At 38.4% G+C, this 131106-nt stretch overlaps 1 protein-coding gene across 2 annotated transcripts; it reads right to left on the reverse strand.

Annotated features, from left to right (window-relative positions):
- Positions 1 to 3994: 3994 nt before the first annotated feature.
- On the reverse strand, positions 3995 to 81158 carry LOC149791352 (uncharacterized). Of its 2 annotated transcripts, none has more exons than XM_089969895.1 (4): positions 81038 to 81158; positions 79587 to 79794; positions 47006 to 47152; positions 3995 to 5773 (listed from the first exon to the last, which is right to left on the reverse strand). In XM_089969895.1, the coding sequence occupies exons 1-4, from the start codon at positions 81119 to 81121 to the stop codon at positions 5610 to 5612; spliced, it is 603 nt and encodes a 200-aa protein (XP_089826021.1). In that variant the 5' UTR covers positions 81122 to 81158; the 3' UTR covers positions 3995 to 5609. The 2 variants fall into 2 exon arrangements, with proteins under 2 accessions (XP_089826021.1, XP_089826022.1); XM_089969896.1 differs by having other exon boundaries at positions 79638 to 79794; positions 81038 to 81149.
- Between the last annotated feature and the right edge of the window lie 49948 nt (positions 81159 to 131106).

The raw sequence follows: 131106 nt of genomic DNA on the forward strand, positions 1-131106 counted from the left end.
TTGAAAAAAAAAAAATATTTATTTATTGGCTTTTCAAGCCATTTTTCCAAAGATGCTAGTAATACAATAACATATGCGTATATTATGTAATTTGTACTAATATCAGAAGCACAGAACGAATACAAGTATCAGGATGGTCAATAACAATGTTTATGACTGAGGTTACATCTCTGTTTCACTCCAAAATTAAAATAATGATAGGTTGAATTTGGACTTTCTTCCAGGTAGGGTTACAGCAAGACATCCAACTTTAGAATAATTACACAGGCGTCCCTGACCTATCGAACTGATCTGCTTGGTGTTCATTAAGCATTCTCGCTCTCATTGGAGCCAGTCAAACGGTATGAAGGAATCCATTTGGTGGCTTATGTAAGTCAAATGGTATACATCGATCATTATTGATTGCATAGGTCATCAAAAGTATTTTACGGAACCTGGTGGCTTACTTAGTTTACAAGTGGTGTGTGAGGAGCCTGATGGATTTCACATTACATCAAACAGTTTGCAAGGACATGGATGGGTCAAGCAATATATGAGGAGTCCGGTGAGTGACCAGTGTGGTTAAGTGGTATGTTGGTCACTTATGCAAGTTATGCTATATAACACTTACGATACAGTAAACTCCAACATTTAACTTATTATTTTGGTATGAAGTGTTCAGCACACATTTTAAAGTAATATGCCTGTCACTCTTAATAAAGCACAAATACAAATGTTATTTTAAAGAAATAGCAATGATAATTAATGGATATTTGTCTAAAAAATGAGAGTGAAATTACATGTTATGTGTGTGTACAAGATCAACACTCCAAGATCGTAAAGAATATAAATAATGTTTCGTTTGATTGATCTATGTTTTGTTGTTTGTTTCTTAAATATATATGTTGGGATAATATATTGTATATCATATTCAAGATGTCTGTCTATTTATTTTAAATCTCCCCATAAAATGCCGAATGGCTGTCATGTTTGTGACACGTTAATAGTGACTTATTTACAAATAAACATTTCACGGATGCAAATTTAAGAATAGTTAAGTAGTCCTTTATAAAGAAACAAAATGATTATAAAGTAATATTACAAAATATTGACATGTTTTATGCGGTTGAGGAACATAACGAAAATGACACAAAGATGATAAAAGAATTAAATGATACGGCTTAGGATCTGAAGCCCTTGTATCATGAATTTGGAGTGAGGAGGTTTAACTGTCTCTTCGTCACAAAGACTGAGGAGGAATCACTCCCGCTAGATTTGTATTATGTGCTTATTGCGAGAGGTGCTAGCTGTATGAAAGGGAAGATAACATCTAAAATATTAAGATACAATTTGTGTAATTAAATCAAACCGACATTCCTATATAATTACGTATGGAAAAAAGCATGAGATTGTTCTCATTTCCACCATTTTATCATGAACGTGTTTTCTCATTATGATTCCAGAGAAACGTTTTGCTAAGAATTTACCAGATAAAAAAGTGATAGCGACACAATTTTACCGTCTCTTCGTCACAATGACATGAGAGGTGTCAATAAATTGACACCTTAATTTGTGTTACATTTAAATGATGCAGAAATGTCCAGATTCCATACTATCAGTAACAGAGGGATGAAATCTCACAGGAATGCAAATATAGTCTGCATCATTAATTCAGTAGAACATTCCATTGCATAAGAAAACAGGCATAACGCTATTGTTAAAAGCTAATTAAGGATTATCTTATTATTACTTCATTTCTTAATTAGCAAAAGCACATGTCTAATTGATATTAGTTCTTATTTTATCATTACACATGTGAGCATATAAAGAGAGCAAGAATTGATTGTGTTGCCTTTTATCCTTTCATAGTTTCGTCACAGTCGGTTGTTCTATTTTACCAGCTCATCATCGAAATGCCACCAGAGATGCACTTCTCATTCAATATGTCTTGTCAAATTCTCTGATCATCTCACATCCGGGGCCTATGATTTGTAGTACGGGAGCCATTAAAGGTGCACTGTAGTAAATGGGCGGTGAAAGCTGTAGTTCATTAGCAACGTGTCACGGAAAGAATCGAAATACGTCCGTAAACAAGAGCACATCTCTCATGAAGTAAAGGTCTTCATTACATACTTTCATTTCAAAGTCAAATGTTTTGCACACGCCCTGTGTACGTTCATAATATTTCCTGGATGTACCTGCACTGCAAGTTTCGCTATAGCATGACTCTATCTCTAGAAGCTATGTTCTTTGAATCGCTCCCAGTTGCTCGTTTTGTATAAGTTAATGTTTTGTTTGTGGGAAGATTCAGATCTGTTTTCTGCTGTCACACGAAATGCGACATTTGGACGGATTGCCGCTAGCTTTTTGAAGCTGCTCTTCATGAAATAGAGGCAATCAATAAACTATAGCTGCCCTAGCGAGAATTCGTAATTCTTCATGGTGCTTGGGAGGATACTTATTTTACCAGAAGAGGATATTCCGATAGCATGAAACACAACTGGCACCCTTATATTCTTTTCAGACTAGATTCGCAGTTTGATGTTACCTGCATTGTTGGTCACATAGCAGTCGTATTGCATTCTGTCCTTACCAAGTTCCTCTAAACAGTTATGGTAGTCGATGGCTTCCTGACATCATGCTCAAGTGCATTACACTGGGCGAATGTGAGAACTGCATTCTTGCCACGATATAATACGTTAAGAAATGGCTAAGCGTTTTATTTATGCCTATACTTTTTCTTATTCTTGATTTTTCTTGTTTTGTTTTGTTTTGTTATTTATTCTGCAATTTATTTTTTGGTGGGTGGGGGCGGGAAGTGCAGAATAACCTGACAGACTTTTACAACAGCATTTTCTTGAACTCAAGGTTTTACAAACAAAACACTTGTAATTTCTTGCGAAGAGCATGCGGGCCATTTGCATAAGGCAGGGATGTGATAATTACCTGCCTTTGCACCCGTATTGTGCGCTTATTCACTGTTTTATCCATTACCTACAAACGTTTTTCTCAGCATTCGGGATTGCCTAAATAATTATTTATTTCCCTTTACTTCTATTATCATTCGCACAAATTGCGTCTTGACACGTCTTTCTATTATCTAACAAACTTCACTTTAACTTTAGATAATGTCTTAATTGAAATTTAATGCCTTTTGGCTCAATTATCAACCACTCATTTAATCAACCACTCAGATTACCTCCTTCCGCGGCTCGTTGTTGTCATTCATTGTTTGAACATTTCCTCTACATCTATGGCATAAAGACCGTACATTGCATCCCATCCATAAACACTACACGCTCTAGAAATTATGCCACCATTCCCTAACATTACAAACTGTTTATTGCAAAATTCTGCACACCCGATCGGCTCCACAGGACTGTTTTTCGTATTAGTTACCAGACGTGTATTTTTTGCAGAAAACCATTTTTTCTGCAAACCTTGAATAATTGAATAATATAAAGTACAATCGCATACATGTACATAAATGAACAATTGACATATTTATAATTATCGCTTATAGTCATTCATCTGTTTTACTTTAAATGAGTGGCAAGTCTGTATTTTAAAAGTCAGTTTTGAGCCGGTCTCAAGGTGGCGCATGACTGGCCTAACATCTTCTGCTTTCCATTGCATTGCAAAAATTGCCCACCAGCCGGCTAGCAGTTGTCTTGGACGGGGCCCTCCAACCAGCTGACCGCATTAATTCCAGGAATAATCTTGCTTGAGCGTAAGCACGATTGGCATCATATTTGTTTTGTAAAAAGAAAGTCTTAGAAGCTCTACTGGTGAACACAAAAATATACAATGAAAAATCCGTAGATATGAGTACGGTCTACGTCTGATATCATAGACTTACGGAACTGCTATAACAAGAGGCCTGCATTCATCGATACGACACAGTATTTTAGTATTGTGCTGATGTGTCACTATGCCAATTCTACGAGAGAGAGAGAGAGAGAGAGAGAGGGCATCTGGTTTGGTCTATACGTTATACAGAACAGAAAAACAAAAGTTATCAAGAAATAAATTTTAATAAATTTTTATATCCAGGATGACACAATAATGAGAACTATAATAAAGTTGATAAATATTTTGCAATGGCTTGTAAGCAAATTTAAAAACACAAGTAACTCACAGGCTGCCTTTAATTTTGCTTACTACATTTACAATATTGTTTGAAATTCTCTAATAGGCTAAAATTGTAATCATACACAGCTGTATCACATAAGTTGTCATTATCTAGTCTTCCTTGTTTTATCACCTCTCCTGTGGCCTAGTGGTTAGAGCGTCAGCCTTGGATGCGGGCGGTCCTGGGTTCGATCCCCGGCCGAGTCATAACAAAAACTTATAAAGATGGTACTAACAGCTGCCTGGTTTGCCGCTCAGCATTAACAGGTTAGTGTTAGGACTGGTCGGCCTGGTGTCAGGATCATGTAGCGATATGACTGAAAAACTGTTAAAGCTACGTTAAAAATCCAAAACACACACACGCTTATTATTTATTATTTATAATCACATTCAATTGAAATCTTTAATTGGCATATGATAAGCTGCGTGATATAATTAAGGCATATAGTAATATTCACAAATGAAACATACGTCTGCTGCACAGGTCAATAAATAAATCTATCAAAAGGATAAAGATTAAGAAAATCCAGTATAAATTATACTTCTTATGAGATTATCGGTTTTGACCCTTCTCTTTCAGCTGCACCTGAACGAAAGCTCCTGCTATGATGTGCTTATCCTGAAAAGTTATCACCTATAGTTCAGTCCGCTTATGGAGGGTATGGATTGCATGCTACATGGACCAACTATTTGAGTTCCAGGAAGGGTGAGGCAAAAAAACAATTATAGCTATTATATATTAGTTTACAAAAATAATTAGTTTTGCTCAAATGAAAAACTTAAGTCACCACTTCTCCTGAAAATTAGATGGCAGATACCTAAAACCAGTGATTTCTTCACATCCTTTATTTTGTGACTATCTACATCTAAATTATGAACATATCACTCCTCCGTTTGCTCCGTATCTCAATTTTTCTGTTAATCTTTATTAGCAAGGTACAACAACAGGACGTAACAGAATATAGTGAATTAGAAATCTAGAAAATAACTAATGTACGGTGTATTCAAATCAGTATGTATGTATGTATGCATGTATGTATGTATGCGTGTGTGTGTGTGTGTGAGTAGGAAGGTAGGTACGTACGTAAGTAGTTAGGTAGGTAGGTATATATGTATGTATTAAAACTGACACAGGTATGTGTTAAAATGTCCTCAAATAATAATAAATCATGTTCTTCAAAGTATTGATATAATAAAATATGTATATTTTGTTCTCCAGAAAGCGAATGTATCTGAAAAGTGTGAATTTTTATTTTAAAAAGATAGTTGGATCGTTATATTCCCTACGTACAATATTAGCCAAGGTAGAAAAGATTAGAAATGTAAACTTGATACAAATTCGATCTTTTGCAATAGTTTATCCATGCACGAAGATTAAAAGCATTTACAGTGATATAATCTAAATACTGCATCTAAAAGATGAGCACAAACGTTTATCGGATTTTAAAGGTGATGTTCCACAAATCCTCAGTAAGGAAGTTCCTAGATCGTTGCACCCTCTACTTTCCACCTATGACCCTTGGGTAGTCTAAGATACCAGTGACCCCGGTTATGATCCCCAGGATAAGCGATGTAACGGTCAAAGCGAAACAGATGATGTACTCGTTCGGAAATCCATTTTTATGTCTGGTGTAAATTGTTAACTCTACCAAGGCGCAGCAGGCTTCAGAAGAAAAAGTGAAAATATTGATGCAATTAAAATGAATAGAGTAACAACAACAGAAATGGTATTCGTAATTATTTCAAGCATTCTATAACCTAAACTCATCATTTTCTTTTCTTTTCAATAAGGAAATCACATTCTAGATCAGTATTTTTAAAAAGAACTTCTGCTCAAGTTGTATGCGCATGGGCTCTAAGTAACAAACAATAATTTATAACTCCGATTAGCGATAAAAAGGAAATCAACATGATGTAAGATTCGACTGTAAAAAGGGTTGATTGACGGGAAAGATCGTTACAGGTGTTGCTAGATGTATTGGAATATATGTATATATGTCTTTTCAAAACCTTTTGCATTTTGAGATAATTTTAGAATGACTCTATAAATACGCGATATAAATAAGCGATTCTGCTGTATAAAAGAAATTAACAGCAGTAGTATAGTGCGATACCATAGGGACAATGGGAAAATACATTACATCCCCCACACCGTTGGGAACGTTTACGGATAATGGGAATTGAACATGGGAAATATTGGGACTGCATACTGACAAGGGAAAGTGGGATGGTTGTATAGGGACAATATGAACGGAACAGGTGAGGTGACGCCAAGGTGCTGAAGATTATTAACAATATAACATGGTACTGACCTCAATCTGACCAAACAGCAGGAAGAAACCTAGAACGATTGGCGGAACGTGACTGGCGGGACATACACATATATAACTCATACAACATACAGACATAGATTGATGAACATCAATCTATGACATAAAAACTATACAACGGACTAAAAAATATTTAAGGCAAGAAAGTAAATCTTTTCGAGGCATATGAGTAGCCCAGAAAACGGGCTTTGGGTTTCTTGTTCTAATTTCATCTATTCTCCCACCAGGATTTTTTTTGTCATACAATTTTTGTCTACTTCTTCTACTTCATCTTTTTCTTCTTCTTCTCATTTTGTCTCATCTTCCTCTTTCTCCCATTGATTTTCTTCTTCCTTTTCTATTTTGTATGCCCTCTTTCATCTTTTCTATGTCCTATTTCATCCCCTTTCTCCATTTCTTCTTTAATCATCTGTCTCAGTTGCTCCTTAGCCTTTATTAAACTGTTTAGTTCCATTTTTAATGTGTGCGGACTACAGGTCCCATTTTTAAGTCTCACTAGTAGCACTTCCACCATGCCAATCCTATCCACCACTTCCTGTAGTTTCAACATTTAATTCATATAGTTGCTTGCCATTATCTTTTTTGCTTATTCCGTAGAATGGCGTGAATGACAGACGCTTGACTTTATATATGTGAAGCACGGACGTGAAGGAAAGCATCGCTTACATTCACTTTACATACTATCTACTATCCACACAACGTACGCTAACTCTTACAAACCCAAATTTACTATCAACACATTGGAAGAAGAAAAAACAAACCCAAGTCTACTATCAACACAAACGTACACTAACTCATGCAAACCCCAAAATATAATATCTACCCACGGGAAGGAGATACAACAAACCCCAAATCTTCTATCCACACACGGGAAGGAGACAAAACAATCCCCAAAATCGACTATCCACACACAGAAAGAAGAGAAAACAAACCCCAAATCTACCATCCACATAACGTACACGCACGCATACACATACACACACACACACACACACACACACACACACACACACACAAACTCACTTACGTCAGCAAAGGAGTGAGTGTCTATGGTCACATTACTCCATATTCACACCAACTGGCAACTTGAATAGTCTATTTTCTAGAGATCTGGTTAGCTGTGACCGCCTTAGTTCCTCTTCCCAGTTTCTGTAAGGGGAACCACGGGTCTTGGTGATGGTGGTAGTGGCTGTGGTGCTTGTCGCTGGCGCGGTGTCCTCACCATAGGCTTGACTTCGCTGGTCTTTCTCAGGATGAGGTGAGGTAAGGTATGTCTTTTCTTTTCCTCCTATTCTTTCTTTTTCTCTTCTCGTCTTCCACTTTCAATGCAATCGCCTTCATGGCCAGCTCGTCCAGCAGGCATCTGACGTACTCCAGGTGCATATGAAGTTCCAAGAGTTTGGTGAGACTGCTCATGTTCTTTCAGTTGATGAATCAAAGACATGTAGCCAGACTGTCAGTCAGTCAGTTTATGTTTTAATTTTAGTCGTATTTGCCCATACGAGCATGTACGACTGGTAAATGTCCCAATTGGGGCTGATTAATTGTTTCGAGGGGGACGGAATGGAGCCACGTCCCCCAGCGCATTCAAGCACTTAAAAAGTACTATTCGATTAGTCCGATTTTCTAGACATTGATGTCTCACGGGACTCGTGGTGAGTGGGAGTGGCACATACGCACTCACTTATATAGCAAATGTCAGGCAACGACAAGGATATGTGTGACTGAATGTGAGGAGAGCGCTTTACACCCGGGTCGTTTCGTTTGTTCCCAATTTTCCGAAACTTAAATGTTGTCGTCTTGCCGTATTTAAAATTTGGAAAATCATTATTTGTGCTGTTAGTAGGATAGATCTGGCATAGTGGAGCTTACTTGTCTAATTTAAGGGGAATGTTTTAATCAGTTATTATTTATGTGATCTTACTCTAGTTATAAATGTTTTCGCCATGTGGGGAGAGGCCTGATGATCTGGTTTTAGCCACCTTATAATTCGAAATTTTGGTTTCCTACTTATTAATTGTAACATTTTCGGTGCCACTTTGTGCGGCTGGACCTCATGGCATTGGGCTATTAGCCACAGCATATATCTAATTTTAGGGTCTTACATTAAATTTAACAAGTTATTGGTCGAATCGTTGCCGCATTGTGCAGCTGGTCCTGATGGCTGGGATTTTAGCCACCTTATTTTAGCTCATTTTATAGGCCAGTTTTGATTCATATATGTAAATGATTCACTATGCCATAAGTTGTAAGAGAGAGAGAGAGAGAGAGAGAGATAGGGGGGGGGGAGAGAGAGAGAGAGTAGATAGATTTTGCTAGTGTTCGTAATGAGGGCGAATTGGTAACCAGTCAACCATTGCTTTGCTTAGCAGGCCATATTTTCGGACTACCCATGGTGCTGTAGTGTGTGATAGGTACAGGTGCAGCATCAGCCCTTTCTTGGCAGTAGACACCCCTACTTGGGCAGTGAACCGTACACTACATCAGCTCTAGTTTCGCACCCAGTCTACCAAGTGGGGCGTCCTATGGCATCATGACCAGATGGTTTTGTGAGTATGGGGGTAATTGATGGAGTTAAATGTCAGACCGGTCTAAATATGAGAGGCAGAGTAATATTTTTTCAATTGTATCAATCTGCGGGTTATAGTTGCTTTGGTACAGAAAATCGGGGTAAGTATATGGGGTGCCAATATTCATAAGAGAGCTAGTTAGTTTATTCATTGGTTCTCTATATCTCATCCAAGTGTTGAATACGTACCTGAGATCTTCATCTTCGATGCAATAGGGGCATTTTGCTCCATTATCTCGATTATCCAGGATATATTTCCCCACGCTACCTTTTGGAGCATGTGTTCCATTCGGTTTGACATTAAAGGCAATTTTTTAATATATATCACACTGTTAATTATGGGACGCTGTAATCAATGTGGGTCTGTTTTGGTTCGTTGAGTTTGTTTCTTGCTGCTAAGTCATCCGTGTCATTGCCTGGGATGTTGGTTAGGGACGGGACCCACATGAATTTTACAATTTGATCTTGCTTGTCCATGTTTGTAAGCAAAAAGTTTGTTTCCTTTTAGGAGGTTTTTACGCCACTTTGAATTTCCAGTTTCCAAGGTTTTTAGTACACTAAGTGAATCGCTGATTATTAGTGTTTTCCATAATTTTTGTTGATTTGCTATTTTCGAAGCTTCAAATATGGCCCAAAACTCGGTTGTTTATACTGAGCAATTAACCGGGGGTCTGCTACCTGTTGTCTTATTTAGTTCAGAGATAGTTAGGGCTGCAGCAGTTCGGTCTGAGTTAATTGTTTTGGATCCGTCTGTGAATATTTTGAGAAATTCCTTATAGGAATTGTCCAGTATAGTCAGGATCTTTGATTCGATATCTAATGGTTGTTCTTCTTTGGAGCCGAAAGTTATTGCTAAGGTATTGATACTGGGTTTTCTACTTGCCCATGGTGTCGGGTCTGGGTATATGATGGGCTCTGCATGAATGCATTTAATTTGTAATTCTTTACATAGTGTGTGGATCTTTTTCCCTGATGGGGACAAGTCTCTGGCTAAATAGGATGTTGCATTTTTTTATAATGTACCTTGTGGGATAGCTGGTGTTGTGTATGGAGATTCTGGCTGCATACCTTATTGTTCATTATTCTCTTCTCAATATTAATGATATTTCGCCTAAAAGGATCTGGAGTTCATCTTTGGAAGTGTTTTTGAGTGTACCTGTACATATACGCAACGCTTTGGTTTCGATTATGTCAAGTCGTTAGAGGTGTGAGGGTTTGGCTGTGGCGTAGATTTGGCATCCATTATCCAGTTTGGACCTAATGAAGGCTCTGTAGAGCGTTACGCGTGTGTCTTGGTCAGCACACTACTTTAGACCTTTGATGTTTTTAAAGATGTTTAGGTTTCTGTTACGTTTGCGTGTTAGTTCACTGATGTGGTCTTTCCATGATAGATGCTGGTCGTAATGCATAGCTAAACATGTTGCTACTTAATAAAATTTGATCGGTTCACCTTGTATGTACAGGGTTGAGGGTTCTATCATGTACCTTTTGTTGGGAGAAAAAAGAAATCCAGTTGTTTTTCCTTTTGGTAGTTTACACCCCATTTGTCGGCCCACCTACCAATTTTAGTTAAAGTGGTTTGCAACTCAGAAATAACTGCTGACTGCGCGGGTTGCCCGCTTTCTATATGCCACTGTCGTCAGTAAATTGCGATAGATCAATTTTACTGAGGTAAACAGAGCGTTCTATGTCATTGATCATGATAGTAAATAGGGTCGGGCTTAATACATTTCCTTGGGCGATGCCATTTTTTAATACGTAGTCTTCTCAATATTGGTCGCACATTCTGGTTCTAATATGTCTATCCTTTAAAACGTTTTTGATCCATTTATGTATGTGGCCGATGATTAAATAGTGGTTCAGTTTCGCGACGAGCCCATCATTCTAATCTAAGTCAAAGGCATTTTCAAGCTCTAGAAAAATCTCTGTGAGATGTCGATCGCATTTTCGTTTAGCATTAAGAGCTCGTTTAATGCGCCACTCAAGCCTTATTACTTGGTCCAGGGTGGATCTATTGTTTCGGAAGCCACTTTGGTCGTTTAAGAGGAGATTATTTCCTTCTAAGTGATGTTTAAGTCTATTATTTATCATATTCTCCATCACCTTTCATATAGTGTCGGTGAGGGAGTTTGGTCGGTAGGATGATAATTCAGTTGGGTCTTTACCAGCTTTAAACTTTAAACTATACTATGTTTCCATTTTTAGGTATGTTTGATTAAGCATGTCTAATAAGATTACTTCAATATTGGATGGAACATTTTTTGTAGATTTCATATCCCAGATTGTCTTCTCCTGTAGAGTTGCAAATTTTATTTCTGAGGGCAGCGTTCCACTCTTCTAAGGTAAAAGGGTCGTTAAGAAGGGAGATCCTGTAATCTAGATTAGCAAACATGGGGATATTTATTCTCCACTGTTGCTCTGTCTCCTTGGAATTAACTCATTCCGGCGAAATATTGTGCGACATGGTCAGCTTTTTCTTGATCGGTTGATGGACTTTTGATGTCTGGGATCCTGTTACTATTGTTGCCTTTCATTGCTTTTATTTTCTTCCAGACCTGCCTGGAATTGCATTGCTTGATCTCAAGGATGGAGCAGTACTTTTGTCATGATGTTTCCTTTGCTCTTTTGATAAGAAGTTTTGATTGTTTGTCTTTGCCTTTGTATTCAGAGTATGTTGATTGTCCTGAATGTCGAAATGTATTGAGGGCTTTTTTCCCTCGATTATTGTTTTGCAGTCATCAGTCTACCATGGAATGGGTTGTTAGTATTGATTTGTTATTTGTTCCAGTAATGGGGATCCTTTGTGTGGAGGCTGCATTGATCTTTTCAAGGATATTTCGGTCGTATCTGCCAATGTAATCATCTTGTAAATTGGCTATATTTATACTGGTGTGTAGTGTATTGAATGTATGCCAGTAGGCTTTGTCGTCTCCATTTGGGTACTTTTGAGGAGGTAGCGACTGCGTTCGTAAGAGTTTTGGTAATAAGTATAGGAAAATGGTCTCTACCTCATGTGGATTCTCTACTTCCTAAGTGGTTATATATGCTAATTTGGGTGTGCATATTTTTAGACCAATTGCTGATAGAAAACCATCCTCCGGGGAGATTCTGGTGTTGGTACCGTCATTTAGTATGACTAGGTTGATGTTAAGGATCCATTCTTCAATCAATAAGCCTCTCTTGTCTAGATGGTTTTCTCTCCATCCTTTGCTCTGCGCGTCGAAATCACCACAAACCATATACTCACCCGTTGAGCTGGTTCATTAAGCATAGCTGAGGTGGGAAGCAGCATGTGGCTTACCGGGGTCATATCAATTAAGCATTTCAAATGAAAATTGTCCAGGGTTACGGGATTGTCGATGTCCACTGGAGATTTGGAGTGTTGTTCAAATGTTGCATTTGGGAGTAGGTCGCCGATAAAGATGGCTACACCCCCTCGTTTTACCATTATCTTTCATTAAGTATTTGTTTGTTAAGAGACCATGGATTTTCGGTATATGTCTTGAATTTTGGTGAATTAGGGTTTTTGTGTACAAAGTATAACTGGTTTGATTTTGGATTTCTACTTAATTTGGTTTTCTTGGTTTCATCCATTTGCAATTTTATATAATTTACTTTATAAGAAAATAGATTATAATGGTAACATTTGTGAGTGGGGTCAAGGAGTTTCTCAACAAAAATCGGGCCAGGGCATCCTTAAGTTTCATACATTGCTTTCGCCTTTGTCACTTTCATTGCTTGTCAGTCGGTTATTTAGTTTGTTTGCAACCTCGCTTTTTGCTTAACTGCGTACCTCTTGATTGAAGGTTACTATGTCAGGGTTAGCTGGTTTGATTGTATTGATATTTGTATTGTTTTTGTATTTGGGTTGGCCTTTTACCTGTTTTCTTTTATCGTATGAAGGCGGGGGGGGGGGAATGTCCCTTTGTCAGCTGTTTTGAGGGATTGGGAGGATTGGGGTCGGGGAGGGTATTGGCGGGGTTAATGTTGGTGATAGTTGGGCTTTGTATCGTTGGCTCCTTTTCCTGCAATGTATTTTGCAGGTGAGTTACAGCTTTTGCTTTTGGGTATGATCGTTTCTGTTCGGTCACGAGTAAGATTATTTCTTTTTCTCTCCTGGATTATGGGCAGTTATTAGATATGGGTTGATGGAGTCGTTTGCAATTTGCACATTTCTGGCCCATGTATGTGCATTTGCTGCTGTGGCTACCGCCGCAAATACCACAACGGTTCCTATTCTTACACTTGTTAGCGTAATGTACCCAAGCTTTGTAGTTTCTGCAAAAGCGAGGCTTATTTATATACTTCAGGAGGGAGTAGGAGTAGCCATCGAAGTAGACAAGTAGTGGGTGGTAGTTGTGTTGAATTTGAGCAGTATTGTTGTAGACACATGTCCTTGACTAGTCCTTAAGCTGAAAGCCCTGAATATGTCCGTTCCTTGAGTTATTAACTTTAGGATGAGGTCATCACTTAATAGTGAAACGTAGTTCGCATGCAATTTTATGATCGTTTTGTAGGCTATATAGTTGGTTTCGATATATTTGTTTGGGTTGGTCTGATTTGGGAAGTTGAGATGGCAGCAGTTTTCTGCTCCTCTTCTTTATTCATGGACGTGTCCTGCTGGATCATGCTCCACGTGATAGTTGTGAGCGCATTATATCTTATTATTTTTACTTCAGAGCACTCCACTTTATATTTTGCAAGCACGGACGTGAAGGCTAACATCCCCTGATACCAAAACGTACATGATCCATATCATTACCCCCAAAAAACATGGAACGCGCGGACCTAAAAGAAACACTCTTATTTTTTACCTACAAACGCCAACTACAAACAGAAACATACTATATTTTGACAAGCTACATAAATGAAGTGTGGATAGACTTTGTCATGGAATTGTGTATGATTTATATCATCATGTATATGTGATCAAAAATGTACTCGGGTTTCCATACAGCGTGCAGCGTCACCGAAGGGTGGTTTTTTTTTTTCGGCTGAGTTATTTCGAAATAGTGCAACTCAACCCATACTGCATATACAAATTGCCTGCAGTAAAAACCTAAATCCTCTGCAGCGCTTATCTGTCACAGCTAATATACATACAGAGCAAATTCTGTATAAACAAATTACGCTACGATGAGTCCTGTCAGAAGGCTTACCTCTCTACGGGAGCAAATCTTCAGCTGTAGAGGTATTGAAATTTAAGATTGTATTCTTTATCACTAATCGTTTTATATGACAGAATTGTTTACTATATGTTATAGAGTTTTCACCAAATTCTACAGAGAGTCAATACCTAGGTTATTCAACGCCATGGTATTAGAAATAATATAGTCTGGTTCGAGTTAGCTATTTGTAGTAACTGAACAGATTGAATGTAATTATCAGTGCATGTATTGAACGATTAATGTAATGGGTAACGAATTCATGTGCTCGCATGCGCAACATATATCGATGCAGAAGTACTTAACCGTTTCATATGTACTACACGGTTTAGTTGCTATACTTTTACCTGCCTTATATGTGGTTTGGTGATGTGAAGTCACATAACTCTGTGTGGTTTCTTGTGACGTGTACGCTGTGTCTGGTGACGTTGGTTCGAAAGAGTGTACTAGTGTTCTCAAAGCGAGGGACCAAGGCTTCGCGACCATCGGGCATGTGTTGAATGTGAGGGCTGTCGAGGGATTCCTTCAACAGACTAGAAGGGGTGGACCATGCGTAGGGGGTTCTTTGACCATTAACTAGAGCGAAGGGGACCGGAGATACATCTTGGACGTCAAATGGGCGCCAAGATAGTTATATATATATATATATATATATATATATATATATATATATATAGATAACGTGTTCCATGTCATTGTTTTTTCACTATTGCTAAATGAGAAAAATTACATGCATCCACATTTCAATATCGCTATATGTGCGATAGATTCAGAATTTCATGCATTCCCATTTATATATCGTTATATGAACGATATATTCATAACTGCATACATATTCCAATATCGCTTGATGAATTAATAAATTGAAGAGTTGATCGATTGATGAATAAATAAGTATTATATTGACATGTGCTTAAATCACATTCTTTGGTTGCCCTGGGTGTTTAAGAAAACCTTGTTTATATTTGGATGTTGATCATATAATTGTATTTGTTCATCGGTGATAGGACGTTATTCATGTTTGTTCAAAATTCCATTCGTTAAATTCATCTTTGAATTATATTGATGAGTTACTTGTTGTTGATAGTTCCGTGTTAGGAACTTTATAATTTTCCTCTCCTATCTGTTTATAGTGATGTCAGATTTGTTCATAATTAATTTGAATTGATAAATAAACATCTTATTAACGCAGTTGCTCTCGGTGTCTTCCCTAATCCAGTCTCAACCCGGCTTCATCCTGTGACATGCACACTTCTATATTTTTGACATGAAAGAGAGAAACGAAGTTCTTTTAGACGCACTTGTATAGTTGATGTTCAAGCGCGGACGCGATAGAAAACATCCCTACAATGTTTAGAGTCGGAATGCAATGATAGCTTTATTTAAGGGTGAGGGATAGATAGAAGTCAAATAGCATATATCATGCAAATTGAAAACAAACGGGTGACACAATTATTTCCACAACAAAACAATTTTATTCAAACAACCAACACTTAAGCAGAAACTATTTTTTCAAAAATAAAACAAACATTTTGCAAAAAACAAACTATTTTTTAAAAAAGGTTGACAACGTTGTTAAGGGAAGCTAAACAGCCAGAAATGGAAGTCATTGGACCATTGATGTAAACTACGTTTCCTAGCTAAAGACAAAATATAACCATAATGGTCCTAGAACCATCGATCTACTTTGTCATCATTTCTAGAAGGGTGACAATCAAAATAAGTCACTAAATGTTCTAAAGGATATCCAAGACTGCGTTCATGAAGGAAATACACACAATATTGTCCACACACCATGAAATCTGTCCTTTGTAATTTCACATTATTGAATCGTATTGTCTGAGCGTTTCTTATCAGAAAGTCAATGATATCGTCTTCCAAAGGGGGCAATCTATACGAGTCAAAATACAACACGCCGCCTTCTTTAGGAAAGTAGACGGCTACCCACTGGGTTCCTGGGAGATGACTGTCGTTCTTGTTGATGACATACGCTTGATGGTCTCCAGAATTTCGATGAGGCAGTTCATCTTTATCACACACGACAGGATTCCAAGAAGCAGTGTACGAACTGTGGTTCAAAAGGTTATAAAGTTTCCAGGTATCTATTTGTTTGTGTTGTTTTTACTTGTTATTTTTCCAGTTCAATCCTGTTCTGCTCTTTGAAATTGTCTGACAAGTAACGGTTACTTCGTTTCGTCTCTGCACTACGAGCTAAGAGAGCTTAGATGCGTTGGATCTCTAGAGTCATCAATGGAGGAGAGGAATGTTCACGCAAGTCTTTATATCACTGATGCAACACTGCTTCTTCGGACTTCGGAGATGAGACTCCAAGCTTCGTCCAGATACTCATCTAATTTTTCTTCTTGACTCAACATCAGACATTTATCGTTTTGGAGTTGACTGGAATGATCATTTTGACATTCATTGCAATCTTTCTTGATCAATTCCGTAATTGTTTCTGTCTTTTGTTTGGCAATACAGGAGACTAAATGCTGTTCTTGTTCTGGCCATCTGGACCTTATGACTATATCTTTTTCGTCTTTGTCTTGGTGTTCTGTTTCCACGGTATCATACCATTCCATTTCCATAGATTCTCCACCATTCAAAGAGGGATACTAGTCTTCCATTGCTTCTGATCGTCTAGAATGACTTCTCTCAACTGATGCTTTCTATGGATTATCATATTCAGCATACAAGATGATATTCACCGTGTTTGGTAGAGGTATTTTTAACTAAAGTTCCACAAGAATTTGGCCGGATTTTATACCGTGGAAATGTCCCTCGTCGCTGCCTTAATCCGGAGTGAAATCAAAAGCCCACAAAGCGTAGTCTCCAGCGCAATGTTCGTACGTAATACTGTGAATGGTGTTGATTCCTATGTGTCCCGTGGATTCGTACACGGACAAGTACAAGTACAATCATAAATAATTCATCTTATTGGGACATAAATCAGGCTCGAAAAGTCTGGTACTAAGGTCTTACCATCGTGAATGACATCGATTTTCTTCACGTCGAAAAGCTGTAACTTGAAAGGATTTTCATCGTTGACTGTGTTGAAGGCTGAATTGCTCACCATACCAAGGATTAAACGTTTGGGTAACAGATGAACTTCGATCATAGAGTGTTTTCCACCGGGAATGGTAAAGGTTTTCGCTTCCACACGTCCTATCGGATACTTGGCAGTCGTTTTGCTAAGGTGTGACCGATATCGTTTCCCACTATAAGTAACACTTCCACGCGTCGCACGTACAGTTTGGCTTCTTCGATGACAGTTTCGTAAGTTTGATAAGTTGCATATATCAAATGGAAATCGGTACTGCTGTGATTTAGTCTCAGACGGAGCAGCAGGGAGGGCGAACAGACCAAGGGCATTTTCCAAAATAAAGGCTTCTACGAAAACTTTGTTCGAAGAAGGGCTGCCTTCCTAAAATAAAGGCTTCTACGAGCTATTAATGTTTGCTTTAACTATTACAACTGATATAGGTAGGGGGCCGCCCTCCCTGCTGCTATAGTAAAGAAAAGTATTCATAAAATTAACCTAGATCAGAGGCTGGCGAACAGACCAAGAACATTTTCCAAAATAAAGGCTTCTACGAAAACTTTGTTCGAAGAATGGCTGCCTTCCAAAAATAAAGGCTTCTACGAGATGTTTATTTTGCTCCTAATACTATATGTAACCAGCTATAGGTCGGGCCTACCCTGCTGCTATAGTATTTTTATTTTTTGTTTATAATTTTATTAATCAGAAACAAAACAGACCAAAGATTTTTTTATGAAAATATTCTGTCCAGATCAACTCGATATCTTGTTTGAGGATCACATAAATTAACTGTCACAAATCCATAAGGAACAGCTTGAGCGCTGCTGAAAAAGTTTCTAAACTTATTTATGTCCATGTCGCCGCTACACCAAGTTTGATGAATATTTCTCAGCGTGTGTGTATCTATGCCGTTAAAAACAACTAAAACGTTACAATTGTCTCTGATTACTTTTGGCATGTGAGTATATCGTTCAGTTACATAAATAACGTCGGTATTTTTTTGCCGACCGCGGGAAAATATTCTTGCCGGATTCGCCTGTTTATCTAACATTATATCGTCGTAGACAACTAAATTATTAATCGATCCGTCCAGGGAATCGACCGAAGGAGCTTCTTCGATATCTGTTATAAAATCAATGACATCATTACCGTCATTTATCAACGACGCGTTTTCATTAAACTCTTTTAGTATTTGATAACAACTGGGCCGATTTTTAATTTTTTCTGATGATCTTCACAATCGAGGCCGAAAAAAATAATACCCGGTCGCGTGAATGAACTATCAGAAATAATATTATTTATTAAGAAAATGATAGTTCATTCATGCAAGAATTATGGTATCAAATATATGTTCGGCGTGGCTAAACAGTCAGAAATAACATTATTTATAAGAATATTGATTGTTTAGCCACGCGGAAAAATGACCAATCTGATATCATTAGATTTTCGTGTTCTTCGCGATGTACTCGTCCACGGTTGGTGGATCGTGTTTCCGAATGAAATATCTAGGAGACCTAGTCGTGTAATGAGAACATGAAGCACGATAATTATTTCCACCACAATCTCGACATAAATCTATTTCACCCCGCATGCCTTTCGGACAGATCCTACATGGTCGAGGTCCATAATGACCTTTTCGAATGAATTTCTTATGGAACCAGCAATATTCGCCGCGATAACTTCGGCCGCAAATTTCTGTTGAGCTCATTATTAACCATGAACATTTGCTCATGATTATATATATTTATATCTTTAATATATAATTTAATTTTTTTTTAATTAGAGATATATTTTAGTCATAAGATATATAATGAGTGAAAAAAATAACGCAGGTGGATCTATATATATTACAGGCAAAAATTTAATTGATGAAAATAATTTTGTGTGTCTTGAAAACGATTCAGATTTTATTTTGGACAATTTATTTGATAATAACGCCGAAGAAGACATCCAAGTACTCGCCATGGCCAATTCTTTTATGTTACGTGATTACTACAATATTTTCTCGATAACGACACTTGAAACATCGGTTGCAGTTACATCTAAAGAAGAGGCAATTCGCGCGCTTAGATCAGATAGTCATAATGAATATTATCTTCCTGCCATCATTATTCAAAATTTTGATAAGTTTTACGTCTTTGCATCCGATAATGATTTTGAATGCGTCGCTGATAAATTTATCGGCCAATCCTCGGTTAACGAAATCATACCCGATTTCAGATTGAGATATCCAGTATTCGATATCGACTCATTTTACCAACTACAACGAGAATATGAAAATAAACACGACAAACAAGGTACATTAATAGAATCAGACGAGAAAATTACTCATGAAGAAATTGTTAATTACTTTACCAAATTGTGCGACTGTGACCGCGATAAAATGTATTTGTTCACGACGACATACGGCTATCACGTACTATGTAAATCCACGCCAATCCCGTTACAGCAACAGCGAGATCTTATTGAGCGAGTTCTTCAAGATAACCCCTATTTGAAGGTAGATCATATTGTTGGACTACATGGAATAAAGTTAGCTAACACGAAATCATATAACAAAAACAAACCAACTATGAATAAAGTTTGTGTATCACATAATAATGTTTCTGCGACCGATTTACTCGTTTGCCCAACTAGAATTCAACGGCGCGAAGTAAAATACATCAAATAGGAGTATTCTAGTAGTTCTAACGACGCTAATATCAACGAAGATGATTTTGCACAAATATCAACGGAGTTAACAGGCGAACCAGATAATCTGCTTGGAATAGTTTCAAGCACATAAAACTATTATAACATTAAACGTCGACCAGGACATTATTGTAATATCTGCGAACGACATCACGGCATGACCATTCACGGCCATATTGAATCAAAATGCAACAACGCCATCATCATCGCGAATACTTATAGATATAAAATTGGTAACACGAAAATCTATGAGATATGGAATGATTCTGTACCTGAAGAACCTGGACATAAAAAGATCTCATCAGACTGTGAAAAGACCTCAGCAGAACGTGAAAAGATCCCAAAAGAACATAAAAAGAAATCAGCAGAATGTGAAAAGGTCCCAATATAATGTGAAAAGATCTCAGCAGAACGTAAAAGTATCTCAGCAGAACGTGAAAAGGTCCCAATAGAACATAAAATGATCTCAGCAGAATGTGAAAAGGTCCCAATAGAATGTGAAAGGATCTCAGCAGAACGTGAAAAGGTCCCAATAGAACATAACAAGTTCTTAGCAGAATGTGAAAAGGTCCCAATAGAACGTGAAAATATCTCGTTATTATCTGCAAAGGTCAAAAAATTAAGAAGTAAAATAAAAGAATTAAAATCGACTCAAGAATCATTTGGTGAGCTCGCTGATGAAAATAAACAACTGCAGAAGGCGCTAAACGACTACAAGAATCAGTAAAATAAAATAATAGAAGATAATAAAATCCTTCAGCAAGTGATTACAAAATTAAGTAATTGATCCAACAACGACATGAGTAAACCACTCGACGAGTACAGCAGCGAGATCATCAAGAAAATGAATGATTTGGAAGCACAACAACAACGCCTCGACGAAATGGAACGCGAATATAATGCGCGGTTAAATAATTTTAACAACAACCCGATATCAGCTGGTGCAAGAAAGATTTATAATGATATCAGCATCGAGGCGACGTTGGGTCGATTCTGCGACTATAAAAAGCCTAAATTAATTATTCCAGGATTGGCAAGGTCATAAAGGTCAAGATTGAGCAGTAACCGCATCGGTTGTTTTAATCTGGCGCGATATTTATCACGCAGTTGTTTTCGCGCTCGTTCATCTCGGTTTAAATATCGAATTGGTGGTTTATGTGAAAAGCCATTAATTCTTTTGTTTGTTATTATCGCGATTGTAAATCCGGGAAAAATTTCTTTGATGATCTTGTAACAAGAATGTGATGACAGAATTAAATTATATTCTGCCATATACATTTAAAAAATCATTTAGTTTATATTCCAGACAAAATGTCAAGGCCAAAGGTCGCGGTCAAAGGTCATATGATCGGACAAAAATCATTACAAAACCAACCGAGGCCAATCGGGTGATGAGGAAACAATCAGAAATAATATTATTTTATTAGAAAATCGATTGTTTCCTCATCACCCATGTGAATATCATAGGGTATAAAAACTTACTTTTTTTAATATATTTTTCTTCATTATATGTGATAATCATCCTTGAGGGTCAAACAGTTAGAACCAGCCGTTAGCACTCCACACATGAAATTTTAAGATCTCGGTTGCTTTGATAGTTATTTTAACGTCGTTACCACCATCGCGTTTGGTTTGATTTATGATCGAATTTCTCCAATAATTATCGGTCATAAAGTCCGACTTGGGCCATTTGGTATATTCTAGTATAAAGTTATTTCGATCAGAATTATGACCACCACAAGAAGTTAATGACGCGCCGAACTCTTTATAAATCAATTTAATTTTTTCCATCATGTTTCTTACTGTTACTTTTCCAGAATAAAATCTCGCGTCCGGAAGAATATCGTTCCAGTACCTTATAATTTTATTGTACTTGGCCAGTTGGTTTTGATCGGCCATCATTGGTTCGATATGCATTTTAAGATCTTCACGCGTTACAACATCAGTTGACTATAATAGATCGTCTGGAACGATATCGGGTAAATTTAACGTCGTTAAAAGGTCGCGAATCAAATCAATTTTTTCTCGTGGTGATATTTTATCCGATCTGTATTTTGTGTTGCTTATCGCGGTTCCATTATTAAATTTATCAGCTATTGCTTGCTGAGCCAGTAGCAGGTTTCTCGACTTCTTGCATAAAGACTCTATTTGTTCTGCGGAAAGTTTACCGACGTCCTTCTGGAATATATAATTTAAATATTTCTCCCTGGATAAGCACGGGGATAATTTTTCGTCAGGATCACATTGATGATAAATAGCATATTTTTCAGTGTCAAAAGGTTTTTCAATTTCATATGATTTCATAACCTTTTCCATGATAATGTCGTCTTCAGATTTTTCTGTTGCATTTTCAGAGTATTTTATTCGCTCACCAATGGATGTTTTAAGAAAATTATCAATGACACCGTTGCCGTGCTCGATTGTTTTCTGCTTCGCGATAAAGGTCTCGAAATCATCTGGTGGTGTTTTAATAATTTCATATCCGGAGTCACTCATCGATACAATTAGTTTATGTGTGAAGAATTTCTTGGATAGATTCTCCTGGACGATTTCAACCATAAAATTTAATCCGCAGCTGTCAGATAGTTCATCTGTGGACGGTGATCGTGTCAAAGTTTCTTTTCGAGATATTATCAATTTTCTTAGATCGGATGTTGTTAGCGGAATATGTTTACTATGCGAGCGTGATATTGATGAATAATGAATCTCATCTACACATCGAAATCGGTGTAGTGCTTGTTTTGTTGCCTCAACTGATTCTATTTCGAATGAGAACACGTATAGCGTTTTAAATTGCTCATTAACAATACTGACTCCTGCTTCTAGGGTATGATTAACGATAACTTCGTCAGCATCGTTAAAGGCCTCGTTGATGTTAGCGAAATCTTTTTGTTTTTGTTCTGGATCAGTCTCAGAGTGGTAATATTTTACACGATAATTATACGACTGAAGTAATTTAGCTAATCCTTCGACAGAATATTCTGTGTTGGTTTGTTATGAGCGAAGATGACTATTTTCTCTGTTTTGATCTTTTCTAGTAATAATTCTAGATTATCTCTATGAGAATTTTCCAGGATCAATTTCTTGCCGTGGTCAGGCTTATACTCGTTCTTAACAAATTTCATGTTAGGTCATGATAACTTAAAGATTTTAGCGTCGTCATCATTAGCATCCGCGTCTAAAATAATTACACGACCTGCTGTGTTGATTAACGATAATAAACTTGAATAATATTTTTTATATTTATTAATGTTATGAAAAATCTGCCTCCGGACGCCATGCCACTCGTCGATGATTGAAACGTCAGGATTGCCCGACACACGACATACTGATTCAACTTGAACTATGATTCGCCTGGCGCCGCTAATAATAATTTCACCGGTGATATTTTGAGAAGATTCCAAATTGTAATCTGATCTAATTTTTTCTGTTAAGGTTTTCCTGTAGCTGACATAAACAGCAGACTGTTCTTCTTTTACTGACTTCCAGGCTGCTTCAGTTTTCCCATCCCACAGGCTGACCCATCAATATAATCAGTATAAAATATCTCACAGCCTGGACCGGCCTCGTGGGTTGGTTTATTCGTGTATTTATAATCTGGTGTTATTGATGTAGCATAATCATATGTCGGATTGTAATTGTGCTGCAACAAGTATTTGATATAATTGCGATCTTGGTGTCGGTGTGGTAATTTATCAACGATATCAGTTAATTTTAGACTATTAATCGGTTTCACCGATAAAAAGTCATTAATTTCATTTGTAATTGATTTATCTCCGCGATCAGTGATAATTTTTTTTTACCTTTCATCGAACTAGGACAAATAACAATATATCTGTAAGTATTCGCGATGATGATAGCGTTGTTGCATTTTGATTCAATATGGCCGTGAATGGTCATGCCGTGATGTCGTTCGTGAACAAATAAATTTTATCGCGGTCACAGTCGCACAATTTGGTAAAGTAATTGATAATTTCTTCATGAGTAATTTTCTCGTCTGATTCTATTAATGTACCTTGTTTGTCGTGTTTATTTTCATATTCTCGTTGTAGTCGGTAAAATGAGTCGATATCGAATACTGGATATCTCAATCTGAAATCGGGTATGATTTCGTTAACCGAGGATTGGCCGATAAATTTATCAGCGACGCATTCAAAATCATTATCGGATGCAAAGACGTAAAACTTATCAAAATTTTGAATAATGATGCCAGGAAAATATTATTCATTATGACTATCTGATCTAAGCGCGCGAATTGCCTCTTCTTTAGATGTAACTGCAACCGATGTTTCAAGTGTCGTCATCGAGAAAATATTGTAGTAATCACGTAACATAAAAGAATTGGCCATGGCGAGTACTTGGATGTCTTCTTCGGCGTTATTATCAAATAAATTGTCCAAAATAAAATCTGAATCGTTTTCAAGACACACAAAATTATTTTCATCAATTAAATTTTTGCCTGTAATATATATAGATCCACCTGCGTTATTTTTTTCACTCATTATATATCTTATGACTAAAATATATCTCTAATTAAAAAAAAATTAAATTATATATTAAAGATATAAATATATATAATCATGAGCAAATGTTCATGGTTAATAATGAGCTCAACAGAAATTTGCGGCCGAAGTTATCGCGGCGAATATTGCTGGTTCCATAAGAAATTCATTCGAAAAGGTCATTATGGACCTCGACCATGTAGGATCTGTCCGAAAGACATGCGGGGTGAAATAGATTTATGTCGAGATTGTGGTGGAAATAATTATCGTGCTTCATGTTCTGATTACACGACTAGGTCTCCTAGATATTTCATTCGGAAACAAGATCCACCAACCGTGGACGAGTACATCGCGAAGAACACGAAAATCTAATGATATCAGATTGGTCATTTTTCCGCGTGGCTAAACAATCATTATTCTTATAAATAATGTTATTTCTGACTGTTTAGCCACGCAAAACATATATTTGATACCATAATTTTTGCATGAATGAACTATCATTTTCTTAATAAATAATATTATTTCTGATAGTTATTCACACAAAACATATCTTTTATATCATAATTCTCGCATGAATGAACTATCATGTTCTTAATAAATAATATTATTTCTGATAGTTCATTCACGCGATCGGGTATTACTTTTTTCGGCCTCGATTGTGAAGATCATCAAACAATATTAATATTCGGCCCAGATGAGGATCAGCGTTGTTATCAAATACTAAAAAGAGTTTAATGAAAACGTGTCGTTGATAAATGACGGTAATGATGTCATTGATTTTATAACAGATATCGAAGAAGCTCCTTCGGTCGATTCCCTGGACGGATCGATTAATAATTTAGTTGTCTACGACGATATAATGTTAGATAAACAGGCGAATCCGGCAAGAATATTTTCCCGCGGTCGGCATAAAAATACCGACGTTATTTATGTAACTCAACGATATACTCACATACCAACAGTAATTAGAGACATTTGTAACGTTTTAGTTGTTTTTAACGGCGTAGATACACACACGCTGAGAAATATTCATCAAACTTGGTGTAGCGGCGACATGGACATAAATAAGTTTAGAAACTTTTTCAGCCGCGCTCATGCTGTTTCTTATGGACTTGTGATAGTTAATTTATGTGATCCTCAAACAAGATATTGAGTTGGTCGGGACAGAATATTTTGATTAAAAAAGATCTTTGGTCTGTTTTGTTTCTGATTATTAAAATTATAAATATAAAATATAATACTATAGCAGCAGGGATGGCTCGACCTATAGTTGGTTACATATAATATTAGGAGCAAAATAAACATCTCGTAGAAGCCTTTATTTTTGGAAGGCAGCCCTTCTTCGAACAAAGATTTTGTAGAAGCCTTTTTTTAGGAAAATGCCCTTGGTCTGTTCGCCAGCCTCTGATCAAGGTTAATTTTATGAATACTTTTTTTTACTAAAGCAGCAGGGAGGGCGGCCCCCTACCTCTATCAGTTGTAATAGTTAAAGCAAAAATTAATAGCTCGTAGAAGCCTTTATTTTAGGAAGGCAGCCCTTCTTCGAACAAAGTTTTCGTAGAAGCCTTTATTTTGGAAAATGCCCTTGGTCTGTTCGCCCTCCCTGCTGCTCAGACGGACATCCACGCCGTTCAACAAATACATCTGCTGCAACCACATGTCTAAATGCACATGATCCATGAGTTCTAAACTTTTGTGTTCTCCTATGATTGTGTTTCGTCGTTCTATAAATCCCACATTGTGTAGTTTGGGTTTTATTTATTCTGGTTTAGTCAAATTGACCTGCCGTGTCATGTTTCCTTACCACCCAAGAATCGAAATAAGTGTTCTTTGTTTCTTTTCCGTACGTCAAGTGATTTTCCACGTAGGCACGGTAAGGGTAGGTATCCATGCCGCTAATGACCAGATTGTCTTTAAGCACAAATCCACTGAACTGAACAAGAAATGCATACAATTGTTGTGGAGAATTACTGGCTCAGTATCTATCGGATTTCCATCCTTATCTAGAACTTTGACTTTCAGGTGCAAGTAACTGCAATTCAGATCGATGCATTCTTCGAGCTGTCTTTTGATGTCAAACTTGACGGGAGTTGAACCTGAGTCCTGGACAGAGGAAACGGGGTGAAGTTGGATCCATTGGAATTCTTGTATTGTCATCATAGTGGGCGGCATAACAAACAAATCAAATTCCGACTTGGAACAGGCGCAAGGTGCATTGATCTTTCTTTCTTTCACTGTGTGTTCTTTTTAATAATAAAAACCGTGTAAGTCTCGGACGGTTCTTCTTTTTTTAGTCTATTAAGCTTTATGAATGTGAAGTCCTCTGAATGGATGTCTTCGTTGTCTCTTTCTCTCTTGTCCTAAGTTGTGGCGTCAGGGAAGCACGAATACCTGATGGCAGCGTCCAGGGCATTTATAGGATTTTCTCGTCGACCCAAAATGTCTTTGCCCGCTTAAAGCAAGACAGTTTTGTCTGCTCCCAAGAAAGCTTCTTTAGGGTTTTGTTTGTCGATGATGACATTTTGGAGAAATTGTTAGCCTTCCGTCAACGCGGCATATTTCAAGGCTTGTAATCCGCGTGTCACTATAGGTTTCAAAACCGGGGCCACCGAATCAAAGGCTGATTTAAGCATAGCTCCTAAAATATGTCCTCGTACTCAAGCGACACATCGGTACACTGGGTACATTACTTCGAGTTCACCGTGACTTTCCCTTTGGTAAATGAAATATTTTGTCCTTTGTCTTCTTTTATAGCAACGTTGACAGTGTCAAAACACGACTTAACGACGGGTAATAATTGAGGATGTACAAATTCGAGGTAAACGTGACGGGCGTTTCCACCTCCCTCGTCAGCGTTCGTGGCAGAATCCACTTTGAAATGAATGACATGCATTAAGGGTACGGAGGTGTGTCCCATCACGTCGTACTCCACTACATCAGAGCACACAAAGATCAAATTGAGTCCTTGGTTCCGTTTCACCGGGAATTGATTATATTATGCAAAATGAACGTTGCCGTCATGGTTGGTATGCTCCATCCTTGAGCGTATTGTTGTCTCCGCCCAAAATCTCATACAATTCAGGACAAAATCTAATACCTATCACTTTGTCATCCGGAAATTTCATCAGTAGATAACGAGCCACTTTATGGTACTCAAGGGTGAAACGTTTTTGTTTTTTGTCTAAAATAAATTTCCTAAGCAGTGCATTGAATTTGGTAGCAATCGCATTCGCCAAATGTTGACCGCTAAGATAATAGCCTGCACGAATATTCAACTAGTAGGTATGCCATTTAATTAGTTTGTTCGGTGGTATTGGCTTAGCGCCATCTTCAATTACAACAGATTTGTGAGTGTATTATTGTACTTGAACGTCATAAACTTCAAACTTAAAAAAGTTATGATTTTCGAGGATGTTTATGATTTGTGTAGGATGAATGAATTCCATCGCTTGTCGATGGCCTTCGTGATCTAATATTCGATGGTCTGAGGTAATTTGGCCATGTAATAACACAAAGGAACTTCACTGGGTAGTATCAGGTAAAATTGGTTGTTGTTGTTCATAATTTCAGAGTTCTGCTGCTGTCAGAGGGGTTACTGGACGTCAGATGGTTGACTAAAAGTGGATTATTTTGGTGATTGTGGTTATTGTTGGAAAGGTGAATGATGTTCCACACAAGACTCTTGTTGTACCCGTTCGAGTAGTATTTCAGGGTAGGAATGGAAAGAAGGTAACCGATGCAACTGCTCAGTAAAATGGTTCACAATTGTTTGTCTTCTTGTTGCAAACTCAAATTGGCAATGGCACCTCTGATGGCAAAATACACCACAAACATTTGGCAGAAAAAGACGACTTGCTTTTTAGGCACACGCTCTCCACACCACATCCACAAGGGTTGTTTCTCTAGATCTTGCAGAGAAGAACTCGGTGAAGGAGTGATCCATGTTGTCGTAGCAGTAGCTGATGCTGTGTTGAAGGACATGATGGTCACTTCTTCTTATGATCAATGACTTGCGAAGCGTCGATCAACGAATCAAAACTGGGATGATATCCTTTCCGAAGAATTTTGACTTCTTTGAAACGTTATTTTCACGCTTTACAGATTCATCGTTCAAGAATGTCTCGATGTCGTACACATCGTCTTCGTTTTTTGTTACATGTTTTAACTAGGGCAAGAAACACGTTCATTTTATCACTTCTCCGTTCTTGTCTTCCAATTTATAGACGGCAGGATGATGGCCACGCACTCGTCCATTGACACCAAACGATTCCGTGGTCCTGTTGCGGAAGTAACCTTTGTTGAAAGTGCGTTTGGTTTTGCCAATGCGCACACAATCTCTTGCTGTCAAAATTCCACTTTTCATGGGGACTGTCACAGTCAGGAATGTACCAAACAGACGCCCTAAAATGAGCACTTCGTTGTGGGGAGTCATTTCATGGGGGGGGGGGGGGCACAGTTGATGATCCAATGATAAAATTGGTTGTACGCTTGAACCAAGTGCTGTAAGACATCTATGTACTTGAGAGTGTGTTGATCCGCAAAAATAGTTCCATATGCGTTCTTTCAAGGTGCGTTAAAAACGTTCCTCGATTTTGGCTTTGGTTTCGAAGTTGTCGATTGTGATGAAACGAAAATCACGGTTCTTAAATTCTTTTTGGAAATCTTGTTCTGAAATCCGGTGCCTTTGTCAGTTTGCCGTCAAAGAGTGTGACGATCACTTTGTTTCAACACCAGTTTGAGAGCTCTGTCTAATTCACTGCTCGATTTGGAAGTCAGTGGCACGACCCAGGCTAATTTACAAAAGACGTCGATGCAAAAAAAAACAACAAATATTTGTAGCTACGATTGTAGGTGGCCAAATGAGAGACATCGGCTAAATCAGCTTGTCATTGATGATCGATGCCTTCGACTCGGGTGCTATTTCTAGAACATTTTAGTGGAATGGGTTTGTGAAAAGTGTACGTGGTTTGTTCTTGTAACCATTGGTGCACTTGAGGTAAACAGAGATCTTTCAGACAGGTTTTATCAGCACGATACAATTTCTGAACTCCTCCGTAACCTGCAGGATCGGATGGATCGTAGTAATATCTGGCTAACACCTTCTCCATTTCTTAATAAGTCACTCACTCTTCGCTGATGATACTTTGGACGGGACGAAATGGTGGTTTGGAAGCAGCGTTACTTGTCGGATGTGACACGGGGGTAGAAGTCGAGGGTTATGGTGGTGTTTAGGTAATAAAGGGATTGCGTATTGTCTTCTTTTCTTTTGTCACGTCTGGTTTCCCTTCTTTCTTTTCACTTTTGTCGAAGAAGGAGTGAGCATAATCTTTATAATCAAAGCTTTAAGTTCTTCTCGTTGGGGAGTGGGGGAATGGGTCAACAAGGCCGCTGCAATCTTTCTAGGAATGGGAGGTGCTGACGGTGTTTGAAAGACTTCTCGTACCTCTTTCTCCTACGGCATTCGTGGCGCTGCCTCTGTCTTGACCTCTGGAGGTGATAATGATGATGATGGACCTTTCATTCGGGTCTTAAAATCTTTCAGAGTGGGCAGAGTTGATTAGTCTAAAGCTTTCGAGTGGAAGATTTGCAGTCGTTGCAATAATTAACCGTACTTTTTCTGTTTCAGACAAATCGTTTCGATCCATCAATGGCTGCAATTCGTGGTGTAACTGGGATATCTCCGTCAAATGACAATTAGGGGCCAAATGCAGGGTCTGTTGTTCTTGCCAACGATGGTATTCTATCCATCGTTTGTAAGGCACTAAAGCCTGTTTTCGTCCTTCCATTCTATTTCAATGGTGACGTCCGAGATCTTTTTGTTTAAATTGATTGACCATATGTTCTATGCTTCTACTTTTCTTTGGACGATATGGTCTTTTGGGGGGGTCACGTCGATGCATGGAAAGCGTTTTCTTTTCGGATGACGAGAATCTCCTTGTCGTTTTCCTTTTCCTTTTTTGGACACGAGAATGACGATGGTAACGGTGTGTGCTTGTTTGAGGGGACATCTTTTTTTCGTTCAGGAGTGGAAATCCAATGAGACCCATCCCGTTGCCACAAGCCTGTTTATACTGAAATGCGTCGCCACTAATTTGTTCTACGTCGTATCATCTTGATCGTACGTCCTGGAGGGTTTCGAACGGAATAAATCGGAACAGTTAGTTATTGCTGGACAAATCCAAGAAACTCTGCAACATGCCTGATCTCTCTTGGATTTTGATTTTGGAGGCGGGTACCTTGTGAGCAGCTGCCACTGCAGCTAAATAGGAAGAGGGTGTTACCACTTGAGGAGAACTTCTTGGAGACGCGGGTTTCCATTGTGTCATCAAATGAGGAAGGACAGGTGTCGAATAAGGTTTGGCTGGCATCATCAGCAACGGGGTAGTGGAAGAACCTGAGGATACTGGAGACGCGGTCATCGTCGCTGCAGGTCGTGGTTTATGAATGTAATTTTGCTTCCTGGTCTAAATATCTCTTCTGTGAGTAGAAGTTGTTTTCTGGAGACTTTTTGTCGGGACCTTTCTTTTTCTTAGTATGCGGACCGTTCTTTTTGTGACCTGGTCTTGACACCGCTGCTCTTTTTCTTCTTTTGGGTTGGTTTGGCATTTTTGGAAGTGGTTTTTTCCTTGGAGATGACTTTGGGGGCATTAGTAGGGAGCGAATCATGACACCTCATACAGAACCGCTACCTCCAGGTTTCAAATTTATTTGCTGTTTGGTTGGAGTGTCTATGCGTGGATCGACCAGTTGCGTCAAGGCTATAACCGGGAGTAGTAGGTTTTAAATCCACGAGTAAATATTCATGTGGGGTTTTGAGTGGCATCGTCGTACGCATGAGTCAGCCAAGGCGTTCCTAACTGTTTGGCTAACACTTGCACTTGTGATTTATATCAAGGCTTTTAAAGGAAACAACGTAATGACGATTGAAACTGATGGTGCGATGAGCTTTACTTTGTTAAGATAAATTTAATGTGATGTAAATGACACTGGCATTACGATGATGCCCTTTGCGCGTAAACCACATTTTAATTTCTTCTTTGTCTTCTCCTAACATGTCGTCGAAAAAGTCCAGATGGGCTTGACTGGGGTCACACACGATCCCGTCGTCTTCTCCAGGAATGCCGTCCACAAACACGATGGAATCACCTTGATTTTCTCGCTAGAGGCAGTACGGTGATTGACACTCTTTGTAACACTACAAGATCCGTTGAGGTGGACGACTGATCAAATGATGTTAATGTTCAAACAAACGTTTGACGAATTCGGTTTTGCCTGAATCTATAGGTCCGGAAATTAACATCCTAATGGGATGGCTAAGTTACAGGGCCTCGCAACTTGCACGATCTAAGTGTATGTCGATGACTTTGAAAGTGGAGAAAGAGGGAATATAGACAGCAGATACAATAGAGGTACCCTTAGTAGTGCAGTGAATGCACTTTTGACATGACGACATACAAGCCAAGAGTATTTATACTTTTTTAAGCAAACGTTTATTTTGTAAATATGGAACAACACGAAAGACAAAAATACATAAAAGCCAAATGGTTAAATACAGCGATAAAATATACATCAAAACGATCAAAGCAGAATATAAACAAGATTATGGACAACATGTTTTTGGTAACAAAGGTATCCTAGGGGCAGTGTGTAATGTTCTTATAGTCTCTACATTGGGTACAGTCACACAGGTGTCCTCCCGGAGTGGTCTTTCTGGAACATGAATGACAGTCCAGTCCTGAAGGGGGTGGTGGTCCTCGGTGACCGGTTCTTCTTCTGGGACTGTCACTAACACTAGTTTAAAAGTTACTCTTTCACTGTACTTTGAATTGAGGACCAGAACTCTTGGGCATAATTGGCCACTTCTTCGGTCCAAGCCTCTAAACCCCAATTTTTTCAGTCAGGTACATCTGTCCAGAGAGGGTATAAGTCACAAGCTAAACACACATCGTCGTACACATCTTTAGTACCAACAGTTGACGAATCGTTTATTCCCGTAGAGGTCGAGGAGTATCTAGATGAAAACGCAAGGCTTTAACAAAATGAGTGTCTCGTGTTCATGTAAAGGCTCCACTTTCATGTTTTATTTGGTGGCATGTACTGTTCGTAAAAAGTCCACAATGAATCGGTTGGAAAACGAAATCCCGGAGAGGAAGTCACTTAGATACACACCACACGTCGACCTCATTTCAATGAGATGATTCTCGTAATAGGTGTAGGTAATCCTCCACCGTTTGAATGCTCTCATCGATTTCATTCCACGGAATATATTGTATCACCAATGGTAAAGGTCATGGCATGGAAGCCCGTTTTTAAACCTCTTTTTGTCGGAGGCAATAAGTGTACTTTCTGCAAAGAGATGATCGTACTCCAGTGGCGAATCTAAACGTTTTAGTCTCAAGACACTGTTCAAAGGTTTCCTCTAGAAATAAGTTTATGTTGTGTAAAATATTTTTGTAATCTTCTACCTCTTCCTCTGAAATTCGTTGTAGTATGTCTACATTTTAGTAAAAAGAAGCATTTACAACAAACCAATCCTTCTCGCTCAAGTCCAGTTTAAGATATCTGCCAACCAGAACACTTTTCTCTGAATCAGTCCGTTTACTGACTTCAGGTACAAGTGGTTTAAACATCGGTGACGTGACGGATGCAATTGTTCTTTGCGTTTCACATGTATTTTGTAAATGCGTTCTCTCAACTCCCCAAATGTTTCCTTGCATAGTATCATTGATCATGTAAGTCAGCAATTATACCCACGTTAGGTGTCACTTCTAATTGTCGTTTTGTTATTTAAAGTCTTCTCTTAGACCGAAAGTAATGGACATTGTGAGTAATTTCTAATCACTGACATTGAAGGTAACGGTCAAGAATGTCAATAAAATCTTCTAATGTAAACAGTCTAAAGCAGAAGAATCGAATTATCCAAAGAAATACGACGCAATGGTTGACTTTTTTTAAACTTTCCTCTTGTGAATTTCTCGACACAAACGACACAAACGTTCTACAATCACCAATTTAGATTTAGCTCTGGCAAGTCCCTACATGACACCATTTTAGATCTTCTCTTGCAGTCGGTTTGGTAATCCTTGAATATTACTTTTCAAATGGGGTTTAAATACTTGTCTAGGTGTTGTCCAACGTTTGACTCCTCGCCAGACTGGCATCTTAAACGACATGGTATGTCACTTCATGCTTAGGGTTCAACTAAAGGTAGGTAGCGACAACGCGGAGACTATCCCGCATGTTTCAGGTAAGCCGAATATATCTGCTCCCACACGTGAAGTGACACATCTTAACTGAGCACTTAATTTTATCCCCTCTACCCAAGTAGATAAATTTGGCTCTGGCTAATTCTTCCGGGGCAGGTCGTCCCAGATATTTGGGCCATTTTCCATTGAAGGTATAGGAATCGACTTTCAAAGTCGCAGTATCCAGCAAACTCTCAGGGAACGAATAATCGGCAGGAGCATACTTAGGGTTACATGACATCCGTTGGGTGGTAGTTGCATGGTTTAACGTGGAGGATGACACTGACAATGAAAACCAGTAAATTAGTAAGGTGGTTTGTATCTAGTGGTATCGCTTTCGCATCCGTCAGATTTGACACGCACAGTATCAATTTCCGTGATAGGTGTAGAGGTAGTAATGGTTTTAGTAGTCATAGCAAAGTTCCCATGATGTCCTCATGAAGTAGTCATAGCAAAGTTCACATGATGTGGTAATGAATCGCGGAGGACACAACGTACGGCATCGTTCTCTTCGCAAGTCATATCACCGCTCGCTACTTGAGAATCCCTGAGCTTGAAAGCTATCTTTTAGAAGTATTCATCTTTCTCGTTTGGTCCAGGTAGTTAAAATGAACTATAGTTCTTGGACGTTGTTCCTTTTTATATGCTGGCCAATGTCGACGTGTTTGAGAGTGGCACCAGGACGAATAACCACTGGCTTCTTGTTTCAGTTTCAAAAGGCATCCACGTAGTCTGCGAAAATGCCTTTCTGAATTTGGTCGCCGTTGTTATATTTTTTTCTCCAGAGAAAGTGGTAAATTTCGTACACTTCAAACAGTTGGTATCCCAGGTCCAGAGCATTGAACAAATCTAGGCTGACCCACGTTCCCATCAAGGCGAGTTCTTGCTTGGTGTGCTGACAAGGCTGGTCTTGATTGTACGTTTCGGTACAAGTAATGCACAAGGGCTACATCAGTTTTACATGGCATTGGTGAGGTAAAACGGAATGGTACAAGTCCGTGGGAGGCAAGACTTTGCATTTGATCAATTCTTCGTATTGTCGCATGTTGTCCATGAACTAAGCATCCATTAAACTCATACACGATCTTAGGTATTTCTGAGTCCCAGCCATCCACCAACTACGTGCTGATGGTCTTTTTGCCGCCTTCGTTGCGAGCGTGTTGAATCCATTTGTCTTTTCGCACAAGTAATGTAGCCAGCATAAGGCTTTTACTGAGTATCAACGTTTGACAAAGTTGGTCGTTTGAAGGCTGATGAGAGCCTTGGTGTTTTCGAGCACGATTCGTTGGCGGTACACTAAGGATCAAGTTTCGGAAATTGTGCAGGCTTCTTTCAAAGGATCGATTACCCCGTGCTCCATGAACAACTGTCGAAAGTTTCCACAGCATCGCTGTAAAGTGTCCACTTCGGAACGACAATACTTTAAATTCGAAGGGGTCCGAGGCGTGAGTCTGGTACCAAGCGTAGAAAGCCTCTCGTTGTTCGGTACAAATGTTGTCAGGGTCGTAGTAGTAAGCCTCAGGCAAATGGGGTAAAACAGCCTTTTGACTGGGTTCGGTATTGAAAATTATAGAAAATAGCCTTTGGGCTTTTCTGTGATTTTCTGTGATACCAAACGTTTTAGGCTTTCGACTCAATGACATGTCCAAGTAACTCATCGAATCTTTAAACTGCACTTGTCCCACTTGCACGGAAATGATTTTGGCTCAGTTCAAGGTCACTTTGGGACGTTCGATTATATGTTCCATACATTATCTAAAAAGAAACTGTCCACCATACCCCGAGAGATTGTGAGCCATCACCGTGGCATTGCGATGACAGTCTCCGTAACGTTTAATGTCCTCTTTTCACCACGTCTCGTCAATGGGGTGTAAGATATATTGTGCAAAAGCAGCTAGCGTGTTAGGTCTCAGGAAGATTTCTTTCACGTCCATCAGGAATCTTGCTTCAGTGTGGACAATGACTAAAGATAGGTTCTTGCATGCACTTCCCGCACGTTCGGTGATCCACACAGAAATTTGGAATGTGAATACCAGTCTCTTGCATGCATTCGAAATCAGAAAAGATGAAATTGCCTTTCTTTTGGTCATCTTCTTTATGTTTGGGCTGGAACTCCACGATTTAGTGACAAATTTGACATAGCTTCTTTCCTGAACATACGTGTGCCTTGGAATTATTACAACATATGACTTATCTACAAGTAGAGCACAGCCTCAACAGTTGACAAGCTTGTTTATTCTGTGAATTTTGCGTCTTCAGATGCTGTGACAGGCAAGAATGACAAAAGTTCGCTGACATGCAGGGCAATGCACAAATTCTTGTCCTTGGTCCAAACAGGGTTGAGAAGCCATAGTCACATTTCTCACAGGAATAACCGCATCCCATGAATGCGGACATACTGGTGATGGCATTGAAATGTTCGTCGTGAAAATAGACGTTAGTGCATTTGTCGTCTTTGAAATAATTGCCTCAAATCAATAGAGCTCCAAGCACTTTTTGAGGGTGTACCTTTAAGGTGCCAAGACGTCTTCCAAGTTTTGCGTTTCTGGAATACCACAGGGTGTGTCTATGGATAGTCCCACTTGGTGTAACAGGAGTTCTGTTTCTCTTCGTTGCCTTGCTTGGTCCGATTGTTTACTAGTTTTACACTCTTTTTTGCCATTATAGCGCGTCGTTCCTGTTAGCATACATTCGTCCTACGAAGACGTCACGGGCTAAACACTTCTTGTCTTGAGGGTTGTTCATTCGGACGCGACTCTTTTTGGTGCTGCGAAGGTCGTTCATCAATAACACCTTTTTGCGTCAGGTCCCTTGTGGAAGAGACACATGGGTAATGAACAGTGTCGCTTTTACATCGGTGATTTGAAACTTGTCAATGGATTGTTGCATGTGTTGAATCATGTTGATGACTTTGTAAGGTGTCAGTTCTGCTCGGCTGCTAAACTCAATCCAAACGTGGGATTTCAAACTGTCGTAATGAATGAAAACTCTCAAGCAATCGTGTTCTTTGGGTTGACATTGCCGTTTCAGTCTGGCTAACAAAAATTCCCAAACCTCGGTGATGAACCACTCTACTTTCTCCTAATCTTTAAACTTCACCATAGTTCTAAATTTTCTAGAGGAGCGCTTTTCCGTCTCTGGAATGTGGTGATTATTTTGAGGGGTTAATGGTGGCGAACATTGGTTGGATATAGAATCTCTTTGTCTAGATTCTGGCACACTCATGTCATCTTCAAAATCGCTTGCACGTATTTGAGCTAAGACTTCAGCTACTATGCGAGGTGATAAGTCACGTTTCTGTCCCTTACTTTCTTCTCCTTTCTGCACGAAAGGATGCGATTATTTCATCTTATCTGCAAAACGTCAAATGATTACATTGTAAATGCCATGGATCTCTTTATCTCAGACTAGAATATATTTAAAAAGCTAGAGTGTCTTCCCTTCCAGTATTCATTTCACTCTTAAATCTGCCAGAAGGATGGAAGACCCGACTCAGATCGAACTTCTGATCAGAACCTTGCGAGGTGTCACAAGAAAGTTTTCTTCAGACAAGACGACGGACTATTCTACCTCCTTTCGAGAAAAATTTTAAGATGCTTGCTATGTTTGTAAGAAGAAAGAGTATTTGGCTACAGATTGTCCCGACCGTCAAAAAAGCAAGACACGTATCAGAAGAGACAAAAGTCAAGATGCCTGTTGTTATCATTGTCTAGAGACAATACATTTGTCTTCAGAATGCCTTAATAAACAACAGGAGCAAGATAAAAAGAGGGGTTCCGAACATTAAGATAGGTACCCTCCCCAAAGAAAGAACCCAGACACATCCAGAAAGAGAAGAAATAGAAGAAAAGAAAACGAGGAGAAAGTGAGAAAAACCTGTAATAGTGTTGAAATTAAAGAAAACAGAAAGTGAACAAAGGCACAGAAGAAGTCTATAAACATTTTAAAGTGTTGTGTTGTGATATTGTGATGTAAAATTTGAATTTGAATAGACCAGACTGAAAACGTAAGTGTCTCTTGGTTTTGATTATTGAGAAGAAAAACATGAACTCAAGTACGTTGGGGTTTTATTCAAACAAAAACCTCTGGAACGGGACGTAATCAGCTTTAATTACCTTAAGCCTTTGCCACTGTCAAGGTCTACTTCTGGACTGGCTCCTGTCGATGATGATCTGGTAGAAGTCTCTAGTGGTGGTATCGCAGGCGTAGTAACAATGCTGGGTTATTTGAGTCTGGAATGTCTTTTTCTCTTGGGTCGTAGTAAAGGAGTATAATACATTTGTTTCAGTTTTCTTGCCTTTGCTAAAATATCTAAGAGTACCGTTATTGACTTTCACTATTCTCCTTCTCTCCTAGACCTTGTTTCTTCTCTGCTTCTTCGTCTTCTTCTTCTTCCTGTCGGTTCCTTCTTCTTAAGGCTTCTCGCTGTTGCTGTTGGACTAGAAAAGCTTGTTCTGCTTCTTTTTGCTGTTGTAAAATTTCTCCGACTCTTCTTTCTGTTTGTGTTTAAAATCCTATACGTATTGTAAAGAAGGAGAAGGTGGCAAAGGTACTGGTACCGGAAGAAAGTCTAGCAAAGAAGAAAGTACATCGACTAAATCCCAATTAAAATAGTCTTCTTCTGAAAGTAGGACTGTGTTGACTTTAGTAACCGCTGCTATGACATCGTTTCTAGTCTTCACGGCCGGTGCACCCCAATTCAGTGTCTTCTTAGTTCCCATCATGTTTGAAATATGTCGCATTGATTCACGGCGCACAGACGTTGCAGGCAGCTCTCCTCGGATTGGAAGATCGACTCCGTGGCTAAATTTTATAACGCGTGTTAGGATTGGTGAGAAAACTCAATAAGTTTAGATCAGCTCTTCCACTATAAATAACCTCGTTCACTACATTCCCTTCACCTGTTGTCTTCACAAGATGTGGACAAACGTAGAATCATCTACTCTCGTATCCTCGATTCTGTTCCGTACGGACTTAATCATGTATTTGAAATCACCGATACGAGCGTTTGAAAAATAACAATTTACGTGGAGAGACAAGGCTGTTTGAAGTGAGTTCTCATCTACGGTCCAGAAGCAAGAAGAAGTTTGAGGAAGAGAATAAGACCTATAAGATGCCCTCTACGGAATGATGTCAACATAAAATCAACGGCCGTTTTCTAGGCCACTCATATGGGTCGAAAAGATTTGCTTTCTTGCCTAAAATGTTTTGTTGATTTCATAATTTAGGTGTGACAGATTGGTTTTCATCAATCTATGTCTGTAGTCGTATGTGTTATATATGTATATGTACCGCCAGTCCCGCTACGCCAAGCGTTCTAGGTTTTTCCCCCACTGATTGGTCAAACTGAGGTAAGCCTCTTGCTATATTGTTACCAATCTTCAGTACCATGACGTCACCCTTGTAGGTATACAGTCCCAATATTCCCCATGTTCAATTACAATTGTCCGTAAACCTTCCCAATGGGGGGTCTGTCATGTATTTTCCCATTGTCCGTCGGTATCCCACTATACTACTAACAGCATGGTGAATTATGTTTTATCTGTTGCGACGGAAAATGACTGGCTCAAAGAATAAAAAGACAGAACTTGAGCAAGGTAGAACATAATGAAAATGTTGAACTTATTAGCAATGTTCTTCTTTGTATTATTATTAGTATTTTATTATTATTATTATTATTAGTAGTAGTAGTAGTAGTAGTAGTAGTAGTAGTAGTAGTAGTAATAGTAGTAGTATTGTTTTAGATATTCCTCCAAATACATATGTTGCGGTCATATCGTTCGCAATATCCAGTGCCATCGTGACTTGCAAAACAAAGTCATATATGCACAATACCCTTAATATTACTTAATCTTTAAAGATATTGGTCTTTAAAATCTTCGGATTTCAACTAGAAAGTATCGACGTTTAATCACATATGAGCGATGTAATTTCTACCTTGAAGTGAGAAACTCGGCCATATTTCAGATGTGTACGTATTAATCCGATGTTGATTGTCGACACCCATGGCACAATCGATTTCAGTCGAAAACTTGAACAAAAGATTTCATAACCTCTTTTTGTTATCTCTCAACTCATTTTCTTAGCTGTGTGCCAGTGGTGTTGTTATTAGACTAGTCACAAACGGAATTGGTCGAATGCAGAACGTCATTACTTTCGGAGCACTCCCGAAATAGAACGGAACTACGATCGACTTCGACAGTTGAATTAAGAGGTGGCACCTCTTAATTCGAAACTGAATATTTGAGTGTCGTTTAAACTCAACATCTTCAAAGAACGCTTCATGTCAGATAGTTTTATTAACAAAAGTATTCCCTTCTTTCCAAACTTTAGTTCGACTAGAAGAGTGGTGAATTTATGAAAAACGGCGGCATTGGGGAGATTAACGAATTATAATACAATGCGAATAGGTCAAGGCAACGCACGTTTAAAATGAAAATGACAGGTGTGGTTTATAACAAATCAGTTCCACAATACTTTCTATTGTGGACCCAGCTATATCATAAGGTGAAGGGAATGAACTGGTGATGACCGAAATAACTCGGGCTCTAAGGCCCCTTCGATTTTATTAGCATCCTCACCCCGATATATACCTGGTCTCCCACTCGATTATATCTTCTTTCGTCTTGGTAATACAAGTGTGATTGGTTAAAGCAAATTGTATCACTTGAGGGATATACGGGAATTTAATATTACGCTTCCTTTTTTAAGACGGTATGGGACCAACTAGATTACTGTCCAATACCCACATTTTAGTACTATCTTCGAATCATTTTTGATTACTATCTAACACCCGTTTTCGCTTACTCTCAAACATACATACACACATATTATTCAACGGACTCTGTTTAGTGAAAAAGGTACGCACTGAATATCCAAAGAAATGGGTAGAATATACAAGATGGGTGATACAATTACACACAATCGAACACTGGCATTAGCGGAGTGTTTATAGACACAATGTGCCCACAAATATACTATGATACATAAGAAGTGGTGCGAATGGCTATGGAACTGTAGGTAATTGAGAACAAATACAGACATGCCCATAAACATTCTTAATCTTTAATAGATTAAAACATAGAGCGGCAAAGACATTGAGTAGCATCTCTCTTGTTGAAGACATGTTGGTTGTGTCCTGGATCATGGATATTTATAAATATCCACGACAACTGTATTCCTAGACCCAGCTCTACAAGAAGAATACATGTCACCCAAAGTATTCAGTTCGTCTGATTAAAGAGGTTCTGAAGCTACAATGAGGATCGTCAATTCTTTTTTATTTCTACAGAAATTAAACATTTTCTTCTCCTCTCTACCTCATTTGATCTTTAAAACTCAGCTTAGAGAATCTCTCTCTCTCTCTGTCTCTCTCTGTCTCTCTCTCTCTCTCTCTCTCTCTCTCTGTAAAGTATTTAAGTTCCCACTTTATAGACATATCTAGCCACTCTTCATAAGCACAGGATCGACGATGGATTGGAAAACTGGTGATTGCAATGTTTCATACCCTTTTAGCTCGGATGTAAAATGAAACATCACTTAGTTTAGTAAACAGAGGCATCACTTAGACCTAGAAGAAAATATCCTTTTTTATTTGTACGCAAACCTATTATCACTTATACTGATAGACGTACTCTAGACAAACACACAACATTGCGACAGAATGGTTTAATTGTTACATTTTTTCAAGACATAGGCCTCGTCATTTTCTCATCACACAGCAGGGTTTCCTCTTTTGTAAGAGACATCGAGCCTAAAATCATCTTCATCTTTCTCTAGCTTCCTTTCCACCTAATCATTTTCCATCTGCTGTTGCTGTTCGTTTTGCCATTTATGTTTCTATCCCATTTTCCATTATGTCTTCTGTCCTCTCGTATCACACCTTAGATGAGGACGTTTGCTATTCTTATATTAAAGCCCAGTTTCGTATCCAGTCTACTCTAAACAAGACAACATTCTACCCCATGTATGTGCACCATGTATTCAGTTAATCTGCCAATGGTAGACATAGTTTTGGCAAGTCAACGATGGGTGATACAGCTAGCATATGTGCCATGTTATATGCGAGAAAGACTGAAGTACATGAACTTATCCCTCAGATCTGGTTCGCGGACGTGAAAGAGAAGAAAGTCACCATTTTCGAGACATTTTGTTTTAAAATGATCGCTAGTAGCTCAAAACTAAACGAAGATAAATGATTTGGGCTATTTCTGTACTCATTTACCAAACATTAAACATAAACGTATTTGCCAGGTTGCAAGATTTGTTAAGTCAGACTAGACTTCTAATTATCAATTATCTAACACAACGCGAGTTTGCTATCGACGCACGTTTTTCTGCGCTAAAGAAAATAGATAATCTTACTTTTACAAAATAACTTTTCTTTTTTGTCATCGTTCTATGTAAAGAATCACAATACCGTGTTGATGAAGAAAATGCACATAATATTGTCCACACACAATCGAGTCTACTTCTTGTAATCTCATATGTTTTAATTCAATCTATACGGCATTCCCTTTCGTAAGGTCCATATTGTCATCTTCCAGAAGATCTTATCCTTAAGATTCAAAATATTTCACGCTGTGGTCGTTTGGAAAGTTGACGGTTATATTGTAAGTTCTTGTCGTCCATGTCAAATACATGGTTGAACGCCTTTAAGTTTTAAATGAGTTAGTTGTTGATCTTTAGCACACTCAACTGGATTCCTAAAAGCTGTAAATGAACTTTGAGTGAGATCGTAATGAAAGTCTCAAGTATTCATTCACTAGTTTTTACGCTTGACTTTTCCATGAAAATATATGTAAACCTAAGTTTTTAAAACACACTTTGAAAATGTTATCTTTGGAGATTAGAGTCTTCGAGCTTGTCTTCTTGACTCATCACCAAATATTTGCCGTGCAGTTTCTGACTAAAATGATCGATTTGACACATTTATGACACTGTTCTCTGGTCAGCTGTGTGCTTCTTTCAGCCAAGTGACAAGCAAATCAGGAGATTAAGTGTCGTTCTTGACCTTACCATCTTACCATCATGACTGAATCTTTAATTTTTTTTTTTTTAAATTATTGTGATTATTGCTATTTTGGCACAGCAAAATATCAATAAATAACTTAGTTCCGCCTTAGAACGATTTGATCATTTTCGTCGTACATGCGTATATCATTACTTAGGGTGGACAATTGTTTTACTAGATAAGCGACTGAACTATCATGTATCATGCAGCAAGAGACACAAAATATTATGTACGGGTATTGTGCCCTTACTAACACTCATTCCATTGCAGATTTAAGGCAAGTTTTCTTCTCTAATTAACACACTTGTCTTTTGGATCTTGTCAAGGAATATACATTCTCCATATTTTTCTACAGCTATAGGGTTAAGTATTACATTTGTATTTTATTTGATATGGGAATCATATTCAGTTTTTAATGTTGTAGGGGAAGTGTTGCCTTTACCACTACACGGATTTGAACAGTTGTGAACTTTTGAATTGTTACAAGTTGCTATTAAGAGTTTAATTTTGTAGCATATATCTATATATTTTAATTACGTACCTGTTATTATTACAAGTTTGGTTTTATTCTAGCTGTGCGTATGTGTGTGCGGGTATATCAGGCTCTCGGTCTGGCCGTCTGTATGTGGATGGAAGCAGCAGGTGTGACCATCAAGGCCAGTTGAGGACGGAACTACTGATTTATAAACATGTGCGAATGGTGAAGCCACGAAGTGTGTGTTTGGCTAATACAAGCTTAGGCCAACCTAAGAATTCAGTAGAACTGTGTGGCTTCACTATGGACATGTGAACTAGGTCAAAAAGTTTCGTTTGGAAGTATGTATAAGTCATACATGGTTGTGAATCATAAGGGCTGTAATAATGCATGAGTCACGGTTCATATGTTTGGTACAATTGTTATGTTAATTACAATTGAACATCTGTGTTTCAATTGATGATGTTGTTTAAATTGGGTATAACTGAGTTACTTTCATTACATGAGATTATTTGAATCTGTCATTAGTTTCCTTTCATTCTCTGAGTCAATTTGCCTGTAGGGTTCTGGTGAAACAGTATAAATCGTTACAATAATTGTCCATACCTTTGCGATTATTTTTGTTTCTGGTAAATCTGTTTGTTTTATCCACGATTTTAATTCGTGTTGTAAGTCTGAAATCAGGCTAAGATTAGAATTAAGATGACTATTATTCACATCAACTTTGGAGCCCATCCTTAGTTTTAAAGGAACAGAAGTTAAATGTCGTTCTTCCAGAAAGTCCATGGGTACCAGAGTGAAGTCTTTCAATTAAAGCGTGTTCATTTTATATTCTTATTCATTCTTATTCATTAGACCTCCTAAATGAAGTCTAGGAGTAGATCCTAACAAAGGTAAAAATACTTTTAATAATGGTATGTACAGAAAATTCCCCAAAACGGAGTCAAGTTACTTTATTCGAGGGTCTCCATTTTCTATTCAAAGTAGAAAACACTGGTTTTAAAACGGTAAGCCAGACATCTTCATTAGCTGCAAAGAAGTAGAAGATTTGGCAAGACAAACATTCACCAATCGGGTGGAAGTACTTATATTTCTTACATAAGACTTTCTCCGGAGAGAGGATTTTTTGATACTAGAATGTGATTTTCGTGTGCATCTCTTGTTTTTAGCATCAGCATTATGATTTCTTTTTAAAAGTAAATGAATGATGATACATTGTAAAGGTTCACGTCCACCTGATCCAAAAATGACCTTTTACTTTTTTAGTGTATAGCATCTTGGATTAGGCAGTTGTGACAAAGACATTTTATGTTTTTAAAAGATAATAATTATTTTTGAAGACGTATGTGAATGATGCCATGAAATAATCGACATTTCAACAAAGTAAACATCGTTAATACTTCTTTGAGACTATCTTATAACAAATGTAAACCTTAATGTGCATTTTATTGGCGACTGTTGACATATAGTCTACAAATCAATTTGTCAGGAGGATGAGATAATTAAAAGAAGCCCAGTTGAATACAATCAGAGGGAAACTAAATGAGAACAAAGAGAAAGGTGACGTGACATGCAGGACCTCCTTTTTGACACCACATATGCTTTTCATCACATATTATCGAAGATTACATTATCTTTCTGACAAAATCATCGGATACAACCCTTTGTTTTAGCAAACAATTCCGTCCCCAAACGACATGGATTCCCAAGACTTTCAGTAACGTATGATCCGTTTGCCACTGTTTGTAATACCATACGATACGTTATGGAGGACAACTGAATACTTCTGATCTCATTTCAATCAAACGTTTGAAAGATTCTAAGCAACTATGTCCAGCAAATAACATTTTAAAGTGGTGACGAAGATACAATGCCTCACAACATTTTCAATTTAATTGTTAGTCAGTCACCTTGAGAACGGTAGATGTAAGCTTATATTTCAAGATGTTCATAATCTGAGACTCAATCAACGACACATGAGATTTTCTACAATTTATGAGTTTAATATTTTCATTGTGAAATAAAACTATATTAAAATTTGAAAGACAAACCCAAAGAGAACATGTTTTTGTTTCTTTCATCGGTCACACACAATCTCTTTGGCATTGTAAGTTACCTCTTTTGTCCATGCATCAAATCCTAGACTTTTCCAGTCACGTATATACTTCCAGTCGTAAATATATTGGTATATCTAACTTCTAAAAATAGTAGTGGTATCAAGCACATTATTAGTAGTTATAATTAATTATTTAAATAACTAATTAATTATGCCGAGCTCTTGGATCGTGCAGATAACTTTCCTTTTAGCTAAAGACGTTTAAATAGTTTTCTCAGGTATTCCAACTCCGCCAAAATGTCTTGCAAAATATTAGATGTTTTCTTTTCGGTTTTCTCGTTACTCTCTTCTTTCTTCTTGATGCTTATAGATATCTTATCCTCTTATTTTTGTTGTGCTATTCGTCATTATTAATGATGTTTTTCAACAAATGTTTCCTTGTCTATCATATGACCTTTACAAATTCTCTATCTCTTCTTTCTATTTCATTTAACATACATAATAGGAAGCCACTGATGGATTATTCATAATCAATATAACTCAAACACTCCTTCAACCCCTTCCTGTGTGCGATATTATGTTTGTTAGTATAGTGTCTATAAACACTTCTACCCTTGTTTCTGATAGACGGTGTGCGTCTTCATTCCCAGTCTCTTTCATTTTATGCTTTTTATTGGTTAGTATGTGTTGCTTATTTACTGCATGTTAAACACAAAGATGAAATGTTCAATAACGATCAATGGGTGGATGTTAGTATCCAAAATGTGATTGTTGATCTACACAAACACAAAGTGTGAATGATTTTGAGTAGAATCTCTTTTTTCCTATATATAATTTACAAATCACAGAGCAAATAGCAGTCTTTACAAAGACACTGGATCAAAGCGATCGTTTTGTTTAGCAAAATAATAGATATGTCAGATAAAACAAACAAACAACAGTGCAAAACTGGTGCGAAGCCATCTCAAGCGCTTTCGAAATATATCGATTCCTTCCTCAAGAAAAGCCACAAAAGAAAACATAACAAGTAACAAAAATAACAAAAACCCCGAAACGCACGTACATTACAAAATATTCTTGGTGCATGCTGTACAATTAAATACAGAATACAAGTTGAATAATGTTGAGCTGTCTGAACTACAGGGCTAGGGATATATAAAGCAGGAATATCTTGCCGGCGAAAAAGCGGACTAGTTCGAGAAATTTAAAGTCAGTCAACAGTTAGCACCCGACACAATTCAAGTTTCATCACATGCAACATCCCTATACACGAATATTCTATACAGCTGCCACCCATGTCACTGCACCCGTTACGTAGCTTATAGTCAGTCATTTAGTGATCAACAGAATGTGATGATTTGCTTTGATCTCTCTCTCTCTCTCTCTCTCTCTCTCTCTCTCTCTCTCTCTATATATATATATATATATATATATATATATATATATATATATATATATATATATATATATATATATATATATATATATATATATATATATATATATATATATATATATATATATATATATATATATATATATATATATATATATATATATATATGTGTGTGTGTGTGTGTGTGTGTGTGTGTGTGTGTAATTATATGTACTATACATTCAGGCATGACGGAATAATTTTCAATGCATTTCGTGCATGTAGCATCTTCATACGTCTGTACGACTGTGGTTAAACTGATGAACAACAACAGACGAACAGACAGAAAGAGCAGGGAGAAGGAACAATGCTAGTAAACTTAAGTGGTTAATTATTGTAGAAGTACTAATATGGGGAGTGGAAGATTGACCTACCTCCAAGGAAGCTCCAGCATATGGCTACAAGGTACATTACTTTATCAGACGATAAAAACAGGAAGACGATGACTACAACCACCGCATGTAGGAAAAAATACCAAGACAGGATTGAGAATGCCAATCCAGCTCTGATCCAGTCTACATCTAAAAATACAAAACAAAAACGGTTCTTAAAGAATTATTTATGTAGCCTAGAAAGAATTACAATGAACATGTTTTTCTTTTATGTTATTTTGATTGGTGTTGTTTATTTACGAAGTGTAACTTTTCACAATGTCATACTTTGACAAAGATAGCTATTACACAATTATTGCAATATTGTAAGTTAAAACTACTTCTGATCATGTGACACATATAATACAAGATACTATTGAGCTTGTATTGGCTGCTACGGATAATCATAGTCCTGACTGAGATTCAGTACAGGGAATATTTGTTACGAAAAGCCAATAATTAAGTTGCATTGAAACAGTTATATTTTCTTCTGCGTGTTACTAACTAATAGGCTTCTTCTATTTAAGATTGAACTTTGATTTTTCTGTTGATCGTCTTCATTCTCTATTACTCTCTAGTGTCCCTTGGATTACATTGTTCGTTCATGACAAAACCACAAAATATGAAACCTGGTGGATGTAAACCAAAGGCATGATGAGTTCTTTGATAGATATTTCACTTTTATGACAGTGCCTCGATTGTATGATATTAACCATTTTGATTATGTGGCTGTGAAGCATTTTGTCTGCGCGGCTATCGACTACCTCCAACACGTGAAGTATACGCATGATATGCTATCGACAGCTGCAGATTCGCGAAGAAGACGCATTAGTTCTTATCGACTACCTAAGAAATGTGAAGCACTGGTGTGTCCTGCCATTGACTACCTCACATACTAGAAAGTACTTGTATGGGCTGTTATCAACTGCCTCAACTACTTCAAGTAACTGCATGAGCCTTGTATTGACATGAATGGGCTGTTATCAACAACCTCAACTGCTTCAAGTAACTGCGTGAGCCTTGCATTGACAACTCAAAATACTTGCATTTAGCATGAACTAATATCAATTACCCCAAATACCAGAAATTTAGCATCAGCTGATATCACCTACCTCCAATGCTTGAAATTGAGTATCGACTACCACAAATATGGCAACTATGTGTATCGGTTGCTTTCGAATACCTCAGGTACATGAAATAGTTGCATACTGAGTACCTCTAAACCAAGAATGCTAGTGAGCTCGTAAGGACAGCCTAAGATGCGTGCGATAATATAGACCATCTCATGTAAATGAAATAATTGTAAGAGTTGGTACTGACCATATCATATGAGTGAAACATGTCCATGAGCTGGTGTCAATTACCTCAATTAAGGAAATTAATTGAATGTGCTCATATCAATTACTTGTTTCGTCAAAGCAATTAATTACGGTGTAAATCACAGACTGAGACAAAAAGAGAAAGATGTCTCGAAATTAAATGCGTGTCACCATGTCATGCTATTTCACCTGAATCTGAATAGATTCCATTAACTTACACTTTTCTATAAATACCCATAAACCGGAGCTAAAGTCGTTTGTATATAAAATAAATCAGCGCCTAACTTATGAAGTAAATGTAACTTTAGTTAAAGGAAGTCAATGAAACTAGATGCTGACAAGCTTCCACTGCCAGGGAAGTTTTGTTTCGCAGACAGGGATATTTCATTAATCCTCAGACAGGTGTTTTTTTCTTCACTATTTGTGAATGCTTGACTGCAAGTTTCTCTTCTGTGCATAAATGTTGTTTCGTTAGATGATTTTCTGTTTGTACTGTTATGATTTGAGGATTTTTCAGGTTTTAAAACTGCTATATCTCTACATATTTTACGCCTTGTTATATCATCTTTCTCAGCAGTGTACAGGTTTTAAAAGTTGTTATAGACGCTCGATAAACAGAACAGAATTCACTTGGAGTGATGCTACCAGATGAAGAGGATCTTGACATCCCATTTATATTTCCTCATTTCTCCTCATCCGTTTGCAATAAAGATTGTCCACAATCGTATTCAATCTTGCTCTTGTAGAAGATAATATGATAAAAGAACCATCTTCGTATCTTTTATGTATTCGCTTTTTGGCGTTGGGGGATATTATATCTATGCATAAGCCATAGTTGCTAGGGATTCTATATGGATAATTTCGTCCATTTCCTCATAATAATCCACGAAATTCTTTAACCATTTGTGCGGAGACAATCAAACAAATGGCGGTGGTTGACCATTATCTCCGCACATGATCTCAGTTGTGTATATCGCTGAGCAAGATTTTTCATTTCATCGTGGAGAGATACTAAGCGATATATATCGCTGTTAACCCGTACAAATTGATCATAGTTTCCATCCCTGTCAGAGTCGAGGGGTGACTTTGAAATAACCATATTGATACAGGATCATTCTTATCTATTTCATTGATAAAATCAAGCATATCTCCGCGGTAAAAGCTAACGGTTTGAATAAGTGGAAATATTTGTACTGCGCTTGTCTACGCATGTCTATTATGATCAATAATTTCAATCGGAGGTCTTCCTTTTTTAATGTTTTGAATCGAGTAAATCCATCGTGTTATCGTGTTTACAAGTTATGGGCATTTTTAGTGTGTTTTCTTAATTAGAAAAATCAAAGATTGTAGCTCGTTTATCCTTAACTGATTCTGCCCATTTGTTTATTTGTTCACGTCTTAGATCTGTTAGATTGTTTCCACGTATCGCGTTTGTGAAACGTTCTGTTACTCGCTCGGCTACACAATTTAGCCTTGAAACTTTCATCGGGACACGATCATCGACGATGGTTTTATCATTTAACGGATATTTTGCATATATGACCGCGATTAGAGGGTACGCTCGCGCATGATACGGTTTGTCAATCCCAGTCAACATTCCTAGTTTGGAATTTTTATTTATCGTAACAATATTTCCAGTGTGAATACGCACAGAGTCACGTTTGTCACGGATAATCCAAATGTCTTCAGTGTCTACCGCTACAATTCATTTTGCTCCAAAATAATATGTTTAATTGTCAAGATATTTAATAATCCTCACTGCTCTTTGATCGATAGCATTTGATTTATAGCATCGATGACTTTGTCAACACCGCCAATGTTGCTTATGAATCGAAATGTTGACCATACATGAGCTGCATCATCAATTCAAGTAATTGTGCAAATTGGTGAACGAGTTTGAAATTTATTCGCGATGATAGCAGATAAACCGGATTAATCGGTTCTTGCACGAACATATATCCAGGCGAAACTTGCGGCGTAAACGTAAAGAGAATATATCCTTGCCTGACTAGATTTTTCGGCGTCGATTTGATAGCTGCCATCAGTTGCATCACATACAAGATTAACCGCGATCGTTGAAGTTATATATACGGTTCCTGGTGAAATAAGGCGGCTTTCTCCGTATTTGTCATCGTTAGTGCCGAGAATATTATCTTGTTGTGGTTTTATTATTTTCTACTTTTCAAGCATTTTAGAAAAATATTCATCCATGATATCATTGACTATTTTTTGTTAGTTCGGCTGCGTTATATCTAGGAAAATTAAATATTGGTAGATCTGCTTCTGTTATCGAATAATGAATAAGAAAACTTTGTTTATCCTTATCTGCTGTGTTGATAACTACACTCATAATTTTCTGATAAATAAATTCAAGATCAGCAATAATCGGATTTAGTATTTCTATTTGTGTAACGACTTCATTTTGTAGTCCCAAGTTAAAAAGACACTCGTTGAAACGCTGACGTAATGTTTCGCTTATTTAGTATAATCATCTGAATACCTTGCTAGACCTAATATCGTTGTGGCAACATCGACGTTATTTTGGATTGTTTCAATGTCCTTTCATTCAATTATGTATATACCACGTTTGAATAACGCCATAATGCCATTATTAACAAAGCCAACTCTGATATTAGCTCCGTATTCTGAATTAGCTTCAACGTCTGTCACAAGTTCACCTTCTTCTTCAATAAATGCTTCAGTGGGTAAGAAATACCTACTTTTATCATGAACTTGTAATTCAATTCGTCCACGCAGATTTTGCTGTCGTGGTACATAAGAATGTACTGATAATCGCGTACAAATTTATCCTTAAGATCAGGTTCGTCCATGTCAAACGCTGTGTCGGATGTACGTTTGAACATCTTTACTATATCGTTTATCGTCTAACACGAAGTACGCTTCCTGAAATAAAACCTGTGTTTATATTTTTTTCTGCTTCCAGTGGTGTAGCCAACGCGGTCAACAATGCTTGTTTCTGATTTTCGGCTTGATTGATTATTTTACTGACATTTGCAGCATTTGAAAGTTATCTTCAGTGCTACGTAATTTTAATGGTTGTGGCTTTCGTCGAAATAACCGTGCTAGTCTGTCCTTGATTGCCGAAAATGCTTTACCAGCAGCGTCGCTGACTTCACCAGGAGCTCTTTCACGAACAACGTCAATAGCTTTCAACGATAATTTTTTTTGCGATCGGTATTGCTTTTGGGGCCGTCCTTATAAATAAACTCCGAACAACATCACCGAGTCCATCCCCGTAAGTTGCTTAATAGACTGGTTTATCGCGAATGTTTTACTCTGACCATTACAGGTCCACGTAGAGTATTGTGTATGATCATCTTATTTAATATCTACTCTTCTAATCACTGTAATAACCATCAACAATTTCATCAATGTGAGATCGTATATACGCTAAAGTCCATGATACCACCCGTAAATACTCGTCGACAAATATCAGCTACTTCTTTACTAATTTCTGGAGAATTATTTCCAGCACGTTTCCATCCTATGAGGATTTCTAATCATTCTACGTCAGAAAGAACATTGTTAGCACAGGCAATGTAACCACTTCCCTTGGTACATGAACCAATACCATTTCCAGTTGCTTTTTTCCTCAATACGAGGTAGGCTGATTGACAATTTTCCTGGTGATAATATTGCTCCCAGTAGTGTCACTGTTTTAGCCTCTTGGACCTGTTTCTCAAAATTTTCAAATTCATCCTTGTATTTATCAGTGATTTTAGATATACCACGGGACTTTCAAAAAACAAATTGAACCAAATTCTTTTCTGAAACACTGGTGGTATTTGTATATAATAATTTATCACGATGTTGATATCCTGTTGAGGCAACCGTTATAGTTTCCTCTCGAAGTAGTTAACGACCTTCTTCGGTAAATAGGGCTGTTGTTTTGGTTTAGGTTTTGGTTTTTGTTGTAACAACATCCTTACATCGCCGATCTCCACGTGGACTTTGTCAACACACTCAAGTACTTGCATTTCTTTTTGTAATTGTGGTTGATCATCAACGATTTCAGCTGGAAGTTCTTGTACAATCTTTATCGTTTTCTTAGTTATTTCTGCTATTTCTTCAGTTGTTTTAGCGGTTTGTTCAGTCTAGGAAGAAGGTCTTTGGTATCCTTTGTAACAGGTATAAAGAGATGCAAATTCACCTTGACATTATTGACTCTGTTGTATTTTTTCCCGCACAGAATCCCTCACTGGAAGATATTTTTTAATAGCCTCTCGGGCTAATCTAACTGTGTGAGATTTCAACACTTGCGTCATTATTTGATGTAATTTTATTTAATTTATAGAAGCAGGGAGGGTGAAGCCACAAAATAAGCGCCACTGTGGGTAACCGCGAGGTGTAATGTTAGAAAAAAATCCTGAAAAAACACAAAACCCGCAAGCTTTTTTCCGGAGAGACAACCGACGCTCTCGGGTAGTTAGAAACCTCGATTTCGCGTTATTTGAAGGGTTATTTTTATCCGTGTAAAAGGATTATTTTAGAAACATTTGCTCCAAAATTGGAGGTTAAACCCTTCCTGCTGCTCCTTGGGAGGACTTATACATCTATTGGTTTGGTTTTACAGTCAGGAACAGGCAGGCCATGCATAAAACCAATAAATTGGTTAAAAAACCTCGAAGTATCAGGACAATTCATGTATATAAAAGAATTACTAGGGAAATTTAGGAATAGAAAAGATGTATGGGAATGTGAAACATCTAAAACGTATAATTGGATAAGAGAAGAATTAACTAAACATATAAGGAATAAAGTAAAAGAGGAAACTTTTGGCATAAATTAGGAAAGAGTATAGAGACACTGGACCAACATCGGCAACTCTAAAATTCAAAGCCTGATATTCAATTATCTGCAAAATGATCTGCTAACCAGGGAAGTTGCATTAAGAAGAAAGATGATAAGGATCATAGTCAAGTGCTTTATGTGCAAAAGTGAAAACTTTACCAAATACCATGCAATAACACAGTGTGATAAGCGGAAAGATGATGGAATTAAATTTATAATGGAAATATGTATTAAAGAAAGATATATCGGAGGAATAATATCCTTTATTTAGACGGTAACTTTGATGAAAACTTAATAGTCAAAATAACGGATTGCATAAAAAAAACTATGATGACCTGTGGACAGGTAATAACAATTAATAAATAACTGAACATAGGCCATCAACTTTTTTACTTCTAAATTACAAATTCTAATAATTATTGACACCCTTTTCCTTCGATGTCTCTAAAACTAACCAAGAGAGATAAACATCAAATTCTATGTGTCATATTTAATTAGTGAATCTCTAATCAGTTTAATTTAATTAATCCTATAAATTGTGGATGGGGATGGGGTGTGGCTTCGGTTGTCACTCATTAGGAGTGTGCTACCGCCAGTGCGGGGGCTGGAGCACCCACTTCATCCCTTTTTCCCAAAAGACAATACATTTAATTAAACAAATATTATTTGCTTAAATTGAGCAGTCCGCGAGATCGAGAGGAGGATGGGAGGGGAGCATTGGTTTGCTATCCATTAGGGGTGTGCCACCGCCAGTGCATGGCTAGAGCCCTAACCTCATCCCTCAGCTCGGGACTAAATACAATTACATTTAAGCTTTTATTAACATTTTGAAATTAGGAGTTTTTCAATTTTGAAAGCACAGCTACTTATTCTACGTTCTTTCTTTCCCTTTTTTGTTAACCAACGCACATACGACTAATAGGATAACAAACTGGATTATAAATACTAACATAGGAAATTTTACTTTTCAAATAACAAAGCATATGAAAATGTTTCTTAACTTAGGGAAGGTGCAGGGGACCTTCATGTGGGTGAATTAAGATGCGCAGACGTCACATGGCTACGTTACAATGCGCCAGGATTGCGAAACAATGTCCGAAAAACCCACATGAAGCAAATGGACAAACAAACACAAACACGGAAACTAACAAAAAATTACCCATTCTAACCTTTAAGGATGAACACACTCATTAAACGCTTTCGGAATTTTATTAGCTGATTAGGATAAATAAGAAAAAGAGAAGGCCTAACCTGAGACAGCAGAAACATAACGAAATAAAGAAAATGTGGACTCTCACTCGGGCACAGCATCTCAATCAGGATATAACTAGTTTAACAAGGAGAGACACATAATTGACCATACACATAAAACACTAAGTTTTTCTTTTGTTAATAACTCAGTACACCGTTCTCTCGTCTTAATTCTAAACTGATATCAAAAGACTAAGCTAACCATAATAACTATCTTGGATTTATGAAGTTTAATATCTATGATAAGACAACTGGTATATATTTGATGAAGCACTGCCGTCCCTAAATACAGTCTATATAGCATACATACAATATAGCAATGATACACATAACACACATTGGACATAGGAGATCTCTGGCAAAGATCACCTACAAACAAGGGAAGGAACTCTGATATGGGGAATCAAACCCATTATCGAACGAACAACCCTTTAGAAAACACTATGGAAACCAAAAAATACCTCATCAAAATTTAGTTTTGAACTAACATTTTGATCTAAATTCTTTTTTTGAAATAAAATATACATGCACATCTTTGCGGGTAACACTAATACATAACCAGAAAAAATTAAAAGTGTTAAGTGGGGGGGGGTCATCTGTCTGGTGACCCCCACCTCAACCAGAAAAAGAAAAAAGAACTAAGGCTTTAAGCAAAATATCTTCGCCCGAACCTGTCTCACTTTCTTAACTAGATGTCGTAAGATTTATACGTTATTATGTGCATTTAATTTAGTAGAAATGTCGTAATGTAGCGTATAGCAAATTATTAATATTCAAGATTAATGTATGTAGTTGATTGGATATAATCGAAGTGGATGGTGTAATTCGCTACAATGTTGTATCGTGGTACACAACTGAATTTAACAGTGAGTAGTTTTAGAACTTGTTCTTGCTTGTATTTGAATATATAGCAGTGGATTACGCAGAATCAGACATTTTTGGCCTTGTGCACGTATAATTAGGCATTTTTTATATCTGTATGTGTCTATTTAAGGTAATAAATGCGTAGGAATACTCTGTTGACGCTGATAGTTTACTATATGGAGAATTAGGGATATGTGTGTATTTATCAGAAGTCGTGATATTGTTGTTATACCCTTTAGTATAGATAAAGCGTGTATGGAATATTTAGATGCAGTGTACGAGTTGACCTAATTAATTAACTGCCATTATGCTGATGAATGGTATGGGAGAGTGTGGTAATTCTTGTGTGATTGAGCAAGGAGACAAAATTGTACGTCACTTCTAATCCACAGAAAGCTTTCTGGGTGGGATTGGAAGCCACTCGAAGATTGGAGAGAAGAGAAGACGTGGGAGTAGTATATGGGGGCACCCTAGCGTCAAGGGAAATTAGCATTACAAGACCCCTTGGGCAACTCTAGCGTCAAGGGAAATTTAACATGGAGAAAAATCGTGGGCAACCCTAGCGTCAAGGGAAATTAACATGGGAAAAAAGCATGGGCAACTCTAGCGACAAGGGGATTGAACATGGGGAAAAAAAGCATGGGCAACTCTAGCGACAAGGGAAATTGAACATGGGGAATTGTAATAGGGTCCCGACCTGATGGGTCTATGGAAAGGGAACAGGGGGAGAGGGACATAACACACACACACACACACACACACACACACAGACACACACACACACACACACACAACGTACGCGCGAAGACATACACACACACACACATATATAAAAATAATAATTTAGGGTTAGGCAATTGAAAGTCAGTCTCTTTTCGAGAAATAGGAGTGGCCCTGAAAAGGGCCTTTGGATTTATGTTAATATGTCCTTAACATAAAGGGTATATGTGGCATCTTCTTGTCCTCAAGCTGCGTCTTACAGCAGGGCCATACATCAGAGTCCTCTTGAGGCAACCTTGTCTCTCTATGTAGACTCTTCGTATTCACAGACTGCTGCTGGTCCTGTGGACAACTGTCCACTTGGATCGGACATACATGAGCATGCCCGTCCTGAACATCATTGAAGACACGAGGGTGGAAGATTCAACGTCAGTCCACATCTTGCGGCTACGAGAATAGGTGAGTGAGTGATTGCACTGACGAGCGCTTATTTGTAGGGAGAGAAAGGATTGAAACGGATTGAGTTCGTTGACCAATCCAAACACGCGTGACGAAATTCAGTCAGTCCGCATCCAATCGGAAGAGAGCAGTCTGTGACGTCACATGGCCTATATACATTCGCTAGTGCCTGTGCGCTGTCAATCTATGCGACAGTGATTCAACATGACGGAAACTCAGAAAACGATCCATTGGGGTGCACCGACGGTGGAGACTACCCAAGGGAACCCGGACTTACTATCAGAAGCGGTAAACTGGGATTCTGTGGATTTTCTGACCTCGCAAGAATTTGTTCCAGAACCTTCGTTACCATCTTTACCACACGTGGAGAATTTTCGACAGAGACAGAAAGAAGAATTGGAGAAATTTATACAGAGACAAAAGGAAGCCAAACAAGCTTTTCTGCTACAGCAACAGCAGCAAGAAGAAGAGGTAAGAAGAAAAAAACAGCAAGAAGAAGAAGAAGCAGGAAAGAAACAAGAGGGTGAAAGTCAAACGGTCACGGTATGGTTGGACATTTTAGCAGAGTTAAGAAGTCTGAAACAAATGTATCAGACTTCTTTATCACGACCGAAGAGAATACGACCTTCCCGAGCTAAACACGCCAACCCTGAGACTAAGCCTACCCTACCACCCTTAGTGATTTCAACCCAATCATCATCATCAAAAGTAGGCCTCGGACGTGGCAAAGGCTTAAGACAGTTAAAGTTGATTGCTTAAACTCACCCCTACACCAAGAAAATAACGGCCCTTTTCAGGGCCACCCACTTCTCTCGAAAAGAGATACAATTTCAATTGCCAATTACTCAAAATAACAACCCATTTTACCCCTATAGTACGTGTCTGTGTATGAGTGCGTGAGTGTAGGTTCTTATTTTAAAATCATAACCCAAAGTCACTTAACTTTTATCATTAATGTATTCTGTTATCCATAGTTACAATCCAATTCACAACATAAACACTCTTAAAAAAGTTCATTCACTTCTTTTGTGTCATTATTTACTCTCTCTGTTTTTTAAATTTCTTCACAGGCTTTTCCTCTTCTTCCTCCTCGCTTTCTTCCCTTCTTCTTTTCTTCTCCTGTTTCTTTTTCTTCACCTGTCTGCTTTCTTCCTCTTCTTCTTCCTCTTCTTTCTCTGAAGAATCCCTCTTTTCCTCTGACTCCTCTTGTTTCTTTTTGGGGAATCTGGAGACCAATGTCCTTTTTCTTGACAGTAATAACAGGTATCTTGACTTTTGTCTTTTCTAGCCCCTGTTTTTTTTTTCTTTTTTGACGGTCTGGACACTCTGAAGACCAATGACCTTTCTTCTGATAGATATAGCAAGTATCTTCACTTTTATCTCGAAAGGAAGGAGAGTAGTCCGAAGGCTGGTCTGAAGAAAATTTTCTAATGACCCCCACGCAACGCTCTGATGAAACGTTCCATCTGGCTAGTCTCTTCCATCGTTGTGCTCAGTTAGAGAGTGAAATGAATACCCTTTTATATACGCTGGTCTGCCATGACTATAAAGTACCCCACGGTGTTTAAACTTGAGTCATCTGACTTTTTGCTTTCAAGATGAAACGATCTAATTCATTTGAGAAGAAAGAAAAAGAAGAAAGTAAGAGGCAGAAACGTGATCTATCGCCTCGTACCAGAGCTGAAGTCTTGGCACAAATTCATTCCAGTGATTTTGAAGACGATATGAGTGAACCAGAATCCAAGCCCTCTCAACCAAGTTCACCGCCCTTAGTTAACCCTGACAAATACTATTCCATTCGAGAGACAGAAAAGCGCTCCTCTAGAAAATTTAGAACAACGGCTTACACCTACACGGTGAAGTTTAAAGATTTCAAGTCCGAAGTACCGTTAGAGAAAGCAGAAGGGTTCATCACCGAGATGTGGGATTCTTTACTCACCGCACTCAAGCGACAATGTCAACCCAAAGAAGACGATCGCTTGACACTATCCATACAACACGATGGTTTGAAATCCCATGTTTGGATTGAGTTTAGCAGACCCACAGAACTGACCCTTTCCAAAGTCATGGACAAGATACAACAGGTGCAACAATCCAATGACAAGTTTGACATCACCGATGGTAAAGCCACACTGAAAATGGCTCGAGTCTCTCTTCCTCAAGGGACAGGACGCAAAAAGATGTTATTGGTGGACGAGCTTCGCAGCACCAAAACAAGTCTCGTCCGAATTAACAACCCTCAAGACCAGATGTGTTTAGCCCGTGCCATCGTGGTGGGACGAACCTATGCCAACAAGAACGACATGGTAGAATGGAAAAGAGCCTGGAAAACTATTCAACAATCGGACCGAGCCAAACAACGAAACGAAGCAGAACTCCTGTTACAACAAGCTGGCCTGTCCAAAGACACACCCTGTGGCATTCCTGAAATGCAAACATTGCAAGATGTCCTAGCTCCACGCTACACCTTGAAAGTGCACCCTCAAGAAGTGCGTGGGTCTCTGTTGTTTCGAGGCCAAGATTTTAAGGACGGAAAATACATTCACCTTTATCATCACGATGACCATTTCGATACCATTACCAGTATCACCTCATTCCTGGGATACAGTTATTACTGTGAGAAATGTGACTATGGTTATAATAATCGAGAACAACACAAATATTGCGGATCGAAATGTTCAGGATGTTTGGCCTCTCCACCCTGTCTGAGCGAAGGACCAGTGCCTTGTTCAACTTCTCTGCGCACGTTTGTCAGCCCTGCCTGTTACCAACAACATCTCAAGACGCAAGGTTCACAGAAGAAATGCGCTTGTCAACTGCTGAGATTGTGCCCCGCGTGTGGACAAGGCATACGTGCCAATAGTGCCAAGGCACACGTATGTTCAGGAAAGAAAAATGTCACATTTTTCACCACATCGTGGACTTGGAACACCAATGCTACGTGCAAAAATACCAACCAGAGAAAGAGGAGGATGGTCACAAGAAGAAAGGCAATTTCATCTTTTTCGATTTCGAATGCATGCAAGAGACCGGCATTCACATTCCTAATTTCTGCGTGGCCCATCGAGCGTGCGACAAGTGCATTCAAGAACCTATCTTCAGTCATTGCCCTTAATGCAGCAAGATTCCTGGAGGGCGTGAAAAAAACTTTCCGGGACCGAACACGCTAGCCGATTTTGCCCAATGGGTCTTAGACCCCATCGACAAGACGTGGAGCCAAGAGGACATCGAACGTTACGGAGATTGTCATCGTCATGCCACGGAGATGGCTCACAATTTCTCCGGATACGATGGACAGTTTCTTCTCAGATACTATACGGAACAAGGCACTGAACGACCTAAAGTCACTTTGAACGGAGCCAAAATCATTTCCATGCAAGTGGGACAAGTACAGTTTAAAGATTCAATGAGTTAGTTGGCCATGCCTTTGAGCCGAATGCCTAAAACGTTTGGAATGACAGAAATGGCTAAAGGGTATTTTCCACACTTTTTCAATACGGAAGCCAATCAACATACCGTTCTACCCCATTTGCCTGAGGCTAAAGATTACGACCCCGACAACATGCGTACCGAACAACGAGAAGCTTTCTACGCTTGGTACCAGGCTCACTCCTCCGACCCTTTTGACTTTCAGGAAGAAATGCTATAGTATTGTCGTTCCGACGTGGATATTTTACAGCGTTGCTGTGGAAAATTTCGAGAACTGTTCGTGGAACACGGAGGGGTCGATCCTTTGAAAGAAGCTTGCACCATTGCCAAAGCGTGTTCCTTAGTGTACAGACAACGATTCATGCCTGAAAACACCGTGGCGGTCATCAACCCTCAAACGACCAACTATGTCGAACGTCAATACTCGGTCAAAGCCCTACGCTGGTTACATTACTTGTGCGAACAGGAAGACAAATGGATTCAGCATGCCCGCAACGGAGGGGGTGAAAAGACCATCGGAACGTATTCGGTCGATGGCTGGGACTTAGAAAACCCCAAGATCGTGTACGAGTTTAACGGTTGCTTATTTCACGGATGTCCCGTCTGTTACCCTGACCGTGGCACTAAAAATCAGTTTTTACAACGAACCATGGAAGACTTGTACCAGGACACTTGTCAGCGACGCCTAAAGTTAGAACAGAAAGGATACCAAGTGGTGGAAATGTGGGAACACGAGTACGATAACCGTTTGAAAATCGATCCCGAGTTTAAACGTCTCGTGGAAAGTTACAAGCTGGTGGACCGCCTGAACCCGAGAGATAGTTTGTACGGAGAAAGGACCAATGCCACCTGTTTGCTGTACCAAGCCGACGAAGAGAAAGGAGAAGAAATGAAATACTTGGACGTGTGTTCGCTGTATCCCTACGTGTGCAAATATTGTCACTTTCGTGCAGGGCACCCACAATTGTTCACGGAACACATCGACCTGAAAAACATCCGACAATATGAAGGCTTGATCAAGTGCAAAGTTTTGCCTCCCACGGACTTGTACCATCCCGTCTTACCTCACCATTGTCAAGGCAAACTGATGTTTCCTTTGTGCCGTATTTGTGCCGAAACGTGCAACCAAGACCAGCCTTGTCAGCACACCCAGGAAGAACGGGCCTTGACGGGGACCTGGGTCAGCGTAGAATTGTTCAAAGCTCTGGACATGGGATACCAACTGTTAGAAGTGTACGAAATTTGTCACTTTCCCAAGACACAACAATACCACAAGGGTGACCCCACGCAGAAAGGGATTTTCGCAGACTACGTGGATGCTTTTTTGAAACTGAAACAAGAAGCCAGTGGCTATCCGTCCTGGTGTCACACTCCCGAAGACCAAAAGACATTCAAAGAGAAATACTATGCACAAGAAGGCATCTCTTTAGACCACATCGAGAAAAACGAAGGCAGGCGATCGTTTGCCAAAGTGATGTTAAATTGTTTGTGGGGCAAAATGGCACAACGCCCGTGTTTACCCAAGACGGAGTATTTGACCGAACCTTCCCGCTACTTTCAGACGATTCACGACAAAACCAAATACATGAAACACGTGGACGTCGTTCGCGAGGATTTGATCTTGGTCAATTACGAAGAAGATCTGGACTTTGTACAAGACGACCCTTTTGGAAATGTCATCATTGCGGCTTACGTGACAGCTCATGCTCGCTTAAAATTGTACGAAGCTTTAGAACTGTTAGGGGAACGCGTCCTGTACTTTGACACGGACAGTTGCATTTACATCCATCACCCGAGTCAACAGCACCCTGACATCGAAGGAGACCGTTTAGGAGCCTGGACAGACGAGCATCCCGACGACAAGATTCTAAGTTTCGCCAGTGGTGGTCCTAAAAATTACGGTTACGAATACCGGGACAAACAAGGAGAAGTGCACACGCAGTGCAAAGTGAAAGGATTGACTCTGAATTATCGTACCAGCCGAGTGGTGAACTTTGGGGTATTGAAAGAAGCCTTGCAGTCTGGAGAGGACGAGCACTTTAAAGTGACCACCTATCAACCGAACAAGATTGTACGTTTACCCACTCACCACATCGTCAATCGACCCTTGGAAAAAGTCTATCAAATCGTGTACCAGAAACGAGTGCGACTTCCTAATCATTTCACCTTACCGTATGGACACGTCGGTATTGGTCTGTATATAAAAAGGAACCCTAGGCAAGATCGATATTTCATTGTGACTACCAAGACCAAGTGAACAAGATGAATACTTTCAGAGAAACACAAAACAAGTTTAGAAAGGCACAATTCAAGTGTGGGGCTTCTGAAGTGGAATGCGCTTGTGAGCCTTGCGTCTTTTCAACCTGTGTTAGTGACAGTACCAGAAGAACCCGTCACCCAGGACAGGACTGTCATGGACATTCCTGAAAGGTCATTCCGGGAGGACACTTGTGTGACAATACCTCATGTAGAGACTGTAAGAACATTACACACTGTCCCTAGGACATCTTGGTTACCCAGAACATGTTGCACAGAGACTTGTTTATATTCCACTTTGATCGTTTTGATTTGTTTTTTATTCCTGTACATAACTATTTGGCTTTTATGTATTTTTGTCTTTCGTGTTGTTCATATTTGAAACATTTAATAAACGTGTCCTGAAAAAAGTATATAAACACTTGTCTTGTTTTTTTAGTGTCACAAGTGACATTCCTCACACTATGGCTACTTCTACTGTCTCTGCTCCCTCTTCCTCCACTGTCAAAGTCATCGACGAACACTTAGATCGTGCCAGTTGGGAGGCTTTGTATCTTCGTCATCCCTTTAACATGCTCATTGCTGGACCTAGCGGTTCAGGCAAAACCGAATTTGTCAAACGTTTGATCGAACATAAACATCATTTGATCGATCGACCACCTCAACGCATCGTGTGGTGTTACAAAGAGTGGCAATCGGCGTACAGCCTCTTGCGAGAAAGTCAAGGCGATTCCATCGTGTTTGTGGAAGGCATTCCTAAAGAAGACGACGGCATCGTCTCTGACTCCTGACAAACCCATTTGGTCATTTTTGACGACATGTTAGGAGAAGACGAAGAAGAAATTAAACTGTGGTTCACGCGCAAAGGGCATCACCGTAATGCCAGTGTCGTTTACATCACTCAAAATTTGTTTCAACAAAGTAAAGCCCATCGCATCATCAGTCTCAATGCGAATTACGTGGTCTTGTTTAAAAGCCCTCGAGATAAATCGCAAGTGCAAGACTTAGCCAAACAGTTAGGAACGCCTTGGCTGACTCAGGCGTACGACGATGCCACTCACACTCCACACGCCTATTTACTCGTCGATTTGAAACCTACGACCCTCGATGATTTGCGATTTCGTACCCACTTGTTTCACCACTGGTGCCAAGACGGAGGGCCTGTCCTGTACACGTCTCCGTCCTCGACTTAACTTCATTCAACAAAAAAATCTATAAAAACTTCAGACCCTTTTCGTCTGTCTCACACACAGTGTGAACATGACGTCCCTTCAGTCGCACCTTCCCGTCAAATTGATTCGTGCCTTGTACGGCATCAGTCGAGAAAAAAATCCACAAATACGAGCTCGTGTCTTAGAAGCTAGTCTCAATGAAGTCTTACGATGGTTCACGGTGACGGCACGTCAGTTACTCCAATGGATCATTCAGATTCCTCATCAAACCAAACGCTTTTTTGATCAAAACAAAGTCGCTTTGACCCAACTGGCCGATCCCCGCATCGACACTCAAACCAAAAAACAAATCATTTTGAAACCTGGAGGGACCGGTACTCTAGGAGGGGTTATCATTCGCTCTCTCTTAAGATGGGATCCTAATGCGCCCAAAGTTCTCCCCAAGACAAAAAAAGAAGTCAAACGAAGCTACAAGAAGAAAAAGAAAAAGACCAGGTCCCCAAAGAGAGCCTTGTCTGCAAGAACTTCTCCAGTGGCGGGACCCTCCTCTTACCAGACACCACCCCGGAAAAAGAAAAGTCCCCAGAAGAAAACTAGTCGCAAGAGAGGCACTTCGGCCAGGACGCAACCTTACACTCGCAAACCACGGCCAGCCACGGCGGTGACTGCATCTCCGGTAGCCTCAGGTTCAATCACTTCTCCGTTGATGTCCCCAAGAACAGAACAGTACTTGGAGACGTTGATCACACCAAGAACTTCTCCGTTGATGACCCCAAGAACTTCCCCAGTGGCAGGGCCCTCCCATTTAACGGCAGTGGCTGCGACTCACAAAGTACCTACTCCCAAAATCAATGTCCAAGAGAGATCGGGCATGTTACAAAGTTTACTGGATTTGTCCAAGCAAGAACTGGCTCGATTTAGTCCGTTGCGTACCCCTCCACGACGTGTCATGCCTGTCCTCAAGTTGATACGCCGTCAAGACAATCAGTGGCGACGCGTTCCAGTGTAAAAAAGGCCTGTGACCAAGTAGGGGTATCAGTGTTTTTGGTGCTGAAGACTCAAAGATGTCACCCTCCAGAAAACATTGCTCTTCTAAACAACCCCAAGGAAAGAAAAGGAAAGGACTCCATCCACGTTTAGTCAAACATGGGGACATGTTATCTGTCCTGTCCAAAGCTTCTCCACCCCTGCGAAAAAAAACTCATTCATTCGGCCTCCAAAGAGGTCATCGATACCGTGTGCGAATGTTGTTTGAACGTCTTGAAAGGCACAATCCCTTTGTCCAAACACCAGAAACAATGCTTAGGCAAACATCGTCACGTTCTGCGTCAAATGGTTCAAAAGAAAATCCCTCTCGGACAAAAGAAGATGTTGGTTCAACGTGGAGGAATTTTACCCCTCTTGCTAGGTCCCTTACTGAAACGAGTCTTGGGAACCATGTTGGAAGGCCTGATGGGAGCAAGATAAAAAGGCCCTCTGGAGTCCCAAGATCTCAGAATCGACCTTTGAAATCCCATGGAAGGACGAAAACTAGCTTTAGGGCCTTACAAACGATGGATGGAATACCATCGTTGGCAAGAACAACGCACCCCGCATTTACCTCCCAATCCCCATTTGAACGAGATGTCCCAGTTACAACACGAATTGCAGTCCTTAATGGATCGCCAAGATTTGTCCGAAACAGAAAAATCGCAAAAGTACGACAAACTCTTGCAACGACTGCAACTCTTTCACCAAAAAGCTTTAGACGAAACAGCACTACCCACTTTGAAAGATTTTAAGACCTTGATGAAAAGTCCAGCACCATCATCACTACCACCACCACCACTACCATCCCCAGTGGTCGCCAGAAATGCTACCCCACGAAGGTCTGAGGAAGAAGAGATACGAGAAGTGTTTCAAACACCGTCAGCAGCTCCCATATCTAGTAAGATTGCAGCATCCTTGTTCACCCCGTCCCCCACACCCCAACGAGAAGAAATGAAAGCTTGGGTTAAAAAGATGATGTCCACTCCTAATTCGACAGAAGTGAAAAAGAAAGAAGGGAAACCAGAAGTGAAAAAAGAAAAGAAGACCAAAGCTATTCCATTGTCACCTCCACCACCACCACCACTACCTTCGACTTCTACTCACGTAGCCCATCGGACACGTAAATCCGTTTCCAAGCCACCCTTTCGTCCCACCCAAAGTAGCATCTCCGAAGAGTGGGTGACTTATTAACAAACCAAAAAAACCATGGAAAAAGTCTTAGCCAGCATTTACTACGATCCCTCCCATCCTGCAGGTTACGCAGGAGTTCACAAATTGTATCGTGCTGCCAAAACTCGACTGAAAAGTCTCCGTTTACCTCAAGTGCAAAGATGGTTACAAGAACAAGCTACTTACACTTTACACAAACCCATTCGACGCAAGTTTTCCAGAAGTCGCACCCGAGTGGAAGGCATCAATCATCAATGGCAAGCCGACTTAGCCGATATTTCTCATTTGGCCAGCTACAATCGTGGCTACAAATATTTGTTTTGTGTCATCGACGTCTTTTCCAAATTTGCCTGGGTCGTGCCCTTGACTTCCAAATCGAGCAGCGAGTTAGTGCGAGCCCTGCAACGGGTGCTGAAACAAAGCGGTCGTCACCCTCTTCGATGGCAAACGGACAAAGGCACCGAATTTCTGAACCAAGCTTTCCAAAAAGAATTAAAGAAACGTGACATTCATTTTTTTACCACCGAGAATCCCGAAACCAAAGCCAGCATCGTGGAACGTTTTCAACGCACTTTGAAAGAACGCATGTGGAAATATTTTACGCATCACCACACTCAGAAGTACATCGACATCTTACCGCACCTGGTGCAAGCGTACAACCAATCTTACCATCGAAGCATCGGACGTGCCCCGCAAGAAGTGACTCCCGACAACGAAGTGCTGGTGTTTGACGCCTGTTTGGTGCGTCCCCGACGAGAACTGTCCCCAAGAAAAGTGGAGTGTTGGACGTAGGAGATTGGGTGCGCATTGGCGAAACCAAACGCACTTTCGACAAAGGTTACTTACCTAACTGGACCACCGAATTGTTTCGTGTCACTGGACGAGTGCATGGGCGTCATCCTGCAGTCTATAAATTGGAAGACATGAACGGTGAAGTACTCAAAGGAACGTTTTATTTGCCCGAGTTGCAACGTGTCACCAAAAAAGAAGACGACGTGTACGACATCGAAAGCATTCTCGAACGCAGAACCCGTAAAGTGGGCAAACGACGTGTCAAAGAAGTCAAAGTACGTTGGAAAGGATATCCACCCAGTTTCGATTCTTGGATCGACGCTTCGCAAGTCATCGACTATAAAAAGAAGTGACCATCATGCCCTTTCACACAGACGCAGCTACGTTGACCACTCCTTCACCCAGTTCTTCTCTGCAAGATTTACAAAAACAATCCGTGTGGGTGTGGTGTGGAGAACGTGTGCCTAAAACGCAAATCGTCTTTTTCTGTCAAATCTTCGTGGTGTATTGTGTCATCGGGGCAGCCATTGCCAATTTGAGTTTGCAACAAGGAGACAAACAATTGTGGACCATTTTATTGAGCAGTTGCATCGGTTACCTGCTTCCTAATCCCTCCCTGAAATTCACCTCGAACGGGAACCACCTAAACCTTGTGTCCAGTGCCAGTGCCAGCCACCACTCCAACAACAACAATAACCCCATTTTGAGCGGAGACACGCCTCTGACGTTCAGTAACCCCTCGGACAGCCACAGAACTCTGGAATTATGAGTCACCAAAACCAATTTTACTTAACCTTACCCAGTGACAGTTCCATAGAGGTGTTCCCCAACAACACGTTGTGCTGTTACACGGCCAAATTACCTCAATCCATCCCATTAGATCACGAAGCCCATTGGGAAGTGGCTTTAGCAGAAATCATTCACCCGACCCAAGTCCTCAATGTCCTTCCCAATCAAAATTTTTTTACGGTGGAAGTTCATGACGAGCCAATGCAAAAGTACTTGAATACCCATGTCAAATATGATCACAAAACCTCTGATGACAAAACTCAAAAGTGGTCCTACCACTTCTTCATTCCCCCAGGCTGCTATTTTAGTGGTCAACGTTTGGTCAGCACCATAGCTTCCAGATTTAATGTCGTGTTTCTGAAAGCTTTGGAAAGTGTCAGAAAAAGTGTCACCCTGGAGTACCACAAAGCAGCTCGTCGCTTCCTGATGAAATTTGACGGGGGTAAAATCGTGTCCATTTTATTTTGTCCTGAACTGTTTAACATGTTGGGCGGGGACATGGACATGAGAAGGGCCATGATGAAGAAAAACGAATTACCAATCGTTTCCGACAACGATTCTTTTAGCAAGTTATTTCGTTTCCCGGTAGAACTGAGCCAAGGACTGAATTTGATGTTTGTGTACTCCGATGTGGTGGAGTACAACGTGGTGGGACACACCTCCGCACCTTTACTACGTGTCATGCCTTTCAAAGTAGATTCTGCCACGGCCACTGACGAAGAAGGTGGAAACACTTACCACGTCTACCGCGAATTTGTACATCCTCACTATTTGCCTGTCAGCAAGTCTTATTTGGACACGGTCAACGTTGCTATAAAAGGAGATCTGGGACAAAATATTCCATTCACCAAAGGGAAAGTCACGGTGAAACTCCATTTTCGAAAACGGTTCTCTCACGACTCGTAAGTCATGTATCCAGTGTACCGAGGGGTTGCTCGACAGCGAGGACACGGTTTAGGAGTTATGTTAAAATCGGCTTTTCGTTCGGTGGCTCCGGTGTTGAAACCGATGGTGACACGCGGATTGCACGCCTTGAAAGATGCGGCACTGACACAAGGCAAAGAATTTCTCCAAAATGTCATCATCGACAAACAAAACCCCAAAGAAGCTTTCATGAGGGCAGGCAAAAATGTCTTGCTGCAAACGGGTAAAGACCTTTTGGGCCGACGAGACACACCTATAAATGCCCTGTACGCTACCGAGTCAGGCATTCAGCAAGGACAAGGCAGAAAGAGACGACGAAGAAAACACCCTTTCACCAGACTTCAAGCTAGAAAGGCAAAGAAAAGAAGAACCGTTCGAGACTTAGACGTTTTCGATTATTGAGAAACAGACAAAAAAATGATACACCGAGAATCTTGCGCTTGTTCCAAGTCGGAACTGTTTGCCATGCCGCCCACCATGATGACCATGCAAGAATCCCAATCGGTGGAATTTCACCCCGTCTCCTCTTTGACGGATTCCGCTCCCATCGAGTTTGAAATCATAGGGCAGCCCGAGGATTACATCGATCTGAATAGCAGTTACTTATACCTGAAAGTCAAAGTAATGAAAACGGACAATACCAATCCTGGAGCCAATGATAGAGTAGCTCCTGTCAACAATTTCATGCATTCCTTGTTCAGCGAAGTGGACTTGTACTTGAATAACAAACTGGTCAGCAGCAGCATGGATACTTACCCTTATCGTGCCTACCTGGAAAATCTCTTGACGTACGGAAAAGAAGCCAAGAATACTCATCTGGATGCTTGCGTGGTATGGAAACCTGACACCGCGGGTGATAACACGTTTAACGATACAGCCCTCACAGCAGATGACGATCCTCACAATGTGGGGTTTAACACACGTAGAAATAAAATTTTGCAAGGACGTAGTTTAGAACTGATGGATCGTTTGCATTTGGACATGTGGTTGCAAGAAAAGTATTTACTGAACGCAGTGGATATCCGCCTGAGACTGAATCGTAGCAGTGCCGCTTTCCATTTGTTGGCTCATGCTAACGAGAACAAAACGTTCATCCAAGAAGCCAGACTCTACGTGCGACGCGTGGAAGTGTTACCCAAAGTGGGAAACGATATCAGTCAAACGTTGAGCAGAACCACCGCCAAGTATCCCATACGACGCGTGGAAGTAAAAACCTTCAGCATTCCTGCTGGACAGCGATCCATGATCGAAGATTATCTGTTCCATGGCCAGTTAACCAAGCGTTTGATCCTTGATATCCTCAAGAATTCAGCCTTCAACGGAGTCCACAACGAAAATCCTTTCCTGTTTCATCATTACAACGTAGCCAAGATCGAAGTCAGTTGCGATGGCAAGACGCTGTGTACCCGACAATTTGAGCCTAAGTTTGGAGACAGGAATTACTTGAGGTCGTACTTGTCCCCGTACGAAGCCACCGGACAGTTAGGAACCAACACCAGTCACGGCATATCGTACGAGGATTATACAGGAGTCTACGGTTGCGGGCGTTTGATTTCACTCCAGACCAAGGCAGCGACGAGGGACATTTCCACCCTATAAAATCAAGCCAGATTCGTGTGGAATTTCAGTTTACTAATCCTCTACCTGACACAGTGAACGTCCTCCTGTATGCCGAATTTGACAATACCCTAGAAATCAACAGTTTGAGAGAAATCATTCTAGATTATTAGAAGCTATGGAAGACTTCAAGGCACAGATTCCTTGGTGTGTGGACAATATTGCGTGTATGTTCTGCATCATCGCAGCCTGGGCTATTCCTTAGAACATTTAGCGACTCATTTTGATCCTCGTTCTTCTTCTAGAAACGATGTGAAAGTAGATCAATGGTTTTGTGACCATTATGCTTATCTTTTGTCTCAAGCTAGGAAACGTAGTGTTCATCAATGGTCTAATGACTTCCATCAGTGGAAATCACAATTTCATTCACAACGTTGTCAGCCCTGTCCAAAATAATTTGTGAGTTGAAAAAGAATGTTTGTGATTTGAAAAAAAATGTTGGATGTTATATTGTTGAATTATTGTTAAAAAAATGTTAGAGTTGTTGGTTAGTGTTAAGTGAATTTTGAATAAAATATGTTGTGTTTTGAAAGAAAATGCCTTTGTCTTTTGTTGGGCTATAAGAATGTTGATTCATACACTTTGACTTCTCTCTCTCTCTCTCATGACACTCATTAAACGTTGCGGATCGAAAACCGTGGAGGGATGTTTTCCTTCACGTCAGCGCTTTGACTTTAAGAACCGGGGGTAGCCTACAGTTTAGCCATCCATTGTCGACTCATCCTCCTACGAAGATGTGCTCCAAACTAGCTAAGCTAAACGAAGCCTACGTGAATTTTCATAGGGTCAAACACAGTCTGATACCTAAAGCTGAAGAGATAGAGAACGTAAGAATGTTAAAAGTCACTGAAGACCTGATAGAAGAGCTCTTCAGTGAAGAAGTGAACAGGGAGAAAGAAGAATGGACAGAGAAGTACAGACTTCAGAAACAGCAGAGAGAGCAGCAACAGCAACAACAACAGCAGCAGCAGCAGCAGCAGCAGCAACCTGAACCTGACAAAGGCTTTGTTGATTGTCGTATCGACACCAAAGAGTTCTTCTTCTCTTTTCGAAGAAGCAGACATATCGTCAGAAAGTCTGTCCTCAGAGGACGTCGCATTCTTAGAAACTAAAAGATGACCCTAGCTTCAACTTGACGCAAGCAAAAAAAACACAGCCCTTTTCAAGGCTACCCCAATTTCTAAAAAAGAAATAACCATCGATTTGCCAATGTGTGTATGTAGAGTAGTGTGAATATAAACACTGACTCTTTTTTATTGGTGTGATTGTATAGGTCAGCACAGGTGTGGGTGAACGTGTGTGTATGTATGTGAGTGATTATTAGTGCTTAAGTACGTTAGTGTGGATAGTAGATTATGATGATGTTTTATTGCTCTTTGAAGTGAGTAAAGAGTAGATTTGGGGTTTAATTTATTACTGGTTACGTATGTGGATAGTATGTTATTGGGTTTAGGAAGTTTTTTAAGAATAGTGGTGGGTAGTATAAAAAAGTGAGTGAATGTTTCTTTTAGGTCCGCGCGTTGTTGGGTCATGATCTAGGTAATATCAATTTTGTTTTAGGGGATGTTTTCCATCACGTCCGCGCTTTCAGTATAAATTGAAACTCACTGGACAGTCTAGCTACCCTGTTCATTCGTTAACAAGACAATGAATACCAGAATAAGCAAACTTCTTGAACTCCAGATACATCTGGAATATGTCAGGCGCCTGTTAAATGAACTGGCCGCGGAGGCCATAGTAGAAGAGGAAAGAATAAAGAAGGAAGAGGAGGAGAGAAGACAGAGGGAAGAGGAGGAAAAGAAAATAGGAGAGAGGATGGCTTACAAGATACCAGAGACAGAGGATTGGGGTACTGAAGCCAATCATCCTCCCTCTGCGCTTTCAAGAAAAAAAGTAAAAGGAGACTGGGGAAGAAGATGTGTCTGTGGTGCCAGGCCTGGAAGGTGCCATCATTAACCAGGTGTCACTGGAGTTCAAAAAAACAGCCCTTTTCAGGGCTACCCAATACTCTAGAAAAGAAATAATAATCGATTTGCCAATGTGTGTATGTAGAGTAGTGTGAATATAAACACTGACTCTTTTTTTGGTGTGTGTGTGTGTGTGTGTCTGTGTGTCTGTGTGTTTGTTTGTAAGCGCTCACGTAGGTTTGTGTAGATAGTAGATTTGGGTTTAATTATAATGCTTTGCGTATGTGTGAATAGTAGATTTGGGGTTTGTTTATTGCTGATTCAACTTATGTGGATAGTATATTATATGAAATGAGAAAAGTAGGGGGATGTTTTCCTTCACGTCCGCGCGCTTTAAGTGATGATCTAGGTTATATCAATTTTGTGTCTTAGGGGGATGTTTTCCATCACGTCCGCACTTCAACTATAAGAACCCACAACGTTCGTCGTTCGCACCATTCTAAGGAATACCTGAGACAAAATGACTCAAGTATCAGTTCTATTTAATCTACTGAGAGACATCTATTTCTTGATAATGGATGTAGAATATGTTGTAGGAAGAATAGAAGAGGAATGGAGGTATGGAGATATGAAAGACTTGGTAACCAGTCACGTTCAAGGCCTAAAGACAGCAAGAGATATCATAGCAGGGATGATAGAAGAAGAAGTCAGTAAGTCAAGAGGCTTCATTAATCCACCTTACTTCAGAGTGGGAAGTTTGAAGGAAGCACTGGATCATGTCATCCAAGTCCGGTGCTTCCTAGAAAAGATATTGTACTGGACAGAGTGGAGGAATGTAAAATGGGGGTTGGACAAGATGAAGAAAGGGGAAGATCTGATGAGAAAAGTAATGGAGGAAGAAGTAGAGAAGATCAAAGGGAGATGGAGGGAAGAAAGAAAAGATGAGGAAAACAAAAAGAAAAAAGGAAGAGTTTGAGCGGCTTAACAACAATTGGATGAAGATACAAAGTTTAGAGAGTTAGGCCATCCTGACTGGTTACCAGAGTCAGATATAAAGAAGAAGAAGAAAGGAATATTAGGAAAGATAAGGGGATGGATGAAGAAGTGGAGGAAATAGAAGAAGAAGAAGAAGAAACCCAAAGGCCCTTTTCAGGGCCACTACTATTTCTCGAAAAGAGACTGACTTTCAATTGCCTACCCCTAAATTATTATTTTTATGTGTGTGTGTGTGTATGTCTTCGCGCGTACGTTGTGTGTGTGTGTGTGTGTGTGTGTGTGTGTGTGTGTGTGTGTGTGTGTGTGTTATGTTCCTCTCCCCCTGTTCCCTTTCCATAGATCCATCAGGTCGGGACCCTATTACAATTCCCCATGTTCAATTTCCCTTGTCGCTAGAGTTGCCCTTGCTTTTTTTCCCCATGGTTCAATCCCCTTGTCGCTAGAGTTGCCCATGCTTTTTTCCCATGTTAATTTCCCTTGACGCTAGAGTTGCGTACGATTTTTCTCCATGTTAAATTCCCCTTGACGCTAGGGTGCCCCCATATACTACTCGTGGGGAGCACGGGAGAATAGGCAGTTGTACGAAGGCACAGGGTAGGGAGAATAGGCAGTAGTGCGAAGGCGAGGGGCCGGAGAACGAAAACTAGGGTACCGTAAGTACCGAACGGGATACAAGGCGGAATACAGATGAGTAACAGAAGGAACATGGGAATGAAATACGCTTACTTTTAATTTCGCGTGATGAAATAACTGGCAGTTTGAAGAGTTTTTGTATTGATTTGAAGCAGCTGCATTAAAAATATTTCTGCAACAGTTGAATACCGTGATATAGTTTATTAATTTGTTACACATTTCACCTTACTATTTTTATACTAGATACACCTATACCGTCGGCCTTGCTGACTGGGGGCTCGGATCTATTTAATCTTTAAATTGTCCGTCCTTTTCCTGTGTTAGTACTAATTCCGTATGGGAACAATTGACAAAGGCATTGCGTGTTTCTTAAGGCTCTTTTCACAATTTTTATATTTATTTATATTTTTTTTACTTTGTAACACTTTTGAATGTTTTTAGGGCTTTGCACACAATTTTTTTAGTTATTATAGTTATATCAATTGAGTGTTTGTCAAGGTTCTTTTTGAGGTTGACCAAATTCAAATAATAAAATGTAGAATAGTTTTTCAAATATCGCTGAACTGTTTTTTGAATATAAAATCTGAAATTTAAAACTTTGACATTTGTAAATGTTTCCATCAACTTTTTTCGTAATAAACTGTTATTTATATTAAATTTATTTGTACTAAATTCACTGTAATATTAAATCAAAGAGTTATTATTTAGACGTGATACCAAACTGATGTTGTAAATGTTAATAAATCAGATGAAATTAAATCTAGGTCAGCATTTCATCCCTTGTCCCATTTTTATAGTAAGGATTGCTCACTTCATCCCTTGTCCCATGTTTACAGTAAGCCTTGCTCACTTCGTCAGCGAGACACCGAGACATATTAGCGTTGAGCTCGGAGTTTAACTGGGTATTTGTTCTAAAGAAAGTTTATCGGGGACAAAGAGCATAGTGAGTCATTGAATGGTTACCAAGCCTAGTGAGTCATTGAATGGTTACCAAAAAGCCTAGTGAGTCATTGAATGGTTAACAAGCCTAGTGAGTTATTAAATTGTCACAAAGCTCTTTTAGAAATTATTTAATGTATCCGTGTTCAGTCCCTATTTTTCTTGTCTAATGAAACATTAGTTACTATTGGTATAAATGCACACATAAGTTATTATTGGTAGCAATGCATATATTAGTTATTAATGGTATCAATACATACATTAGTTATTAATGGTATCAATGCATACATTAGTTATTAATGGTATCAATACATACATTAGTTGTTAATGGTATCAATGCATACATTAGTTATTATTGGTATCAATGCATACATTAGTTATTATTGGTATCAATGCATATATTAGTTATTGTTGGTATCAATGCATACATTAGTTAATATTGGTATCAATGCATACATTAGTTATTAATGATATCAATGCATCCATTAGTTATTAAAGGTATCAGTGCATACATTACTTATTATTGGCATCATTGCATACACTATTTTGTATTGGTATAAATGCGTACATTAGCTATCAATGGTATCAATGCATACAGTACGTAATATAGATATCAGTGGAAACATTAGTTATTAATGGTATCAATCAATACATTAATTATTGAAAGTATCAATGCATATTCTATTTTTTTATTGGTATCAATGCATACATTAGTTTTGATTGGTATCAATAGATATATTAGTTATTGTTGGTATCAATGCATACATTAGTTATTATGGTATCAATGCATACATTAGTTATTATGGTATCAATGTAGACATTAGTTATTATGGTATCAATGCATACATTAATTATTATGGTATCAATGTAGACATTAGTTTTTATTGGTATCAATGCATACATTAGTTATTATGGTATCAATGCATACATTAGTTTTTATTGGTCTCAATACATACATTAGGTATTATGGTATCAATGCATACATTAGCATTTATTGCTATCGATGCGTACATTAGTTTTTATTGGTATCAATGCATACAGTCGTTATTATGAGTGTCAATGCATACACTATTTCTATTGGTATCAGTGCATATATTAGTTATTAATGGTATCAATGCATGCAATATTTATTGATGTATCAAAGCAGACATTAGTTATTATTGGGATCAATGCATACATTTCTTATTAATCGTATCAATGCACACATTAGTTATTATTGGGATCAACGCATACATTAGTTATTAATGGTATCAATACATACATGAGCTATTCATGGTATCAATACATATATTAACTGTTATTGGAATCAACGCATACATTAGTTATTTATAGTATCAATGCATACACTAATTATTAATGGTATCAACGCATACATTAAGTATTAATGGTCTCAATACATCCAATAATTACTAATGATACCAATGTATACATTAGTTATTAATGGTATCAATACATACATGAGCTATTCATGGTATCAATACATGTATTAGCTGTTATTGGAATCAATGCATACATTAGTTATTTATGGTATCAATGCATACACTAATTATTAATGGTATCAATGCATACATTAGTAATTAATCATACATTATTACTATTGGTATCAATGCATACATTAGTAATTAATCATACATTAGTTACTATTGGTATCAATGCATACATTAGTTATTTATGGTATCAATGCATACACTAATTATTAATGGTATCAATGCATACATTAGTAATTAATCATACATTATTACTATTGGTATCAATTCATACATTAGTAATTAATCATACATTAGTTACTATTGGTATCAATGCATACATTAGTTATTTATGGTATCAATGCATACATTAGGTTTTATTGATATCAATGAATACATTAATTATTAATGGTATTAATGCATGCATTAGTTATTATTGGTATCAATGCATATATTTCCTATTAATCGTATCAATACATACATTAGTTATTATTGGTATCGATGAATACATGAGCTAGTCAAGTTATCAATGCATACATTAGCCGTTATGGGATTAAATGCATACATTAATTATTAATGATATCAATAAATACATTATTTGTCATTGGAATCAAAGCACACATTAGTTATTATTAGTATCAGTGCATACATTAGTTATTAATGATATCAATGCATCCAATAGTTTTTCTTGGTATCAGTAAATCCATTAGTTATTTATGGCATCAATGCATACATAAGTTATTGATGTCATCAATGCATACATAAGTTATTGATGGTATCAATGCATACATTAGTTATGTATGGTATAATTGGATACATTAGTTATCATGAGTGTCAATACATGCAGTATTTGTTATTGATTATAGTGCATATATTAATTGTTAATAGTATCAATGCATACATTATTTATTATTGAGATCAATGCATACATTATTTATTAATGGTATCAATGCATACATTATTTATTGATGGTATCAATGCATACATTATTTATTATTGGGATCAATGCATACATTTCCTGTTAATCGTATCAATGCATACATTAGTTAATACTGGGATCAACGCATACATTAATTATTAATGATCTCCATACATCCATTAATTACTAATGGTGCCAATGTATACATTAGTTATTAATGGTATCAATACATACATGAGCTATGTATGGTATCAATACATATATTAGCTGTTATTGGAATGAATGCATACATTAGTTATTACTGGTATCAATGCATACATTAGTTATTACTGGTATCAATGCATACATTAGTTATTACTGGTATCAATGCATACATTAGTTATTACCGGTATCAATGCATGCATTAGTTGCTAATATCAATGCATACATTAGTTATAAACGGTCTCAATGCAGACATTAGTTTTTATTGGTATCAACACATTCATTAGTTATTTATGGTATCAATGCATACATTAGTTATTAATTGTATCAATGCACAATTTAGTTACTATTGGTATCAGTGCATACATTAGTTATTTATGGTATCAACGCATTCATTAGTTATTTATTGTATTAATGCATACATTAAGTATTGATGGTATTAATGCACAAATTAGTCACTATTGGTATCAATGCTTACATTATTTGTTAATAGGATAAATGCATACATTACTTATGAATGATATCAATGCTTACATTAATTATTAATAAGATAATCGCATAGATTGGTCATTATTGGTATCAATGCATTCATTATTTATTAATGATATCAATGCATACATTATTTATTAATGGTATGAATGCGTACATTAATTATTAATTTCATATATGCTTACATTAATTATTGATAGTATCATTCCATACATTAGTCATTATTGGTATCAATGCATGTATTAGTTGTTGATGGTATCAATGCATACATTAATTATTAATGGTATCAAAACATTCGTTGGTTATTATTGGTATCAATGCATACATTATTTAAAAATGGTAACTATGCACATGTTATTAATAATGGTATCAATGCAGACATTAGTTTTTATTGGTATCGACGCATTCATTAGTTATTTATGGTATCAATGCATACATTAATTATTAATGGTATTAATGCATATATTAGTTACTGTTCGTATCAATGCATGTATTAGTTATTAATGCTATCAATGTATACATTAGTTATTATTGGTATGAATGCATACATTAGTTATTAATGGCATCAATACATTCGTTAGTTATTAATGGTATCATGACATGCATTAGTTATAAATGTTATCAATGCATGCATTAGTTATAAAAGGTATCAATATATCCATTAGTCATTAATGGTAACAATACATACATTACTTATTATTGTTATTAATGTATACATTCGTTGTTAATGTTATTACTGCATACATTCGTTATTAATGCTATCAGTGCATTACACGTACTATATTCATAACCATCGCTTGAAGCAAGTCTACCTGTCTCATGACATGAAAAAATTTACTCATACCTGGCTTCCATTGCAGAAAAATGTTTGCAAATTATTTAAATAGTCTCCAGAACTACGATTTGTATATACGCTTGGTATATTGTAATCAACCCAAACCGAGTGCTCAGGTTTTTATTTGTCTACGTTCATCTCCATGTCGAAATGTTGAAAAAATAACTCAGACAGTAGAGAATATTATTACGGATTGATTGAAGTGCACCTTCTAGCTTCTCACGTTCAGTATCATGAGAAGGAAGCTGAATAATAATAATAAATAATAATAATGTTTTTGTGTTTATATTATTATTATTATTGTTATTATTATTGCTGGTGGTGGTGGTTGTGGCGGTATTTAAGTTATTGAAAAATCTCTCTAATGGTTTTCGATCACAAATAGCTGAGGATAAGCTTAATAAAATGCTAGAATTGGAGATCAGTCATATGTGGGACTTGATTTATTTTCTTCTTAATGCTGAGATAATGTCACAGTGATATAATTTAGAAATGACTGGATGCTTATTTGATGATTACTGCTAAATGTCTCTCTTTTTCCAGGATTTATAAACACCACACTAAAGAATGGTAATTATACATATCAATAAAAATCAAAATGAAATTAATTTAACCTTTCACATTATACATAATTTATTTCTCAAAGTTGTTATTGTTGGGATACTATGGGTTACACTTGTTTTTGAAAGCTGAAATTTTAACATAGGATAAATGAAAAACTACATATCGAAAAATCATCCAGAGACGTATTTGAAATTTATTCCAATCGCAATTGGATTGTTTTCAGCGCTTACTTACTGAGCCCAAAACAGTGAAATACCTTTATGCTTGATTTCCAATTGACTATTGATTCAGAATGTCCAAGTTGCCCAAACAAGTCTTAATGAATAACAACAACTATATAATTATATAATTTTCCTTTTATCCTTAAATTAATTAAGAATTATAATTAATTTCATCAATTTCTTTCAGGAGTGTAAAGAACCAAATCCAAGGAACATGTTTTGTCTACAACAAAGTTCATCGTTAACCTTTGTTGCGTAAATGGGGCTTTATAGCAAAGAGAGGGAACGAGTTTAATCTTAATGGGCTTTATAGCAGAAGGGAAGGAACGAGTTTAATCGAAATGGGGCTTTATAGCAGAGGAGAAGGAACGAGTTTAATCGGGATGTGGCTTTAAAGCAGAGGGGAGGAACGAGTTTAATCGAAATGGGGCTTTATAGCTGAGAGGAATGAACGAGTTTAATCGAAACGGGGCATTATAGGAGAGGGGAAGAAACGGGTTTTATCGAAATGGGACTTTACAGCTGAACGAAAAGAACATTTACATAATGAAATCTAATTCATCTTTTGCTATTGTATTGTCCCTTCACAACAACTTGCTGCTGTAACATTAACGGTTTTGCTTGCGGATTATGTGAATTTTCTGTACTCATATAGGTTATTAGCCTTGATATTACAGAGAATGTACTTTAGATGGTTTGCTTGATACTGTTCATTCCATAATTAGCATCATCATTAACATTAAAATCTTCTAGCATTGTGAACCTCATTCTCACAATCGTCATTTACGTCCTTAATAAGTACATGCCATACCTTTCAGGATTATGTCTATTCCTTTATTCCACAATTCAATGTTAACCATACCGTTTACTCCTAAGTCAGTGGATTCCTTCGAGAACCATGGGGAAAAGACAAATCCGATCAGGTCAATGATGAAACAGAGGATCAGCAAAATTAACACGATCTTGCACCGCACTGATTTGTCGCCGAATCCCATTCTGGAGCTTAGCAATGTCTTCTTCTGATAATAAGGAAGTGGAATATTTTACGTATGAGATTATGTCACTTTTCTATAGATCATCTCAGATACTATTTTTAGCCGGTCAAACCTATCCCATAGCCATATCCGGTATGTTCATGTGCATTTGACGTAGGGCAAGTTGAATGATCTAAACTTCTTACATGAATAGAACATTTGTGATTAGAGATCGCCGCATATAGTAGTAAACCAATTATAAACCACATAATATCTTATACCTTGAAGGAAACTACAATAAAAACACCCTATATCGAATAACTAACTTCATAGTTTCAACCACAAAGTAATGTGGTGAGGTTATTATTATAGATTAAAAATGAAAATGTCCATCCATAGGAAAGTACAGATAAGGACTTGACAGGGCTACGTCACATGGCGCTACGTGAAGAGAACAGGACCATGCCAGAGTATGGAAAAGAAACCCTCATGGACTAGACATTTAAATATGACATTTTAAATTAGATTAATTTTAGGTATTTTTTTTATAGCATATACACATAGCAAACATGAGTCGTAGGTGACCCTAGCAAGGTCGACAAAATGCCAGGGAAGGAAATCCGACAGGATAATAGAAATCACTCTCGGAGGAACAACCCTAAAAACACATTAGGGAAACTTAGAAATACCCTACTTCAAATTTCTAATTAAAAAGTTTTTTTTATATAAAATTATTTATAAGAAATATAAAAAAAACACAAACAACACACCTTTGGGGGTAACAAATACATATAAACCATTTATTAGTTTTGGCTCTGTTTGGTGCCCCAGAAAGAAAAAAAAAGATAGTAGTAAACAATGATATGCCAGCACACGAGTATAAGAGTTGAAAAGTACGTTTTCATCAAGTATTTTTAACAATAAATGAGTATCTTTTGCTTTATGTTACTGCGTCGTGACTCTCATCTAAACAACGCCTCCCTCTTATGACTGCATGGTAATAAATACTCCGAAAATAAACAAGTTAACTTATCTAATTAGCTGCAAACAATGAACACGAAAAGCGGTACATCAAATATTAAGAAGATTCCTCAAAGATTTGCCATTTAGATAATAAAATTGAATGGGAATGAATGTGAATCTCAAACCTGCTCATGATACATTAGACTGGCTAAAAATGTATTCTCTCTCTCCGTCAATCTCTCTCTCTCTCTCTCTCTCTCTCTCTCTCTCCTTTTCTTTGCTAACTCCATGAAAGAATATGGATAATACTGATGCGTTAACTCACCCAGCGATGTCGGATTGGGCATTTTATCTGATTGCACGCTGACATTGATAATGCTGTGTTCGCCTTTATGCATCCATCCACCATGAAATTAATTATATGCAAGAAAGAAGCTTTAAGTCGTCATGATTTCACGAGTATTTAGCCTTGAGCAGCAGGGAGGGCGAGCAACCTCTAATTGGTTCACCTGTATTTCGCCAAAATAAGACTTCCTGGGGGATCGCCAAAAATCACTTTAAAAAAATGCGATATTCAGTGTAAAACGACTTCGTCACCGACAAATTCATTTCCGTGTTATCGTTGATAGATTTTTTTTCTTCGATTTAACTTAAGAAAAATTACGCGATCGTCGGTGACGCGTTAACAGCATCGCCCTACCTGCTGCTCTGAATTGAAACATTTTATCTAACCCGATTCGATACCGTGTTCGAGGATCATGTAAGTTTATTGTTACAAATCCGTGCTGGTTTATTTTAGCACGAGTAAAGAAATTTTTTAATTTATTTATATCCATATCACCACTACACCACGTCTGATGTATATTTCGTAACGCATGAGTATCCACTCCGTTAAAGACAGCAAGAATATTACAGTTATCCCTGATCACTTTAGGAATGTGTGTATATCGTTGGGTTACATAAATGACATCAGTGTTTTTGTGTCTACCTCTGGAAAATATCCTAGCTGGATTTGATTGTTTATCCAGCATAATATCATCATATACTATCAAATTGTTCATTGACCCGTCAATGGAATCGATACTTGGCTCTTCATTAATGTCAGTGATAAATTCAACAACATCATCTCCATTTTCATTTACCAATTTTGCGTTTCCATTATAATCTTCTATTACATCATAACAACGTTGATCGTCTACAGATGGAGCTACCAAATATAATTTATCCCATTTCATCCATTTCATTATTAAATTAAGTAACAACTGCGTCTTACCACTTCCAGATGGACCTATAATAATCATACGAACAGAATTTGGTAGTGCTGAGTGATGCTTAACTGGTTCTCGTTTCCTTGTGGCAGAAAAGTCAGTGATTTCCATTAGAAAATATATAAAAAGAATATGGATTTATATTGTGTGAAATGTAGGGCGTGCACACCGACAAGTGATTTAACAACCATTACAACAAAAAATAAAAGATCTGCGGTTACGGGCAAGTGTGAGCGATGTGGTACAAAGTAATTTAAATTTATCTCCACTGGCAAGTCAGGTGAAAACCCAAAGTCAAGTAAAAAGAAGAGCAACACGGAGGTGATATTGCATCAAAATTAACAAAACTACCCGGTACTCCGTGGGCTAAATACCCAGGAGAAAAACATCTTCCAGGATATAGTTACTGCGGCCCTGGAACCAGACTTGATATCAGATTTTATGACCAGGATCAACCAAAACCAGGTGAATATCCGATAAACGCTATTGATAAAGCGTGTCATGCTCATGATGTAGCTTATAAAAATAAAAATCTACAAGACAGGCATCTCGCAGATGTGAAATTAATTCACGCGTTAAATTCCATCATTGATAAATCTCTCAAGGAAAAATTAGCTAGTTGGTTGATAAAATCCGCGATGAAAGGTAAATTAGCGCTAGGTGCTGGTATATAATGGAGTCGATTTATTATTCCCCAAAAGGATATTGGAGAGGTAACGCAGCAATTAGTAAACTCGCTGAAACAGCAAAAGTTACGCGAGTTACTGCTAAAAATTGATTATCCAAACAGGCAATATGGCAAATTTACCAACCACCGCCTAAACAAATTCACTTTGCACATTTTAATGTTAGTGTGCCAAATGAAGTTCACCAAGCTGATATATTATTTCTGCCACACGATACTATTAAAATCCGAAGACGTCAAAACACATACAAGTACGCGTTAACTGTAGTTGATGTTGCAAGTAGATACAAAAATGCTGAGCCTTTAACGACTAAAACAGCATCTGAAGTAGCCAGTGCTTTTGAACGAATTTATCAACGAGGTGGTCTACGATGGCCAAATCTATTACAAGTTGATCCTGGCAAAGAATTTCAGGGTGCAGTATCATCGCTGATGAAACAACATAACGTTACCATCAGACGAGGGCATAGTGAAATTCACCGTGATCAGGCAATTGTTGAACGATTCAATCGAACACTTGCTGAGCGGTTATTTGGATATCAATACGCGAAGGAATTCATTCAAGATAAAAGATCACGCGAATGGGTTGCAAGATTACCAGGTGTGATAGCTGCATTAAATAATGAAATAACTCGAACAACCAATATGAAACCTATTAATGCAATTACCAAAAAACATATACCCGTACGACGTGATGTTTCAGCACAACCAATACTGGGTGATGTTACTGTGAGATATTTATATGAACCAGGTGAACTTGAAAAGGGTAAAAAAAGAGCTACTGACCCTATCTGGAGTATCACTACACACAAGATAGCTAATATAACTAGATCTACTGGTAGACCAGCGATCTACAGGTTGGATTTAACTGCACCTCAACGTGGATTTACACGTGAACAATTACAAGTAATTCCCGAGGATACACAATTACCGCCTAAATCACTTAACTAGCACCCCGACTTCGATTACACTCAAGACAGGTCAGCATCACATTCTCTCGTGTATGACCAAGACGATTATCTTTTCTATCTAAAGTAAATTGTTTTGGATGTTTATCCGAATACTGCCATAACATCATACAATTACAACTCGCACAGTGATTATTCTGCTGTTGTTTCAGTGTCATGATAAATTCAACATCAAGGTAAAAATTGCGATTATTTTTTTTTTGTCACTCTGTTTGTAACCAGCTAATTTTTTCTGATGATGTCACTGTTCTTTTCATTATTAATTTCATCAGCTATTGACTCTTCCAAGATAATCCTTCGCAGTTGAGATATTCTTCTGACTCTGGATACCGCCAAATAAACTAAATTTGACCACTCGATACGATCATCAACGATCCAAACAACTGTATCAGAGATAGTTAGTCCTTGAGATGAATGAATCGTCATTGCGTATCCTAGCGTCCACCGGGATTTGTTCATTTTTAGTGCATCTTCAACAACATTGACATCAACTGTAACAACATCATTTAATACTAAATTCTGTTTCTCGGTCTGTCCTGGTATATCAACGTCAATATTCTGTAACCGCGTATCAGCTGGTCTGTAACACAATGGCACTGGCAGTGTTGAGGATTTCTCTGTGTAATTGAAATAACTGCCGTTGAAGCATGTCTCTATCTTTCTACTTGCCACTATCAAATTGTTTGGTTTCCACTTTTTCCAAAAGTCGTTCAAGGAAGTTTCTGAAATCACCTCGCACATAATTTCACACTGAATTTTATTCGGTTGTAGTCTGATTAATGTTTTATATTCTTTTAATTCTGCATCAAGAGATCTATGATCATCAGTCACTACTTTGTAATAATCAACAAAATTCTTTAACCAATCATGTGGAGATGGTCCAACAAACGGAGGTGGTTGACCGTGATCGCCGCACATAATCACAGCTGTATTTTTTGTTAATAGCCAATGGAGAAATGTTTTTAATGTTTCTAACGATACCGTATATATTTCATCCCAGATAATAATTTTTGGAATATATTTCTCTCCCATTCGATCTGGAGTCCACACACCACCGCTGTGTTTGAAAAAGCTGTGATAAGTACTAGAATTAACTCCTCGTTGTTTCATCTCCCTGGCAAGTCTGTGTGTTGGTGTTAGTACACTCATATCTGAAGATTGTCCACGAAATAATTCGATTACTGGAGTTGTCTTACCAGCCCCTCCCCCCCCCCCAGCCCCGTTCAAATAAACGGCTTTGTGTCTGGATACTGGATCGTACACAGTTGGTGCATTTGATATTTCTAATAATTCTGATTTACAATAACTATCTTTAATCTCAACATCAGCGGATTCACAATAGCAATGTAACATTTATTTTTCTATTCTCCGTGAACTCCATGATTCATCATTGCTTGTGAAACGAGCTAGTAATTCTGAATACTTTTTATCGATATAAAATGAATCCGTAGCGACTCTAACTGCAGTATCAGGAAATCTATTTACTTGCGATAGTAAATTTATAGAAACATAAGCGAGCATCGAAGATCTTAAATGGGTGTACTGAGATGATTCTCCTTCGATATAACTAACAATGGTACCCAATTTTGTTCCGTTAGACAAGTAAGCATCTTCCCGATTACAAAGTATATCTCTCGCAGTGGTATCAGCAATTATAAAATCCAAGTCAGAATCATCCATAATCAGTCGTGAGTGATATCGTTCATGATCATATGCACCACCTTGAGTAAATTTACCGATTATTCTTCTCCCGAGATCTTTTGCTATTTTTTCACTGTGGTTGAGTTTAAACTTAAGAATATCAACGATGATATCCGTGGACAAATCTGGATATTCTCGTGCACATTCTTCGAGACTGATACACTCCGGTGTTGGTAACCATCCCGAAGTTTGTTTTCGGTATGATATAATTGCTTCACTGACCGTCAACGATATCAATATTTTATTGTCAAGCATATATCGTAATAACACTATTGGCGCCCAACGTTTCTCCGAGAAATGTCTGCCAAACCAAACATAACAAATCAGATGAAGATTTATAGTGAATTCAAACAACGTTACACAAGCAAATCCTGTCAGGAAAAATCAGGTAACGGACCATTAATTGATACTCTGACCATCTTATGACAAGGATGACCAAACCTCGCAAAATATCTAGTACATTCGCCCATCCCAAGAAAACTTCCAGGATAACACGCGGTCATGTCAACAGAAATCATCTCACTAATATTATACTTGGTGTTCCACAAACCGCCGTGTCCGTATTCGATACAACTATCCTGGATATTTTCAAGGAATTCAGCGTGTGTTGGTCTCCATGAATTTCTTTGTCGAGCGGCATGGGCAGCAATTGACGGGACTGTAAAACAATTAGGTAATAATTGCTCAGTATTTTCTGAATATTTCTGTGTGAGTTTTCTCATTTCTTCGTGGAGAGATTCTTTACGATATAATTCACCGTTAGGTCTTACAAATTGATCATACTCACCTTCTTCGGAACTTTTAAATAACCACACTGACACAGGGTCGTTTTTGCTTATTTGGCTAATAGCATCAAATATTCCACCCCAAAAACTCTCTGACGAGTAATATCTCACAACACCATATCGTGGAAATATTGTGACTGCATTGGTCCAAGCGTGAGAGTTATGGTCAATAATTTCAATTGGCGCTCCTTTTCCTTTATTCACTGATTCATATAAATCCTCCCCCGTTAATGTTTTTAGTATCATTGGAAATTTTAATTTACTTGATAACTCAGCAACATCGTCTATTGAAGCTCCTGTATCCTTAACCGATTCAGCCCATTTGTTTATTTTTTCACGTCGCAGATCAGTTAAGCCGCTTCCACGCTTCGCAATTTTAAAATGTTCTATTACTCGCTCGGTTACACAATTTAGCCTTGATAAAGTCAAGGATGAAAATCTCATTGGGGTAAGATCATTTATGTTGGGTTTTTTTATCGGATAAATTCCATAAATAACCGCTGTTACAGGATACGCTCGAGCGTAATATGGTTTGTCAATCCCGGTCAGCATTCCTGGTTTGGAATCTTTACTTAACAGAGCGGTTTTTCCACCAGCAAGGACAGGGTCACGTTTGTCACGAATAATCCAAGTATCATCATCCGAGCGCACAATAAACTTTATTCTGAAATAGTATTTCTGGTTGCCTTGATGAATATCAATGTAATCGATGATTGTTTTTGCTCGTGCATCATTCATTATAGCGTCTTTGATTTCGTCGACATTGACAGAGTCAGTGTTGGGTATAATTTTGAATGTGGACCACACGTGAGATGCTCCATCATTACGAAATTCGTCATTGGCATCTCTAATAATATCAAACAGATCAGTTAATGCTCGTCTTCGCGAATCAGGGTTTAGTCTGTCAAGATAAAATCTAGAAGCCTTTCTGGGCTTGATTGCAGATAATCTCTCAAACTCTTCCATATTATATTTAAGGCAAACATTTAAATAAGAGATATTATATAATTGAACTATTGCAAGTGGCTCAGAGTAGGGTCTGTGACTGTCTGTAACAAATCATGCAAGAAAGAATTCTTTGGAGAACATTCCCAAAGTATCCGGAGAGGGTGTTCAGGACCAATACCATGTCTGAAATGTGGTGTTGGGGTCAGAGATAAAACACAACTATGCGCAAATTTTGGGGGTAAGCGCTACCGCGAACATAAGCGATATTATAACAAAAAAAAGTAAAAATGATATATTGAAATGCGAGCGCGATTATATAACTAAGTTTTCAGACAAATATAAATTAGACAAATAACATTATTATAATGAACCAAGAATTTGTCCGACATCCTATCATCAAGAATTACGAAGCGTCACGCAATGGCACAGTTAGGAATTGCAGATTGAAAAAACCAGTTGGCGATGTTAGTAATTCTGGTTATCTAAATTTCAGAGATGGGGGTAAGAAAAATTATCTCTGTCATCGTTTTGTGTTTGAGGCATTTAACAGAGTGATCGAATATGGTCTTGTGATCGATCATATCTATAAAAATAAACTTAATAATTCTTTATCCAATTCGAAAGTTGTGACACAACGTGAAAATTGTAGACTTGCAAACACTGGACGTTACGATAATAGCGCCAAAGCTGGCAGATCTCTCAACATAAGCACAGGTGAAGAAAAAATATTTTGTTTGTTCCAGGCGGGTCTTTCGGGGTGAATGAATAAAGAACAAATCCTTGCTGGGCTTAATTTGATAATGTGGTGTCCGTGCTGTAGCTGCCATCAATGACATCACACACAAGATTGACCGCAACCACAGGGGTTATATTTACGATACCCGGGGATACATGCCGGCCTGTCCCTTCGGTGTCATTGTTGTGTCGGAGAATAGTTGCTGGTGGTAGTGTTTTTCTCCACGCAGCGAGTATGTCAGGAAAGAACTCATCAATGAGATCGCTGACTGATTTTCTTATGTCGGCTGCATTATACCCGGGAAATTTAAACTTTGACAGCGTAGCTTCTGTCAACCCGTATGCAGTTAAAAATTGCTGTTTAGAGGTACTCTTCTCAGTAATTATTGTCTCAAGTAATCGCCGGTGAATGTATTCCATGTCAGATACAAGCTGATTTAATACTTCCACGCGTTTAATGATTTCGCTGCGTGAACTTGTTATATCAAAAAGATGTTCTTGGAAACTTTGCCGTAGTTGTTGCAGTTGTATTTTATGTAATTGATTAGTATTTTTAAAGTACTCGTTTTTGCTGCAGTTCATCGAACTGTTCCTGCGTTAATAAAAAATCTTCATTACCGAATACATCAATAACAAAATCAACCGTGCTCACCGGGAATTGCACAAACACCTTCTTTATATGTTTTTGAAGCGCTTGCTTGTCGTGAATAAAACCTTCATATGCTGGTACATATATGATACTCATTTGATTAATTAGAAAGTCTGTCAGGAATTCTTCACAGGTATTTTTTTATACTGAATTTGTGCAGAATTAGCAAAGCGGACAATTTTCATGATTTTGATAGGTATATTACCCTACAGAATTTAGCAAATCGGACGATTTTCATGATTTTGATAGGTATATTACCCTACGGAATTGAGAATTATGACAATTTTCATGATTTTGAATGGCATATTACCCTATGGAATTAACAAATCGGACGTTTTTACATGATTTTGATAGGTTTTTACCCTGCAGAATTGAGAAATTTGACAATTTTTCAGTAAAAAATAAATTTCGTATAATCAACATGATCAAATTTTTTTTATTATAAGAAATTTTGTATTTCATGGAAAATTGTTGATTTTTCATGACCATGCTCTAGGGTAATTGCCTTTCGGAATTGAGAAATGTAACGATTTTCATTGCCATGCTGGGGTAATTACCCTACGGAATTAGCAAATCGGACGATTTTCATGATTTTGATAGGTATATTACCCTGCAGAATTGAGAAATTTGACAGTTTTTCAGTAAAAAATAAATTTCTTATAGTAAAATATCCTGATTGTCAGGATTTTTTTTTTTTGTTGAAGATTGAAAATCTTTCGGATTTCACAAGTAGATTAACATACAGAGTTTCGTGTCTTAAATTCAGAAGATGGCCAGACTGGTCTGTTAGTTTGAAATTTATTCTTGATAACAGTGGATTATAACACTGCAGATAAACCTGATTGATCGGCTTTTGCACAATCAAATATCCAGACAGGTCTTTCGGGGTGAATGAATAAAGAACAAATACTTGCTGGGCTTAATTTGATAATGTGGTGTCCGTGCTGTAGCTGCCATCAATGACATCACACACAAGATTGACCGCAACCACAGGGGTTATATTTACGATACCCGGGGATACATGCCGGCCTGTCCCTTCGGTGTCATTGTTGTGTCGGAGAATAGTTGCTGGTGGTAGTGTTTTTCTCCACGCAGCGAGTATGTCAGGAAAGAACTCATCAATGAGATCGCTGACTGATTTTCTTATGTCGGCTGCATTATACCCGGGAAATTTAAAATTTGACAGCGTAGCTTCTGTCACCCGTATGCAGTTAAAAATTGCTGTTTAGAGATACTCTTCTCAGTAATTATTGTCTCAAGTAATCGCCGGTGAATGTATTCCATGTCAGATACAAGCTGATTTAATGCTTCCACGCGTTTAATGATTTCGCTGCGTGAACTTGTTATATCAAAAAGATGTTCTTAGAAACTTTGCCGTAGTTGTTGCAGTTGTATTTTATGTAATTGATTAATATTTTTAAAGTACTCAGTGAGTTGACTTAAAGTCATACCAATACTTGATTCTCCAGCTTGATGTTTTTTAGAAGCAAAATCCCATACAATCGCTTAAAAATTGCCCTACGTTGATTGCAATTGAAGTGGAAAAAACCAGATTCGACTGCCTGAAAAAGGTCTATACTGCTAGATATAAATCGATATACAAATATAAAATCTCCTCACGAGTCGAGCTATCCTAGTTAAAGATTATGCTCACAGTGTTTGAATCAAGACCTATTTATGATCTTGCGTTTGGTCTGCATGGTAGCGACCCACGTGTTGTTTGTTGTTCGTGTCACCCGGAGAACTTTCTAGGGTAAGTTGTTAATCAGGACAGTCAGTTTATAATCAGTATTTCGGTTTTTCATCTGAACTGGAATCAAGTTCTAGTGCTATTGTAATTAATTCGCCTAAAACACACTAAAGATTTAATACTGCGCATAATCGTTCTGTGTTATAATATTAATGCAGTACTCTCAAGCATACAAAATGTAACTGCTTTAGGCACATTCCAGAACTTCCTAACAGATTTATGTTACGACGTCATTTTGTGTGACACGTGACGTTCACACCTACCTTTACCTGATTGTAAAGAATAAATATAACTCATAAGATGGGTGCAATTGAGTCATACTATTTGCTGCTATGTTTGGAAATTGCTGGTATTAAATATGCTAAAGTTTAACTTATTTGGAACGAAATCCAACTTCCATTTTATGAGAGTTATATATAAGAATACGCTAGAATATTGGGCAAGTCTTAATCACCCGGAGGTATATTGAAAATATATTTCTAATGTGTAAATCAAACAAATAATAATAAAAGTGATTCTATATCCATTTTGAATTTTACTGTGAGAAAGGAAGTTTACTTTCTTGTCTCAACATTCAGTCACATTTCTGAACACAATACCGTTTTATAGCGGAAAGTAAAAAAAAATATTTGTACGCGTTCTATGTAGGAATAATATAAACCAGTCAGAAATAATCTACAGGGTACCGAAACTGTTCCGTTAGTCGATGTAATCGGTGCAATAGCATGGTCGAGTAATATAATTAAGGCTAACATGCGCACACAAAATTTGTTCAATGATTACCTTGCTGTTGTAATATGGTAATATGAACAGTTTAGATCAAATGTGGATGTTTTCTGTGGTGTTATAAGTAATGAAGGAATAAAAGGTGGTCCTTCTCGCCTTTTGAGTCTTTATTTAAAAAAGGTACAAATGAGATATTACGAATGATATTGAGGGAAAATCCAGGTTTTGGAAGCAAGTATCAGATTGAAATTAAATGTCATTTCTAGTTCTTTGCTGGGGAATTCTAATTTGTTAAGTATACGTATTGTTGTGTAAGACTGCGAATCACCCTACGATTTGAAAGAGCGCAGCTGTTCTTTGTTCGAATTTTACGTAATTTCTCTAATCCTTAAAATATATTCTCGCGTACCTAGTAAGTGATTATTAAAGCTTGCTGGCCGGCTTCGATAAACATCTTTGTCTAGGTGTCGGCATCCCAATTGAATTTTCATGCCTGTTATGTTAAGAGTGTAACTAGTAAATTGTAAGCTTCATCGACAACACTTGTTATTTTTATTAACAAGCTGCTTTCAAGCGTATCTACTTTAATGATACAAACTATTATGGCATAAGCTGTTGTGTCTGTTATTATCCGTTGTACAGACCACAGATAAATACAGCATGGAGCTGCGTACTTATAAATGTTAGTGTCTGTGTGTTTATAGTGTTGAATATTGTGGGCGAGACCAAAATACAATGAGGCAAACTTGCGTACACACCTCGGGCTAGACGCAGTATCCAACAATACAAATGCTATAACCTACATGTCGTACACCGTCTTTAACGACAAATTAACTAGCATTGCAATTTGGGGCGAGTTGTTTTTCTAAATATAAAATTACATTGAATTCAAAATGTTTGTAGATAAATCGTATTCTATTCTGATTTGTGTTCTTACTGAGTAATACATAAACACATGCAATGCTGAGAGGTGATATTATGTAGTGAGGCGGCGGCCCCAGGTGGCCGAGTGAGCTAACGCGGAAACCTTTATCGATCACTGCCATCTCACCTGTGTTAGCGTGGGTTCGATTCTCGGAATCTGCCCATTTCTGTGTGAGAAAGTTTGCCAGTAGCCTCCAGTGATGATTTCTTTGATTATTCCTCCAGCAGAATAGCATATCGCGTTGTGAAGTGGTATTGAACCCAAAACAACAAGAACAAAAACAGCAATTTACTGATGTGTCATGATACACTAGCTGCAACGTCATGTTACAAAGCAACGTATTTTCTGGTTCCTAGATGTTCTTAACATCGTCCAATAAATGCTTAACAACATGCAATAATGGCCGATGTTAAAGGATCATCCGACTCAATGCATTTGAATAGGAAGTCAAGAGCTGGATAAATATTACAGCAAATGAATTTGTTATGTTAATATATGTCATGCAACTCTGTTAATTATATTCACACTTGATAGCACATCCGCATCAACTTGTATACTACTTTCACATTGCTGATGTGCATATAAACATTGCATTCTCTCAATGTCCCAACAAAAGAAGGCAAATTGATCCATAATTCATTCAGACCGAAATAAAGCTTACTATGGAGGGTAAACGAATACAAGCGTCAATAACGCTAAAGTTGATAAGGAAAACAGACCAAATTAATGTACGCAATAAAATTTTCCTACGAATGGTGAAAACGTAGAAGCGTCACTGAGACCTCCAAGCTGGTTATTTTTGTGTGTCGGATATATTTACCGGGGTCGTCATTGATTTGTTTGTGGTAAAAAGGCGGTCAGTAATTAAAACATACTGGGATTGTCAACCATCTGTGTGTGGTAACAAAAACGCGGTCAGTAATTAAATCGTTAATAATATCAAATAATAACGTTAACCATGGAATCTTGCACAACTAAACAAGCGCAACAGTGACTAAAGGCAATTAAAAAATAGTTTCCATTCCATTCTATCAAACAAAAACTAGAGCATTTGACAGTTGAACACCTGTGCTTATGGATGAATCGGTGTGTGATTATCAGTATTATTCTTGTGATGCGCGTGTACCCGACTCGCATGTAAGAATTGAATTACAAGTTCAGGATACAAGTATATATTTCTTTCCCCTCTCAGGCATTCTTTGAGATCGAAGGTAGACTTTTAAAAATGGATGATATAGTGAACGGAATTGGTTTTGTCAACAACGGAGATATGACTTTATTTAACAGTGCCATGTATAGCATCAACGGACGAAATATTGAATCATGCCTAGAAAACGTCGACGTCGCAACGGCGATACTTGGCCTTGCAAGATACAGCAATGATAATACAAGATCAGCTGGTCCATCAGTGATGTTTGTAAAGGATAAGTGATACAGAAAGCAGACACGTAACAATGAATGCAGATAGAACTGAAGCTGAGTCGATGAATGAAAAACTTCAACTTGGGATTCAAAGCACGTCTATCAATGTTGAATGGCAATGAAGAATTTGTATGTGTGATTCCACTATCAAATATATTTTGATTATGTAGAAATGCTAGAAAATTTATATTTGGTGCTAAACACAATGTGGTACTTGTTAGAAAAGCCACCGACAATGATGCAATATGACCTGCTCCTGCCGTTGATGCAGGTAAAGTAATACTTACAAAAAATTGCTTTGAGGATGCCTGTAATCACTACATCATTGGCCAAAAAACAACGGTTGCTCTCTTTAATGGATCAAGGTGGCAAATCAAAGTCGTCATGGTTGACTATAACCAAATATAGTATTTAAAGTAATGTTATTGGATTATTCACATGGCAAATAGCATCACAGAGAAATTGTCAGCGCCACGACATATATTAATCGCGTTTCAGGAAAATGCCAGAGTAAATTCGCAGGAACGAAATCCAATGATGTTTGACACGCTTAGGGTTAATAAAGTTTCCTTGATGATAAATGGATATCAAGAACCGTATGATGATATATTATTGAAATTTGAACACAATCATGTTGAATATATTTATCATCGGTTGATGACATTTATAGGGTGTGATCAGATTGTGGATTTTGGTTTACAGATATCTGAGCGGGATTTCACAACATTATATCTGATCTATTATTTCTCACTGGAACACTTGAATTTGCTTAGACAATCAGTCGTTGCCATACATTTTCGAGCTCATGTAGCACGAGTACCTGCTGACATACACGTCCACCAGCTATACACCAGTTATCGGGCAATACTCTCAGACAAAACAATGCTGCTGGAAGGTGTTGGTGGATGAATGAGATTCATTGATGCCCCAGTCGGACACATTTAATTAAATCGCTGATGATATTATGATGTCATTTCATCATGTTAGTGTTACTCGGACTTCTGGTCAGATTAATAAGCTACAATAAGTATCAGAAAGGAATTGTGGAATAGCAATATTGCTAAAATTAAAACAAATCGCATGTGATTCGTATCAAATAACACTGACAGAACGTCAACTAATGCACTTCAATGCCTCCAAACGATCAAAGACCGACGTTAGACTTAATCTTTCTGCGATTGCTATTAAAGACGCAGTCAAGACGGGTACAACTATATATTGGTTGATAGCCGCTACAGTCCTAGCTGTTGCAAAAGCAACTGCACTTGGTGATGTTGGAACTGCTGCTGAAATGGCATTAAAGAAAGCAACAGGTCGCGGAATTAAGACAATAAAGAATGTCTGGGTCTAAGACTGCCAGGAATTCCCCATTCCTGGTACGGTCAAGGTGTAAGACTTCTCGGGACACATTGTTGATGCTTTTTTCAAAAACTACAGAGGTGTTTTATACATGATCAATTACCAAAACAACCAAACAATGTTGAAATAGGTATGTTAATCTCGATGGAAGTTCTGGTTCAGTAAACCACTAGGTTGCGTACGCGATTGATCCACGTGAAGTTGCTTATTTCAACTCGTATGGACTGGCACCACAGAAAGAATTTATAAAGTGTGTTGGCGGACGTCAAACTGCGAGATGGTATTCAACATTAACAACACAGATAATAACCGATGCGCCAATATGTGGCTGTGAAGTACTCGCTGACCTCGACGCTGTGTCAAGGTCGCTGACACCACCTCATAAAGATGTGCCCGATTATACATGTAGACTATACGGTCGTACAACATGTTAAGCAGGTCAATGGTTTACGATGGTAATTATTTACGTATGATCTGCACGAGGCAAACCCCAAAGTGATTGATGCAAATATACAAACCTTGACGAGGTCAAGAAAGAACTCACTAATCTTTTGCGTCTCGCAGATGTTGATCAAAATGTAGTTGTTTTCCAGGATCAGCAAGGACGAATAAAGACGAGCAATATCTCCTTAACAGATAGTATTCTGCTGGCTCTAGGTGTGACGGAACATAACTTAGTAGTGTTTGCTAAACAGGGTCAAATTAAAAACTCGGAGGAATCAAGTCTAACCCTCGTGTGAGCGATTACTGGACGCATCAGAAGAATTGGAGATATTATGTATGGCGATATCAATATGAACAAAAATACATTTACGAATGTGAGAGAACCAAAATGAGATGATGATGTTGCAGCAAACAAATGCGTAGGCAGCAACAATACCACGATCAGAACTGAGATCAATAATCGTTTTCTATCCGCTTGCGATACAATGACTGGTTCTCTCAATATGGCTAATAATAAAATTACTGGTCATGGAGAACCTGAATCAAGCGACGACGCCGAAATGAAGAACTACGTCGACAATAACAACAGCTCGATTATGAAATTGTTAATTGGAATCAATGATGGACAGATATCATTTAGATTTGAACATGCTAAACACTTAACCGGGTTTAAAAGTTTTTGTAGAAATACAAATAGATCCATCAGTGAATTTATTTGGAAGTCCAACAGCCATTGACATCAAGCTTTCAGACATTACAAATATTACCGATGTGTAACATACACAGTAGCGTCTGGATCAGCATTATGGACACCACTCAAAAAATACATCACACATCGTGCCAAGGTAACCTGCATATACAGGTTCTCAGTGCTCGGCGTTACAGCATTCACAATATCTACACCTATTGCACGGCGCTCTCCAGTCCTATATTAGTAATACTTGGTGTAAACGACTAGCAAACATTTGAGGTGGAACACGAAAAAAAGGTATCCCTTTCGTGGCTTGAATTCGTCGCCAAACTACCACCTACTTGCAATTTATCAATATACATAAACGACGTTCAACGCGATGTTGCAGCACAATAGTACAGATAGGAACAAGTATGTTCGTGGCGTACCCGACTAAAAATATTATCGACGAGTATACGGTAAAACAAAAATGGCTGTGATGGTTCACGAACCATCGTTATCAGCCACGATATAAATAAATTCCCTAGATTATGCCGCCGATATATATCAGTCGCCGATCCGAACTGTTTGATGATGGCCAGAAGAGCCCCCACCAACACCAGCAGTGGTTTCACAGTTTCAACGAGACAATTATGTTTCAGACAAGAAGATACTTTTAAAACATCCAGAGTATCGAAAAGAATATCCACTGAGGTTGGGTGAAGGTAAGGATATCGATATAATCGTTGATAATATATCTACTTACACTGCGTCTGATGGTACAAAGCTTCCTTTATTATAATTCCCCATAATTCCATTTGATGATCTACAACAAAATCATTTTCCAATGACATTAAGTCTGAATACTAACAAGTAAGCAGCAAACTATGAAATGTATATTGCATCAATGATATAAATCAACAGATCATTGAAACGATACAACATCTAAACCATATTGCATCAGACCGCAAGTATATCAATAAAATTATCATTGACTCAGTGATTGTCGACGATAATGAATTCATTGATTTTCCATCCCCCAACACGATAACATTCAAACAGTTTTTCTAACACACTACCCGATTACAGAAGCAGACTTACCAAGACTTGTATTACCCGGCTTTAACGACTAGAAGTTTACAAAAACCGTCAATGATATCGATGACTATTTCCCAGCGATATTCAAGCGATATTAGAATTATGGAAAAAATATCCACACTAGCTAACATATTCAATTACAACAATGATCCGCACGATGAAGGTCGTCATATATCCCCAGGTGTTTTCGCGATCACATCAAAGATCACAGTTAATCTTTAATGTGATACAGTTGATGGCAGCTATCAAGTAGATCTTGAACAATCCAGTCAGGCCCAACAGGGATATATTTTTTATACATTTATACCTCATACACCACCGACATTTTTGATTGTGTTAGAACATGTTAATCCAATTTATCTGCAATGCTATTGTCACGGATACATTTTAAACTTACGGACCAGCGTGGATATCTGCTTCATTTAAGAGGAAACTGTTTGAATATAAATTTGTAGGTACACTCGTGAGTTCGCAGATCTTCACTTTTGTAAAACGCCAAGAGCGTCATCGTAGATCCTCAAAATCATAAATTTACAAAAATTGACCAAAATTTATGAAATTCGGAGGACTTTTGTAAAGTAAAAGAATCTTATAACGAATAATATGTTTCTGAGTTTGGTCAAACAATTTGTTTATGTGTTATTATATAATGTACCAACACGCGAGAGTTTTGTATACAACAAAGTGGTACTCGAAAGTACCGTCAGAACGATCTTGACACTTCCCCACTCAGAACAATTTAGTGTTAATATACTTATTGAAGAATACGGCGATGAAATTTTTTTGTTAACGCAGGAACACTTAAAAGAACTGCAACGAGAACATATTATTACAGTTTTATGTGATAGAGATGAAATTCTGAATTATGCACATTCTTGCCTTAAACCGTCCAAGTTACATGGGTTGTAAAATTTGACAAAAATAAAAATAAATATTAAATTCAGATTAAAAATAAAACTTTTAAAATCAGAATTTAAAAATAATATTATATCAGAATAAATATTTTCACTATTACACTTTAATTAGACCAGTCTGAATTCGTTTTTATTATTCCCTTCTATTAAAGTCTTTGAAAAATTAACCACGTAACAAAGTTAGACCGATACAAATAAGATTATTAGAATTCTAGAACAGAACAAGAATATTTTCGTTATGAACATTAAAAATAGAACATCTGAACAGTGTCAAAGTTTTCACTTTCACAATCTGTTACAACGTTCACCCCTGACTTCGTCAAGGATGTTGTCACTGTGTTTAAAATCACTTTCACTTTCACACATAATCTTTCTCAATTCTCTTACACGCGCATGCGCAATATTTTGTGTTCCATATTCACGAGACAACTCTGATCTAATTTTCTCAATCGCGTGTACGAGGGAAAAGAATTGTTCAACTTGTGTGTCATCGGCGTAACCTAAAGACTGTGTTATTCATTGCCTGCTGAAGTAATTTTATAAAACTGTATTGGGCTGGTAATGTATATCTAACTTCGGATATTTGCTCTTGCGACGCTTCAAGATCACACGTGTCTTACAATATAGTTATGCTTCTGAAGTGAGATACCTAAATTGTTGTATTTCTTTGAAAATACTATCTGTATATTTTATATGTGACATGTTTTCAGCCCCCAAAATAATTCATTTATAAGCGAATAATGTTGTAAAATACAAGCGAGGTTACACTTTAATCTATCTAACTTTACCTGACTACGTTTTTCCCCTGATTATATCAGGGACTTTGTCAATGATGTTGAAATTTTCTGTCTTACAATGTTATACTTCAGAAATGGTATACCTAAATATTATTTTTTGTATTTCTTTGAAAATGCTGATCTGTAAATTTTATCTGCGGCATGTTGCACAGAAGATGGTTAAATATCAAAATGTTTGGAAGCTACATATGAAAATTATATTTCTTCCTCTGTCTCTACATTCATAGATTTAACTGATCTGGCAGATTTATCATTTTTTCCAGTTTTTCCAAGTTCACAATTTTCACATTGTGTAATAGCTTGCAAATTTTTCAAATAGTTATTTTTCAGATCTGAATCAATATGATCATTCACCAGACCTATTTCGACCAGTCGGTGAAAACAGTCATAGATAAACTTATGAGAGATTTTTTCCAACCGGAAATCTAAGATAAAAAAAAGCATTATCAACTAAACCGACCGTTTATTTCTTGGTCAACCATTTATGATGATACCATCACAAGATACCACATAATTGTTAATGATAGGATATGATAAAATGCTTTCTTGTTTAGATATATAGTAAATATTAGTTGTCTCAATTATTATTTATTACTAGACATAAGATTTTGGATGCAAACGTGAAAATTTGGCGAAATACTTTTTAGCGTTTTTATAGAAGATCCATCACTGACGCAGACGCCATTTGCGTTGATAGGTTTGTTTTTGTTATCATAAACAACTTTCAAATCTTTGTAATTTCTTTTCCGGACTAACTTGTTAGGTTTCAAATATGGTTTTGGTCCTCGACACTCTCGTCGCATGCTTTGCAGAAGACATCTACAAAATTCATTTACACAGGACCGATTACAAGGAGTTGTAGAGGCAATTATCAAACACTTTTATTCTTTGCTTGAATCATTATATTTTTATATGAAAGTTTAATTTAAATAATATTTGCCTTAATTATAGCACGGAAGAATTTACGAGATTGTTTGTGATCAAGCCTCCTCAAGGGAGATTAGATATTGACAGATTGCGCCGCGAAGTTGACGATTCGACCGCGTCAACGTCAGCAAGCATGATATCGCTTATGCTGAGACAATCTATGGCCGATTCGACGGATAAGACTCTAATCAATCGTATCCATGAAGCCAAGAAAGAGTTTCGCAACGATGGTGCAGCTCATGTGTGGTCAACATTCAAAATCAAGCTAGATGGTGATGCTACATTGAACGACCATCGAACAGCGACTATTATTAATTATCTCGACAAACACAGATACTTTCTAGAATAAAATGTATTGTGGAGATAGAAGATACCTGACCTGGGTCAGCCGTGACAAACGTGAACCCGTTCGAGAATCACATCACACTCGAAATCTTGTAAAATTAAGCAAAAATTCCGAAAGCAGGAATGTTGACTGGTGTCGACAAATCATATTATCAGCGTGACGGCAGTTGTTTATACGATATATCATCTGAATAATAAACCTAGCGTTGATGACCTGCTGCCGATGAAATTTCGACGTTGAATTGTGTAGCTGAGCGACTTACAGAACATTTCACAAACGTGACAAGTTGAAATGATCTAACATATCTTCGACGTCAAAAATAAATGTGTGGGTTGAGCGTGTCAGTGAACATGGAACTACGATCTGGAAAAGAAATTAAAATTTCAAACAAGGATGCAGATAATAAATATCGAGGTTTTGTATGAATCAAAATATAAATCAAGGGCAGCATCGACAGAGATCGTTGATCAAACACGCACGCATGGACGCTGGATGTAATAATATTTCCACGAGATAGAGCTATTCAATTTTATAGCAGTGATATTTTTGATTTTTTATAGATATAATTAGTAAGAGTGACCCTGTATCCGTTTGGCTGTTTCAAAATTCCATATGTGAAAAGTATGATCAGTTTGTAAGACCTAATGGAAATATGTATTGATCTAAGCCCTCCACTCGGAAATGGACAATCTTGTGTAAAAATATACCGCTGATGTTGAACAATTACTTGGTAATTGGTTTTCAGCTCCGTCAGTTGCTGCTCACTTTGCTCAAGAGAAAAATTTATGATCGCCTACATGATCGGAATTTCTTGTCGATGTTCAACACAGTCCACACGGCGGATTCACTATCATCAGTCTCATGACCTAGTGTGGTCGTTGAGGCACTGTGCTGCTGAACATCTGACCAGTTTCCTCCACTTGTCTCGATCATGTGCCAATGCCTGTGTCTCCGCAAAACATTTCCTGGTCCATTCTGTGATGTTGTCAGTCCACTTTTTTCTCTGTCTACCTCTCATTCTGCCACCCTGGACGCTGCCCTGCAGGATTGTTGTGGATAGACTGTTGGCTCTAGTGACATGGCCATACCATTTCAGCTTTCTCTTTTTGACGGTGGTGAGGAGGTCCTCATATTGGCCTACTTCGCGCCTGATGGTGTTACGCACTTCTTCATTAGTGATGTGGTCCATGTAAGAGATGCCAAGGATGGTTTTGTAGCATCTCATTTCAAGTGACTGGATTCTTCGTTGTCATTCTGCCGTCAGGGTCCATGCCTCACATGAGTACAAAAAGACTGAGATGACTAGAGCTCGCAATAGTCTGATTTTAGTTTTCAGACAAATATTCTTGTCTCTCCAGATGGCTCTTAGCTTTGACATAGCTGCCATTGTTTGTGCTGCTCTTGACACAATTTCTGCTCTTGATCCCTCTTCAGTGATTATGGAACCAATATATTTGAACTGGCTCACTGTTTCCAGTTCATGTCTCTGACTTTAATCTTGGCTGAGATTTGTTTGCCACTATTTGTCATCAGTTTTGTCTTCTCAGCGCTTATATCCATGTCAAATATGGAAGATGTTTCATCCAGGTTCTTCACTAAGGTGGCTAGCTCGTCTTCACTGCCTGCCAGCCCATCAATGTCGTCTGCAAAGCGGAGGTTGGGGATGTTACGCCCTCCACTGCTGACTGTCCCACAGAGGTTTTCCAGGGCTTCGCTCATATTGCGCTTTAAATAGATATTGAAAAGCGTGGGTGACAGGAGACAGCCTTGACGCACTCCCACTGTTGTCTGGAACCAGTCACCCACAGCACCTTGGGCAATTACTGCACTGGTAGCCTTGGCGTACAGATGCTTGATGGTATTGGTTAACTTTTGACCCATGTTATATTTCTTCATTGTGGCCCACAATGCCTCATGCCACACTCTGTCAAAGGCCTTTTTGAAATCTATGAACACATGATAGATTTCTCGTTGGTGATGCGATTACGTTTCGCACAGAACCCTGAGATTGAATATTTGTTCTGTTGTGTTTCTTCCACTCCGGAACCCGGCCTGTTCTTCAGCGATTATTTCTTCTGCTTGTGGTTTCATTCTGTTCAAGATGATCTTCAGCATTACCTTACTAGCATGGCTGATCAAACTGATAGTTCTGTACTTTTGGCACAGCTGGAGATTGCCTTTTTTGGGAAGTGTTATAATCAGTGACTGGGTCCATTGTGTTGTCCTTACACCTGTCTGCCAGATCTTGCTGCAGATTTTTGTTAGTAGCTCTTTCACTGATTCTCCCCCATTCTTGATACGTTCAGCTGGGATGTTGTCGTCTCCAGCTGCCTTCCCATTCTTCAGTGCTCTTATTGCTGACTCCACCTCTTCTTTGAGAATGGGGAAGTCATCATCATTTGTGGAGATTGGAACTTCAAGCACAACTTCGTGTGTTGAATGTCCCAATCGATTAAAATATTCACAACACTCTCCCAGTCCAACAAATCTTAGAGAATAACATGCAGCCATGTCAACGAAGATAGCATCCTTATAATCGTATTTAGTATTCCACAATCCGCCGTGTGTCTGTGTGTCAGACACACGGCGGATTGTGGAATACTAAATACGATTAAAAGGATGCAATCTCCGTTGACATGACTGCATGTTATTCTCTAAGATTTGTTGGACTGGGAGAGTGTTTTGAATATTTTAATCGATTGGGACATTCAACACACGAGATGACCAGAGTTGCAATAAATGGATATTTTCAAGATTTTCATTTAACTGGATTTGCTTGTATTCAATCGTTCGAGTTTACGGAGAATCTACATCCGATTGTTTATGCTTGGTTTGGAAACTATTTTAGCGAACGCGGTTGGGTTCCAATAGTACCATTACGATATATGCTTCATGCTGAAATGTTAGCATCGTTTGTGTAAGCAAAGCAATAATATCATATCGTCCACAACAAACAAGTTTGGCTGCCTGTCGCTCTCGCTGGACGAATTATTTGAGTGTAATACCAATGAAATTGAGTATGAAACTTAACTTGCAAAGGATTTCGGCAGAAAAATCATTGTAAATTATACTCAGGGTGGTTCATGTGATCATAAACGACATTGAATACGATTAATTACCGACGATGCCGAACTCAATTTTATAATTACTGATACAACAGAGAGAGGCACATTTAGGAGCCGGAATACTATTTGCTTGCCGGACGGAATTAAAATAGTACAAATATAAGCTACATTGATTGTGAATCACCACAGTTGACCTATTTACGATCTTCAATGTTAGTGTATGTTTCTTTAAATTTATTATCAATGGTAGACAAGCTTCCTGTTACCGCGATTAGAGTTGCCAGAGATTCATTTTATATAAATACAAAATATGTGGATTTGTTGTAGATTGGTACCGATGCAACATGGGGCGAATGGAGAATAAAGCGAGAAAAAAGACTTTGTTATTCCGAATCTGCTGATGCTAAATCTAAGGATATATACCACAAGATTAATCGAATATCGCAATTATCATCAACACCATCGGCATATGATCCCATAAACAGACGTAGGACTGTTTATCTTAACGGGTGCGTTGGATCTGGTAAAACAACGCGTGCGATTTAATTATTCCTATCAGTTGCTTGCTCAGGGAATTTTGATATGCTTGCGTTAACTCCAACCCATCGGCTCGCCAGAGAAATGTTCGAACAGGAAGTGAAATCTCAAACTTATCACAGTTTCTTTAGATGGGAAGGAGATGCACGGGCTCCTGAACGAATGGGCGAAATATGCATTCCTTGGATTATTATTTGAGATGAAATATGCACGGTGTCGCTAGATGTATTAAAAACGTTTCTTGGTTATTCACTCGGAACATTGCTGTAATAATCTTTGGTGATACATTTCAACAGCAATTATTTATGTTACATAAACAAAAGAATTAAAATCTACCTCTACCATTATATTATCGCCCAGCATATACACGATGGCATAATATCAATGTTGAAATTCCTGGAATTAATGACAAAGAAAATCTTGTACCAGATAATATTGTTTTGGTTCCTGTGAAGGCTGTTGAGAGCGCGTTAACGATAGATCAATCTCCGGGGATGCTAGAATATGCTATATAGATTCATTCAGCACAAGGATTACATATTTCCGATATAAATATATGCAGTGTTGATGATCGTACTGAATTGTCGAAGTTAGTTTATCTGGCAGCGTCTCGAGTCACGAGAAAGTCTCCGCAGCGGCGGGTTATCACATACTTCATAATAAATGATACTCAAACTACCGGCAACGGTGATGATGTAGTAAGAAAAAATTAGCTAGTTATCAGCAATGTGACACAAAAAATAGACGCAACTTTGATTTCGATACTTAATGTATCAGGGCACTGAAACAACGACAGAATAATCATTATGCGAGCGTAACAAAGTAACATTGTGGCAATATTCATATAATAATCCAAGCCAATTTATCGTGGATAGAATTAATATTAGTCTTGGTCACACACGCAAAAATGTGATGCTGACCCGTCTTGAATGTAATCGACGTCGCGGCACTGGTCCACTGCTTTCACAAAAAGTGAAGGCGGTGGTAAGCGTGCATCTTCAGGAATTACTTGAAGAGCAGTTGAATTTAATCTGTAGATTCCAGGTCTACCCTTGAATCTTACCAAGCTGGAAATTTTATGCGTGGTTACACTCCAGACTATGTCAGTCGCTATTTTTTTACCCACTTCAAGTACACCAGAGCTGGCTGTTTTGAGAAAGCATCATGTCGTTGTATAGGTATATGCTGTATGTAATTGTATTGGTAGGTTTCATAGAAACTGCGCTATTAATTTCATTATTTTACGCAACATTCACACTTGGTAGTCTTGCAATCCATTCACGAAATATCTTGTCTGCCTGAACTTTGTTCAAAGATATTTTCTGCACATATTGATATCCAAACAATCGCTCAGTAAGAAGTTTTCGATTAAGTCGCTCAACGATTGCCTGATCTCGACGAATTGCGGTGTTCAGTCGCCTGATCGTGATGTTATATTGCTCCATCAGAGATGTTACTGCACCAAGCAATTATTTGTCAGGATCAAACTGTAACAACTCTGGTCATTGTTGACCACATTGTGATCCAGGTCTTCCTTTATAAATTCATTCAAATGCAGATGCAACTTCAGTTGCCGTCATTGTTAACAATGGTTCTGCTTCCTTATTTTTACTTGAAAGGTCAACAACAGTTAATGCATATTTGTATGTGCGCGATTGACGTCTACCAGTTTTAATAGTATAATGTAGTAAAAACAAAATATCTGCATGATGATCCTCATTGGGAGTACTGACTTTAAAATGTGCATAATGAATATTTCTAAGGCAATGGTAAATACATTTTTCATATAGACTGGCGACCTAACCAATCTACCGCAACAGAACGTGCGACACCTGTTGCATCAGCAAGTTTACTAATTGCTGCTCTACTCTTTCAATATCATCTCGGGCTATAATAAATCGATTCGATTTTAATAATAATCATCGGCCGACTAATGACAAGCCCCTAGCACTAGTTTACTTTCAAGGCAGATCTTACCGACAAATTAGCACGCGATTCTCTGAGAGAATTATTTATTTTTACAGATTTTAACGTGTCAATCAACTTCATGTCCGAAATGTGTCGTTGTTGCAAATCGGGATTTGTATCGCGACATCGTGAACGTGGCACGCTAGATCAGTAGCATTTGCTGGATACTCTCCAGGTTTTGCTTGATTTTTCTAGTCAATTCGGGTATCAAGTCGGGTTCCAGGACGACAATAATTATATCAAAAAAGATGGTTCTCGACAGTCTACTTAGCCCATGAAGATCCTGGTAATTTTTCCAGTGAAGCAGCGTTATCAACACCTGTTTTATTAGAGATAAATTTATATTTTTCGTACCACATTTCACACACTTGCTTGTAAGTTGTTGCTTAACCTGATAATCACATGGCTCAAGTGAGTTAAATTAGTTTTATTGGTACCATCTGTATATCATCAGCTAATGAAAATGCAGAGTTGTTGGATGAGGATGGTAATGATATTATTGACTTTATTACCGATAATGATGAAGCTCCATATGTGGATGATCTCGATGGATATGTTAATAATCTCGAAGTATAAGATGATGCCATACTGGACAAATAATCAGATCCAGAGTGGATACATTCCCGAGGCAGACACAAAAACATGGACAAGATTTATGTTACTCGGCGATATGCACAAATACATAAGGTTATCAGAGATAACTGTTATCTTCTTATTATATTTAATGTAGTCGATACACATAATCTGCGAAACATTCATCAAACTTGGTATTCAGGGGACATGGATATGATCAAATTCAAACACTTCTTCACGCACGCGCAAACGATTCCTCCTGGATTTATCACAGTTGATTTACATCATCATCGATCACGATATCACATAGGTCTCGATAAAATATTGTATTGAGAATCCATTACTTTTATATAATTTAATTGGTTAAATGTAGTTTAAGTAATACACAGTGCATCCATCTCTTGCTCCTTGCTGGGCCGCTCTTTGTCTTCTGTGGTTCTCTGCCCAGACATGATGACATTGCAGCCAATATATGCTGATAAGCTAGTAACTAAATTTAGATATTTTGTTATGTTGAACCAGTCAGATGACTGAATTGAAGCATGTAATCAAACACTGTGTCAGTTAGGCGTCATTCATATAACTGATACACCTGTAGAGATGAATTCATTTCAGTGCAGATGGTGCATTTACCTTTTAACATTATTTGCGTAAAGAAATAGTTTGCTGATACCGCATGTTATTTTATGTATTTTGGGACTCATGTTTATTCAACTCACAATGTCTTCTCGTATATCAAGACCAAATGTAAATTGTTTGATCAGCGTTCGCAATACAGGACTTAACCATTGCGCCATCAATGCGACAAATTTAACTCGGGCGGACATTCCAGAAAATTGGACTGCATATAAAATTGGATTAAACAGTTAGCTGAGAAGAATATCAAGGTCTCAATTTCAATTGGAAAGAAGCATCTTCTTCAACTGTATAGAGGTAATGTGCAGCTGACGGGTTATTCTTCTTTGTGTTTAAGAACAATATCACGTGACCAGACGGGTTTCTCATGTGTCTTCAACAACATTGTAACCTGACCTGCAAACAGGTGATACAAAACGTGATCTAAATATGTCGGACATGGCAGGTGTTAAGCAACAGTTAGCCGAATTACAATCCTCTGTCGCCACATTGACACGATCTTCCACAAAACTCCATATCACCGCGAGGTACAACAGATTCACAATCTTCATGGAGTCAGGGAGAGCCTCGTGGTTTGACGGGTACGCGGTGGTGGCGCTGCAAAATACGGTGGTAACGTTAGCCGAAAGTAATAACTCTTTGATGGTCTCTAAGAATTTTGGCACGAGGGAATCACGGATCTATCGGACAGACTATTCTTTAGGTATGCAGAATTATTGCTGTCGGATGGCCCCGTCTATAACAACAATGCAGTGCTAGAGTAAGACAACTTCTGTGACGGTCGCAGCATAATTTCAGGCCTGTTTCGCGTTCGTGCTAACTGCAGACAATTTCGTTAAAACAACCAATGGATGCGTGGGAGGAGTCCTTGCCTTTGATGGAGATAGTGTATCCAAATCGTTGCTATTCAAGAAGGTTCACATATTAAACCAGGATGACGTCACTGGCTTAGCGACCTACTTTCCGCCATATTGCGAGGTCACCTAGAATAATGGAGGTTGTCTTCTCCTCAGGGGTCATAACTATGCATTGAAAATGACCGGCGGTGAACAAGTACCAGTTTTCCCGACTCAGCCTATTCAGAAGAAATCCCAGAACAAAACAGGGACCAGAACTTCCAACATTAACAGACATGGAGTAATGTTGTTTCATTTTACTATAAAGTTCCCATTCCTTGTTCGATGGAAGCTTACGGACGCAGTTAGAATACACTGCATCGATCGAACCACGTTAAAACTCCCAAGCACTTTCCCTGTTAACAAAAATTGATAATTTTGATTGTATCTTTTGCAAAACTCCATGCACTCTCTATGTCTTGGCAAATGGCTAGGCGCACAAACTGAACAATATCCCTGATCCAACAAATTCTTTTCTTATTTCAAATTAATTCAATTGTTCGTAAACTTTTATCGCACGCAGAGCCATGATTCACTCACAATACCTTCTGTGTAGCTCTATTTAAGTCCATTTATCAACTTGTATTTCGGGCATTCCTTGACTTGGAGAATGACTGTAAGACAACGTGGTTGCAGAAACCCAAACTTATTTTCAGTTCTCTCAGTGTCAGATCAGTGACAATGGTTTAGTTGTCGAGTTTAAGCGTTACAACACTCAAAGGATACCCTTTATTGCCTTAAGTGTCAAACCCCTCCCCCATTTACAAGACCAGTGCCCTGTCAATGCGAAGCATCAATATTTACAAATGCTGTGTTGTCATTTGGACCCACTCTTCCTTACCCGTGAAAGGGTTGCCCATAACTCTGGAGGAGACCAAGCAATCCTTGCCCACATTGCTCTTGCTGTATGGTTGTTATCCTCAATTATTCCAAACTCATAGTTTTAGGATTGGGGCAGCAACAGAGTGCTGACTTCGGTTTTTTCTACACATTACTATAGCACTTTCTACTACCTGGTTCCACTTTCCAGTTGTTTTGTTGCTTTCAGGTTTCATTGGTGCAAAAATGCATACAGCCATCCAAATCATACAGGCACTGCACTTCATATGGGTTTCTTGGAGAGCACTTCAATTCATATGGGTTCATTGAAGACGAGACCTTCTTACAACACATTCTTCCACTGGTGTTATGTGACATGGAGTACAAGCATTTCTGAATGATGAGTACACGGTTCGGCTGTCTCGTGCGTGCACAGACCGCTAGAGCTGTCCATATCATATGGCACTGCAATTTATATGGGCTTATTGAAGAGCACTTCATATGGGTTCATTGTAGACGTAACTATCTTACAACACTTTATTCTCCCACTGGCATTCTGTGACATGGAATACAAATGTTTCTGGATATTGTGTGCATATTTCGGCGGTCTTGTGGGTGCACTGACCAACAGAGCCGTCCATATCATACGGCACTGCACTTCATATCGGTTCATTGATGAGCACTTCTTATGGGTTCATTGAAGACTTGACTATCTTACAACACTTCAGTTTCACACTGACATTCGGTGACATGTAAAACAAATGTTTCTGGATAGTGTGTGAATCTAACTTCAGAATTTTTGCTATTTTGACACAACATGTGCAGGAATCAGTGTTTTGCTGTGTCTGTTAACTAGGTCTGTGTACAGAACTGGCGTCAACTGTTTGTTGAAACTTTTGGCAATGTCAGGCGCTGTTGCTCATTCGTACTACTTACATGAACTCTCAGAAGTTTTGATTTATTTCGTCATAGGCTGTCACACCAGCCTGCAGCTGCAGTACTCCACAATTAAGCTGTACCTTGCAGGAATTAGATTCCACGACCTACAGTCTGTTTATGGTAACTCTTGCAGGAGACATAGATGTTACAGAGTATACTTCGTGGGATAAAATGAACAACATATCATAGCAAGTCCAGATTCCCAGTTGCATCCAGGAAGGTGGTGCGGTTGTAACTTATGTTGCAAGAAGGAGTTCACCGGCTGTGGACTTGTTGCTGTGTCTATTGGCTTTTCTATGAATCTTGCAAGATGGTGAATTAACAGTTCGAGCATTGCAGACAAGTTCTACATGCAACTGCCTGAGAATTCGAGTTGTGATAACAAAGAACCCCTTTTCATGCTGGTGACAACATATCAATCCTGCGGAACTCATGGTTGTGTCCCATGTCCTGTATGGAATAGTATTTTAGCCTGGTGGTCATGGTGCAGCCACATCTGCAGCTGAAGTTGGTATGGAGGACCATTTTATTTCAAATTTAGGAGAATAGTCTCTGTCATGCTATACGCGCTAGATCATATTTCTTCCTAACCATCTTCTTTCTGCTCAAGAACGTTTGTGTACATATCTTTGGTGTCACGTGCTTTGGACACCATTCCATCCAAAAGGATTGTTACCTTCAAACTGGCATTTTCTATAGGTCATTTAGTTTGATATGGAATACACTGAACTATTACTACAAACTAATTGTGCAATGGTTTCTTTTGCTTTGTTGCGGTGTGGATAATTTGCTATTCGTGGAGCCCATTATTTCTGCAACAAACAATAAGTGTATGTCTAACATACTATTTCATATGGATAAACGCTATTCATTCTATGTCGTAGATCATCTAAGAATGACATTTTCTATCAAGGTGCGGATATCATATTAATGGTATCACCTATCATGTCCTTGTTTGTCCTTTCCAGGTGAAGAGGGAATTCCATCGTATTCGGATATTAGCTGGAGCTCGCCTTTGTGACCAACTGTTTCTCATGGCCAATGCTCGTGCCTTAAGTAGAACTACTATCCTTATGGCTACCATTTGGGCTGCTTTGCTCAGGTTCGGTTATGATTCACATTACTATAATGTACCACATTCAGGCAGATGCCAGTGTTGCCTCGGTTGGAACTCCGTACCATCTGTTCCAACCTTGGGTCGATGGTCCTGTAAGGTATCATGTTGATATATTCAGGTACACTCTGATAGAATAGTTTGTTTTGTGTAGAGGCATATATCATAGCGTGGACCTTACTTGTGTCGAAAAATACACTATTCCGCTTCTTTACTTAGTGATACCATCATACAAATTTAGAACACTTCAGAGAGGTTGTATAGCTCATTCCAGTCGTTCATTTTCACATCCTTTGCTACATTGTCATTTTAGATGTATCCTCTATTAGTGGACATGTGAATTCCTAACTGGTATCTAATATTCATACCTTTAGGCACATCTTGATTATCGTGCAGTTTGAAATCTAGTTGATGTATTTTCCACGTTATTGCATTATCAATCATTATTATCTTTCTTTATCCTTACATTTCCTTAAATTGGGGGGCTTCGTTACAGTCGCATTGTTTCATAGTCACAGAGCTCCCTTCACTTCGTTTGGGCCATTGCCAAGTTTCATGCATTCACAACTTTGCTTTTGAACCCCAGTTTGTGTCAGTACTTAAATGTAGTCAACTATTAACCCATATACTTCATACCTGATCCGACGGTGCATGTATGGAGTATCGGCGGATGTTTGTTATCACAGCAATCCTCAGGATCAGATTTATCGAGTTTCGGTTAACGGTGTGCCTATTTACCTCGTATCAGCCCCTTATGGCTCCACATACAGGTGTCGGACACTCTTCACAACCATGCAAACTCCCCCAAGTCTATATTCCTGAGGTATTCCTGTAGAAACAATTCAAATCTCGGCTGGTGCAGTGTGCTGTGACAGGATATGTCCCCATTATGCCAAATATTATTTATATTTACAATAAAGCTTACATTGAACCTATGTATTGTGTGTTATTTAAATTACACTCTCGACTCTGTCATGGAGGGGACTCCCAGGTAAATATGTTTGACGCACACAGGTCTCAGTGACGTTTCTATTTTTTTCACCCGTCTTATGAAGGCTTTATCGCGCAAAATATTTGAACTGTTTACCCTTTCTACTATAGCGTTATTGACGCTTGTATTGTTTGCCCTCCGTAGGAAGCTTTATTTCGGTCTGAAATTATCCTGTTCACCCTCTCTGTTGTTAGATGATATAGAAGAATTAAACAGAATGAGGCACTATGGTGCCTGTAGAACTGTATTATCTGTAACTATGGAGGTATATAAAATAGTTTTGAATAGTTAATGCGTATTATTTGTTGGGTTTTTTAATGAAGATATATTATGTACACCTGTATTTTGTACCTGACATTGTCCAAAATCAAGTTATGATGAACCTAATCAGAGACATTTTTTTGTAAACAACAGAATACAATATTGAAATTTTCTTTATCATTGTGAGTTAAATATTCAGGTCAACATTAATGTAAGCATGTTTATTAAAATTTGAGTTAAGTATATAATCTTGATTCTGAACTCAGACACGTTTTGAATGGAAAATTCCATTACCTTGTTGTTTCTACTAGAAGGCAGTTGAGACTTAGGTGAGGTTGAGGGGTATACAACTAAGTTTTTCTTAATCAATTACTCATTTTTGAAGCGAATTAATTCGTTTTGTTGTGTTCAGTTTTTCATTTGGGTGCATTTATTCAACCAAATTATTATTCACTGGAAATACAAAGTGTTCCTCAAAAATATTCTTGGACTAGAACATTAATTTGGAATGAAAGTGAATTCGAGACAAAAATAAGTTTTGATTATGTTATTTTGGTACAGGGAAACATTGTTAACACGTCATAACAGTCCAGGCCAAAAGCACATTAGCAAATTAGAGACTATACGGATATCTACACATTTAAGATTTTAATTTCTTTGTAATACCACTAGAATTAAATTGAAACTTTACGACTATTTGGCATTTAATTCACAATGCTGTAAGTTCTTTTCAAATTTTCTCTTTGTGCTGTTGGGCTTCTCACTCCTTTCTGTTACTTAGTGTAATACAATAGGATCGTTCCCAATTCAGAGTAGAGATAAAACAGATAACAATTCATTAGGAGAAATGTTAAAACAAAACAAATAATACCAGAAATGAAAGTGATGCTTAAATGAAATTTGATTCAACTAGTTTTTCAGTAAAGAAATAAAAAACATCAGAAATGTCAACGAAAACTACATGTGAAAGTGTACAAGTATTAAATAGAGGATCACTTTATTACACGAACACACAGTAAACAATATTGTAACAATTGTTTAGTTGGCAGCAGCTACACATATGCCGTAGGTAATTCGACTTTTGATCTTTAAAAATAAAGCACATTTTTAAGCTACAGAATGCTGTCTTTGCCAAACATATTTAATGCCATACAAATGGGTTATAGTGAAATTCTGCTTTCTCACATATAAACCACTAAACAATTGTGACGTCAGAAATTTAAGCTGTCATAGCTACTAACTCATAAAGAGATACAGATCACAGTGGCATATGAAATGTGATATTAGCAATTAAATTGGGCAATGGGAATGTTAACAACTGCTTGCAGGATTCTCTACATGCAAACGAAGCAATTACGGCGAAAAGTAAACAAACCTATGCCCCATGACTGTATTTAAAATACATATGCCGGATGGTCGTTCATTGTAATCAAATAACAACAACATAGATATGCATCAAATTATTTTCATAAGCAACAAACAAAAACTTGATCGATGATGAGCCAGAAGAACGTTAAACTGCACACCTCGACTTGTAGAACGTTTATATTTTGTTGCATTAGCTGTCTGCATACGTTTTCATGGCCCCAAAGCTCCTATTGTTGAATACTGGAATATATTGTCAAGTGACAAAATGAAATTTATATCTGTCAATGTGGAGATGTAGTCTCGAGAGACTAATGGAACTGCGCCCAGACGAGATGTCCCGGTTGGTGGTTGTGCAACGTCTGCTGTGGCTAAGTAGTCCAATGCGGGAGTGGCAGTCCCTGCTGCTATTGCTGCACTGGAAGGTTGTGTCAGGTGTTGGTAGGAGATGCTTCTTCTGCCTCTGCGATCGTCTTTCATCAGCTAGCAAGCGTTGCTTGTCCTCTCCGGCTTTCAGACCAGTGATCAGAGCATGTCGCCAGCTTGATCTGTCTCGAGCGAGCTCTTCCCAGGTGTTGACATCGATATCAAGGGCTTTCGTGTCATGCTTACAGACATCCTTGAAGCGAAGATGCGGACGTCCGATCGACCTTTTGCCAGAGGCGAGTTCCGAATAAAGAATGTATTTGGGGATCCGTCCGTCAACTAGCCGACGTACATGGCCCGGCCATCTGATGCGGCGTTGGCAGAGGAGTGTGATCATGCTGAGAATTTTGGCACGCTCGAGAACCTCGTTGTTTGTTACTCGATCGCTCCAGGTGATCCCAAGTATGCGTCGGAAGCATCGCATGTGAAAGGCGCTCAGTCTTTTCTCTTGTGAGGTGTAATGACTCCAGGTTTCACTGGTGCACATGAGAGTGCTTAGCACTCATGCACGGTACACGGTGATATTAGTGTTCTTGGTCAGCATGCTGCTGTTCCACACTCTCTGCGACAAACTGGAGAGAGTTGTTGATGCCTTTCCGATCCGCTTCTTGAGCTCAGCATCGAGCGAAAGGTTATTGGTGATGGCAGAGCCAAGGTACATGAACTGACTCACCACCTCAAGTTCGTAGTTGTTGATGATGATTCTTGGGGTTCCGCTTCCTGAAGCATCACGTTTGTTTTCTTTAGGCTTATGGTTCACCCAAACTCATCACATGCTTTAGCAATGCGGGCCATCAGGCGCTGAAGCTCAGCTTCTGTGTGGATGGCTAGAGCAGCACCGTCTGCGAAGAGCATGTCCCTGATGGTTACTTCACGCACTTTGCTCTTTGCCTTCAGTTGTGTCAGGTTAAACAGTATGCCGTCTGATCGTGTCTGCAGGTAAATCCCTTCTGTGGCGTGCTTTAGCAGGACTGCGAAGAAGAAGCCGAAGAGCGTGGGGGCAAGGACACAGTCCTGTTTAACTAAACTGCGGATGTCAAAGGGGTCGGATGTTGAGCCATCGTACTGCACTGTGCCTTTCATGTGATCGTGGAACGACTGGATCATGCTTACGAGGTTTGGAGGGCAACCAATGCTGATCAGGATTGTGAAGAGTCAGTCTCTGCTGACCTGATCAAATGCATTGGTGAGGTCTATAAAGGCCAGGAAGAGGGGTCTGTGTTATTCTCTGCATTTTTCCTGCAGTTGCCTGAAAAAGAAGATGATATCGATTGTGGACCTCTCTGCGCGGAACCCGCACTACGACTCTGGGTAAACTCTGTCAGCATGCGTCTGCAGTCTGTTCAGGATGACGCGTGCGATCACTTTGCCCACAATGTTGGAAGTGATATGCCTCTGTAGTTGTTGCAATCGCTTCTGTCGCCCTTGTTCTTCTACAGGGTTATGATGTTAGCATCTCTCATGGCCTGAGGCACTGCACCCTCGTCCCAGCACTGGCAGAGGAGGTCGTGCAGGTGTGTGAGCAGCACGCTACATCCACACTTAATGATTTCTGCTGTGATGCCATCGTTCCCTGGGGCTTTACCTAGGGACAATTTCTCTAAGGCCTTCTTTAGTTCGTCTACAGTTGGTTTCTCATCCAGTTCGGCCATGAGAGGCAGGTTTTCAATGGCGTGGAGGGCATCATTGTTCACATGGTTCTCTTTGGAGTACAGTTCGTAGTAGTATTCCACCCAACGTTCCATCTGCTTACCCTTGTTGTAAATGGTATCGCCTGAGGCAGACTTCAGTGGTGCTGTCAGTTTCTTCGTGGGACCCATTGCTTTCTTTATGCCATCGTACATGCCTCTTATGTTTCCAATATCTGCTGCTGACTGGATACTCTGACAGAGCTGAAGCCAGTATTCATTGGCACACTGCCGTGCTAATCTCTGCACTTTACATCTGGTAGACCTTTATGCCTGTAGTGTCTTCTGACAGGGGGATCGCTTGTATTGCAGGTGAGTACTGCGACGCTCTTGTATGGCTGGCATGCGTGTGGCAGAGCTAGCCTCAAACCAGTCATTGTTGTTTGATTGCTTCTTACCAACGATCCGTGTGGCTGTGCTGTATACAGTCTCTCTGATGTGATTCCATCTTTCTTTGGCACTGCCGTTGAGGGGCTCTGAGTCAAACGTCTTGGAAAGAGCATATATGAATTCCTCCGCCCTGTCTGGATATGATGTCTTGCTCACATCAATGCGTGGTTGACCCTCTTGCCTGGAGCGGTGGATCTTCTTTGGCTGAAGCTTCATTTTGCAGCACACCAGCGAGTGGTCGGTGTCGCAGTCAGCACTGTGGAAGGTACGGGTATGAAGCACAGCCTTCATGGTTGACGGTCTTGTTATGATCAAGTCCAGCTGGTGCCATTGTTTAGACCGGGGATGCCTCCAAGACACTTTGTGCTGTGGCTTTGTCTGAAAGAATGAATTGGTGATGCTGAGTTCGTGGTACGAGCACATCTCTAGAAGGCGCTGCCCATTCTCATTCATCTTCCAAACGCCAAACTTGCCAAACAGGAGGGCCAAGGGTCATGATCGGAAACCCACCCTAGCCTTGAAGTCGCCCACTAAAATCAAGTTCTCCTCCTTGGGCATGTTGTTGATGAGCGAGTTTAACTCATCATAAAACTCATCCCTGGTATCAGTGGAGGATCTTAGTGTGGGAGCGTAAACGCTGACCAGGTTGACAGGCCCGTTTGAGGTGTGGAGGCGGAGGGATAGCAGTCTTCCATTTCCTTGTTGGCAGGATTCCATCATCCCAGCAGATTGTTCCTAACAGCGAATCCAACACTAAACTCTCTGGCTTCATCTGCACCCGTTCCTTGCCAGAAGAATGTGTAGTTCTTTTCTCTGAGAGACCCAGAATTTGGTAATCGTGTCTCCTGTAGTGAGGCGATGTCGACCTGGAGCCTTGCAAGTTCGTCGTTGATGAATGAAGTCTTACTAACATCACTGATTGTCTGGAGATCATCTAAAAGCCCAGTCAGCATGGTCAGGACATTCCAGGCACCTAGCTTGAGGACTGAAGTCTTCTTTTTTATTTTTGTTTTGTTTTTTCTTGGTGCAGTAGTTGCAGTCCGCTTGTCAGGTACTCGCGTACTTTAAGCCTTACGCACCCAGCAAGGCAGGCGAACTGTGGCCGGACGGCTCCTTATTGGCTGGGTGCTGCCCAGTTTAAGGCGGGCGGTACCTGTCCAGTGAAACATGTTGGTCTGTTCCACCGTCAGAAGCAAGCCCTGGCGTCTGGCTCTACGCCAATCGAGCGGTGACTTATAACTGGTAAACTGCTGCTTGCCTGTGTCGACGCTATGGAGCGAAGCTGGAGTGTCCTCTCCAGGGCGCAAGCCTGGGCAGGGTGATATGGAAAATACATTGTTGCCCATGCAGATGATCCCCCCCCCTCCACGCAGCTGATGGATCCAAGAGAAAGGACAAGCCGATACGTCATGGCACCAGCTGCGTCGCAGGAGTTGCCGAGATGACACTGAAATTAATACCAAGTTGCCTTAGGGACTCCGTCTCCGGATTTTCTGTTGGGGTTTACTCCCTTAGCCTTTCCCACGAGAGAGTATAGTCGCAAGGCATCGAAGGTTTGAAATTGGAGTTTACCCTCTCCTAGATGGGCGACCACCCAAGGTTAACGAGCCCAATCTGCCCGAAGCATCTGGTTTTGAGGCGCCAGAAGCTCGCCTGTCATCCCTTCTCCAGTCAGTTTAAACAGGTTCCGCCACTCGTGAAGGCCTGGAGCTGGATTTATTTGTCAGAGGCTTTGTCAGACGCAAGCCTTTGGGAGATTTCCAAGGAAAGTGGGTGCTTATCTCCCACATCCGCCCCCGGCGATGACAACCCTTGAAACCTAGTAGTAGTAGTATCAGAAAGTCACACATCTAATGGAGCTATTATATTTAGGACGGCAAGATTTTGAAACTGATAGAACATCATGGTAAAAGTGTTGATTTTATATAACAGATTTATACAGAATATGGGCTATAGTGCTGGTCGCGTCTGTGTCATGTTGTTACCAATTGACGCGATGATGAAATGTGTAGCGTTTAAACTTAGTTTAAACCATGACACGAATACTGAGGTAATAAAACACGTTTCTCCAAGGGCATTTTAGCAACTTTTTACAGCATAACACGACATTAAACAGAACAAAACTGAAGACATAGTCGGTTAACGCTGTAGACAGAAGGATTATGATAATGGTGTTTCTGCTATCAGTTCCGCCAATGAATCATTACAAATACACATGCAAATTATAAACTCAGAAGTAGTTTACGACGTACGGACAAATAAAATTAAGGAATTCTGACTCGTCTAGATGCGTTGTCTACATCTTTGAGCAAAGATGCAATAAAAAACCCATACGTTCAAAAACAAGTAGAATAACATTTCTGAAAGCTTATGATTAATTTGGTGAGCACTCCCAAACAATTAGCTCAAACACCATAGTTACAGGCATTGCTGATTATGCCTTTTCATCTAAACGAAATAAATATTTGGCTAATTGTTTTAGGGTATCTTTGACTTTTCATAAATGATTCACCATGATTTGGAGTTGAGGCGGAGGACCTCCTCCACTAAAACCATTACCAGTTACATTACTACTTAATTACTAAGTATTATCTAGTTTCATTAAAATAATATATGGTGAACTCCAGCTACTCTTTATTTGATTTCGGTAATAATTCTCCACCAAAGTTTTATTTTCCTTTTTCAAACATTAATGTTTGAGAGAATTCAAGATGTACTGATGCTGCTTCGCAGATGTAAAATGTACATTTTCACCGTCATGGCCGATTGTATTTTTTTTTCGTGTAGGAACTTCTAGCATAAAGTGTTCATATTCAAATATGGCTCTTTAAGCTCACTCTTTTAATATTTGCTTCAGATATGAACATTTCTCGTCCAGATTGTAAAGCATGTCCGATTTCCAAACATTGGTTTCACCAAATTTATGAGTCCCTTCCCGCAATCCTCGCAGTGAACAACTAAATAGACAGTATTTGCTATGGCCAAGAGAGCCAGAACTACATCACCATGTTGGAAACTCCTTGCCTTAGTAAATGTGTAATATCTTGATTTCATTTTTGATTGCGTAGAGTGAAAAGAGGTTATTAGTACTTCTAAATCCTTCGACAAATTATATTAGAAATTCGAAAAACAGACAGAAAGATTATTCTCTGAATCTGCAGCTGAAAGAGATTCTCTCTTAATAACATCATTGGTCCGCAGACAGTATATCAGAAAATAATTTCAAAAAGACTAAAACCTAATGATTCTTTAACTTTTCTTTTCAGCAAACAACAGTAAATGAACAACTTCGTCCCAATCATTTCCGGCATCTAAGCAATTTGACCGAATAATATTTGTCAAAGGTTGGTGAACTATTTCTAAATTTGACTTTCCGGGAGATAGAGGAAATTATTTTCTGGATGCCTAATTCATGCATAACGTGCTGAAAAATTTCCAAATATAATATTTGACATCTGATAAGATTGGATAGATTAGGAAAGACAAAATTGTATAAATAATTTCATCAAAGCTAACAATGGTTTTCATTTTAATATTTATCAAAGGATGCGCCTCTGTAAATCTTGGTGACTCACACATCATGGTCAACAATAATTGATTGCCTGACACGGTATTAGGAAAGGAACGAATACAGTCTACCTTTATTCTACTATTCTGAGACTGCATTTTACCATTAAAAAAATTGTTGATAGGACGATTCGTTGTCAGAAGAAACTTTGGGGATAAAGGAACGTCATTTTCTAAAGTTTCGACCTTTTAGTCATCAGTATTTAAAGAAGTCTGTTGTAAATTGTAACCATAATTGTGTTGACTTTACTTTAGTTTTGTATGACTATATCGCTGTGAGTAAGGTTTAAAAATCTATGAAATTAATTTAAGTATAATACTTAATTATAAACTAACTAAACGGTTATCCAGGAACCGTCCTCACGGATAAAATTGTTCCTAAATCTAACGCCATTCTAAACCTATAGTTTACAGTATACACTTTCCCCATTTCTTGTAATATAAGAACCTTACCGTATGTGTGTAACTAAAACTTATTCGGTTGTGACCATTTTGAATGATCTAGTTAGATGTAAAAATACTTCAAAGCCCTGTGTCCATAAAGGATTGAGATATTTTATTTATAGAGTTAATAAAACCTATGCCAAAAAAGAGAAACTATCAAAGTATCATGCTGCAAAATTGTAACAAATATTTCCATTTCGACTACGCAGTTCATATTCTTCTAAGCCAAGTAAGTTTCAAAACATTGACACCAGTAAATATGCTAATCATATTTAATCCCCCTCATAATAATCCTTCTTAACGGTGTATTTGGGTCACAAAGACATTTGTATCTTATATATCATTATTCAAAGGTGTCGGCCTTAGTGTAAATATTGAAATAAAACAATGGTTATTTGGATCGGAAATTAAAACTGACAGTGTTATTATATATTGTCAACAACATAAACTTAATTGGGGATGTTCGGAATTAGGAGTCTAAAGTGTTAAGCTTTCAACTAAATTGGAAACAATTATATTTCTTAATTACACGCCTAATATTTGAGATATTAAACAACTGTTATTTCACTGGTATAAAAGGTTTATAACACCATTTGGAAAGATAGTAGCAATAAAAAGGTGAGCTGTCTCCAAAATTTGTCATTACCATATATACACATATGTTTTGTGAAATGCATCAAACTTGATCAAAACTGATTCAACGATCATTCAATAAGACAAACAATCACCAGAAGTTCTTCGATAATTCGTAGCAAACTTGAATTTTGTCTAAAAGGGGCATGCCCATTTTATTTTCATTGAGAATGAAGTAGCTGTCTTTAAAATTATATATGCATCATTAGCGGAATCGATATAAACAACCAAAGAGATTTATGCTCTGGTGTTCCCTCTAAGGTTATTGGAAACGTCTCGAACACAAATGTACTTAGAAGCGGAGGAAAGACAAGAGTAAAAGAAAACTAAAAATTGCATTATAACACCCGCTAATACAGTGTCTAACTAATACGCTAAGACAGCGACAAATAATATTAAAATTGCTAAAGGATATTTCTTCATCTAATCGAACCAACATTGACGAGACAATGTACATACTATAGATGTGCTTGATGGTCACCAACTAAATCAAACTGGATTAGAGGTAGATCTGCTTTGTTCTGTACCAAACAACTACAGATGGTCATAAAAATCTGTTTTTATAGAAGATTTGCTTATTATTTTAGTTTCCATTTTGGCTTTAGTTAGTGTATCAAGCCTCTAATCAGACACATATGATATATACTCTTCCCAAACTGACCTGTTGGGTTTTGAAGAATGATACGAACAATAATTAAAATATATACTTGTTTTAAAAAAAACGAACTGAAATAGAGAAAACTAAAACAGCTACTTCTTTAAAACAACACTAACTAAATAGTTACCTCTGTTTGATGGTTCTTGAAACAGTATGGTGATTGAAAGACTTTTTCTGATTGTTACAAATCTATGGACTTAAACTATGTGACAGAAAGAACTGAAGCTACCATGTTTGATAAATTACAAACTAATTTGTCTCTATGTCACAATGTGAAAATTAAAAAAAAACACAATTAGTATATGAAAGTAAATTGCTGGTTATGTTATTTGTATGTAACAGATTGCGTTAAAAGCTCCTGAACGAGTTCCAGCTGTATCATACGTATCATACATAGGTTGCTGTACCGGCTTCAACATAGCAATTATGTAGACACTGAATAGTTAGTTTTATTTGTATTTTGCATAATGATTACTTTTATCATTAAAACCATCGTTGATATTCCTAGTCATGCGAACAATTTAGCTGTATCCTGACATGTCATGTTTAGACAGCGAATAGTATACGTGTTTTAGTTTTGGAGGAAGAATACACACGTTGGCTTATAACGACAAGGCTATTTACATTCCACAATTACAAGGTCTGGTCATCAATTAAATATGAGAAGATTAGATCTAGATATGGTTTACTTGTTTCGTACCAAGCACATATACCTTAGTTATAAGTATTATCTGTAAAGCATAACCTAGGCTGCTAAAATTTCTTTTCAAAACTTTCATGAACTAATTCATCAAAATTATTTCAAAGATGAAATATAACATGTACACTTGCATCGGTTCAAAGACAGAGAATTCGTTTCAAATAGCTTGACTCTTACAGTACTTATGGTGCTTTGGGCTCAATCTATTGTAGTTATTATGTTCTTGTTTGGGGTTTTGACACTATATCTCAGAGGAAAACAGGTTATATATCGCGGTCAGTATAATGGCGGAGGACGAATTCAGGAAACCCCTCGGTAAGAACCATCGATCCTGGTGAAGCTACTTGCAGATTTCTCACGTACCCACATTGGCCGAACATGAGACTCGAACCCATGCGGACAGAGCAGTGATGGCAGTGATTGGTATAGGTAATATATAAAAACCATTCGACCACCCGGGGACCCTTAGTTATGGTTAAAGGAAGGGTGACATTATGTAGCTTTCTTTTATAGATGTTTGCCTCTGGTACTTGGCCCTGGTTATTTCATAATATATTCATTTTCAAATAATGCTTTGTGATGTGATCATTGACAGCTGGGACGAAATATGACGCTCCATTCTTATCGTCAACTTAAAATACAATTGAATGTGTTTTATTAAAAATTGTTCAATATTTCTTGAATATATTCAGAATTTACAAGTGTTCCACTTTATTCCTAGATATCGTTCATGCATGGAATGTATCCTATTGGAAAAGGGCATTCCACTTATTCTAATATACAGATTCCTTCAATGATATTTATCCTCCACCCTACCCAACACAACCTACATCCGTTATTACAATTCACGACGTGTTTGGCTATCTTTTCCTTTCGCATAAACAACACGATATATGAACAGAATTTTAGTGATGACACCAAATAAACACTTTGTTTAATGAGCGGAGGAAAGGCTTATGCTCTTAAACGTAATCACTACAAGCCCTACCATCATTCAAAAAGAAACTTATTCAATTCACCCTCTTCCGTCGATCGATATGAAACATAATCACTAAACATTCTTCGACAATTCTGTAAGAGACTTCAATTTTCTCCAAATTGACATATACATTTTTTGTAACATTGTGAAATATTACTTTTTATAAATCATTAGCAAACTCGATGTAAACCACCAATGAAATTTCTTCTGTGGTATTTAATTGGAGTGACATTGAGAAAGCCAAGAAAAAAATGAAAAGAGATGAGGACAAGAAAACCGCAGGAGAAAGTTGACTAATTATATAACAACCCATGCATACAATGCCTTTATCATACATTTAGAATAAAGGTCAGCGATAAATAATCAACAACATAACAAAAGGCTATTGATGGACCCTTCCGTGGTTAATGTATAGATATCATCTAGTTTTCTTACAAAGTGCGCCGCTACCGCAGCTGATTCTGAATTGGTATATTCAGCTACTGAGTAAATAGCTGGGAAAATCAAATAAGATAAACAGCAAAGGACATTGAGTTCGCAACTAAGCTGGTCAAACTCAAGGTGATAAATGGATCGGAGCTCAAAGATTGACTGCAGAAGTTTAGATTTGATCAGCTAGGCTAGATGAGAGATTTGATATTTATTAGTCAATCTGTATAGCGAGGTCATTCAGCAATTTTCGTGAATAAGATTACATTCAAGGAAATTCTAATGTTTTCCAGGTGTATAATTCACTTGAGATTAAAAAAGGACAATTAACAATTGGAAAGTATATATTTAGATACATCGGTTATTTAATAGGACTCGACAACATCTCATAACACACACTACTGAGCTTTTTCCAGGCATTCAGAACTACTTCGATGGTGAATAATTGTGAGCAGGAGCTATTGTTTATCAAAACTTTCTTCCCCTTGATAAGCGTTTTCTACAAGAGAATATAACAGATGAGGAGAATTTGAAACCTGTACCGAAAAAATCAACTTTCTCAGTTCTAAAGGAGATGAACAAGGTGACATAATGAGTTTCCACGACACGTCACTGCTTTTGTTCAAGATAGTGTTGATCTGCTGTTTCTGTGCTTCATCATCGAACTCGTTGGGTTTGCCATCCCCTTCTGGTACACCGTTTTCGGACCAACGGTCATGGTCTACGCTGGACTGTGGATAGCGTGCGCGATAAACGGCATAACCGTTCACTGCTTAAACATCGAAGACGGGGGACTCCCAGGTAAGGCAGATAATTATTTAGGACGAGAATGACAACGACGAGAATGATGGTGACAACGATTCGTAGTTGATTTTTAAATTACTATAGTTACTGATATTTACAACGCTTGTTGTGTGACCAGTAGATTTATTAATGTTACATATTTTATCATCGTAGATAGACCAAAAAACCTATATTCGCAAGTAGAGCATGTGTCCAGCGGTGTGTATGGCGCCATGTTCTCAGATGGTTCTTGTGGCAAATGCAAAATTGACAGCGCCATGAGATTGATATCTCTTTGAGGATTATGGTATAATTTATTTACAGTAAGGAATTACAGAGTTAAAAAATCCATTGAGAAATTTGTCGACCAAATTATATTCTTATAAATTATCATGGATAACTAGACATTACAGAAGGTTAATGACATGGCACGAGGATACCTCCTTAACCCATAATACTCAGCTGCAATGGAGACTCTTATGGAGCACTGTTCTTTTGTACAGGCCAGCGGAAAGTACGTCCTATACCCTCAAGGTACCTGCGTGCCTAATAGACAACACAGGCAGCGTGTCAATAAGCTTGAGATTTCTGCACCGGCTCCACGCCTAGCATATATGCGCGAGGGGCACTTCCCTTTATCTAGTCCCACAGTGACGGATAATGAAGAGCATGCTTACACCTTAAAGGTCGAAGCCCATATTCGAGACAATAGGACTTAGACTAGGACATTTTAAGAGGATGGTGTGACGCTAAGACAAGGACGTTTCAAGAGTTTGATGTGATGCGAAAACTCGGACATTCCAAGAGGCTGTTATGATGCAAATACTCAGACGTTTCAAGAGGTTGTGTGATGCTAGTACTCGGACTTTTCAGGAGGTTTGTGTGATGTTAAGACTTGGACGTTTCAAGAGGTTGGTGTAATTCAAAGACTCGAACTTCTCAATGGATTGTGTGAAGCGAAGACTCGGACTTTTTTGGAAGTTGGTGTGGCGCTATAACGTTTCAAGAGGTTGGTATGATGCTGAGACTAGGACGTTTGAGATGTTGGTGTGATGCTAACAGTACGACTTTGCAAGAGGTTGGTGTAATGCTAACACTAGGACTCTTCAAGAGGTGGTGTGATGCTAAGATTCGGACTTTCAAGAGGATGGTGTGATTCCAAGGCACGGACTTTTCATGAGGTTGTATGAAGCTTATGCACGTGGTTCCCATGCTTTTCAAAGATACATTTCCAGGGTTTTTCCAGGATAAAATTAAGTCTTTTTTCTTCATGTATCACATATGACCATCACTGAATGGAACCAAAGAACATTTTAGCTTAAAAAACGTGCATGTTTTCAATCAAAAGCTATTTTCATTTCAAGAATCTCCAAGACAGAACATCGAAGTCAGAAAAGATGATGTTGCGCCAAACCATAAAACATTTCAAAGCAAACAAGTATGACTATATTCCTATAAATAGGCATGTAAAGCCATTTCAATGAACATAAAAATTCTAAATTTATTTTGCTGACCTGCATTATGTAACACATTGACAAGTCTTTAACCAACTCTACTTGGTTGTTTATCCTTACTGACTTACATCACTTCCAGAGATTGCTCTGCAGTCAAATCCATCCTCAAATATAATAATCATTTGTTGGAAATTGTGACATATCCACAATGAGTTGTAATTTCTTACCTATGTTACTTTCCAGAATTTTAAGGTGTGTATGCAATCATGACAGCTGATATTAGTACTAATACCGCATCGTACTTAAAATAAGGTTGATGCTGATCTTCAGGAAACAGGTTTGGATGATTAGATCATCTAATGGTCACATTCTGTAGTTAGCTAGAGGCAGAAAACCTTGATTCTCAGTGCGTTGTGGTTTAGCATAAGTACACATGTTCTCTCGATCAAAGTCGATGTAGGCAGGCCAGCGTTAGCTACCGGTGTCAGGACATCAATTCCTGAACACAGTAAAACCAACCAATCAGTAATAAAGCAGCTGACTGATATGCTTAATATCATCGCAGAAACAGAGTTGACATCGCTGCTCGGCATTACTGGTGCTAATTTGCCATTCCTAAAAATATCTGACAATGCCATTGACTGCGCGGGAGGAAATTTGGTGGTTCTTGTCACTATGATAGTAATCACATTCTTTGTCGATCTCCGCTCTCAAATTAGTATGAGCAGACATTAGAAAGAACGCTTGGAAACTCTGAATCGTATAATCGTTGTTCGAGAATGGACAAAATAAATGGCTGCTAATACCGGCGTAATACTAACCAGACTAATGTTCTTTGGTTGTCATTGGGGTCTTCGACTTCTATTGATGCCTACACTAATTGCATAGTGCTGGTATGTATTGCTGACCTATCGTTGGTTGCGGTTGTTAAGGTCTGCTTTGCATTTGTGCGGGCATCTTTACTGAATTAATATCGACGTCGGTGCCCACATTCACATTGTTGTCTGCTGTAAAAAGATGGTTCGTATACCCCTCATAGGTTCCAACTGTAAAATTCATGTCAGTTGAAATCATATAAAAGCCTCCCCACGTACGCAATTTGGATTTCTTCTCGAGATAGTGAGCAATTCCTAGTACTCATACAAGAATTCTCTACGCGGGCGGTCATATCTTCTACGCTTACAACAGACAGTTTTCTTTTACCCTAATCGAAATGGAGCTGTATAGCAGAGGGGAAACGACGAGTTTAGTGGATATGGGGTTTTATAGCAGAGTGGAAGGAACGAGTTTAATCGAAATGGGGCTTTAGAGCAGAGAAGAAGGAACGAGTTTAATCGAAATGGGGCATTATAGCAAAGAGAAAGGAACGAGTTTAATCGAAATGGGGCTTTTCAGCAGAACGAAAAGAAAGAATTAAACATGCAAGACGTTTACATAAAGAAATATAATTCCTCTTTTGCTTTTGTGTTCTCCCTTCACAACAGTTAGCTTCCGTAACATTAACGGTTTTGCTTGCTTCCTATGTTAATTTTCTGTATTCAGATTATCGTTGATATTAGAGAGAATATGATTTAGGTGGCTTGTTTGATACAATCCATTCCATAGTCAGTATCATCATTAACAACAAAATCTTCTAGCATTGTGAACCTCATTCTCATAATCGTCATTTACGTCCTTAACAGCACCATCTTCTAGCACTGTGAACCTCATCCACATAATCGTCATTTACGTCCTTAACAACAAAATCTTCTAGCATTGTGAACCTTATTCTCATAATCGTCATTAACGTCTTAAATAAGTATCACCATACCTTCCAGGTCTTCGCTTGTTATGCTTTCGCAAGACTTGACGACGTCACTTTCAGCGCATAAATACAGTCCACCGTAACTCTTGTAATTAACTCCATAGACAGCTATATTGTTAATTTAAAGTTTTTGTTGTAACTTTACTTTTGTTCCGCCTTATGCGGAGGGACCTGATGACTGGACTTATTTATGTCACCTAATATTTCTTAATTTAGGGAGTTAATTAATGTTCTGTTCTTGTTGTCAGACCTTAGGTGTTATGGTTAGTATGTTAAAACATGCATTTTGAGAAAGTTGGGAGGTTAGAGAAAGGAGAAACGATGCGTGTTTAGGAGTGCGCTATTTTCCTTAATTTTGTCTTTATTTTGATTTTTTTCTTTCTTTTACCTATGTTATTGATTAATAGGTGCAGGCCCCTTTGCTGAATACTCAGGTCCGGGTGGACTTATCAAAGGTGCCTGTCCATTTTTAGTTTAAATCCTAGTATATGTAGTTTAAACCCTATTATCTGTCTTTTATAAGGGGAGTTAACTTCCTTGTTGTTTTGTTGTTATGATTAGGTATAACCTCCTTTGTTAAGTACTCAGGTCCGGGTGGACTTATTCAAGGAGCCTGTCCTAGTTGATTAATTCCTGTTGTCTATATTTGCTGTTTGTTTATTCCAGTTTAATGTTTTAGGTGTATTTATTGAGTATGCAGACACCTTTGCTGAATAATCAGATCATGGGGACTTATCAAAGGTGCCTGTTCTCTTTATTTGGTGCCTATTTAGTAACCTATGCCTTGTTTGGTTTTGATTGTTATTTGTCCTGTTTCAGAGTTCGCTTTTCAGCCAGCAATTGTTGCTCTTAACTCCTTCGGTCATAGTTTATCATACTTGTTTATTTGTTTTATGTATGATATTATGTTTTTATACGTTAGTTCTTTTTTGCTGTTTGTTTTAAGATTTAAGAAGTCTGGGTATTTGTAGGCGACCCGACTTTTTGTTGTGGTTTTTGGAGTTCCATTCTGTGTGAATGGTATTTTCGACAGTGATTAAAGACGTGTTCCAGAGTCTCTATGCTAGTGCAATGAGGCCTTTGGGTGTAGTTATCTAGTCCTTTGTTAAGATGTCTTCCAAAGCTTCCCTTTAGCAGGGTTTTGTCAGTTCTTATTCTATTTATAATTCTGATATCTGAGTTTTGTGGTGTCCTGGGTATTGTAATATGCCTATCAACCTTTTGTTGTCAATGGTATAGGTGCCTGTATTGCATGGAAACTGTTGTGTTTCTTGTGAGGCTGCATTTTGCGTTGAGGTCTGCTTTATCATTTCCTGGTAGGGTACCCACAGGAATATCAGTTTTTCTTGTTTAGTTTCTATTTCCCTAATTGTTTATAGTGCTGTTTCCATTAGGTTTACTCTACTCTTTGATAGGCCCCATTCCAGTGATTTAAGCACACTTAGGGATTCGGTGATGATTACATGTTGTTTCATGGTTGTATATGCAATCCATTTTAGTGCCTCATTTATAACCCATAATTCGGCTATATAGATTGAGCAGTCGTTTAGGAGTCTTTCAACTATTTCAATGTTATGTTCTGGTATAACCACAGCTGCTCCTGTTCTGATTAGCTTTTGTGATTTGAAACCATCTGTGTACATTTTTACATGTGTTGAGTATTCTTCCATTATAATCTTTTGTACTTCCGCTAGGATTCCTATTGGGTTGTCACTTCTGGACCCAAGTTTTTGTGCTGTAAGATTGATGTTTGGGGTGCTGTTTTTCCAAGGCGTCATGTCACTGAGTTGGTGTTGTTCAGCTTGTATTCCCCATTGACCTAAGTAGGTACAGAGAGTGTGTACCTTGTTAGCTGCAGGTGGATTCGGAAGAAGTTTTTGCCTAAATGGTATTAGGCATCTGTTGATTGTAATTTTGGTTGGGTTGTTATCCATGTGTATGGAGTTCCTGGTAGCATACCTGAGGGTTTGCTCCTCTCTTCTTAGGCGTAGGGGTAAGTCCTGTGTTAAGATTTGTAATTCTTCTAAGGTGATGCTTGGAAGTGTTCCTGTGTAGAGCCTTAGGGCTTTGTACTGAATGTTGTCTAATTTTTGAAGTACATTTGTGTTTGCCGATGCATATAACTGGTAGCCATAATCTAGTTTGTATCTAATTATGACCTATATAACATTAACATGGATTGTTGGACTGCTCCCCATGTTTTTCCCTTTATGTTTTTAAGTAGGTTTAGGTCCTTGTTGCATCTTTAAATGATGTTAGTAATATGGGTCTGCCATGTTACTTGTTCATCCAGCAACATTCCTAGGAAGTACGTGTTTTTAATAAATTATGTTGGGGTGTTTTGTAAATACGGTTTGGGGTATGTTATTTTGAGTCTTTTTGACGGAGAAAAAAGCATTCTTGCAGTTATAGTTTTAGATATTGTGAAGCCCCATTTGTCGGCCCATGTTCCTATCTTATCTAGGTTATGTTGGATCTGTTTAATAATTGCTTGGCTTTTTGGGTTACCCGCTTTCCAATACCACTGTCGTCTGCAAATTGTGATAGTTCTACTTGTTTGGTGTTAACATATTTGCTGAGTTCGTTGACCATGATGTTAAATAATGTAGGGCTAATCACACTTCCTTGTGGTGTTCCATTATCTAATGTGTGTGTTTCTGAGTGTGGATCCCCATTCCGGTTTTGATTTGTCTTCCTGTTAGCAAATTCGAGATCCAGCAATGCATGCAACCTGTAATACCATATTGGTTAATTTGGGGATATGAGTCCTTTGGTCCACACCATGTCAATTCTTTTTCAAGGTCTAAAAATATCAGAATGAGGTGTCGGTCTTTTTTCCTTTTTGTATTGAAGGCGAATTTGATGTTAACTTCTAATCTGATGAGTTGTGCTATAATATATCGTCTGTGCATAAATCCGCTTGGATTGTCGGATACTAATTTGTTTTGTTCTGGATGGTGTTTTAGGCGGTAATTTATCATAGTCTCCATGAGTTTGCATAAGGTGCTGGTCAGAGAGATTGGTCGATAGGAATTCATAGCCTATTTGGTCTTCCCCTGTTGATGTGGACTTTTTGTTATGTAATGCCTTTCTCCATTCATTTATATTTTAAAAAAATCATTTAGTGGTGTATTGATGTTGCTTGTTTGGTCACTAAATAGGTGCGGGAATTCAGCTTCAAGAATAGAACATTGTCTCATACATTCCTTTGTGTGGTTGTTGTTGCTGCTCGAATTCGCAAAGTGTTGAGCCAGTTGTTTGGCTTTTTCTTCAATAGTTTCCGCTCCAGGTATATTTTGTGTTGTTTATGCGGTGTTTTCTTTCATTGCTTTGATTTATCCCCATACATGTTTAGAGTTGCTTTTGTGGTTAATTGTGGAGAAGTATTTTCGCCATGAGTTGGTTTTGGCTTCCTTGATTGTAATCCGGGTTGTAGCTTCTTTACGTTTGTATTCGAGGAAGTCTGCTTTTTCTTTTGTATGTTTGAACCGATTTAGAGCTTTCTTTTTGGCCTGAATTGCTAATCGGCATTCCTTTGTCTACCATGGTATGGGTGTCTTTATTATTTTGCCACGTGTTTGTGGTATGCTAGTTGTGGCCGCGTTGTTGATGGCCTGCGTTATGGCTTCATAGAATTGGTTGGTGTCATTGTTTTGTAGTTCAGCTAATGTGACTTTTTCTAGTGTTTTATAAAATGTATTTCAATCGGTTTTTGGGCTTTTCACTTTGGTATGCTTTTAGTTTGTTGTTTAGTTTCTCTTTGTACATGCTGTACATATTGGGAAGTGATCGCTGCCAAGGGTGCTTTGTTGTAGTACTTCCCATTCACTGATTAGAGCTATGTTACGTGTTGCAATATTTAGATCTATAGGGATTAGCTTTCCTGTTCCAGGGTCTAATCTGGTGGGAGTTCCAGTGTTTAAAATTACTAGTTGGTTATAGCTACAATCCATTTGATTAAAATCTTTTCTCAATGTGACATAAGCTCTTATTTTTATACAATTGTATATTTTTAGGTCCTAGCTATGGAGTATATTGGATAGTTTCCCCGGAAGTAACTTCGAGGTTGAGGTATATATTTTGATTCAAAGATAAATCAAGCTGAGCTGAGTAATTAAAGTTGAGAGTTAGTCGCTCTAAATTATTCAGATATAAAAA

Source organism: Sinohyriopsis cumingii, chromosome 9 (assembly GCF_028554795.1).
Source record: "Sinohyriopsis cumingii isolate HCF-2022 chromosome 9, ASM2855479v2, whole genome shotgun sequence".
NCBI lineage: Eukaryota > Metazoa > Mollusca > Bivalvia > Unionida > Unionidae > Sinohyriopsis > Sinohyriopsis cumingii.

Coding starts and splice junctions, on each gene's coding strand:
- LOC149791352 (XM_089969895.1), bottom strand. CDS start 81,121: ATGGTGGATGGATGCATAAAGGCGAACACAGCATTATCAATGTCAGCG. Junction 79,795..81,037: donor GCCCAATCCGACATCGCTGG/GTGAGTTAACGC, acceptor CCTTATTATCAG/AAGAAGACATTGCTAAGCTC. Junction 5,774..47,005: donor ATGCTGGAGCTTCCTTGGAG/GTAGGTCAATCT, acceptor TTTCTTCTGAAG/CCTGCTGCGCCTTGGTAGAG.